The 107,590-nt window shown below is 38.9% G+C and overlaps 1 protein-coding gene across 1 annotated transcript; it reads left to right on the top strand.

Annotated features, from left to right (window-relative positions):
* Positions 1 to 21,787: 21,787 nt before the first annotated feature.
* On the top strand, positions 21,788 to 83,704 carry LOC139735442 (WD repeat-containing protein 90-like). The gene is made up of 39 exons (XM_071646194.1): positions 21,788 to 21,917; positions 30,614 to 30,711; positions 31,440 to 31,583; positions 32,340 to 32,511; positions 33,494 to 33,788; positions 34,249 to 34,378; positions 36,322 to 36,381; positions 37,496 to 37,654; positions 39,040 to 39,102; positions 39,923 to 40,102; positions 40,776 to 40,921; positions 41,603 to 41,660; positions 43,087 to 43,205; positions 43,798 to 43,959; positions 46,268 to 46,389; positions 46,965 to 47,081; positions 49,475 to 49,710; positions 51,035 to 51,174; positions 54,608 to 54,869; positions 55,831 to 55,998; positions 56,908 to 57,036; positions 57,756 to 57,886; positions 58,296 to 58,327; positions 58,954 to 59,082; positions 59,716 to 59,798; positions 60,243 to 60,482; positions 61,409 to 61,586; positions 63,294 to 63,497; positions 64,801 to 65,042; positions 65,564 to 65,708; positions 66,859 to 66,979; positions 67,841 to 68,018; positions 70,043 to 70,162; positions 71,077 to 71,266; positions 72,018 to 72,148; positions 81,163 to 81,339; positions 82,081 to 82,203; positions 82,851 to 82,935; positions 83,464 to 83,704. Exons 1-39 carry the CDS (start codon positions 21,908 to 21,910, stop codon positions 83,616 to 83,618), a joined length of 5,634 nt encoding a protein of 1,877 aa, XP_071502295.1. The 5' UTR covers positions 21,788 to 21,907; the 3' UTR covers positions 83,619 to 83,704.
* The last annotated feature ends 23,886 nt before the right edge of the window (positions 83,705 to 107,590 follow it).

Raw genomic sequence — 107,590 nt, forward strand, 5'->3', positions numbered from 1 at the left:
CCCCCCCCCCTTGCTCAGTTTTTGCCCGTCAGCATGGCTTGATGACATCATTGGAACCTCGTCCTTACATTTTGCATTTATGGCGACCATTTTGAGAGATGGCTGTCATTTTGAATTGAGAGATGGCTGTCATTCTGCTTGAAATGGAAATGAATTCGGTCTAACTAGAACTATTCTGGCATATTCATCTAAGGTGCTTACAACAGTATTATATGTTTTCTATATAGCAGCCATCTTGAATTTCAACATGGTTACCTGTCTAATGATCCACAATTAGGAAACAGCTGTACTGGAACGTTGGACACCACAAGCATGCGCATTCTTGAAAATTTGATGCTTATACAATAATTACAACCTAGGATATGGGTAAAAACGCTACGGCGGCCATTTTGAAATTCAAGATGGCAGCCTACAAACTGGACAAAACAATGCACAATATTGGAAAAATATATATCAGAGTGTCTGACATCACAACGTGGCATTTTGAACCAAATTTGAAGCTTCTACAATGCTCACTTTATGAGATATGGGTCAAATTACAGTTTCCCCATGGCGGCCATTTTGAAATTCAAGATGGCAGCCTAGAAATTGTATCAAAACAATCCACAATATCAGAAAGAGATATATCAGAGTGTCTGACACCACACTCATACATTTTGCACCAAATTTGAAGCTTCAACAATGCCCACTTTATGAAATAGGGGTCAAAATACAGTTTGCTATGGCGGCCATTTTGAAATTCAAAATGGCGGCTGAAGACGTGATTGGAAAAAATGGAACCAAAGTTTTTTGGATTCAGCACCCCCAAATTGACAAAGTTAGCCAAAAAAAATCAATTTTGGCACAAAAATCTCACGGGATTACATAGTAGCCTCTACTAAAACTGAAACCAAGTTCATGCTATATTCACCAACAGTTTATTTTGGCACACAAATTTTCGAGCAATTCGCTCTTTGTCAAGTGTTGATACTGAGAGAACAATAATAATGATAATAAATTATATATATATATATATATATATATATATATATATACTCAGCAAAAAAAGTAAGTTCCCCCCTAGCATTTGTGGATATATCTCAAAAAGTATTCAACCGATTTTCATAATTCAAACGGAATTGGATAAAGAATTTTATTACTCATAACATGAGTGGCAAATCATTGCCACCAGATATCATTATTGGTGTGGAAAATGCATTTTATGTCAAAATGCATGGAAACAAAAGTTGCACTTTAGTGATTTGCAATGACTATTACACGAATAATCAAACAATCACTCATGATTCTGAACATTTAGGCATGGGTTATTGCATATTTCTCTATCTCTTTCTTTTCATGAGCATATAGTGAAGTATTTGATAATTGCTATGTCCACCACCCGCAATGACCAGCCGCCATCTCCTCCTCATACTGTTAACTAAAGTTTGTACTTGGCGCTGCTCAATGTTGGCCCATGCTCTCTGCAAGATGCGCTGAATTCTTGCAGTGAAGTGTCATCTTTCAACTTCTTGCTCGCTTTCCACTTAATGATATCCCAAAGATTCTCTACTGGATTACAGTCAGGGGATCTTGCAGGCCACTCCATACGTTCGATGCCATTTCCCTCAGGAAACTGATCTTTAACTTGAGGGCATGATGCAAAATGCCCACAGGCACATTAATGTGATCAACCTAAATTGGAATTACAAATCACATGGCTTCTACCAATATTTTCATATTGAGAAGGCCTATTGTTCAAAAAGTATGCATAACATCTGTTTAATAGGGAAGCACATTGTACGTGAAGAAATTCCTGAGAATTACACAATTTAAAAAGATCATTTGATAACGTACATAGGAAATGTATACAATATGCTTCCTATGACCTAAAATGCAACTTTTTTTCCTATGCATTTTGACATAAAATGTGATTTTTTACACCAATAATGATATCTGGTGGCAATGATATGCCATTCATGTTATGAGTAATGAAATTCCCTATCCATTCCCGTTCGAATTATGAACATCCGTAAAATACTTTTTGAGATATATCCAAAAATGTTAGGAGGGAACTTACTTTTTTTGCTGAGTGTATATATATATACACACATATATATATATGTATAATATATATAAATTTTCATTTGCATTTTGTGGATTCAGCACCTTTTGGAACAAGTATTTTAGACTAATTTCTGTGACTGTGTCTTTTTCTGGGATGATTTGATATTTCTACACATTCTCCTCCTATTCCCTCCATCTATCCGATGAATATTTGTGTATATAGAAATGAAACATTTCACAACAGTTCATCTGGAAAGCTACAGAGGCAAGAAAGCTTGCCAGCTTTACCTTACTCTTGGGGTCAAAGTGCAGTCAAGCATGCATAATAAGCTTCTGATTGGATAATACTGTATACAGCACGTTTTGGAACAAAGTGGAAATTAATTTAGCAAAATTTTGAACAAAATTCAGTTTTCATAGCCTGATTTCTCCATTTTATCACAAGAGTGTTGATACTCTGAAGAGGTTACTGTATGGGATTACTAAAAATTTGATGAAAAAATAGATACAGCACATTTTGGAAAGAAACTCTTCATACTATACATGTAGCCAAAGACAGGACAATCTACAGGAATTAATTGTGTCACCTGGAACCATTAAGTGTAGCAAATTTGCTCTGGTAGGTATGTGGTGTTATATGGACTTTGTCAAACACATTTCCACTGTGCAAGTAGTCCGGAAATAGTGGCAAAATTAAAAAAAAAAATGAAAAGATGAAAAGGACAAACCGTCTAAGCATAAATGCATAAAAACATGTAACATCAGTCATTAGGGTTTATGTACCTGTATTCCAATTTGTGTAGGTTTCTACATTCTACCTTGTTATTTTGGGGTTTGTTATTCTATACATCATGACTTTCAATGCTTGTGTTTTGACGGTGATCCTCAACTGCGAGGATAAGCTCGTAGATGAGTATGGGGCGCCAAGTGTTGCATGGTCTCTTTCGATGCAAAATTGGTCATTTCGTCTTTCGTAGCAAAATTGTTTTAATGTTGGCAAGTGAAAACATCAATTTTATCACAAAATGAACATTTTGTCAATGAAATGACAATTTCATTGACCATTTCGTCAACGAATTTGGCATTGTTTCTTTTTTCAACAACAAAAAATTCTCGAAATAACTGAATTCGGGATGAAAGAGACCATGGGACACTTGGCGCCCCATACTTAAAGGGACTGTACATTTCTGGTTGAGGTGAGGATTTAGCTTTTAACGTTTTGCTAGATATTCAGAAACCACTCGATGAGATGTCAAAGAGCATGCAACTTTAAGGGGTATCAAAAGTTTATTTGATAAAAATTGGTTTTGAAATGGCTGAGATATCTGAAAACAAGGTGAAACAAACATCCTAATAAAAGGGGTGGCCTGTCGCCTTTTATTATCATCACTTTTTTGGATATCTCAGCCATTTGAAAACCAATTTTCATCAAATAAACGTTGAATCCTTCGTAAAATTACATGCTCTTTCATATTTCATGAGAGGTTTCTCATTATCTCACTTAGGAATGTTATAAACCTGAATCTCCACCTCAACCAGTACTGTGCAGTCCCTTTAACTATGAGCTCATCCTCGAAGTTAGCTTACATATCTATCTCTAATGAGGAGAGAAGGGAAAAAAGTTAATGACTAGCCCATTCAGCTAATGTGCGTAAACAATGATAAATAGGGTGAAATTTGAAGGTGCTGATGGTATTTCGGTACTTCGCAGAGGAAAAAAAAATTACGCCAATGCTGTACAAAGGTTCTGCGTGGTCAAGCAACCAAAAAACATCCTTCCATTTTTTGTTGTCGACACGCTTTCAACGACCATGCAAGAAATTCATCGCATAATTGTTATCATTGTTATCAGTCTCTGTGCCATGCTCCAGCGACAACGAAGCTTGAAAACATCTTAATGACAACCCCCCCCCCCCCCCAAAAAAAAAAAAAAATGATAACAGTAACAATAATAAAGTGAAATGAAAAATAAGAAGTGGTACTTTTTTAAACATACAAGTAGCAAAAAACAACCCCCCCCCCCCCACAAAAAAAAATGATGCAACTGCGAGTCAGGACGATTTTTACGGACCCCTATTTAAAAAGGAAAAACCATTTTGTGTTTATCATTTGAGTGCAAGAAAAAGGTTTAACAGAATGCTGAAAGTCTCAACGGGTCTCAACGGGTTAAAATCGGACGTGACTGAGGAGATGGAATGTGAAAGTTCTACATTTTTTTCAAAGTTCTAGTAATATTTGTCACAAATGCATCTGGAAAGCAGACGAGATAAACCCATATTCTGTAGTATGTAGTATTTTGTAGTATAATAATTGCTTCGTGCAATACATGTGTATTACTGGAACGCCAGATATTTCTCATTGATACAACTAACCACAAAACATGGAGTGGACTGCGCTGTCATAGTAATTCATGATTTGAAAAATGCCATACTTTAACGTTGCCTATTAGGGCTTGAATGGCGATTGAATAGAGTAGTCCTGATGCTGAGTCGTGTAATTAGATAACGATTGTTGGAATTGGAAAATGACTAATGTGTAGAGTCTCCTTTTATACCTTTTTACTGTTTAAATAGCTTCCCCAAAGTGGCGCTTTTTAGCCGAGTATGGCGTCCTTTAGAATAACCGTCGCCGGATTGAACCCTTTACGAACATAGATTTCATTTTCACTGCTACCTTTTGGAAGACACCTATCAACCACCCTCTTTATGTAGATCCTGTCTATATCTACAGGTGAACTTAACTGTATACTGGAAGTTAGGATTCTACCAACCTTGAACGATATTTTGACCAAGTTTTCGACCACTCGTATGGAGTTTCTCAAAACCAAATGATAGTCACGTCGTTTCTCCTTGATGTTTAAATATCGTGTGTTCACTGAACCGAGAATGAGTGACTTAAGAGTGCGATGATTAATCCTCTTTATCAAGAAGGACTCTTTCATCTTTTTAGACCAATCGTTAAATTCCTTTCAATGGCTAGTATCATGGCATAATCCTGGCCAATGTTATGTACTGTGTTAAGGGTGTGTTCGGCTGGAGCCGAATGATGGAGTGTTGCGATGTAACTATCACTTGGCTTATAGAGAAAATCCACAGGGGGACGAAAGCTTGGCCTATGCTATTATGATCACTTCCAACCGATGAAGTTTTCTGTATTACATTGCCTTGCGTATAGGACCCTTTATGTGTAGTCGTTGCAAGTAACTACTACAGTAAATTGAGAATTTCTCTCAAGGGAGATTAAAAAAAAAAGGTATCATCGAGATCGAATTATTTGGAGAGATGTAATCTCATTCGGGTGTCGTTTGGGTATTTTAAGGCCCCTAAGGGGACGCCTATGATTAGACTCGCTTTTTTTTTTTTTTTTATAGCAGCCGTGTCTATAACAACACTCTCAACATATCGGCGGTGTGCGTGAGATTACAACAAAATCAAATCCTTTCGAGAAACATATCATATCCTTTGTGATTATGTTGTGCTATTGAAAAGATCACGAATCCAAGCTGATTCAGTCACAGTCACACACACACACGCACACAAACACACTTAGATCTCTCACGCAAATCATGATACAGCGGTTCATGCGGGGTGTTTGTGTATAACGACATCAACGTTGACATTGTATTTAGGAGCATTACTACAATTACATGTAATGACGCGGTTCATCTGGGTCAAAATGATTTTGGAAACAGCTGATGTAACTCTTTCTTCTTCTTTTTTTCTTATTTTTGGAAGAAGTGATTACTATTGAGAACCAGCTCTTTCTTTTTGATCTTTTAAGTCAAATCACTTACCTCCCATAGAAAAGGCCCTGCAAGTTTTGCTTTGATGGGAATGCGTAACACATCAAGCCCTTCTTTTCACTTCAGCTTCCCTTCCATTTTAAACGTCATGCACATGCTTATGAACCAATTATAGGAACTCCAGACTTGAGGACATTAATTGTATCGTTGTGGTGGTAAAGTGTGTTGTTGTTTGTTTGTTTTTTTTTTGGGGGGGGGGGGTGGGCTAATGACAAAATGTCAAACTTTAATTCTGCTATATGATTTACAAATGGATAAAGAAACAGTTTATCCAGGATAGAATTGTGTTGCCAAATTATAGGCAGTATTGAAATGCTATTCCGTAAACCGTTCTTTATATACCGGTACACATATTTTGCCAATGACATTACCCATGCGGAAATAAAGTAAATCCTGTCCAACACAGTGTTTCCATTCCCCCTTATTTTAGTATTTACGATCAGTGCTGTAATTTGGCACAGTCGGTATAGCAGGTTTGCCTCCCAATACTCGTAGTGACCTGGGTTCGATTCTAAATCCCCAAGTCTGTAGCTGGGCAATGTTGCATTATTTTTGGGAGAGGCGGATCCAGGGGGGCGCCCCCTTTTATTCTTGCTTAAGATAAAAGAAATAAAAATGAAAAATTTGAGGGGCGCGTGCGCCCCCTTTCATTTTGTTAAGGCGCCCCCCCCCCCTTCACGAAATTCCTGGATCCTCCTTTGATTTGAAGATACGTCCCCTCTAGTAAGAGACAAAACACTCTGTCCCTTGGATGAGTCATAAAAAATGGTGGTCCCGTGTATGAGAGAGAGTCACAACTCGCCCACTTCATTCATTCATCGAAAAGAGCAGGAGCATAACCCGGCAAAGTGGTCCTGCCTCACATCCACAGGACCCCATCGAAGACCAGCTAGTACAGCTGAATAAGAATTAAATGGGCTATGCTTACATCTCAGGTGGGAAGTGAAGTAAACAACATTTCCCACTGCCTGCATCTGGTGTTTTCGTTTGATAGGAACATTTTTACACACAATATTAGAGACACAGCCAGTATTCGGAACAATCAAGACCAGATCTTTTTCTTTCTTTCTTTCTTTTTGAACTGGAAACACATTGTACGTGTACAATGCCTTTTACAGTGAAAATGGGAATGCAAACAACATAAAGCTCGGTCTACGGTCAAAGTACCACGATGCCATAAATATTTTCCTTGGTTCAAAAGTTTGAAGAACCCGCATCGCTTCTTCTGCATTTTCCTTTCTTTCTCTTCACCGTGCGTGACTTTGTGCAAGTTCTGCTGCTCCTTTGTTCGTGGAGCACCGACCAGCATTGTGACGGCAGTCACTGCACCATCCCCGCGGGGTACCAGCAAATATTGAATGGTTGATGTATATTCTAGTCATGTTGATATCTTAATAAGCGATAAATATGATATGGCAAATAACAAATAATTATGGTTACCGTACTCTCTAAAAAAATCGAGTCAAAATATTCACTCTTAAAAGAGTGAATACAAAAAAGAGTGAATTTAGAGTGAAATTTGAGTGAATCTTGAGTGAAAATGTTCATTTTCACTCATTTTGGAGTGACCTCAGGGATCACTCGAAGATTTTGGAGTGATCCCTGAGGACACTCCAAAATGAGTGAAAATGAACATTTTCACTCAAAAGTCACTCCAATTTCACTCTAAATTCACTTTTTTTTTTGTATTCACTCTTTTAAGAGTGAATATTTTCACTCGATTTTTTTAGAGAGTACGCGTGTACAGACACTTATGGATTTGTTGAGTTTATTCATGCGAACATTAAGCAGAGTAACGTGTATTCTGCATTCCGCAATATTGCAAAATGATCGTCTTGGCCCGATGAAGAGCAAATCGTATAGCACATTCCGTTTCCCTAACAACCATTGGCATACGTAAACCGAATACCAAAAGACTTTTTTTTTTTCACGAAAATGACACGTATGTGAATTCTAATATGGGAATGCTCGCATGTTGTGAGTATATTTAATTACATGAGCAGTGCATAAAGGGGTGCCTGGCATAGATGTATTCAATATCACGTGTCAGATTGGGTGTTTGAGGCTTGACTGTATAAAGGCTGTATATTGAGCAAAATGAGGTTGGAATCAAAATAATGATATACTAGCCGCAAGGAACAATTAGGCAGCGCACGAGACATTTATGACCGGATATTATGTATTATGAGAAGTTTCTTGCATCACCAGTTAGAAATCTTTATGAATTGCATAGTAATGTTTAGCGTGTGGCATGATTACAATAGAAATAGAATCAACCAAAATCCTCTCACATAACATAATGGCTGCGTGCCGTTTGGATGGTCAGAGAGAATGCTATGGTATAATTAAATTATAGTGCATCGGACTGAAAGAGGGCAGAAGTGCGCAGTGCTGAAACGAGCTGTGATGTGTAGACAGCATACATCGTGATAATGAAAGCGTATCATAATTATGTAAGTCCACATTCAAAATGTTTAAGTCGAGCCAGTCTGCATTTGAAATAAAATAGTGAATGGCTCATGGGTGTTCAGCAGGCATACAAGATCCTGACGTCCATGTCATTTCGCAAGCTTCCAACAGCAACAGCGTTGTTTGTTTTGTGTTTTATTTGTTTGTTTGTTTTGGTCTTCTGTGTGTGTGTGTGTGTGTGTGTGTGTGTGTGTGTGTGTGTGTGTGTGTGTGTGTGTGTGTGTTGTTGTTGTTGTTGTTGTTGTTGTTGCTGTTGTTTCCTCCATGTGTTTTCACGCCTTGGCACGATTCCCGAGGTAGCCAGTGCTACCTCCACAAGGTCGATGTAGCCCATACTATAGTTAGTATAGCCTAGATAGCGACCCGGTGGCAACTCGAGGGTCCCTGCATGGTCGTGGAGACGTCTCTGCGACATCTCCTGAAATATAGCCGAGTCCCCGGAGAGTCATGACTCATGAGAGTATAATTATCTAACATAATATGTTTGATTTTTTGGAGATTCTTTCCTGTCTCCAGCTGGTCGCAGAGACATCTCCTTCTGTTTTATAGTCTCGGCCAAGTCACAGAGACTTACTGTATTCACGAGGTCTCCGAGCCGTATACTTCTCCGTGACTTTGCGGAGACCCTTGCGACCTACCAGAGACGTCGTGGAGACATCTCCACGATTGAAGATACGTGTTGAAGACGCCGCGGCGACGTCTCTGCGACTTCTGGAAGAATGAGTTACTTTTTTTAAGACGTTTCTGAAGTCGCCGTGGAGTCACCTTCTTGGTGAGTTGCGGTAACTGCTCAGTTGAGTCAGGGGCGGAGAAGTCTACTTCATTGAATTGCCTGCATGTATAGGCCTTACCTGAATTATCTATGATGACACCCAGTATTAAAGTCAAAGACTTGTATGAAGGCCATTCAAAGGGCCCAATCCTGAGCCTGAGGAGTTCAATGTGATGTATCAACGGGGTGGTCAACTTATGCAATCCGGATTAAATTTTTTTATGTTTCAGTTTCCAGTGATCACTGAGCTTAGACTTGAAGTCGATGTTGCCTCAAGAGCTTCCACACAAAGGCTGTTCCAAGTATTTCGTACTCTCTGGCTGAAAGAGTTTAACCTTTTACTTATTCGACACCTTGACCGCGTGTTGAGAAACGCCCCATTATACGATGAGGTAGCCCATGTATACCTCGACAACGGACGAAAAAAAACTACAATCATTTAAAAAAAAAAAAATGTGACAGAAGGGAAGGGGGTTGAAATGAAAATACGTGTATTGTGTGAAATGAAAGCTTGTTCCTGACAAAGGACGGCGCATCATTCTGACAGCATTAATGCTATACAGGGAGGTCACTTCCCTGGCGCTATATGTAATGCTTTCAAGGGCAGTAATGTACGTGTGTGTCTCTGTGTGTGGTTATTCACTGAACAGCCTAATCGGTGCTTCTTCTTTTTTCACGTCGATGAAGGGCAATTGTCAATCAGTTGCAATAAAAGTAACTCGAGGCTATACCATACCCGTGACATAAAAAAAAGAAAAATTATAGAACCAGCACTGGGTGTCGGGAGGGGCTTGGTAGCGCGTCCGCAGTGAATACAACGCCTGTCTGGCACAGTAATAAGCCTGTTGGCTTGACTCCAACCCGAGTACTAGTATACGCATGTCCATGATTTCCTTTTTTATCATGCCTACTACTAAAACATTGAATAATTGGTGCTTGATTTATACGTCGATGAAGGACAATTGTCAATCAGTTTATGAATTAACACACACACACACACACACACACACACACACACACATAAATATAAATATATATATATATACACACACATATATATAAATATAAATATATATATATAAATACAAATATATATATATACACATATATATACATATATATATATATATATATATATATATATATATACGTGTATATTATATTCCTTATATGCATTACATGTAAAATGTAGACAGGGCCTATAATAACTATAAAAGAGCCATAACAGGGATGTTGCTCTTTTATAGGCTTTTGGTGAATGCATAAAATGCGTAGAATCCGTTTGGTGACCTCATAATGCATATTTATGAGGTCACTCGCCAGATGGTTCCATCAGATCAGGCAGATCAGAATTATTCTTCCGCCATTGAGTATTTGATCGAAAGCCGCAACCGTGACCCAAATATTAACGCCTGCACTCTGACTCTACTCGTGCGTGCTGATGCACGTAAAAATAGCTGGTATATTAGGCCTCATAACGTACATGGGAGTTTCAAAGCGCTTTAACACAAATCAGTTATCTCATACCATGGAGGTGAGGCGAAGTCACCTCCCTGCTCATACACATAACATCAAAATGCATTTTTGACATTCGAGTCAGTGGATATCCCACGACTGCCTTTGGGTTCAGTGAAAAAGTATCGTACATGCCCCTGGGAAATTTGTAATCTCGTGTGATGTGATTGTGCGTCTGTGCGTGTCTGTTTTTATTCAATACCTGTTTCACCTTCACAGTCTACACAGTCGCAAACCATTAAAGGAGACCTCCGGATGCTATCAGACTTTTACATTTGAACAACTAGAAATTAGTTATACTGGATACGGCGTTTCAGAATTTATATTAATTGGGATGTGGAATAAGAATGTTTTCAAAACTTATGACAAATTGCAATGAACAAGAATGATGACATAACTTATATGGCAGCGTCACTATAAGAATCGAGTTGGGGCTCGGAAGCAGAAAAAAAGAAGAAGGTATGCATAGATATATACGCAAGGTTTTCTGAAAATGTACACGTGAGCCTCCTACAGTGTAGGCCTATGTCATCATCATTGTTCAGTGTAACTTGTTTTAGTGTTTTGAAAGTATGGTTTCTCTGCTCAATGACCACAATGAATTAAACAAATCTATACATGGAGCTGTCGATTAATGTACTACACGTGTATATGATGTAAAATCATTAAAATCGTCTGGAATGCCCCTTAATATGCCCCTTTAAGACGTTTGTGTAAACGTGTCCGTTTTCCGGTCCTCCCCCCCCCCCCCCCCCTCCCCTCCCTTGTCTGCCGTCTCGGTTTGCTTCGCGTCTTTCGTCCTTCACGTCATCAACGGGGGAAAAAGGTCTGTAGAATACAAGTACAATTGTACACGGGACGCATGGATACTCAATTGCATCAACTTACTCACGCATTATGTCCTATACATTGTACTGCTAAAGTAATCCGTGCGTTTATACAGTAGTGTATAGTGTTGCGCGGGTCTTGTTCATAATTTGCAACCATTCAAAATGTACCACTGTATTTCCGTGTGTTCAATAAGGACATGGCTGTATAAATAACACAGCCCCAATCGGACAGTGATTCTGAGTTCAGTACACATAAATCAAACTGGTACCATGTACTTTTCGTTCCACATGTGGCTGGCCTCTGAAGTTTCTTTTGCACTATAATCAGTAGACTGATGCTGCAATATCAGGGGCAGAAAAGAAGAAAAACACAAAAGCAGGGGCGGATCCAGGGGCGTGACTAATATTTCTTGTGCCACTTCCGGGTTTCATTTCATTTGTTTCTTTTTATTTCTTTTTTTTTAACGAAAAATAAAGGGGGCGTGCGCCGGTTGCGCCCCCCTCTGGATCTGCCACTGCAAAAGTAATTGTTTTTAGCGCATACCCGACAAACAGCGTCCTACACTATTGTTGTCGACACCTTAGGTTGTTTGTTCCAGTTGAAATCGCGACACGCGGGCATCCTTCACAGAATAATTGTACAAAAAGAAAAGAAAAGACGAGAGAAAATTGAAGGGCTTTTCTAGTAAACAATGTGTATGCGTTACGTAGGATATCACTTAGAGTTTTGTAAAACGAAAATGGGCGACGATCCGGTTTATATTAAAAGGGCGACGCTATATATTAAGGTCGATATTTCGTCGAAAACTATATACATTTCAAGAAATATCTTTGGTGAACAAACTGGTATAACCACGGTAACAGGTGACTCTATCCGAGTTGATGACACCGTCAAATCAACTTATTTTCACAGGTGGTTTTCAGTACGTATCCGATACCATGCATTATCATCAAGGGTCCAGAAAACACTAATAATTTCATTACTCTCCGACTCAGATTCAAATAGTAGACATGTATGGATGGGCTCGATCTTCACTCTCATACATACATATGATTCTCTTCATCGATTTTGTCAATTGATGTGAGAAAAAAAAATCATATGCAGAATATACAACATAGACTATTATATTGTATACAATTCGTCATATTATAAATATATATAAACATAATATCACCGCCTTATATCATTTCATACGCACCGGGTTTTTGTAGAAATGGATCGTTAAGTCTATGTCTTTCATGCATTTCTGCAGTCCTAAACATAAGGAAATGTGTGTTTGTAACATATGCACGTATATTGACTTACAGGTGTACTTACAAAGAAACAATCATTGATCATTCACGTTTCTATGACTGCAACATAATATAGCAGCCATCGCACATTCGCGCAAATTTATTCATTGTGTTTTGAACACATTTTCACTTGAATAATCTATGACATTGAGTGTAAGGTTCGCCCAACAACAATAAATCACAGATAAATCCAGTGATAAGACAATTTCATCCCTTCGTTATACTGAGTTTTAAGAACAAAAAGCCGGATCGTAATAATCACTGAAGGGCTTGATTCATAATAAAGTCAGTTTGAATCAAAGAATTGTATTGGAGGTCTTAGAGACAAATTGGTCACTATGATGCCATCAGATGACAGTTTATTATGTCGGTGGTCATTCCGCATGGATGCCCTGCATGCATCAAATAGCAACAGTTTTGAGTTGACGATTAAAAAAAAAGAGAACAAAGAAGAAGAATAGGGACTTCGAGCTATCATGCGTGGAATGTGGAAAAAAGAGACCTTTCAAACGCACTTTTTGTTTCCACCCCCCCCCCCCCCCCCCCCACACACACACATTGATGTGTACAAAAGTCACCTGACGACTGTTGAAAGTGTCGTCCAGCTCCCACATCTCTGCAGTGATTTATATACACATGTACGAGGTGTATCATGAGTGTTCGTTGCTCAATGGCGCAAAGCCTTCAAATGGCACTATTAAGTACATCTCATTTGATTACGTAAGGAGTTTCTTTCCTTGTAACAATGCCGAGGAACAATGCATAGCATTGGTTGTAATCTGGCGGGGCGTGAAAACGAGCTGAATATGCTCGAATCACCGTGTGATTTCAACACGTTAGTCCGATACCAAGCCATATCACACCGCACTGTCCAATGGATTGAATTAAAGGAAACATATAATCAATCACTTGATTTTCTATAATTTTCTTAAACATTCTGGCAAGTCTACCCTGGACTTATATTAGGAACTTGGATTTCAGCTAAAGTTCTGTTCTTTTTCACATTTACATTGTTACAGATTTTTCCGGATTTAACATCCATCTTTTTTTAAAACAGCTGGTTATTCTCCCCTTAACACTGTTACCAACAACGATTCATCATAAAGGGAAATATTGAATGAAATAATGTGATAGTTACGCGAGCAATGTTACCAAACTTTTTTCTCTGTATATAGTATACTCAATCGTGGTCATCATATAAAACAGAGTACATGTGTTACTTTACACGTAAGGATTTTATACTAATCAAATCGTTATCTTCAAGATGCGCACAACATTATATTTATACAAGCGGTGAAATAATATTATGTTTTAGGAATGCGCTATAATATTTTCCACCACCATTAAACTGACTGCAATAGTATTCAAGCATTATTTTTCTACTACCACTTCATGAAAACCAATAGGTCGGGGATAATTTGCATTTCTTCAGACTACAAAGAGTCAGCGATTGTAATCATCGGATAAACATTTCGCGCATTTACATAAGCTACATGGTAAGGGCAGGGATGTGGAACCGCTCTTCCACCTCCCTGGCAATGCCTGGTAAGGGTAAATCACAAGCGTTGCTTTCATATTATAACTTCCTTGTTACAAGATGACCCGCAATAATCCACTTATCTCTGTGTGTATTATAATCATCAACATGCGGCGATTCACAAAGCAGTTTACTATATATAACACCTTGATTAAGGCTACAACGTGTATGTACCAGTCATTCAAACATTAAGAGTATTTTTCTTCTCTTTTTAAAAATGTGGTAACAAGTACTAAACGTCGTACCTTACAGACAGCAGGAGTGCCCGACATTCTAGCAATTTACACCACACAGACTAGTTCACCTGACTGTTTTGCCACGTCGTGCGTGGCATTATTAACCACTTTTCTTGACAGAATTCAAACAGAGTTGATGTATCATCACTTTCTGCGGTATTAATCACCCTTCTCTACATATTCATGATCAGCGAACCCACAGCTATTCTTTTCAGGTCGTCGACAGCACTTGAGTATATTCTACGTGTACCATCAAATATAACTTTCCATACGGTGATGCGCTTGATACCACGATATTTTTTTTCTCGAAGGGAATTACCTCCCTGAAGTACAGCTGGACACTCAAACAACACAGATGAGTTACAGTAATGACCTATACGTCCATGGCCACAGCACCATCACTAATGATATAGGTCGTGACTGTTTTCACGTCGTATCAACTCTCTGCACACCACATTAATTCATTGTCCACATTAAAAGGCATGTTTAGGAAATTTGAGCACAGTTTTGATTTGTTATCACAGAAAGAGTTAAGCTAGGTCCTTTTGATGAAAGAGGATCTGCATGAATATGATATCATATACCCATCAATTCGTCATTTGTCTGAGTGTGATTATGAAATCTTCATGTCCAAATCGCTGTGAACTTTAACTTCTCCTCCCTGAGTGATAAAGACCTCGCTTTTCCACAGGGTATATAGTGAATTCTTCTCACCCTGAGATGGCTCCATCTTCGACACGAACGAAATGGATGATGCATGCACCATCTCAGCGCGAGATGATGATCCAAAGAGCACAATAATTATCACAAAGCGTGGCTAGCTAAGTCTCCTCAGATTTATCGAGCACTTCCACCCTCCAAGTCGCTGGCACCTCTCCTAGCCGGCCCATAAGGCGAGGCTGCAATGCACATCCCAGCTTTTGCAAAACTTGTCCAGCGAGACACATGCCAGAGGAGGCCGAGTCACTTTGGCCAAACACGCATGCAACTGACCCCGAGGCCTGATGTAACCCGGGCGTTTTTTGCAGTAGGGCTGTCTTTTCATCATCCTTCATTTCGTCGGTAGAGTCTGATTTGTCTTTGCCACTGGCGTGCGGCCTTAGTGTACGTTGCTGCGAATGGATGTCAGAACCAGAATAGGGTTCGCGAATCACGACGCCGTATTCTACGCCGCTCTCTTCCCCGCTGTTTCTACGGTCAGCTTCGCTGATGCTGCGGCTCATGGTGGCGCCACAAGAGGATGCATGTTCTGCACGATCATCAGCTGGTACGTCCGTCGCCATTACTATCCCCGATTACAGCAGAGCTACGGCGGGTATGATCCTTTATACTGCTCTGCAGTGTGAAAAAAAAACCCAAACAGAAGGCGCGAAAATTATCTCACGGACATCGACAGAATATCTGTATTTGGAAGCTATACAGCCTAGATGAGTGCTGGTACTTAGTAGTGAAGGACGATGAATGACAGATGGTAAGATGTGACACAATGAACGAGCGGTTTGCAATACATCGCGGTAATATCCAAAATCCAGGGGATCCAAAATCCCTGGGCCATGGGATCTCGTTTTATACTAAATAATGCACTGCGCGCGCATCGAATGCCCACTTCTCTGTAGGGGTCAGCAGGTAACTTTTACCCTAAAAGCGTGAAGACTTTTATACAAACGTAAAAGCGTGAGGACAGAATGATATGTTAACCGGCAGCTCTGGTTACCTTCAACGCTGAATCAAAGACCATTATATCAAGGCCTATGCAATTGTGAATACCACACAGTCGCACACACGTGCAAATATTCCAACGCTTGAGAGCACTTTGGACCACGCAATTAGGTTGTATTATTATGTACACACAATGCACACAATCACACACACAAACATACACACCGAGCCCCAAGTAATACACACATTCTATACACAAAAATCCAAGGTGAAAATTTTAAGGTTGATTAGCGGATGACAAGGGTTCGAAGTCTACCCAGCTCTTTTCAGAAGAGGAAGAAACGACGGAAAAGAACAGGTTTTATGATAGGAGAATCAGACTCCTTGACCATTTACAGGCACAGCACCCATCTACAAAACAACTGCAAGGCAAGTTACAATCGTCGCAATTGATCTGCTTACTATCTAACTTTAAAGGGACTGTATCGATGGTTGAGGTGAGGATTCAGCTTGTACTGTTTTGCCAGATATTTAGAAACAACTCTATGAAAATAATGTTGAGGGGAGCATACAATTTTAAGGGGAATTAAAAGTTTTATTTGATGAAAATCGGTTTTGAAATGACTTAGATATCTAAAAATGAGGTAAAACAAAGGGATACTAATAAAAGTCATGGCCTGTCAATTTTTTGAAGATCGCATTTTTTATATCTCAGCCAATTTTCATCAAATAAACGTTGAATCCTTCTTGAAATTACACGCGCTTTCATATTTCTTAAGAGGTTTCTCATTATCTCACACACACACACAAAAAATCTGAATCCTCACCTCAACCAGTATACTGTACAGTCCCTTTAACAGAAGATACCTGGACATGTCAACTAGTAGGCATATTACTAACATGCAATCATATATACAAGGGGCTTCAGCGGCCAAAAAAAGAGATCAAAATATCAAATCATGCTAGTAAAACTGGGACAAAAACTAGTGGTATGCGCTTCCATTGCACAATTTTCATTGATATATAACCCTCTGATTTTCGTATATATTTTATAGGTTTATACGTACATGTACCTGAAAAAACTAACACAATTATATTGCTTCTAATCGGTTAATGTTATTATTTGTCAGGAGCTGCGGGACAGGGACAGAAAATTGGGTGCAGAGCCTTCCTAACCCCCCCCCCCCCCCCCACACACACACACAGATACGCTTTCGGCCAGACACGAAAGAAGAGCCATGCCTAGCGTTTTACTGTAAAGGTTGCCGTATACAATGTACGCAGGGGCAGTGTATCGGCATATTGCACAATCTGCTACAACAGTAATGATTACACTCGTCAATTTCAGGAACCAATTAACTGATTTTATGTGTTATTTTATTTTTGGGGGATTTTTCTATTCTGAGAGTTGTGGTATTTATCTCTCTTTTACTATTTCTCTCTCTCTCAATTGCATGCTAAACAGAGCATAAAATGCCATGAAAATAAGTCATGTTAATAATTATGACTCACACAATTTTGAACCATGGGCTATACATAGTTCATCTTTATTTAAAGTCTATGTTTATTTGTTTGTTTTTTCTTATTCATACGATATTGCGCGAAGGAACTGCACCACGAAAACTGCATCAGCGCCATCCTTTGGCAGCTGCTGGTCAGGCCTCGTTACAGCTCATAACTCCTTGCCATCATAAGCCAACTGCCTGTACGAAGGGATCATAACAGTTTATTTTCCTTCTTTTTAAAGTACGCAGTAGGAAAATAAAGCTTGAATGGTTCTCCAGAGACTACAAATCTGATAATAAAATTCATGTGATTGATACTTATAAGTTATTATCTGTTTATTATCTTCATATTTACCCACTGTACTTGGGCCTAAGTGTTTATACAATGCTTGTTTATCATGTTGTTATTATATTTTGCTTTTATTTCTCTATCCAGGGAATACTCGTACATGGCCAGGCACTGATCGTGTATGTTATTTTCTTAAATGAAAGTATAGCATGATACTGCACAAACAAATTTATTGAATATGTTTATTATAAGCAACAAAAAAATATACACGCTACAATGCAACATGGAATTTATCGGTACAAATTAATGCAACAGCACAAAGGTTAGATATTGAAACACAAAAATGAAATACAAACAAGAAAATGACATTTAAAGTCGCTTTATCGTGTATAGCAGTTCCAGTTGTTCATTATTTTGTTTTACATCAAAATGATAAAAAAAGTATTATTTTCTAACATAGCGAGGAATAATTAATTACAATCGTTCAATCGATTAGTCACAAGCCCCCGAAATCTGGCAAAGCTCTCGTGTGGCGTTTACCATGTTTACGCATTTCATTATGTTTCTTAATATTGTACATTTAATAATGCATCAATGCCTTTTGTGTTATACGTCTATTATCATGATTGCGTGATACTCACATAATATTATTGCGTTATCAGCTTGTTCTATGTGAAAAAAAAACAAATTTTCCGTAAACCTGCCTTCCATGCCAAACCCTCTCTAAAATGAAGGACGTTAACCTATCCTTCCCATTCAGTGGTCGCTATCGACATCCAGACTTCACTGGATTGGCATTCAAACAGATCAAACTTTCCAAACACACAATGTCAGAACACTTTAATCATTATTTTTGAGTATTCTGTCTAATTGTAATTATCGTCATTATTCGTGGCTCTGATGAGTTAGATTGCTACACTCCACTAGAGTCCCCCTCTCTCTCCTTCTCTCTCCATCTCCGAAACTGAGGCCGGTGGTCTTTGCACGTCGTAGCAAAGGACCAAGATGGTAATGTGCACGGAGTTTAAAGAGCTGGCGTTCCAAATGGCTATAATCATTCTATTGATGCGCAAAAAGACTTTCACAAGTATATGCTCGATGTTTAAAGCCGCCATCTTTCTGAGCAATCGGAAGATTCGTTTTGAACTCTACCATGATGTTGGATCATTCTGCAATCTATGATATATGAATCCTGTCTGTGAGGCAGATCCAGTTTGACCATATACTTTAACTATTCTTTTTCTCTTTTTTTAGTGCATGGTAGGCGGCATCGAAACTGGAATTAGCCAGTTGCGACTCCAATCTCCTGAACTTCCTTATGTTACCAATGGTATGCGATGATTCACTGCACGTCTATAGTAATGGAAACTCGAATTTTGGTTTCATTGAATTCAAGCTGCGTTGAACTCAGGATGACACTTACTGCCTCTTGCCTGTGAATTCATGTCCAGTGGAGTGTGACTCCCTAAAGAGCTAGTTCTCCTCGATTTCTTTTTCTCCATTCTTTATGACGTTGTCCTCGCCGTTTGTAAGAAAATGTATATTCCTTTCTTATCTTGATGTTCGGTGAAATTAAAGATGATTGATCGGTTAGTTTATCGGTCTGATGTGCTCATGTCATGTCCACAAAATGTGATAGGTGCGTTCAACATTACAGACACGACAGAAGACCGTCTAACAATCAGACAGTGATAACGTAATTTTGAAGACTTGCATGTTTTCATAACCTTCTCTATGTGGTCCCTGGAATGGAAAACACATATTTGCCGCGTAGTATAAAGTCCAACGTTGCTTTTGTATGCCATCGATTTTATGTCTTTGTGAAAATACGAAAATCTGTTGACTCGCAGTACAATATGATAGACTTCTTGGATGTCGTTTCAGCAAAGAACGTCGTGCCACTTGTGAGATGTTATAACCCGAAATTGATCTTCATCAGAAAAGATATGCTGAAGTACAAAGCAGACAAGACTATAATGCATGGTTATATTTGCTGGCTTAATTTTATGCATTCAGGGCTTCGGACACGGATAAATGAATATGATAAGTGTGAGGTGTGTCATCACCTAAAATCGTATTAGGCTAGATGTCGAAAGTACAGAAAAGTGAGAGGATATGAGAGCTGATACATATATCACTGTTTCCGAAACGGATCTAATGCAATATATATGTATTTATATAAACATATACCTATGTACCTGTGCTTTGGCGTCCTGTCCGCTACCGACGGTTTCACGCTGTGGCGATCTTCAGGCAGACTGACTTTCAAAGTGAATATTTATATATATACATACATATACACTAGTAATAAACAAATTTTGTATAACATACTGCTGGAGAGAAACAGGTGTAACTGGTTGTACCAACTGTAATTAATTGCAATTTATTTCACGGACGCCAGAGATACGCAAGGATTATATTGGAAATCTATAATGGTTTTGTTGCAACCCGATGATGTCTTAGTATGTCTATATTTCGAATAACTGATGATTCCTATCAAGTAGCGGGACATGAAAAAAAAGGTAACATTATTTTTTTTTATCATTTTGACTATAGCGAGGGGCTAGTCTAGGTAACGCTGCAGATATGACGATCGTAATGCATGCAGAACGAAAGATGCCCTGCCTCGTATTTCCATGTCTTTGGAGCTCTATGCTGACGTTCAAACCAAGACCAAGGCCCTGTCTTATAAAACTTGTGATAGAAATCAATCAATCACAAATCTATCGAAAGCTGCAATCAATCGCAACCTGTGATTGATTGATTGATTGCAGTTCTCCGTCTTAATTTCAGTCATAACTTTTTTTATAAGATGGATTTGCATTCAATCGTAAAGTTGCGATTGATTTGAAGCTATTTGAATCAATCACAAGTCTTTATAAGACGGGGCCCTGATATCCTGCAACCCGTGTCAAAATCTCCCGTCCACAAAGCCACGCACACACGCACACTTCACACCCAATTCCCGTCCCCCCCCCCCCCACACACACACACACATACAAAAGAGCCGTGTACGGAATAGTCGTCTTTCATTGCAGAAGAACTGACTTTCATTGCAGAAGAACTGACTCGGAATGGTCATTGTAATTTTGTCGGACGAATGAACACGGTTTGAAACTTGAAGTGAGAGCAAAATACAGCGTGGGGAATTCAAAGAAAAACGAAGTTTGTCACAAAGAAACCCTGCTTAAATTGATGAGCAAACAGAAAGAAAACACTAAAGGCTATCATGCAGGGGCCGCGGAACGGGAAGGGGTGCTGCGGCCTCAACTACCAGTACCTACCTTTTAGCAAAAAGAAAAAAATAAAATAAGGAAAAGAAACAGCAACAGTATCAACAACAACAATACAAATATCAAAGACAAAAAAAAAAAAAAAAGGCACCAGAAAACGTTTCGAGAGTTCCACCCAAGAGCTGGAGAGGAAAATTGTACAATAATTTCAATTATTGCGAATAATTATTCATAAAAGTAATGGTGCCGCCATCGCTGGATTTGGGAAGACTGCAATCCGTTGCGGTTCATGAGGTCACTGGAAAACTAGGAAACATAAACTTAGCATAATGCAGCCTATAATTCTTTTCTGGCATAGTGAAAGAGCACTTGACTTAGCTCTGTCAGGAAATGGTGGAATGATGTCACCGTCAATTCATGTCAGTATAAAGTCGAGGAAACGGGCATTTATTGTAAAGATAGTAAAATGTTTTGTGTCCACATTAACAACAAGAACAACATCAGCCAGAACGAGAACAGCAATGTTGTCGACACATTCTCTATTGTCCGCTTCTCAACGATGAGGGCAGCATTGCAAAACACTGAAATGGCGCTGAAAGACAAACTCCTTCAAACCGAAACTCTCAACAACGTCGAGTAAAATTACCTATTTGACGTCTCGTCATGAGTCCTTTATGAGCCTGTTTTCATGACTATTATCTCAGTCTGAAGCACACAGTCCATAATGTCTAAATGTAAGTATAATATAGATTTCTTTCATAAGGTTGATTTTTCCGAAGAAGAGTAATTGCACTAATTTGGAGAGCAAACACGGATACAAATATGTGGGACTGTAGGGATACGACGGTCGAAGTGAGTGAGATTTGCATGATATAGACTTCTTGAGTCTAGTTACATTGGATGCGCCGGATGTGGGTATAAAGTTAATCACAACTTATTTGCCCCTCGGTGTCGTCTAGATGCGATTAATAACTTTTTGTTGGGCGCTGTGCAGAAATCGTATTACATGGACAAAGAAATGCCCCCCGCTTCGGGGCTGTATTTCGTTTGTTCTTGTCGTGACTCCAGCCCAGAACGAGTGATTCTAGAGTCTAGTCTAGTCTAACTTCAGTTAGACTTGAAATTGTTTACAGATGGGCTCTCAGCTACAAATGGTGGCAACTTATTTTATCCACTCACTATCACTCTCTGAGAGAAAGAGCACTGTCTCACTTTGGACTTTACATGTTTCTTCACTCGACTTCAGTATCTTGAATTTTAGACAGAAAGATCCGTCTGTCCGGAGGACTCTTTTGTATTTTGCCATTAACGCTGTCCTCCGTAGACAGACGGAAGGTTGTAGTAGGGGCAAGCATGGTGTCACCGGACACCATGGTATTACCGGACACGCACATTTTTGCGTACTAATGACATTCTGTACGCGCGAGACTTCGTAGATTAGCCTCACAGAACTTTGTGTGGACCGAAATCGCAAAAAACGCCACATAAAAATGTAAAAACACGAAAAAATTCACATTTTACCTCAAATTTATAGTTGAGTGACCCGCACCTCGTTTATAGTTAATATTTATGCATGTTTGAATCACATTTCGCGACTGAAATTCTATGAAATCCCACTCACAGTCACATACAGGAAAAATGCTGAAGATTCTATTAGAACCAAAAGTTCACTGATCAATATCGGAAAAATTGTAGCTATCGTCCTCAAACGCGAACGATGCGGAATAGTTGTGCGCTAAAGGGGCACGCAACTCATCACCCGCGCGTGCAGCTCCCATAGACAAAGCACGTATACTCTAACCAGTTGTCGATTTCTCACAAGGTTTTATTGCGTGAACTGTTCGAAATGGTCAAGACAGACATTTTACTGTAACATACGAAATTTGAGCTTCATTTGCAGATTTTTTTGTGTGTCATCCGCTCGGTGAGAATGTGTACGGTGATTTGTGGGATGAATTGTGATTCTGGTGCAAGGATTAGGTGAGAAAGACCTCGATTATTCGATTACGAAAATAGCGTCCGGTAATACAATGCAATTTTGCACGGCGCAAAAAACCACTATTTTTAGAGGGGTATGTTTGAAGCATATTTTCTAAAAACTGGAACGAAGAAATGACGTAAGTTGGCTGAATTCGTAATTTCCATGAGTCTGTGAATAAGTGGTGTTGTTTTTAGCCGAAATTTCATTCTATGAGTACGGAATTCAAAGCCACAAAGAAAAGCGTCCGGTAATAGGATGTTCCACCCTACCCATTGCTGTGTGGATGTTCTTAACCACTGTCTCTATGGAAAATTGGTGAGGTACCTCACCCTTCTCGATTGCGTCTAATTCACGGCCCTAGGTCGGCAAATTTAAGCTTGATAATAGTTAAATCAACTATTCAAGAATAGACTACACTCACCAGATTAATGAATAATCCAATATTTCGGTAGAATTTTCAACGCAAAACACACATCAACCAGCCCGTCGCGTCGTCGCGTTCAAACTGCAGAAACGTACAGTATGAATCTATTAGCCAATCACATGCGAGGTAGTTTCTACGTGTTTTTTTTACTAAATAAAGTACCTCGCATGTGATTGGTTTACAGATTCAAAATGGCGACCTACGGCTAGCGAACGGCGATGTTGTGATATGGATAAAATTTCTGCATTATAACCGCGTTACTGTGAGTATTTCGATTGCAAAATGTGAGAAATTAACCCCAAATATTGCTGCATAATGTGTCATGTCATGTCAAACTTGTTTGAATGTAAAAAAGCTGTCTGAAATTTGGTTTATCGTAACGTTTGATCTGTGCGCGTTGCTCCACACAGGAGCTGGGATCATTGACTTCGGTCTGTATACGGAGGGGATCCGTGAAGCCAGACGCAGTCTCCGCGGAACATTCCCCGACGGACAGATACAGACCGATCTTTCGGTCAACTTGAATTTATGACCATGGTCCATGTGTCCTCCCTCCAATGAGAACTCAAACAACTCTGAAGACTTCATATCATCGATCCCATTCACAAGAATCACAATCTTAAAAATCTGTATCATATCGGCTCTCTAGTATGCCATCTGTATATGCCAATGAAGGCAATTTCAAGTGATTAAGTCTTGCTTCATACATTAGAGGTCTGAGTGGACGTATCAGTCTAGCTCCTAGTAGCTTGACGCTGTACATTCTCTACTTCCGAGGGCCTACAAAGTTCTTCTTCCAATGTGGATGCCACACTGAAGAACAATATTCTACAGTCGGTCTTACAATAGACTTGTACAGTTGAATAAACCCTTTTTCATTGAAAGTAGAAAATGTACGGTTAATAATTCCGATCTTAAAATTTGCTGCAGTACAGATTGAGTCCACATAATGAGTAAAATCTAACTTCTTGTCATAATTTACTCCAAGATCTTCTTATAATAATAGTCAGTTCTTAGAAATGCATAATACCATAAGATAGTCTCTATGCGTGTACAAAATAATGAAACAAAATGTATCACATATTTCTCTATTCAAACATGTAATCAACAATTATCAAAAAGGTGAGTTTTTAACACAGATTTGAATTTATCAAAATCTGTAATGCATCTAACACTGAGAGGGAGATTATTCCATAATGAGGGTGCCATTTTTCCAAAAGACCTATCACCATATGTCTTAGATTTGACACTTATTTCAGAGAGGAGATTTTTTGATTTTGAGCGCAGATTACGACCAGGATGATATGGCTTGATGAGTTCACTGAGATATGCAGGGGCATTTCCATGAAAACATTTGAATACAAGGGTCAAAATCTTAAACCTGATACGAGCTCTTATGGGCAACCAATGAAGACTACGAAGAATGGGAGTTATATGATCAAATTTCCTTTTGCGTGTTACAAGCCTTGCGGCTGAATTTTGTATCCGTTGGAGTCCTTTCAGGTGAGAGTCTGGAACTCCAATGAGCAAACCATTATTATTATCCAAATGACTAAAAATAAACGCATGAACCAGTTTTTCTGTAGTTGCTTTATCGAGAACGTGTCTCAATTTTCCAATCCTGTGTAGACCTATGGCTGCAGATTTGCATATGTTATTGATGTGAGTTTTCATACTAAGATCATCTTGGATAATGACACCAAGGTCACGTGCCTTAGAAATTGGCAGCACAGGAGTATCGCAAACATTAACGGACAAAGTTGTTGAGGACTTGTTACGAGATCTTACATGCACAACTTCAGTTTTCTCAAGATTCAATTTCAAACCATTTTGCAAAGACCAATCTTGAATTTTACCTAAGCATGATTCAATCTGACCAACTGCTACATCAGAATTGGTGCTTTTTGGCAATGAAAGATAAATCTGAGTATCATCAGCATATGTAATTTTACTTATGCCACACTTGTCAATTACATCCTCTAAGGGAGCTGTGTACATTATGAAACACAGTGGTCCTAAGACAGAACCCTGAGGAACCCCTTGTTTGAGAACATAAGGGGCAGATGCAGTACCATTGATTGAGACACTCTGCGTTCGGTTGCTAAAATAAGACTGAAACCAATCAAATGCAGTACCAACAATTCCATAAGTCGATGACAGACGGCGGAGCATGATGTTATGGTCAATAGTGTCAAATGCAGACGAGTAGTCTAGCATCACCAACAGTGTCTCCTGGCCCCTGTCTGCTGCAAGAAGTAGGTCATTAAAAACACGTATCATAGCTGTCTCAACACTGTGATTTCTCCTGTATGCTGATTGTGCTCTTCCATACATTTCATTTGATTCCAGATATGCATGTATCTGATTGGCACATGCTCGCTCTACCAACTTTGCAACAAATTTAAGCTTTGCTATTGGTCTGTAATTTCCCAATACTTCTGAATCTAAACCTGGTTTCTTAATAAGAGGATCAACTTGTGCATGCTTGAAGGAATCTGGAAAACAGCCGCTCATCAGAGAAAGGTTGATAATGCGTGTGAGTACTGGAGTCAGCTCATTAACACATTTCTTCAACAGCCATGTGGGTATTGGATCCTGGTTGCAAGATGAAGATGGTGAAGCCAACACCAGTTTCCTTACCGCTGTCTCGGTGACGGGTTGAAATTCTGCAAAGGTTGGTCCGTATGCTGTCGCATGGATGCTATTTGGACGTGGTGATGTACAAGGAAATGAAAGTGATGACTGGTTGTTTGACACTTTTGCCAATTCATTCTTTATGTTTTGAATTTTCTCAGAGAAGAATTGCACAAACTGGTTAGCCAAGTGAAGTAAATCACCACCATACTTGGATGGAAGAACCTTGTCGGACGATGACGAGGAACGTTTGCTGAACTTTTGAAACATTTGCCGAGTGTTGCAATCCTCGAAGGATTTCTTGTGATATTCACGTCTTCTCTTGTTCAACAAAGCCTTGTATCTAGCTCGCTGATCTCGAAAAACTTGTTTGTACACTTCAAGATTCTGAGAATTTCTTAGCCGTTCCCAGCTCCGAAGTTCCTTCTTTGCTGCACGGAGAGAATCATCATACCAAGGAGCATGTGGACGAGCAGTGATTGTTTGTATTATCTCAGGTGAATGCTTGTTCAGCATATCACTAAGGACATCATCATACTGTTTTACTAATTCGGCTAGATCAGAGGATGGAGCAAGAAACAGTGCAGATTTTGTAATGTCGCAGCGAAATGCCTCCAGATCTATGTCACGAAGCTTACGCGTCTTTATGACAATCTTCCCTGCCGGAGGCCTGGATATGTTCAGCTTACATTCAACCAAAGCATGATCTGAAGGCAAGGGATTAGAGACGGTGACACTGTCATCCACAACAAAATCATCCAAAGCACGTATCAGGATCAGATCCAATGTATGGCCTGCATCATGGGTTGGAGATCTAACAAGTTGGTTGAGGTTGAATGACGTAGCAAGATCATCAAGAAGTATAGTGCTGCAACTTGTGACGTCATCAACATGAATGTTAAAATCCCCACACACCATAACGTGACCAGGGTAAGTAGCCAGCTCTTCAAGGAGTGTTGAAAACTCATGAAAAAAGTTAGTAATTGTGGAGCATCTGTTTGCTGTCATTTGCGGCCTATAAATCACTACCAGACGCACAGATGAACACTTTAACGAACAGGTAAATGTCAAATCCATAATTTCAAAAGACTCGAATACTTTGGATTTGTTGAAAACAACTTTGAAGGACTTACGGAGGCAAATACCAAGGCCACCTCCTTTCCTGGTTTGTCTTGGCACATGGTGCAGCCTATAATCGGGTAGTGCATTTAGTATTCCTGCAATGGTGTGGTCATCTCGATGATCCCCTGACATCCATGTTTCTGTGATGACAATAATATCAAGTTTTCTCTCCATCACCACATCACAGAACATGTCCACTTTGTTGTTCAGCGACCGTGCATTCCACAAGCCAAAGTGACAGGGCTTTTGGGCTGACGTGCAAGTTGAGGGCATCATGGATGCTGGGGGTGGTCTTACCTTGTGGCAGCATGGCAAATATGGTAGAGGCATAGATTGTACAGTTGAAATGCTGCTCTCTTCAGACGCTACATGTATGACAGAAGATTGAGTAATGGGTGTTGCTGCTTTCCGCTTTTTCCCCCGTCTCGTTTTCTTTTTGTACGAGATTCCAAGAGAAGTGAGAGTTCTCCATAATGTAGGGGGAAGCCATTGATGACATGTCTCTTTGAGGCCGATATCATACAGCTTCTGCCTGGGATAAGTATGCGTAACATGCTCTCTGATGTCTTTAGTTTGCGTGCCTTGACCTCTGCACAAATCCTCAACAGGCCCAGGGTTAGGATTGATGTCGCCATCACGAAGAATGGAGATTCGAAAACAAGCATCAGACTTGGGGTAGTAGTGAATCTGACCGCCACAGAGTTTACTTGTACAGTGTAAGTTTCACTGCCTGAGAATGTGTCCACTTCACTGGTGTAAGAGTGTACTGGGATTGTCTCAGTTGAGACCAGCATTCTGAAGTACACCCATTCAGCAGGTGCATGCCAAGGAGCAGAACAAGGGTTGAATACTTGATTGACTCCATTGTCTCAGTACTTTGTAACTGCTTCAGTGGATGGTCACAATAGGATTCCAAGCTAGTTCATTCAGGCTTGAGTAATCAGCAATGGGTATGCCCATGAAGAAGCTGTAACATGGCTGTGCTTGACCCAAGTAGACTCATGGTATGGCAAAAAATATGAAGTCCACAGACATGACAGGTACATCCTTAGAAATTGCATCAAGAGTCTAGCGTGATCCAGATGCCTTACCAAGAACATTGGTGTAGTTTTGAAGCTATGGCCAAGATGATACAGCAAGAAATTAGAACAAAATATGGGAGCAGATGTGAGGAGCTGTTCATGGGCTGAACGCTGACTCTTCTGCATAGCAGCTAAAGTTGTGAATTGTGTAATGTGAACATGAACTGTAGCTGTAAACAGATCTATACACAGCCCAGTAGCTGTATTTCGCACTGTGGCTGGTCGGGCTAGCTGTAACATAACCTGTAGGTCAACAGTCAGTTAACTCACTGTAGAAATACAAAGGAAAGTGAGATTAACAGAGCAGAGCAGAGAAAGACGTGAAAACTTTAAATTCAAACCTGTTGTTGGTGTGGACTTTGTAGGCCCCTATAGGGTAAGAGTACCAGTATTTGGTCACTTTTCAATACTCACCAGTCAGTAAGTTCTACTGTCACAACACACGCAAATCACATCAATTCACATACTTGCACACTCATTCACAACTTAGCCCCCTCCAAAAATCCATCCAAAATCCCAAATTTCACCATCAAAAGTGCAGAATCGGCGCGACTTTCCAATAGCGCGCGCGGATTAAGCCCAGTTTTAAGAGTACGGGTCACCCAAAAAGCGCTAAAAATCGAGAAATACGCCGTTCTCTTGCGGGATTTTTTGCTTATCGCAAGGTCGGAGTGTGATGGTTTCATCAAAAACGCAAAAGAAAAACAAAATTTCCGTACATGCAGTGACTCAATGTACAAGGGTTGAATGCAAGTGCTGATTCCCCGGTATTTGGTCACCAACGGGCGTCGCCACATACCCAATGCAATTTTGTGCCAACAAGGTAGTGCGCGGTGCATTTTTCAGCTGCTGTGATCCCAAGCGTGAACACACATTGACTTTGAATGCGCACATCGCGTGACGGAATACTGGTTGCGGTGATCGTATTCTGGGGGATTTCCAAGTTGATATATTTTGGGATTTTGTGCAATTCTGTGAGATATTTAACAAAATTAATGTAAATTGAGATTAAAGAAATTTTATATATTTCACATACATTGCTGTAGATATGATGTACCCGGTATGTATGTATTATTTTAGTTTTAAAAATATTGTTGAAAAGCTTAAATGACCGAATATTGGGGGTTTTACCCTAAATGCACTAGAACTTGAGGCAGACACTATTAACCAGCTTGAATTGTCGATCCATTTTCATGTTTAAATTTGAATTTAAATCCTGGCTTGAGACATGTTGTTAATTAGTGCTAGCCTGTCCAACCAGACGCCTTGCGACACTTGTGTACAGCGACAGGGCTACAATCGCAATCTAGTTAGTTGTTAACATTGTTAAATTACACTCTTGGGTCTTGCAAACTTCTGTTTATAATTTCTAGCTTCATATTATTTAGAGTCTAGTCTGCATGTCTGTGTCGTGATTTTCTCATCCTATAGTCAGATACTAGACCTAGTCTTGGTCTAGAGTCTAGTCTCTAGAGACATTGTAAGGAACAATACTAATGGGATTACTAACATAGATTTTAACATAAACATAAATTCTAATGTGAGTCAACATTTTACACTAGCTTACAGATGCAGAATGATAATATCTCATACTAAAGCTGCACTGCACTTTGTATCATTTACTAGTGTCCAACCGCCAGCAGAAGTACCTGAAAAATAAGTTTTGTTTCCTTTCTGATCAGATGATGGCATATTGAATGTAAAAGCAAATACGGCAAGCTGCCCATAGTTCGACCATTACGCTGTGCTGTCCAAAATTCCACCGCCTTCTACATAGTTCTACATACCACCTATGCTTTTGTGCACAGTCAGTAGATGGTCTACTTGTGTTGAATTTTGGCATGGGAGGTCCAACCAGAACCTTGGTGCGGGTTTTTCCACTAAACCTTCAATTAAACGTCACAATACATTGTGGATTGGCTGCAATGACTCTTGGTAAAGATGCCCTACAACTTACAAGAAACGTCACATAAGTTCAGGCAATGACTTGTTTTTGGACAGAAACACTGACTTTATAATCAGCTTTACTCTAATTCTTATAATAAGTGTACAGTTTAGAGCATCCTTGTTATACAATGTACAGCCATTATTCCATTCATATATTCAGTACAGTACCCAGTACCCTATTTATCTTCCCTTCAAGATCTTAGCATCTGTTAAATAAACCAATCTTATTCTTTCTCCTAGCATCTCTGTGGCAGCATCCATACGTGAATGTCTTTAAGCATGTGAACATTGGAGAATGGAGGAAAGCAACCAAAGAAGGAGAGGTCATGTCCGTCATGGTGGGTTCAGCGTTCTAACTTCTCTTAACCCTTTGAAGACAAGTCCCGAGTATACTCGGGCAGGTGTCTATGGGAAATGCATGTTATAGCAGAATCCGCTGTTCTCAACGGGTTAACTGTCGTCTGGGAGACACGCCCACCAGCACACCATGCATAAATTATGTCAACTGCATAATTTATCCTGATCCATGCAATGTGCAGTGCTTGTTTGCTGTGCAGACATGCCTTGCCTTGCAAAGTTTATATAATTGTGCATACACAAGAGATAATTGGCTTGAAGGGAGTCTCAAGATATACAAAGGAGTACAAGTATAATGAACTGACCTTGTATTTTGTGCCTTGTGGTGCACTTGCTTTCTAACATTTTCAAAAGAAAAGGAATAACGGCAAAGAGAAGTCAGTTCAGGAGATTCCATGTTTTGTTGAAAATACATTAAGTACCCTCTGCCCTATTACTGTATAAGTGGATATGTTGGCATGAGTAATTTTTCGCGCTGGGCCATGTAAGATGAATTTGGTATTTTTTTAATTCCGCGGAATCAGGACGTTGATTACTGCAACATATGGCTTGCAAAAATATATGCATGCTTTTATTCTCACACTAGCTACTGGTTGCGCAAAATGCGTGAAAATTTCCACAGTGTCACAAATTCTCACTTATACTGCGTGTGTTATAATCATGCTTTCTACTCCAATCACATACACCACCTCTTCATGATGGTTATCAGGACAAGGGACTCAAGTGTACAGTGTACCGCATCACCGGCTCCATACCAGCTGGAAACTACATCCAGCTGCCCCGCACCTCATCCCAGTCCCTGGGACTGACAGGCAGGTTCCTGTATATCCTCTTCAGACCCATTCCAGGCAAGGTAGGAGGACTTGTAAACGTGGATACATTCTGCTATGTGTGTAAGAGATGTAATATGAGTGCATGGGATGGTTGAATCGATGTGTACATGTTTTTATTGTGTTTGAACGAGTGTGTATGTGAATGTCAGTAATGTTTGGTTGAGAGAACTTCACTGGATTATATACACATGTATTTTCAACCATTTCAGTCTGACAGCATGTGTCACTCTCCTTGGTATACTATTTGGAAAATGACATCATTTTTATGACAACTTTTTCCAAATAGTACACTATATGTGAAATGATGTCACAAATCAATTATGAATGGCATTGTGTGCTGCTTCATACTGTCACATTGTCAGATGTCACAAAGCAATTTGACATTGCACCTGCTGTGTATGATCACTGTAGGATCCCTCCACAACATCACATCCATCTCACAACTTCTAGCCTCATTTTTCCCATGTTTTGTGTAATATTTAAAATCCAAAATATAAAACAAATGTACTCTGCCTAATTTCGAGTTTCTTGTTCAAACTATAGGCCTCGGTACCTCCATTAGTGCTAGTCACTGTGGGGCTGCGCCCCTCAGAGAATAGTGCTATTATTTTTGGAGTCACCTCTGCCCATGGTTTTAACCAGACCTCACAGAGAAGAGTATATTTGTCTATTAATTAGCGTTTGCCAAGACACTTCAATGTAATGCAGAGCTGCCTACGCAGGAAACTCTGTGGCCACATGCAATACATGCCTTGGTGCTTTTTGTCTCTTCACAGTATTTTGTCACCCATGTCGACGTTGCGAGCCAAGATGGCCTGGTGGTGCGGCTGTCCTTCTCCAACCTCTTCAAGGAGTTCAAGTCCACTTCCACCTGGCTGCAGTTCCCTTTCGTCTGTCCTGCAGGAAAGGGCTCTGTGGAGAGGCTCACTGCAAAGTCAGCTAGGAAAGGTTTGTCTTTAGTTTGTTCATATGTTTGTTTATTTTACCTCTCTAGGCATGGTCAGACTTGCAAAAGATTGAGAAGTTTAAGATCGTGATCTTTAAGATCTCAAATTTTTGTTTGTGTGACTGCAAACTTTTTGCAAAGCTTCCCACTTTCAACTCCCAACAAGGGATATTTTTCCCACCCTTTCCAAACTTCTTGATTTTTTGCGAGTGTTACTTCTAGAAGCTGAAAGTTTGTCACATGGCCAGCCCTCCACCTGTTTGCAGGGCCATTGTAATGCAGAGGTATTCGTTGTCATATCACAGTAACTAGCCATTAGACAGCATACTCTTTCCTTTTACTTGCACACACGCTCTAGTGACCCAAACTTCTGGATCCAAAGATCGAGAAGTTTGACTGCCAGTGTGACCAGACGACATATGATCACAAAGACTTTGCGATCTTAAACTTCTCTATCTTTTGCCAGTCTGATCGAGCCTTCTCTCTCATATCAGCTTTATTTCCAGAGAGGTTATTAACTGTAAAACCAGAATTGAAATTGAAGTGCATGCGAAAGTTCTTGTCTTCCCCATAGCATATTATCCATGGAATGTCAGGGGCAATTCACATAAATTTCATGCCACAAATATTTCTGGTTTGACAGTATAAATACTAGTAGGTACTAGTGTGCCAAAGATGGAGGTCAAGTGTAAATAGGAGATAATCTTGGGCAAAGAATAAAAGCTTATAGGTCAGGTAATTTTTTTTTTTCTAAATAAAAACTCAGCATCAAGAGAGACATCCAGCCATAATACAAACCCAAATGTATATTGTAGAAAGTTCGTTAGAGTTCAAAGGTTACTGCACTTCGTCCAGACATACAGTAGATGAAGCTGTGAGAAAAGGTCCCTTACTGCTTGTGAGGAAAGCCATGTTGCATGTTGGTGAAAGATCTGTCTTTGTTGGTCTCAAGGCAACAACATCTTGGCTCCTCCCTCTTTGCAGATCTCCAAGGCCCCGCCCCGCCGAGCTCCAAGTGGACGTTGCTGCTTCTCGACCTCCAGTACATCCTGTCCATGTACCTTAACTGCAAGTACCGCTACTTGAAGAGTGTCCGCCTCTGTGCCAACATGTACGTCAAGAATGTTTTCACAAGCGACATGCAGTACGAGCCGGACATCTCGCTGCAGGACGCCCGCGACACGGGCCTCCTGGCACAGGGCGTGGCCCCGTTGCCCCGGGAGATGACCTTTAAAGTGCCCAAGGGGGAGAAGTGGATGGACCTGTATGACTACATCAGGTAATGGTGGTGTGTGGATAGTTACAGTACTGTAAAACCATTTGTGCAAACTGTATGAAAATCATGAATGTTTGTTAGGGTAAGCTTGTCTTTTGAACGATGCCCTTTCTGTAGCAGTAGAGGAAAACGGATGAGTTAATTCCGTAAAAAAAACTGTTCATGGGCATTCTATTTCATAGCGATTTCATTATTTATTGGCAAGAGGTTGGGACTTTGGATGCCATTAAATTACAAACTTAGGTATCTGTTAAATCTAGTCTAGGGCAAGGCACTCCCAATGTAACTCAATTGAGCTTTCAGCAATGTAACATTGAAAACTTATTTAGATTTGCGAAACCTCTTCAATGTGCAAACGTCTATTTGCCTCTGTATGCTAAAAGCATGTTGTGGCATTGTGATTGTTTATCGATTGTGTGACATGATTCAACTTGAAGTGACAGATTGTCGTTGCATTACTCAGGTTTCCATCGGCTGGGACCAAGGTCCCTTACGACTCTGTGCAGCTGAACAACTCTGGTCATGTGACAGGCGGTGGAAAGCAGGCCCCTGGACGAATGAGCCCAGAGAGGGTGTCCCCAAAACAGGTCTATGTGAGTAGTGGGGGTTGTTCCCAAAATTTGAAAGTTTATTAACTCAGTCACCCGATTTGGGGTATGTGAGTTCAAAATCAAGAACAATATTCAAAACAACACAAATGTTTGTGTAGAATGGCAAAAGTGGATTCAGCTTGACAAAATCTAAACTCATTTCACAATACAGAATTTGGTGACACTAAACTTACAAGTACGCGTAGCATAGGCAGAAACTATGGTAAAAACACAAACATATGCACAGAAAGGTGAAGTGTATGTAAATAGTGGGGTTGTTCTCCAAAACAAGTGTATGCAAGTAGTAGGTTGCTCTTTTTTTTTTTCTGACAAAAACAGGTCTATGTGAGTGGTAGGGGTTGTTCCAAAAACGGGTCAACATGAGTAGTGAGGTTTCTTCTGAAAAACAGGTCTATACGGAAGGGGGGGGGGGGGAAGAGGAGGAGGAGATGTTGCTCCCAAAGCAGGTCAGCTTGAAAGTGCTAGTCATTGGAGAACTTAATGCCCCAGTCACATAGACATCCCTAATCACCCTGGACTACCCTGTGTTGACGCTTGGACATCCTTGGACTTCCGTGTATGTCTGTGTAGATCCGGGGACATCCGGGAGGCCAACACGGCAACTTTTGGATGTCAAAAACAGCCGGCGTCATCCGGGGATTGCCGTGTTGGCAAAGCAATCTGGGATGGTCCGCTTGGCTGCCTTGTAGCTGCCGTGTTGATCGGTATAGATGCCGTGTTTGTCCGTGTAGACGCCGTGCTCTTCCGGCCTTATCCGTGTAGCTGCCGTGTTGATACCGTGTGTACAGTCATATCAACGCTCGTCGACACTCCATCGAGGTCGAAACTATCTCGGATCTCCCTGGATCACTTTGTAGATCTGGGGTGATCTGGGGTGATCTGGGGTGATCTGGGATGTCTATGTGACTGGGGCTTGAGAGTTTGCTTTCTGTCAGACTGAACATGTCCTTGTTGAGAAAGAGAGAGAGAAAGAAAAACTTATTTAACCCTAAAAAGACTGGGGGGGGGCCTAAAAGGCCCCCCCCTCGACATTTCGCGCGATTACTCAGCAACATGCAATGCTCTCGCCGCGATGCTCTATGACTTTTTTCTTTCGAGTTTCCCGCACATTTTGACACCAAATTTGTGACACCCGGGGGTACGGTTCTGAAGTTACATAACTTTTTGTACATGCACGTGAGACCGAAAATGGCTCAAAAATGTGATTTTGTGTACAAAGTCAATACAAATTGAGTTTTATCACATGGTTCATATAAATATGCTTATTTTTACTCTCAATGGCTAAAATCAATTTGTTTTAGTAGTATTATGCTTCAAAAAGGGTCTGCCACAAATTTTGCTGAAAAAACAACAAAAATAAAAGGTCGAAAAAACAATGAAATACATAAGAAATTCATAAAACAATAAAATAAATAAGAAATTAATTTTGATACCGAATTTTTTTCAAGTACATTTGCTAAGAATGCTACAAAGAATATCTAGACCAAAAATGAGCACTCTTGGAGCTTTATTTACTGATTTAGATAAAAAGTCTGATTTCTCGCATAAATTAGCATAATTAATCAAAATAAAATAAAAGAAGACTATTTTGGAAAATTTAAATATACGACCTTGTAGATTACATCGCACACTACCATTGTGTAAATTTCCGCGGCGATCGCGCGATCCACGGCCGAGATCTTAAGGGGGGGCCCTTTAGGCCCCCCCAGTCTTTCGAGCTACCAAAATAGCCCAGTCTTTTTAGGGTTAAGAATCAGTGAACATGATATTTGTCTTTCAACTGACAGTGTTGTCATATCATATCTGATTAAATAATCATTCTCCACAGAAGTAACATACGTGATGTAATGAATGATGCAGTTGCTGGCATTTCTCTGCAAAGTGCAAAAAATGAGCAAATGGTATTTTCTCTCTTTTTGTTGTAGGTTAACAGAGGAGACTCCCATACATCAAATATGTCGGTGACGACGGCAGCGAGCAAAAAGGTTTGACCAAGTCTTGTGTTCCACTCTCATCAGAGAGGCAGTCCTAGTACAAATGTGTTGTCACTTTGACTCCAAGGCGACTCTCAGCCTTGGTTTGGGCTTGCATCTGATTGACCAGTCCACAGAGATTAGACAAGACAAGGGCTGCTGTCATTATATAGAGCTCCTGAGGCTTGGTCACTCATGGACTGTGTTGTGTTACATTTGATAGATTGCATATTTACAGTGCAAGCACCCACATATTTTAACCAAGTACTATACTTTGCTTGACCAATGTGCTTGATTTTCCCCTTTTGTCATCTTTATTTAGCCAAAGGATCTAAGCATGTTTGTTTCACACAGTCCGTGCCATTTGGCTTCATTCCATAAACATGCTTTAGTGAATTTGGGATTGAATCACAGAAGGCACCCTAGCCCAGGAGTTTTGACCCAGCAATACCCTGTCATATCAATACTGTCTGGAAACGTGAGCATTGCAGTGATGTTTGAGTATGAACAGAGAGCACCTCCACATGCCACAATAGCAATCCCACTCCACTCTATCTATCTGTTTCTCTTTAAATTTCCCCTCTCTCCCTCTCTTTCTGTCTGTTTTGCCCTTTCCCTTTCGTTCTGTCTATCCCCATCTTCCCTGACTCTCCTGCCCCCACTTTGTCCGTCTGTATATCTTTCTTTCTCCCCTTCTCTCCCTCTCTGCCTCCCAGCTTCCCTTGTTTTCTTTATTCCCAGTTTGATGATGATGATGATGATGATGATAATGATGATGATGGTGATGAGGATGATTATGAGGATGATAATGATGATAATGATGATGATGATGATGATGATGATGATGATGGCTTCTTGTATAAGGCCAGTATCTGCCTATGAAGTACTCTCCTGGCCCTTCATTTAGAATGTCTCCAACTTCAAATGTTCAGTCAATATATGATGTTGAAATATTTAATTTCCATCATACTGAGTCTGTTTTTTTCTTTCTATCTCTTCTTCCTCCATTTTTCTTTCTTCATGTTTTCTCTCTGTGCTCCCCTACCTTCCCTCCATCCTCTCGCTCTGTTACTTTCTCTCTCTGTCCATCTCTTCTTCCATCCCCTTTCTCACTCCATCTCCACAGAAGAAACGTCCATCTAGACCGAAGGTGTCCACGGAGCTGCCCGCAGTCGGCGTGAATGGTGACGTATCCCTTCTGCAGGGTAGCCAGGGGGAGGTGCATGTGTTTGCTCAGCCGGAAGATGACATCACCATCCACAGGCACGACGATACCACAGGAATGGTACGTTGAATGCATGTAATCAAATGCACTTGAGTTTCTGACGCACATGTGTAATCTACAATGTATGCTGCCAGCTTGAACTGTTCACCCGATTATTGAATGTTGTGCTAGCTTTATGAATTAGAATGTTTTTTCTTGCCACCGGCTTTTTAGCCTATGGCAGATTTCTGAATTGTCATTTTCATGGCTCAGTTAGAAAGCAAAACATGAGTGGCTCCATAGTATTTGGATGATGCATATCACTGCTGAGAAGCTATGAATACATGAAGATGAGTTATTGTTTCCTGAAAATCAAGTGGATATGATACATAAGTGCCACAGTTGTGTCTGTATTTCAAATTTCTTTTTTTGATGAAATTGGAGGTCTAAGATAAAAGACATTGAAGTCGTTGTTACATGTAAAGGTCATAATATCCACATCATTGTCAATACTGTGAAAAATGTTGTGTTCAAGTACGCTTTCTGTACCAGCACTTTTTGGAAGGCATGTGACAAAACGTTTCTTTGTATTTAAGCAGTGATGAAGAGCATTTTCAGTCATGTTATTCCACATCTGTACTTTTTTCTTCTTTTTTTTTTTTTTTTTTTTTTGGGGGGGGGGGGGGTATACAAGTAGCAACAATATACTTTTTTTTCCAGACATTTTTCACATTTTTGTTTTCTTTTTCCAGAATTGTCATGTTTCATGACTCAGATAGAAAGCAACACAATGTGAATGGTTGAATTGTATTTGGGTGAGAATTTATGAAGAAATAAAGATAATGTGATATTTCATGAAAATCACTGGATATCATATGATAAAATAAGTGCTACAGGTGTGTTTTTATTTCAAATTTCTTCTCTTTTTTTTTCACCTTGCTTTATGAAATCAGAGAAGATTATATGCATTGAAATTCTCACGTTGAGGTGATGGTGCCCGCATTATTCTTTATACTCTCTTGAACGTTATGTTTATTGATGTTTTCTGTACCAGCACTTTGTTCAACACCTGTTACAAAACATGAATTCTTTGTTACATAAGCTGTGATAAATGGCATTATTTTTTTTTTAGGCACATTATGCAACTTTTCCTCCATTTTGTTATTATTTTGTTGTTATTCAAGCAGCAACAATCCATTTTTTTTTCCTTGCATGTTACATACTTCTTTTTTTTTGTTGTTGATGTAGGAGCAAAGATGATCAAAATCTGAATTTTGTTTACAATCATTTATGATTGAAATACCAGAAATGCTCAGAATATTCATCTTCCATTGAATTGCACGTCTTGTAAGCAGTCGTCAACATTTGACAAAGGCACAGTTTTATTGAATAATTTGGATTTTTTATTTAATAGATCAGTATGTGCCACCATATATCTAAACGAGATTTTTGTGTCTCCCCCTTAGACAATCTCCACCAAGGTATCAAAACCAGCAGTGAAGCAGCAGCATCGAGATGAGTTCTACAAGGTATGTCATGATTAAAGAAACAGCCATGGCCTCTTCAACGCTTTTGTCTTAAACATTGTATCAAATATCGCATAGCCTCCACTATCTTACTGGTGTTTGCAGTATTATCTGCTATTGTCTGCATGGATGAATTTTCTGGTCAACTAAGCTGCATACTTTTTACTCGATTTTTTTCTCTCTCTTTTGTATCAGAGATTTGCTGGTAGCTCTTTTCCTAAAACCTGTGGGTTAGATGTTTTTTTACATTTTGCCATGTGTTGGCCAAGATATTCCATAACCAGCCAGATTATTAGATTGCATGAAGAAATGTCTGGCAAATAATATTTTGACCTTGATGTTCAGTGGTAGATAATCGCTACCGTAAGATAATCTATCTGCTGTCTCCCATCTTATCAAAATTATATAGAGTAGTTTTTCAGGAAAGATTTTCAGGAAAGATTATTTAGGAACTTTCCACTCAATTATTTGCATGATAAAATGCTGCTAAATTGATTGGACTGATTGGGCTATATAAGCAGTAGTGTAAATACAGCAGCAGATATTTGTTTTGATTGGACAGTGGACTCTCATTATAACGAAGTCCTTGGGAACGGCAGTTTCCTTTCATTATATCGAAATTTCGTCATAACTGAACAAATAAACGATGGAAATACATTTAGAGCCAATAATGTTGTGGCCTGAATTTTTATTTCGTTGTTACCGGAATTTCGTTATAACTGTGTTCTTTATAACGGAAGTGCACTGTAGTATATCAACTTTCTTTAAAAAGAAATAGATGAATTACAGTATCCTTTATAAAATTCCAATCCGTCACTGACAGAGTCTACAGCCGGACCCCATCATCTCCCTGAAAAAGATTGTCGGATTTGGAGGATGCACCACGGGGGATGTTCTCTGGGATCACCATGGCAACCATGTCATCTACCCATGCCATGCTGTCATCGTTGCCATGGATGTCATCAGGGGTCAGCAGCGGTTCTTCATTGGTCACACCGACAAGGTATGGTGTCTTCAAATATTTAAAAAGCAAGAAAGCAGAGTTTTTATTTATTTATTTTTTTTTTTTAGTAAATCTTTTATTTAATGTGTGTATGGCTAATTAGATATTTCATTTGGTGTGTATGTGTGACCTAGCGAAATCGTCATATGAACACGTTTCGATATTTGCCAGGGACGGTCGGTCGATAGTACCCCTAAATGGAACTATGTTTCACGATATTGTGTTTGCAAGGTTCACAGATTTTGAGTATCTTTGGTAATCACATTGAGTCACTGGAATTACAGGACAGGCAGGATTTCCGAAAAGAAAAAAATTCTCAAACGATGAAGGATCAAAATGGTAGGAATAATGTTTTCAAGGGCAAAGACGATCAATATGACATGTGATTTTTTTTCAGTACTTCCTTGCAGATGATGCAAAGCTCAGGGTTAATCTGTTTTGAACATAAACTAACCTAAATAGGTGAAACTGAAGTGTAATATGGAAGTTTGTTTTTTCCTTGAAGTTGCTGATCAACATGACATGATTTCTGAAACTCTTGGAACTTGATAGATCTTTCTATGTCATAATCAAACCTCCAGCAATGATTAAAGATCTCAATATGAATTGCTCCCTGGTCTACCATTTATGTCACTGCACTGAGATGTGACTCCTTTCACATTTGATAACACAGGTGTCCTGCCTGGCCTTCAGCAGCAACGGGTCAGTGTTGGCGTCTGGACAGACTGGAGAGCAGGCAGTGGTCAGGGTGTGGCATTATCAGTCGGGGGACTGCCTGGCCATGATCAAGGCCCACACACACTCGGTGTTTTGTCTGAGGTCAGTCAAACATACTTTTTTATCAGGGTGAGGCACAAATTTAGCAGTCACACACTAGTGTATTGCTTCTTCAGAGAAAATGCAAAATAATTTGTGGGGGAAAATTCACCTGTGTTTGACTCACATTATTTAGCTTAGTAGGACAAAATCAAACAAATAAAGTTGCATCAATTTCAGTAAAGTTACCCCCCCCCCCCAAAAAAAAAAAAGAAGAAGAAAAGGAATGCAAGGAAGTAAAGTTCAGAATTGCACCTGTTTAAACAAACTAGTGATATTGGACACAGTCACACATGCAAAGTTAATAATATACATGTACATTCCAATGTCTAGAGGGATAGTTCCTTTTTTGTTTCATTGCTTCTAAGATATAATAAAAGAGGTGGTATTCAATGTCCCAGGCCTTTTTTTCATAAGGAGATTTACAGTCGTGACTTGCTGTTACCATGGCAATGACAAAAATACTCAGATCTGTGTGTTTATGTTGCCCTGTTGCTGCCATGTAAGTTGCAATTGTTCGAGAGTGATTTTCTGAAAGAGGATGCCTTGGTTCACACCTTTGAAAACACAAAGTTTCTGAAGCAAAGTAGATTATTCTAAACTTTACATGACAGACATAGTGGCATGGACTTAATAGTTATTTCATAGTGATTGTATTTCAAATTCTTTCATCCTATGTTCTAGTTTTTCTCGCAACGCCACAATGCTGTGTGGAGTGGGGAAAGACGGACATGGTAAAAATGTAAGTGATTTCTTGATGTAAGTAGAAATTCCAGCCTTCCTTTGTTGGTAATTGCCATAGATTTTGTGTCTGTGCTATGCCATCTCTTTTGATGTGCAAAAGTATTTTCCATTTTTTTTGTCTTATTTATTCAGTAAAAGTTTTCTTACGCAATCATATTTGTATAAGGAATCTCTCGTCATTAAACATACAAATTTGGTCTTCATATATCTAAGCACACATTTAATGTGTACGGATACAAGAAATTACAAACACAGTAGGATACCACTAGGTTTGAGATTACCGGTAGCAGCTGTTGTGTCCTTAAAGTAGCTACAAAAATAAATCTGACAAGATAAGGAGTTGTTTTGTGCAAGATTACTTTGCGCCCTTGTTCAGGAGGTAAATTTCAAACCAACCAAGTACTAGCTCTTGGATGCCTTAACCCTAACTTACCTGGGCTATTTAGCAAGCTTGAATTCCTTGGGGAGGGGGGGGGGGGCATTATGGCCCCCCCTTCAGATCTCGGCCGTTGATCGCGCGATCGCAGCAAAATTTTGCATGAACATAAAGCCGGATGTAATCTACAAGACTGTTCAGTTAAATTTTCAAAAATTGTGCATTTTCTATTTTAAAATAATTAATTATGCAAATATATGCAAAAAACCTCATTTTCGTCTGTAATTGGCTTATAAAAGCTTATGGAATGCTGATTTTTGTGTAAATATTCCTAGTGACATTCCGAACATTTGTGCATAAAAAAAAATTCAGTATCAAAATTAATTTCTGATGTTTTTTATTGTTTTATCATTTTTTTATGTATTTCTCTGTTTTTTCGAACTTTTGTTTTTGTTGCTTTTTTCAGCAGAATTTGTCATTCACATCTTTAGAAGCATAATTATACTAAAATAAATTTTATTTCAGCAGTTAAAATTAATAATATTAATCCTTATATGAATTAATTGAAAGAACACAATTTGTATTGACTTTGTCCACAAAATCACGTTTTTGAGCAATTTTGGGGTTGACGAAAGGGCGTGGCTTCGGAACGGTATGCCTGGGCGCGACAAATTTGGTCTCAAAAGTTGCGCGAGACTTGAAAATAAAAAGTCAGCGAGCGGCGCGGTCAAAAAAATTTGCGCGGCGGAATGGTCGCGGAATTCGTCGATGGGGGGGGGGGGCATTATGGCCATTATGCCCCCGCCCCCGGTAAGTTACGGTTAAGCACCAAATCATTAGACTTGTTAAGATTTTCAGTGCTTACAAAGAATCACAGCAGAGGCTCAAACAAGATTTGAAGAATAAATATCAGTTCTTCCAAATTTGCTTCTACACATAGCGTATATAGTCAAGCACATCACCATAGTGATCTCGTGCCTACTGTCCCCATGGTTCAATCTTTGGAGGCAGTATTTGTATGATGTATCCAAAAAATTCTTCTTGTGAGATGGTGGTTGTTTGGAATACATCCCGCGTTGGTAGGCGTGGCGATGTACCCCTCGTTTCCAAGGCGCACACAGACGTGGACATCACACGGATGAGAGTGGCTCCGTTCGATGAGACAAAGTGAGTTGAAAGAAACGTTGCCAACCGCCCTTATCTTAATTATGTGCACAACAGTGAGTGAATATCTATGCTTATACACTTATAGTTTAGTTTTCTTTGTTCATTTTCATTGTTTCATACTTGTATTCTACATTTTACAAGTAAAGTATAAACATATCAAAAATCGAATCTGCAAATTGTCACATACAACATAATATTCATGTCAAAATATAGGAATTTCCATTGAAGCAGTGCTCGTAAAGTAAGGTGCTGATTCTCAGAAGCTAATATAAACTGAATTCTTTCATGAAATTTCCAATTGCAAAGAATGACAAATTAAGAAGTGGGAAAATGCATATTCATAAATCAAAGAATGCAACAAAATGAACGTCCATATGATTGGACTGCAAAAGAGCAGCGTGATGACATGAGCAAGACACTAGAGTGTAGTTCTGTGCCTTCTGTATGTAATAAAATATTCTTTCTTTAGTAAGCATCTGTATGTCTCAATAGTAGATAATACTTCTTCTGCTAGAGCGGCTAGAGAATGGATTTAATGCTAGAACAGACTCTTTATATTGCTTTGTTTCACACACTTTCTCTTGGTGTTAAGAATGCTGTCCTGCGGGAGGGACAATGTACGGGTGTGGCGGGTGCGCAACGGCACCCTGCGGTCAGCACCAGTCAACCTCGGACAGACTTCTGTGGCGGAGTTCACCGACGTCAGCTTCGAGGTTCCGACTTCTCCCGGCATGGAGCCGGCAGACAAGATTGCGTAAGCAAAGATCCATAGCAACATTCTTTTAGATGATTGAGTTAGATGAATCTGGTACGGAGACTAGCGTACCTGTGTGAAATACAATTTATATATCATCTGTTAATATAAGTTCAAGGTGATATTGGGTCTGAGTTTTGTTATTGTTCTGCTGATGACTCTTCAAAAATAAGACATACAGTTCGACCTCGATTATCCGGCCTCCTTTTATCCGGAAATCTCTATTATCCGGACGCGTTCACGCAGTGAAGGACTTTTGTTTTTTGTCATAAATTGAGAGAAAACAGTGACTTTAAACTCAATTAAAATTTCTACAAAACTCACACGATTTACCTACAATAATTCCCGACAGAACTAACATAAATTCACAGCACATTATCATCGTAAAAGTAAGTCATGGTCTATAAATTAACCATAAGAACATGGATGGAAAACTTGTCAGTAAATCACGGCGCCGTCGAGGCCATATCGCGATCGGTCAGCTTGGACGGCAGCTACATTAACATTGTGTCTCCCATATCCGGCCAATTCGCTTATCCGGATGAGCGCCAGTCCCGACATGGCCGGATAATTGAGGTCGAACTGTACATGTATAGCATGGGTTTTGGCACCATGTTAGATGTTTAAAAGTGAAGGTGATTTGTCAAATAACAGATATAGATAAAGTTTTTGCATGCTGTGTGCATTAAAAGCTTTTTCACTGGCATCAAATATTGTGATGCAGATATAGAATTGGTTTTATTTTTATTTATTTATTTTATTTATTCAGTCTTTTTTCAACAGGGTAGCCCCATCAGTAGGCAAGTACTGTTCTTACTGGGGGCCCTGCACAAACAAACATTACAGTTGACAAGACAGAGACATATACATCAAATACAACACACTGTATGTTGACAGGTACAATTCTTCCACTGAGTCCCCTACATACAGTCACACAATAACTATACACTGACAATTACACGCTTACTAGTCAAACAAGCAATAATAACATGGTGATGGGCCTACGTAACTATCATAACCAAACAATTAACCATAAATTTCATTAAGAATTAAGACTTTCACTGAGAGTGATAAATACCCCCACCCAAAGCGGGAAGAAATGAACCCAACCAGCAACCATCTTATTATATTCTTACTAATAACAAACTTATGAACATAATAATATGTTACTCAACATAGAATAAGAATACGAATACAATGCCCACTGGCATTCACATATACAGCTGTATATCATATCTCTTGTCTAATGCCCAAAATCTGAGAAAAATAAATATATCAGTAATTTCTGTGTTTGTCAGTGAAAACGCTGTTGCCATGGTAACACAATGTATAACATGAAACAAAAATCTACACAACTATGATATCATAGATCATATCATATCACAAATTTCAAATCAAATACTAAAAAACTAAAAAAAAACAGTATTCTATAATTTTCATTCAAATGATGTTGTTAACATGGCAACGCACTTTTCAACTACTTAACATAACAAAAATTTAAACATCTAAATCATATAAGGATTACATATGCCAAATTTCAAACCAAATACTCCAAATCCATATTTTTTAACATGATTTTTCATTCAAAATGTACTGTTACCATGGCAACACATTGTGCAACAGTTAAACAGAAAACCTATCTCATCCACTGGCAATTTGAATGACCTTCAAAACAGAGAAAGGAAAAAAAAGAGAGAAAAGAAGAGAAAAGAAAAGAAAAGAAAAGAAAAGAAAAACAAACAAACAAACAAAACAAAACAAAACCTGTCACCACAGCACATACTCTCCGACAACTACCAAAGGTGGGTCTGCATTCCTACAAACTTGTACATATATACCATAGAAAACACATGTGTGTATATAACTTCAAGTCATTACCAAAACAATATTGCTTGTGAAAAAAAAGAAGACAAAAAAAAACCATATAGGTTTTAGAATTATAATGGCAGCATTTTAGAATATTCAATGTTCTGACTCATATTCATAACAAACAATGTCTGCAGGAGAGACCGAGATGATCATAGATGATCATAGCTTAATGACTGCCATCATTGTTACATAATTATACTAATCCGTTCACAAATAGATACATGTTTTCAGCAATGACTTTTTTTGTGTCAACTGCCTCACAGAATCAGGTGAGCCCTTAAATATTGATATGCAAGCTGTAGCCATTCCCAAATGACTTGTGTTCTGAATAACTAATTCAAGATTACTGATTAGACGCAGCAGAAAGCATAACGTATTGTGATGATAGCTGTATGTTCTTCGTTATGGATCATGTTCTGCGCCTTCTTTCCTCTGAAAGCTATGCGTGCACGAGGTCGGGTCACATCTTTGAGATCGACTACGCCCGAGTGACTGTGGCCCACATTAGGAGGCTTCTGCCTGTCGGCAAGCATGTCAAGGAGAGGGCGACATTCCGCACAGGTTCGTTTGTTTGTCCGTTTTCATTTCCAATCTAACAAGATGGCTGGATAGCCCATATTCAGCTGCACTAGTTGCAGGGCTCGACATTAGCTGTAGTGGAGTTGCCTGGGGCCACTAAAAACCGATGTCGAGTCACCATTATACTTCCAAAAATGTTATCATTCAGTGGCGCGATCAGCCATCTAAAATTCATTTTGTATTTCCTATTATTTGGGGTCTCCACATTTCTCTTTTAGGCCACGAAAATTTAAAATTCACAAATTTTAGTTGCCCAAATAAGCTACGGGAGAAAAAAGTTGTAGTCAAAGTTTAGGATCGAATTAAACCGAGTGATATTTTAATTCAGGAACTCTTGTGGGATTCAGCTTTATTAAATCAAGCAGAGTACTTCTGATAAGTACTTCTTCACTTGCAAAACGCAGTGAATGTCAGTTCCGTTTACAGCTCGAACGTGTGTATTCCACAGTGTAGTATTGTGTATGGGGGATTATCAGCTGAATGAAATAAAAAATGTATGTCAGTCAGGTCTAGTTCAGTCATTATATCTGAAATGTTTTCCGTCTCCCTGTCAATAGGCACTGGTATAGCCATCAATGCCATGTGTGTCAACAGTGCACTGTGCGTGACCGGTTCGGATGACGGATTCCTGAGGCTCTGGCCGCTGGATTTCTCCAGTGTCTTCATGGAAGCAGGTAGGCGATCAGTGAAAATAATTATGTATGAGAGAGTAGGTGTAATACACCTCTCCCATACACTGACTCTTCACAGAGGTACAGTGTAAGGTTGTGATAGTGTGTATTGGAAAGGTGTTGAGATACACGGATGTGATGCATATTGAAGTAGTTGAAACATACACCAAAGCATACACCGAGACTATACTCACTGTTACCTTTATGAATACATTCAGTAGTTTGCTCCAGACTCTATGATACATTACACCACAAACTACATTAACCACTCTTCATATGTACATAGATAGACACAGCGGCCCATATTCAGGAAGGTGGTGGTGTAAATTTAGTCCATGAATTTATGCATATTTCTTTTGCGTGATTGTGTGTGACAGATCACATAAGCCAACAGACATCCAGTGTTATAAAATGGGTTCAAGAATGTAGCCAATTGGAAGCGCTGAAATGAGTCACGTGTGCGTGCATTATTTTCTTCAGGTATGCACTAAGAAGAGTCTCTCTTCCACCTCCCTGGCCTGACGTACGTCACAATGTTTTACACTAGCAGTGCGCACTTAATCAGTTGTTACAAGTGCGTCACGCGCTACTATACGCGCTGTCAATCCTGTAAACAACTTCTAGTTCGGGCCGCGGGCTGCCACAACAGCCGGCGGCCTTTCTTGTGCATAACAGTATGTGGCGTACGTATACTCTTATACGTACGTACAGTACTTATGTGCGGGATTTCCGAGTGCGACGTGCGTAAATGCTTGGGACGAACATCTTCGGACATCTTGACTTTTGAGCGAGTGCTACATGTAGCTGACTGGTATTGACCCACAAAGGTACGTGAATAATGCTGTTAGTTTTCGACCCATTTTATAAAACAAATGATGCACAGGATTATTTCGTGGCGTTAGTGAAGGTGCGGCGCGCTCGAGAGTATTGACAATGGTGCGACATGCACGAGGCGCATTCACTAACACACTCTATCCTGTGCATCATTAGTATAATAACGGCATGTTGATACACGTGTGTGTAAGGTACGTCTTTTTCACATGTATTTTAGTCCATGCTTATGACTTAAACCACCTTTGTGAATACTGTTAAACGAGGAATGTTCGCGTGCATTTTAATTTCGCAAATTTCGCGAGCGCCAAGATTCGCGATATTAAAATGCACGCAAAACTTCTTGTCTACACTATATGCTTTGAATGCCAGTGGCAGTTCGCGAAAGTTTCATGCCGCAAAAAAGGCCATCAGCCCCAATTCGCGAAAAATTCATGCCACAAATATTTATTATGTTTTAAATTATGTCATCAGACATCCATTAACCCTAATCAGGCTGGGCTTTTTTGGCTATGCTATATCTGGGGGGGGCGGATTCCGCCCCCCCTTCAGATCTCGCCTATGGAACGCGTGATCGCGCCGAAAATCGGCACACACGACGCCCGCAACGTATACTGTCAAAATGTATGGTTGCTTTCTCTGAAATTTTTTTCTTATATTTTATATTAATTAATTATTGTAATTTATGCATAAAATCAATTTTGGGCTCTAAATCACTTATTAATGCTCTAATTAAGCTAATTTCCTTTTTAAAATGTTTCTTGTATCATTCTCCTGAGACATAGGATAAAAAAAAAATCTGTATCGAAATTAATTTCTTATGTATTTGATTGTTTTTTGAATTTCTTATGTATTTCTTTGTTTTTCGACCTTTTGTTTTTGTTTGTTTTTTGGCCAAAATTTGTCACAGACATTTTTCAAAGCTTTATTATGCTGAAATAAATTGATTTCGTCCATTCTAAGTCAAGATATGAATTTTTATGTGAATTAATTGAAAAAACACAATTTGCATTGGATTTGTACACAAAATCACGTTTTGGAGCAATTTTGGGGTTGACAAATTTTTTTCGAACGGGCGTCGCGTCAAAACGGTACGTGCGGGCGCAACAATTTTGGTCTCAAAAGTTGTGCGATACTTGAAAGAAAATAGTCATGAAACATCGCGGCAGGAGCTTATCGTGCTGCGAAGATATTGCGCGAAACGTTGAGGGGGGGCGGAATCCTGATTAGGGTTAATGAATGCCCACTGACACATGCATGTGCAGGGTAAGCCTTATTTCACACAAGTTTAGTCCATGGACTAAATCTAAACCATGGACATGATTTAAACAACCTTTATGAATACTGGCCCGAGAGTGTAGTGCTATCTATGGCAGTGCATATACAGTACAGCTGTAGTTGGAGTGGTAAAGAAATAAGCTGCTTGTGTCTATTTGTTCTTGTTGAGAATTAAAAAAGGATATTCATAAGACAGAAGTAGGCTCTATGGTAAGGCAAAATCAGCATTTTGAGCAAAGTGAGGAAGACACTGTGAATATTTCAACAATCATTTGTATCTCTTGCAGAGCACGAAGGTCCCGTCACAGCTGTGTCCGTCTCGCCGGACGGCCTGCGCGTGCTCGCCGGGACAGCCTCCGGTAACGTTGGAGTGCTGGATGTCTCCACGCGCAAGTACACCACATTGATGCGGTCCCACGTGGCCAACGTGGTTGCCATGGCGCTGGATCCTCTGCGGCGACAGATGGCGACGGCATCCAATGACCACACCATCAGGATATGGGACCTGGACACACTGCAGCAGGTAACCTAAAGGATGATGTGTCTTTTGTCTGGGAGGAAAAGAGAAAACAATTGGAGCAAGCACCTAGTGTATGCTAAATAGATATGTTTAGATTGGTTTTACAACTGGAGTATGAAAGCTTGTGTTAGGTAGATATATTTTTTAAAAGTGTGTGTTGAATAGATATATGTTTAAAAGTGTGCCTTGAATATATGAATGTATGTTTATTTTCCATTATTGCTGGAGTTTGAAAGCTTGTCTTAGACATAGATATGTTTGAAAGTGTGTGTTAAATAGATAATTATTTAGTTCTCTTTACTGCTGGAGTGCTGAAGCTTGTGTTAAATAGATATGTATGTGTTTGGAAGGGAGTTTTTTATAGATATATTTAGATATCTTTACTATTGGAGTTGTGTTAGAAAGAGTGTTTTAAGTAGATGTACAGTTGAACCTCTTGTATCCGGACAAGTCGGGACCGGGGCTCATCCAGATAAGGGATTTGGCCGGATACGGGAGACTCAATGCTTTATACATGTACATAATACATACACATACTGTACTGATGTAGCCCATTGTAGTACCACATGTAGTAATGTGTATACTGCAACCTTTTCATTGTTACACTCAGAAACAGACCCCAAAATAGAGGTTCGTGTTTGCAAGAATGAAATCATTTTCTTTAATAAATTCTTGGGATGATTTACCTAAATAATTATTAAGAAATGTATCAAGTATTATGTGATTCATGTGTGTTTGTGTAGTAGTTCTCAAGGAGTTGGGAATCCCCCTTTCCTCCCGTAATTATTTAAAAAAAATCACGGCGAGATTGCGTCCGCATAATAGAGAGATCCGGATAAAGGGAGGCCGGATAAGAGAGGTTCAACTGTATTCTGATTCCCTTACTGTCAGAGTTTGAAAGTTTGTTTGGGTTGTTTGTATCTATGATTGCCCCTTTCTCTCCCCATCCCTGCTCCTTTCCCTCACTCTTCCCCCATTCCCCCCCCCCCCCCCACACACACACGCACAAAAGATAACTATAAAAGGATATGCCACTTCAAACTTGAAAGATTTGCCTTTGATGACTGTTACTGAGATTGATGGTTTACAGCTCGGTGTAACCTGTGGCCCAAATATTATTAGTTTCTCCTTCTGGAATGTGAGTCATGATGCTCTGTCCAAAAATGAAAATGTTATTTCTGCATGTAGAAGCATATCATACTTATTCCATGACCCTGTAGAGATATGTGTTATGATTATCATTGCTATCGAAGCTCTGTTTCCCATTCCCACAGTTAGTGAAAGAAAATGTGAGATTTTCTCACTGTTATGTGTTTCTGCTTTCCAGTTGTATGACTTCCATGCCCCCAATGAGTTGCCATGTGTGTTGGCCTACCACCCCTCTCTGTACTGCTTTGCGTGCGGCTTCGATAATGGCTTTGTCCGGATCTTCAGTGTTTCTTCAACAAGCCTGGTAGCCGAGATGAAGTAAGGGTTTGTTTGTTTGTTTGTTTGTTTGTTTGTTTGTTTTTTGCTTTTGTTTCTTTTTATGCCTCCGCCACGAAGTGGTGCCGGAGGCATTATGTTTTCGGGTTGTCCGTCCGTCCGTCCGTCCGTACGTCTGTACGTCCGTCCGTCCGTACGTCTGTACGTCCGTACGTCCGTACGTCCGTCCGCTTTCGTTTACGCGATAACTTGAGTAATATTTACTGGAATTTTACCAAACTTGGTCCAAGTATGAATTATGATGGGGCAATGATTTGATTAGATTTTGGGTGAAATCGGCTAAAGGTCAAAAGGTCAAAGGTCACGGTCAAATCATGAAATTGCATCCGTTTACGCGATAACCCAAGACTGGATGGAGCAAATTTCACCAAACTTTGTTGGAGGATGATGTATGATAGGACAATTACTTGATAAGTTTTTGAGTGAAATCGGACAGAGGTCAAAGGTCAAAGATCAAGGTCAAATCCTAAAATTTATCTGTTTACATGATAACTCAAAACTGGATGAAGCAGCTTTCACCAAACTTGGTCCAAGGATGATGTATGATGGGACAATTAGTTGAGTAGATTTTAGTGACATTGGCAAGAGGTCAAAGGTCAAAAGGTCAAGGTCAAATGCTAAAAATGTTGCTATTTCCCCCATATCTATGCAATGCCCGCAGTTATTTTCTTGAAACTTAGTGTAGACATGTACTACTGCGTAAAGATTCCCCAGAGAGAGTTTCATGTCATAAGGTCAAAGGTCAAAGGTTAGGTGAAAATGTTGCAATATCACTTTTCTCGCAAATGGTTCAATGTATCTTCATGGAACTTGGTACATATGCATGTACTGACTGGCAGAGATTATCTAGGAAATTTAGGGGTCATGGGTCAATCGTCAGGGGGTCAAAGGTCAAGGTCAACTCCTCGAAATGTTACTATTTCCCTCATACACTAGTTTATGCAATGATTGCATTATTAGTTTTAAAATTCAATATATGTACATGTATTACTTAATTGAGATTCTCTTGGAAATTTCCAGCCAGAAGGTCAAAGGTCAAAGGTTAAGGGTCAAAGGTCAGGTTTAAATGAAAAAAAAAGATATATTTTGTACTGTAATTACACTCTTTCTTCATACCTTTGAAATCATACTCAATGCATAAACTGATAAGGTCGGTCAGAAGTTGAGTAAAAATTTTCAATTCCCCAAATATGTGTACCTGCACTCTTTAATAGACAATTAGAGCAAACCCAGATCATGGAAAGTGAACATTCAAGATATTTCTGACAAACCTGTCATTTCAATATTTTGCCAGTTATGTGAAACTGTCATCACACATTGTGAAGACATTGTACTATACACCTATTGGGAGAATCATGCATTATGGCGGAGGCATCAGTCGCCATAGCGACATTTCTAGTTTTTTTTTGGTTTGTTTGTTTGATTGTTTTTTGGTAGAGAAGGGTCTTTATGGTAGAGCATTTCCTTTCGATGTACTCCTGTGTAGATCTTATTCTACTTGAGCGTTTTCTCTATCAATACCAAAGATGTTTATTGTCCCCGCCGAACGAGTTCGAGCAGGGGACTATGAAACGGGCTCCGTACGTGTGTGTGTCCGTGTGTCCGTCCGTGTGTCTGTCCGTCCTAACGAGAGTATGCTTGTGTGGCTAGGAGAACAATAGTGCACAATAGATGGCCTTTATTCCGTCAGGCTTGTGTGGCTAAAATTTTCGCTTGTGTGTCTATTTTAACAAAAGGGAGAACAAAGGGGTAGACACACAAGTATATCACCGTAAGGTCATCCGTCCGTCCGTCCGTCCATCCGTCCGTGTGTCCGTCCGTGTGTGCGTCCGTGTGTGATCAAATCTTCAATTTGCTACTTCTCTGTCATTTATGAGCCAATTTTGATTCTGTTTGCTTTATATGATAGCACTACATGGGAACTTTGAAACTTCTACACAGAATTTCAGTTGTGACCTTTGACCTTGACCTTTGACCTGTATTGTACATTTTGCTACAAAATGCTACTCCTTCGCCATTTCTAACCCGATTTCGATTCCGTTTGCTTTATGTGATGGCACTAGGTGAGGGCTTCAACACTTCTACACAGAATTTTGACCTTTGACTTCTTTGACCTTTGACCTTGATTTTTTGACCTGTATTGTACATTTTGCTACAAAATGCTACTCCTTCGCCATTTCTAACCCGATTTCGATTCCGTTTGCTTTATGTGATGGCACTAGGCGAGGGCTTCAAAACTTCTACACAGAATTTTGACCTTTGACTTCTTTGACCTTTGACCTTGATTTTTTACCTATATTGTACATTGGCTACAAAATGCTACTCCTTCGCCATTTCTAACCGGATTTCGATTCCGTTTGCTTTATGTGATGGCACTAGGTGAGGGCTTCAAAACTTCTACACAGAATGTTGACCTTTGACTTCTTTGACCTTTGACCTTGATCTTTTGACCTATATAGTACATTTTGATACTAAATGCTACTTCCGGCGGGGACATATTTTACGCACCGCGTAATTTCTACTTTTCCTTGTTTTATCTTTTAATTCTAATGTATTCTGTTGGTTTGAAGTCTGTATTTCCTGTGGTGTATGTCCTTGTTGATAAATTTCATCCTTTCTGCTTCATCCTTTACACTGTGGAATTTAGTATGTTTACTCTGTATAGCTGTAACTTTGTACATTTACAGTCTTTATCTTGGTATTTCTCCATGTTTCCAAAGAGAGTATAATTTCTAACCAATATGAAAGAATTCATTTGTATTAAGAAATGAATACCATTGTTTATATCTGATAAATATTTTAGTTTCTTTGCTTGGGATGGTCACTAACTTCCTGAGGTTATAATTGATAAACCATAATTAAAATGCAGAGGTTTGCCCATAGCAGTAACTTGCAAAGTTAAACTTAGTTCTGAATTCGCGAAAGAACAAATATTGGTTTCATTGCAGATTTACATACTGTAAACGTGAAATATTTTCTGCGGTGGGACTTTTATGCTTTTCACACTTTGTAATACAGTGCCTTCCCATTACAAGGAACGTGGTTATAATAAAATTCTTGATACAATGAAGTAAAAATTCAGGTCCTAAGATTATCATATATAGATCTTTATATACTTCACCGTTTGGCCATAATGAAATTTTGATATAAGGAAAGAAAACTGCTAGTGCTGAGGGCTTTGTAATAATGAGAGTTGCCTGTTCCAGTGCAAAGGTAAAAATGAGCTAATCAATTGTTACTTGCTTCACAATTATGAGTCTGCAGGATTTGCAGACAGTTAGCAATATTAAAGAACATGAAAAATACATTTTAGGCGCTTAAGCGCAAAGTATTAATCATGCAAAGATCTCCTCTGGTGTAGAGTGACATTTGTGATATTTTTTATGTAATGAGAATCTCTTGTTTACCTCCACAGCGACACCAAAGGCAAAATCACGGGACTCCTGTACTCTCCAGACGACAGACATCTGTACAGCGCCTCCTCCTCGGGCACTTTGGCGCTCTACGACGTGTCGGACGACAGCTACGCCACGAAGCGGATCCTGGGTAGCACGGTCGCCAAGGGCGACGGCTATGGACCCAGAGCTCTCTCGCTGAGTCCGGACGGGCGGTGGCTGGCCTTCGTGGGGCCGTCGGAGTTCACGGTGACGGTGGCGGATGGGAGGACACTGGATGAGGTGAGATTTCGTTCATTGCAGAGTTTAGTGTGCGAGCCACCACTTTCAGGATTTATGCATAATTTCAGTCATGGTTCCGCTGCAAATGCAGCTCTCATGGTTATTCAATCTAGCAACAACCATGGAATAGGTGTTATATGCAAATCTCTTGTACAGTTTTTGATATTGGGCAGTGAATTGCACAAGCAGCTTGGAAAATGGTTTTGCATGGAAGTAAAGCATTCATAGCCTACAGAAAAGTTTTCCATTTTTTAGTATAAATATATATCAGTAGGTCTGGCTTTCATTTCAAGTGAAAATGATCGAATTCCCAGGTACTTGCTTTCTTAACAATTTAGCAATCCATCCAAATAAAACCTAGTGCAAGGAAGGTAAGCTCTCAACACACTTGCGACGAACTTGTTATTTCAATTTTTTGCCATTTACATGAATGTGTCTTCTCACATAGTCAAGACATACTCAATACCTATTTGGGGAACCATGTGATATGGCGGAGGTAAACCATTTGCCATAGCGACATTTCCAGTTTAGAAATGATATTTTCACACGTTGTTGTTTCCGCATGTTTTGTATATTTGTGATTCAAAGATGATTAGCTAAATGTGTGAAAACTAAACCACTGCTAACATTTCAGCTTGTGCAGTCTTTAGGTTGTATTGTACATCACTGACATGATGATGATGATGATGATGATGATCCACAGCATTTGTAAAGTGCATTATATATCTATTATTAGAAACATTCAAAGGCGCAGACTCCTGCAAGAAAGTTAGCAATTAAATGCCTGGTGAAAAATGTGAGTCTGGAGTGAAGCTTTAAAGTGCTCCAGTTTGTCATGAATGGTAAGTTTAACCCGTTACCTATGGGAACCTGGTGGCATGTGTATTAAGTCTATGGGGATTTCAGAATTCAGTATGGAATGGGTTAACTCATTTTTTTTTTTCCTCAAACTGCTTCCCAGGTGTTGAAGATTGACATCTCCTCGATCACAGCGGACAGAGAGACCGCCGCCCTGGACATGGCCAGACGAGTCCACTTTGCTCCGGCCAAGACCAGGCAGCTCCTGGTGGCCACGTCGCAGAACAACCTCCTCCGACTGGACGCCGGCAGCGGGAGGCTCATCAATAAGGTGGGTTGGGGATGGCAGGAAGGACGCAGGGCTTGAGGGTGTGTTTGTGGAGTATTGACCAGCGTGTGTTGATTTTCATTTCCTGTACATTTATAATCAGAAGGTTGTACTGTTGCCATTCATATCAGCCGAACTGCCAGCTAGCTCCCTTTGTCTGTGTCAAAATAAGAAAATTATTATGCTTTTTGATGTGAAAAAATATGTTTTTTTGTCTTAAATTTTTATAAAGCATGCATGACACATGCAATTTTTCTGTATGTTAGCGAAAATGTGTTTTTTATCTTCAAATTGTCTATATGTCTTTGCCAAAAGTAATGAAATGATTTAGCTCTTTGGAGTGATTTTTTTTTTCTCAAGTTGTATCAAGCATACATGACCTAAGCAATTTTCCTGTATTTTAGCTGAGACGTGATTTTTGTATTTGAAACGGGTACAATATGATTTTTACTATGCATCAGTTTGTTATTGATACGCTGATATTTTTCGAGCCCTGTATCATTGTCCAGGAAGTTGTGTCGTGAGAAAGCAGTCACTATCACTTTAACACCTCAAATATAAAGGTATAATGGGCCGTATGCATAAAATTTGTGATACAGCAATGGACGGAGAAATCAAGAAGTGTGAGCATCAATTCACACAGTATAAGGGCATCAAGACTTAGGCCTGTTATACTGTATTATCACGCACCTTGTTCATGGACCCTGTACTGCATATCAGTACATGTGCGCGTGCACATGGTGTTCATGATGAGATCAGAGTTGATATTTTTGCATGCTGTTAACTTCATGAAAAGCATGGGACTCGCAACATATGCAAAAATATAAACCTCGCGAAATATATGGCATATACAGTAGAGAGAGGGTCTGTGTGATAGAACACAGGTTTATATGGCGTGTTTTCCTCCAACAGGTGTCCAGTATTCACAGATCTGGGCTGACAGGTATGGACGTGTGTCAAGACTGCCGTCACATGGCCACGGCAGGCGACAGGGTTATCAAGGTGTGGGACTACCACATGAGACTCGACCTCAACTTCCAGGTAACGGAATTGTCGTGTAGAGAGTATGTGCTGGCAGTGTTGTGCAGGTTCAGGGGTACAGGTCATGTCCACCTTCTCTTAATTGCCTTTGTGCATTTCTTTAGACATTTCTTTTTGACTGTTGATTGCTTTCTCATTTAATATAAACTCCTATTCATCGTTTCAATTCATGTTATAGCACCAAAGTAGATATGTCCACAATTGTCACAGTGTGGATCTTCAAGGAAAATACCTTGAAAAGGTATGTAATTTCAGTTGGTATATTCAGCAGAGTAAAAAAGCTGCTTGAGAAAGGATAAAAGTTGCAGAAGCTACAAGCATGTTCAGAATTGAACCCAGCCAGCCCAGACCATCCCCAAGCTCCTGTGAGCTCCCCTCAGCTATCCACATCTCTTTCAATCAAGTTGTTGCTTGTTATTTTGGTTTGTTCTGTCATATTTCAGACTCTTATTCATGATGGACCTAAGTCTTGGTTCTGTCATTTATATGAAAATAGACTTGTGTTTTCTATTTGCTCTTATACAGTATTATTGCATTTACTTTTGTAGCTAGTTTCTGTGTTTCAAAGTGTATTTTTATAATGTTGATATTGTTTTGTCCGATGACATCTGTTATACATGGCTGTTGTGAAAAGGGAAATACTGTAAATTTGATACAAAATTTAAAGCAGAGTTTTGACTGATCATGCAGAACTGATTTGACGTTATTCCATGATGCAGGTTTTTATCGGTCACTCCGACGTGATAAGACAAGTCCTCTTCACCCCCGATGGAATGAACCTCATCTCCGTCGGCGACGCCATCTTCATCTGGGATTTCTTTGGAGCCAATCAGGTTCCCTCATCCCTCAGGTGGGCGTGACTTAATCCAGTTCTTTGTTGAAGTCTGACAGTAATAACACTTCTTTGTTGATGCTATCATATATAGATGGAGCATTAGAGATGTTTGAATTATTTCATGTGATTGTTCAGAGACTTGTATCTATTATTTGTGGCTTGCTGTCATTTTGCATTCTACAAAACTTTTTTTTTTCCATATCAAGTAGATATTCTCAGATAAAAGAACTTACAAACAAATAAAACACTGGAATAGTTTGCAGTCTGGAGAAAATGAAACTTGATACTATAGCAGACAATGATGACATAAATTTTCACTTCATTGCTGTTCAGTGTTGCAGAAAGAAATTACCAAGTCAAATGCTTGTAATGATTGTTGTAATTTGTTATAGTAATTTTTCTTTTCTTCTTCTTCTTTTTTCAGTGAGTCTGTAGTATCAGCTCTGAAATCAACAAGTAAGTCTTCTTTTTTATTGTCAGTACATCCCATGGTTTATTTCAAATGGAGAAGAATGTATCTGTTTAGCAGTTAAGATGATGATTGGATTATTTGCGATGTACTATTGTTTGTGATGTTATAAGATGATATTAACTTCCGTGTACACATGAATCACACAATGGAGAGTGAAGTAAAAGACACAAATTATAAATGGACCCCATTACCTTAAGCAGAGAATACTGTAGACTAGTTCCAAACAGGCTGAATCATATTTTTATGATCACATTCTACGTAAATGAGCTGAGAGTTGTATTTCTGTGTATAGAATTTGTACAGAGCTATCTACTGATAAAGCAGAGGTTCTTTTGTTTGTCGATTGAATTACATCGTTAGGAACTGTTGTGGTTCAGTGGATAATACCAAGGACCATCAATCACAAGGTCCCTGGTTCAGGTCCACTAGCAGCAGCAGTTGTGCCCCTAGGCAAGGCATCTGATCCTCATTGCCCAGTCCTTCAGATAGGCATCTGTCTGGTGGTGGCTTGTTTACAAGCACTCATTTCTTTTGAAGCAACCGTATGAAACAAATCACGATTAAACTGAATTCAATTCTCTGTAAACCTCTTGATATCACTGCTTTGCAGGAGCTTCCCCAAAGCGTCCTGTCAGTTTGGATGTGAGCACCAGCCTGTCACCACGGCAACGGGTCCCTAAGCCAACCACGCCCACTCAGCTGGCAGACATCAGCAGTTTACGACATAGGGACGGTGAGAGCACCCAGCTTCACAGACTACCGCAATTGTCATGTGCACTCCAGATTTTAGACAAAGACGTTTTATCATGCCATACTTTGATGTATTAGTTTCACAGCCTGCTGGTATAGAAATTGTATCACCTGTTACTTGGGTCAGTAGTAAGGTGCAAGACACCACTCCGGTGCAAGCATACATTGTCTTTATTTTACCACGCGAAAACAGAAACAACTTGGTTCCTACCACAGAGTCCTATTTGCATGGTTTGACTGTAAACTCATTAATTAAGTGATTGAAATACATGGTTGATGGCTATGACTTATAGTTCTGAGCTTTGCTGGCTAAATACAGCAAATCAAAGGTCAAGAACTTGGTTTGAATGTGTTTCTTTCACCATTCTGTTGGGCAGTGTCAAGTAAAATTGATGCAAAGTGAATGGCAGTCGTGTAAGTGTAGATGAATATTTGAGCAGAAAAAATTTTCTCGTTATGTTTTGATATCCAGTAAATTATATTTTTTTTCTGTTGGCAAAAGTGGTCATAAAAGTGATTTTAAAAGTGATTGTTATTTCTCTGTATAATTTCTGATGTATTGCTTTGTGCAACTCTGTTCCAAGTTGAATATTTTCTATTCTATGCTCTTGTCTGTTACCAGAAGGAGTATCTGAGTCAGGAGAAGAGATTCTGATTGGTCCAGAGTTGGAGAGTAGGAGTGAAGTGTCCAGCTTGTCTGATGAGGTAGGGGAAAGAAAAAAAAATCTAAAAGATAGTTTATTTTGGCCATTAGATTAGATCAAGAAATGCAAAGTCATATTAAAGTACACTTTTGAATATCTTGTTTTTGGTTTTTTCAAAAAAAATACATTTTTGTGTTATCATTATTATTATTATTATTATTATTATTATTAGTAGTAGTAGTAGTAGTAGTAGTAGTAGTAGTAGTAGTAGTAGTAGTAGTAGTATTAGTAGTAGTATTACTATCATTGTTATTATTATTATTATCATTATTATTATTGTTATTACTATTATTATTATTACCACTATTATAAAATAGTAGTAGTAGTAGTAGTAGTAGTAGTAATCATCATCATCATCATTATCATCATCATCATCATTATGATTATTGTTGCTGTTGTTTTTATTAATATCATTATCATCAACATCATTTCCTCCCACATGAAGGGAGCAGACGCGATTCCAGAGACTCTAGGCCGAAGCCAGCGGACGCAGACCCACCGGAGACCAAGCCCGGAAGCATCTCGCCCAGGTGGGACCGGAAGAGAGGAAGACCAAACCGGGGCCCCCTCGTTGGGGGCTGCTAGGGGTTCTGGACCCCGCCCTCAGCAGCAGAGGCCTTCCCACGACAGACCCCGCTGCCGCAGCCATTTTGTCGCTCGGCCAAACTCGTCTAAACTTGCACAGGTACTTCTGTACTGAACACTTGGCTGTTACCCCTTTCAGTGCCAGGAACTTTGAATAGTGTGTACAATGCTATAGGGTTTTCAGTGCCAATTGGTGTTCAGGACACATAAAGGATTGATTATTTCTTTGTTTGATAAGTGTGTGTGTGTGTGTGTGTGTGTGTGTGTGTGTGTGTTATAATTTTAGTAAGAATGCAATTATACCGTATTTTGGGAGGAGAAATGCTGTCATTTGCAGGTAGTGTACAGGAGAAGCTATAGAAATTGTACTGATGTTTTGTGACTGCAGAAAGTCTTTCAAGATATTCAGAAAGCAAAGATCACTTCAGAGGTCACAGGACAAAACAAGAAATTGTTAATTCCTAGGATCATGACATTGATGTGCACAACCCTCTCGGTGTACGAAAGTGAAACATACAGAAAGTTCTTAATGGGGATGTTATTAATACCCAGGTGTACACAGTTTTGAAAGGACTTTGATGCTGGGAAAAAAAAAGGCCAATAAAATGTAGTAACTAACCCCTCTGCTGGGACATGATCTAAGCCACTATTAAGAGGAAACAAAAACCTGGCACTGAATACAGAGGCATAACATGCTTGCATTTAAGATCTACCATAGGCAGGGCTCATCATTAGTCGTGACCTAGTTGCCCGGGGCCACTAAAAATATGTGTCAGGCCATCAAATTTATATTTTGGTGGTCCAATAGGGCAACTAAGATTCAAAATAAATTTGTACTTTTGCTATTATTTCAGACCACTATATATGTTTTTTTGACCACCAAAAATTCAAATCTATGGATTTCTGTGGCTCGAACTGGCCGCGAGATAGAAAAAGTTAGTGTCGAATCCTGCTGTAGGTATCCATGCGTATGAATGTTGCTCACAAAGTCGTATCTGCTTTTCCAATTCTCTCTGATGCATCCAGCGGCGGTACATAGCTCCAGCTGACCAGGCGGGCCTGAGGCTGAAGCGGGTTCTGGGCTACAACGGCAACGGGCGGGGCAACGTGATCTGGCACCCAGACTCCGGTCTCTTTGCCTACACCTGTGGCTCCATCCTCGTCTTAGAGGACCTGGATACCAGTAGCCAGACTCATCTCCTGGGTAAGAGGAAGATACTGCTAATCTCTCCCCCGTCTAAGGCTCTCGTTTTCATTCATGTGTTCAGTTCTCCACGTACTACTATATACGTCATATATTTAGCGAGTCTAATTTTTGTGTGTGTGAATAGGGACTTCCTGACGATGCTTAGATTTCACGAGTGGTTGAATTTGCGATTGTGGAGTACAGGGCTCTTCAGAAATAAAAGTTGTGTACTATGACCAAAATCATTTTACACCCGTGATCTTAAAATACTCGAAAACAACTCTATGTCCTGGCAAATTGCATCAGCCAGACAATTTTCTTGGTAAAACCTTTAGATACATTATTTGTACATTACAAGCAAATTTCAAGGTGTTGAAGATGAATTTTGATACCTTCTGAGAACTGCGTTTTACCTTTAAGATTTTGATATTCCATGACGGCACTGAAATACATGTGCAATTGTTGTTTAAGTCTGACCTCACAGAAGCAGCTCTGTGCAAAACTGCTCCACAGTCTGTGGTTTAAATGCAGATGGGATCTGTAAAGTAAGTCTCAAGTTTGGATTATTAAGTGGTCATTAAACTTCCTGTGAACTTTATGTTTTTGGTTTCATATCTATTCACAACAGTTGTGAGGTATATTAATTTTGACCTAGAGTAATCAGTTTCCATATAGAGACAGACAACAGTGATCAGTTACTGATACTGTAATCAAGGTCATTAGCATCTATATCATTGCTACGCACACTTATGCTACTACAAATGCTACTGATGATAATTATGGTAGTTAATGTTATGAATGAATAATAGCTGTAGATATTGATTAGATAAATTTTTGATCATCACTTAATACTGTGAGCATTTTGATGATTGTCATCATTGTGATCATTACCATTACCACTAGTACTACAATCATTACAACTACTACTACCACCAGTGGTAAAACATGCATCCTTATGTCAGAGCTTGACACTAACTTTTTTCTCTGATGGCCCGTGCAGGCCACTATAACCTTTAAAGGGACTGTACAGTACTGGTTGAGGTGGCGATTCAGGTTTATAACATTCCTAAGTGAGATAATGAGACACCTCTTATGAAATATGAAAGAGCATGTAATTTTAAGAAGGATTCAATGTTTATTTGATGAAAATTGGTTTTCAAATGCTGAGATATCCAAAAAAAGTGATAATAATAAAAGGCGACAGGCCACACCTTTTATTAGGATCTCTTTGTTTCACCTTGTTTTTGAATATCTCAGTCATTTCAAAACTGATTTTCGTCAAAAAAACTTTTGATTCCCCTTAGAATTGTATGCTCTTTGACATCTCATAGAGTGGTTTCTGAATATCTCACAAAATGTTAAAAGCTAAATCCGTATTTCAACCAGAACTGTACACACCCTTTAAATCTGAAATTTTGATGGCCCAAAATAAAGCAAACGCAACATGTCATTATGAATCTTAGTTGCCTGATTGGCCCCCAATATGTAGCCATTTTAAAAATCTGATAGCTCAACATCAATTTTAAGGGGCCCCGGGCTGCTGGGCTACTGCTAATGTTGTACCTTGCCAATATAAATAGCAAATCCTGCATCATTTTTTTTTTTCTCAAATAATGACCATTGGTTACATTGAGACCATGGCAACAGTGCCTAAAATGCAGATGATGGGAATCTAAATTCTATCATTGTTGTCCCCCACCCTCCTTTTCCCGGCTTGGGTCATAGGTCATGTGGAGGAGATCTCCACCCTGGCCCTGCAGCACGATGCCCAGGTCCTGGCCTCGGCCTCTGGGTCCAGCGGCCTCGCCTCCAGCCAGATCTGCCTGTGGGACCTGCAGGGGGGTATCTGCCTCAAGACACTGTCCTACCACGAGCACGGCATCGTGGCGATGGAGTTCTCGCGGGACGACAGGTTCCTTGTGTCAGTTGGTATGTTCTCAGGCTTCTTCTTTCCTCCAAGACAATGTTTAATTTAAAAAAAAATCTGTACCTTGGCTTTTGGTGTACTGAAAGATTAGACTTACCTGTCCTTGCGGAGAAACTGATGATTGTCTGTCATTGGAGTTTAGAAATAAAGCAGAGATCTTGCCCATAATTGTCTGAAATTTTGTTTTTTACCATGAGCTGTGTCTCTTGACAGGAACAGGATGATGTGAATAAAATGTTGATGCCATGAGGAATATTCCTTCCAATTACCAGGTACATAGGGTAAGGTGTACGTTGCCAGTGAAAATGACTGTGTGGATGCATTCACGATAAATATGCATCAATTTCACTTTCAGTTTTATTATGCTCCAACATCTTACTCTAATATCTCATCGATGAATAGATGTGTTTTACACTCCTCTCAGGTGAGTGGGAATGAAGTCCTGCCGGATTTGTCTTTGTAATTTATTTCCTCAAAACCAGATGATAACGTATGAACTGTTGGCTATATAGCAGGATATGAAATACATCTCATTTTTCCACTCCACATCGCTCTGCTGTGTATGATGACCTTGACAAGCCTGGAAGTAGGGGGAAAGTTTGATAGAAGAATGATTTTCATGTTTCATTTGCCAGACTCGGAGGTTGTGCCATGTAAAGATGAAGTATTCCACACAATTCCTACACTCTAAAGCAAAAGTATGTACCGTACAACAGTCTAGAGCATTCAGAAGTGTAGGCTTCGATGGTAAAATGAAATGGTGTTTTAAATATCAGACATAAACAAACAAACAAACGTAAACTAACCTACAAAACAAACAAAACAAAACCATAAAGTTCAGTGAACTTGACTTACTTGACTGGTGTCAGGTAGTATTCCTGAGATCCTCGTCCCTCCAGGACTCTCTGTTCTCCATTATACTCGCTGTGTCCTGCATGTCCAGGGTCCATTTCATGAAGTTTCTCACAAGTGTATTTTATGAGCAAAAAATCTCTCATAAGACTTTCATGAAATGGACCCCTAAAGTCCAGGTTCTGCCCCAAATGTATCTGCATAATGTTTGTTATGGCCCTCCCCACCTAGCTATCCCATGTAGTGGTTCTCATAATAAAACTGAATGCAATGCTAGCTCAGGATGTCGTTGGGCTTGCCCAGCAAGCCTTAGCTTCCTCTGGGCTATTTTGGAACTGGTTTATAGTAAATTCCCAGAAACTTTTGAATTGGTGATCCTCATCGTGTGCTGATTGATGTTAAGAACCATATTGAACTATTGTTTTTTTCATTAAACATATTTTTCAAAATCAGGTGACTTCCGGGACTGCAGTGTGGTGGTATGGAGCACCCAGGACTATGTCCTGTTGGCGGCGTCGAGGACGGCGCTGCCGGTGCACCAGCTGCTGTGGGACCCCTACACCGCCAACGAGTTTGCGACGGTGGGAGAAGCGGGCACCATGCTGTTCTGGCTGCTGGACGAGAGCCAGGGGAAGGTCGCCCTCAATGTCCACGAGGCGGCCGTTCCCCAGGACCTGATGGATCAGAGGAGCATGGTATGTCTCTCTCACTCTATCTATCTCTCTTTCTATCTATCTATCCATCTATCCATCTATTCATCTGTCCATCTATATATCTGTCTATCTATCTATCTATCTATCTATCTATCTATCTATCTATTTATCTATCTATCTATCTATCTATCTATCTCTCTAATAGTTTGAAGGCTGGTCATTACCACTGACTACATTAATACTCGTAATGACTATAATGATTGTAAGAACAGTCAAAGCAGTCGCAATAATGATGCTGTAATCACTGCCATATCATGATAACAGGAGCAATAGTGATAAGGATGGTAATAATGATATTGTTGATGATGATAATGATAAAACAATGTAGTAGCTCTAAAATTGCTACTGCTGCTACTACACTGTACTACAAATAAAATTGATTATGAAGACAATGATAGTAATGGTAATGATGAAATGATATTGATCAGTTTAGTGTAAACTTGATTATGATGATAATTCATTGATTGATTGGTTTGTGCTTTTGTGTTTCTTCCCAACTGTAGATTCTTGGAGACGTTGCCTTTACCACCCTAGCTTATGGGGGTGATAGCGTGCTGTATGTGGGCAGCACCACGGGGGTTCTGTCGGCCTGGGACACACGGCACAACTCCTGCTTCCTACACTGGGACGCTGACACGGGAGAGATAGGTGAGTGAGGAGTGATGTGAGGGCAATCCAACGAAATATGATCTTTCTTTGTCTTATCTTTTTCATCTTATCCTTATCTTTTCATCTTCAAGTGCACCTCAAGCATTTCATTTGATGGATTTGACGCATTATTAAGTGGAACTATTGTTATTATTATGATATGAAGTGTCATCCCTGTGTTATTGCCTCACAGGGCACCCATGTATTTGTCTGTTATTTGCCGTACTTGGTTTTTTTTAATCCTTGTACAGTTTTCATTTTATGCAAGCACAAAAACAAGAACAAAGAAGAATTTTGAACTGTCTTGAGGCAAGTTAGATAAGGCCGTTTACATATGTAAAATGGCAACAGTCCCACACAAAGGTTTTGGTGTGGTCGTACAATGAGTTTAATGCATTGCCTATTTTATAATATCCTGGCAGTTTATTTCTGGATGTGTGTTGTGATTAGCAAAAGAAAGGGCATCAGCAGACGTGCTGATCTGTAGTGTAGACAAACCATCAAAAAGGTTGAATTGTGGAATAAGTGAAGTATTTTCCCTGTAATATACCACAAAGGCCTCATCCAAAATTTCATGATGAGCTTTTTAGCTAGCTTATCAGTGCTAGAACATCTTACCATCAGCTCTAGGCTGTAGAAGTAGTACTCTAGTGTGGATTTTGCAAGCAAGATGTGACCATACTTGGTATCTCATTAAACAGTGAGATGGGATAGACCAGGATTGAATCGCTAGGCAGATCTTCTTGTTGAAGATTAGGCTCACATCTCTTGTTTCAAAAGACTCAAGTGTTTTTATGCTATTGCTCTTCTTGAAAGACATATGACTGTAATTGTGAAAGATTCACTTTGGACAGTATTTCCTTAAAGAAGAAATAAAAGTGGTTGACTAGATATGCAACTACTTAACTGATGTGAATGAAATATTGCTGTGTGCTGCATGAATAAGCTTGTATTAGGACCATCTTTCGTCAACAATGTTTTTTGTATTTGGACCATTTTTCATCAACAAGGTTTTGTATAAGCATAAAAATTGATTTTGATAGTTATTTTTATTCTTATGATGCCTGTTATGGCAATCACAGCTCTTTTGTATATCCAGCATTTACATACCGGTAAATGAAACTTCGTCTTTGATTTTTATCGACACAAGTGGTCATCGTCAGCAAGTTTGGCAGCAGCCGGCTGATCACTGGAGGGGCCTCAAGTCAGCTGCGCCTCTGGTCAGTCCATGGGATGGGGGAGCTGAGACTGACCGCTGGATACAGCAGCAGGTAAAGAGATAGAGAAAAAAAGTCCAATACTTTCATAATATCGTTGATGTCCATTACAGCATAGTGGACAGAAGTAGTGGGGCATTAATCTCAAAGGGGGTTGGTTTGTCTGTGGGGAGAATGTGTGTTAAGATGGGATTACAATTTGTTGTTGTAGTTTTTTCTGTGTCTGTGACATTGATAATGATAAATGCGACCTTTCAATATCTTAAAAAAAAAAATATTGATGATTCTTTTGTCGGGTTTGATTTACAACTGACTGACAATCGGTGTTTATTTGTGTCAATGAAGGCCAATTTGTAAATCATTTGATAACTTTATTGTACATCAGTTAGGAAATAAAAGTTGTAAGGGCCAGTGTCTTCGTTAAAAAAAAATAATGAGATTTACATATATATATATATATATATATATAGATTAAGCAAATGTAAAAACAAAAAAGTGTATCAAAGATTAGTGCCTAGATGCAACGTCTCATAGATATCCTGTATTCAATGTCTCACTATCATAATTGAGTCTCTCTGACTTGGTATTAGTGATTTGAAAGTGTATCGCAGGCTGTGTTTGAACCTTTTGCTGGTCTGATCTGAAAGTCAACAGTTTGATACTCATCTCAGATTTTGACTAGAGTGCAGGCAGAAAGGGCTTCCGATTGTATCGTAGTAGCCTTGCCAGGAAAACAACAACAAAATATGAAGAAAAATGAAATGAAAATCAACAGAGAAAATATGAGAAAAACAAAGTGGGCTTAAACTAGCAAAGACATCCTCGATTAAACTCTGTTGCTTGTTAATACTTGGTATTCACTCTTGATGGAACCTAAGAATCTTGCTAATTCTGCTACACTGGTTTTACCACTAGTGGCGCGGGCAATGGTCTGACCATGGAGGATGAAATGACCCTGGATGGTGCAATAACCTCAGCCCAGTTTGACCACACCATGGACGTAGGGGTGGTGGCCACTGTGGAGGGGACGTTGTGGTACGTCAACTGGGTGGACAGGACATCAGTGAGACTGGTGTCATCCCACACTTCAGTGGTAAGTGCATGCAGAGTGGTGATCAGTTTTACGTCAACTCACATTTTATGCTGATATTTCTGTGGGGGGGGGGGGGGGGGGGGGGGGGGTGGGGGGTTACTCTGTAAAGAAAATGTGTCATTTGACAGATAATTGTAAGAAAAACAAAAATCAAACAAATAACGAGTGTGCAGAACATGTGTGACTAAACTAGAATGATGATTCATATTAGAATCACAAATTCAAATTCCACTCCAGAGATGTATTGTAGTGAAGTGAACTCACTCAAATCATGATTAGGATTCATGTGTGTATGGCATGACCATTTAAAACATGATTTGGGAGGTGGAGCTTACGTGACTTTCCAACAACTTCCACTGATTATACCATTCGCCACACACGTATCAATAGCTCATACTGGGAGTTAATGCGTAGCTACAGTGTGGTGAGACAAATTTCATAGCTTGTGCTAAACAGGCAGGTTTTGATTGACATGGTACAAAGGATTAGGCTGCTTCTCCTCTCGATAATTCACATTCATATCATGGGTTCTTAGGTACCATGTGCGTGGTCTGATCACTCTTCTAACAAATTATGATCATCACTCTCATCATCATTGCAATAATGATTCTCCTCTCGTATGTAACCACTCTTTTTTATCTAAATCCTAACAATGGTCATTTACTTTTCTCACAGCACATTCTTGTCACATGAGCTCAGAAAACGAAAAGGAATAGAGTACCGGAATGTGATGTCATAGCCATCCATCGCCATGGAAACTGGTTCTAAACAACCTCGCGTAGCCCAAATATCTGTGAACAATATGGTTGCTAACCATGCTCGTATGTGGTTCCAACCCACTGCCCTAAGCCTTGTGCTAGGGTACTGGTATTTTGTGTGGAACCAGAACTAAGCTTTAACAAAAGACTGTGACATCATTACTTGGGTTCTCTATAACAGCATCAGGAGAGTTTCCTTCACGCAATCAAAATGTCTCCCAGTGGCAGTGTGTTGTCAGTGGAATCGAAATGAATCATATATACAAACAGAACACTATTTATCATTTGATTTCTATAAATAGTATATATCACCATAATCGTATTCTGTGATATCTTGGATACCATTCACTATTTATACCCCCGCCAAACGAAGTTTGAAGGGGGTATATAGGAATCAGCGGACGGTCGGTCGGGCGGTCGGTCCATTGCAAATCTTGCGTCGCAAACTACTTCCTCAGTTTTCAACCGATTCCCATAAAACTTGGCACAGATGTGTGCCTTGGGTTGTAGATGTGCAAGACGTATTTTTTGACAGTACCCAAAAGTACGTTGCCATGGTAACGGCATATTATGGGCAAAAATGGGTACAAATCTTGCGTTGCGAACTCCTCCCACAGTTTTTGATCAATTTTTATGAAATTAGGTACAGATGTTCATCTGAATATGTTAATGTGCAAGACATATTTCCGCAGTGGCAAAAAGTGCATTGCCATGGTAACGGCATGTTATTGGTAAAATATAGGGCAAAATGCTTCATGGCAAAACTGCTTCATCAGTGTTCTTCCAATTCTCATGGAATTCATATTGAATGTTTGTCTTAGGATATAGGTCAGCATGACACATTTCTTGACAGTGACAAAAAGTATGTTGCCATGGTAACAGCTCACATATTATGAGCCAAAATGATGGAAAATTTTGTGTTGCAAACTACTTCCTCAGTTTTTGCCCAATTTCCATGAAACTTGGTACAGATGTGTGCCTTTGGTTGTAGATGTGCAAGACGCATTTTTCGACAGTACCCGAAAGTACGTTGCCATGGTAACGGCATATTAATGGCAGAAGATCAAGGAAAGATCTTGCTGATTTAACTACTTCCTCAGTTTTTTGACCAAAGCTTATGAAATGTTGTTTTGACCAAAGCTTATGAAATGTTGTTTGGCGGGGGTATAACCAGTCGCTGTAGCGACATTTCTAGTTATCATTTGATTTCTATAAATAGTATATATCACCGTAATCATTTTCTGTGATATCTTGGATACCATTCAGGTAAATGACATCGCGTTTGACGCCGGCGACCTATTTGCTACCTGTTGCCGTGACGGCAGTCTAAACATCTACTCCTTGGCTGACATGGAGCGCACCATACAGTTTCAGGTTCTTGACCAGGTGAGTTGGGAAATGTGTTGAAGTGTGCCACAAGAAGCAGATGGACACCTGCTATTACATTTAGATAATAGTGATAATAGTGACAAAAACAAGTAATAGCAATAATGATAGTAATAAAGGTGTAATGATGATAGTAGTGAATATGAATATGACAATGCCAAATTGGGCCTAATTTTTCTCATTTTCGTCTATTTCTTGAAAGTACGTGGTCAGATTTTTCACCAAACTTTTGCAGGCACTATCACTAGGGTGACAGACTCATTGTACAAGTGGACTCATTACCCCCCCCCCCCCCCCCCCCCCCCCCCCCCCGAACCACCAAATTAGAGAATCTCAGCAAAAAAATAAAGAGTTTAAAAAAATCTTGTAAACCAGAGATACTCTGAGTAAATACATTAATGAAAAACAATATGTTTTCAAACTTATTTATTGTAGATATGGGGTGGCCCCATTGGGGTCAGAAACAAATTGAAGGCCAGTTTTTACATTTGATCCTCTTCTTGAAAATGCATGGTCAAACTTTCCACATACTTGGCAGATATTTTTGCCAGTGTGATAGAATATACAAATGAACACCATGCCCCCTGGAGGCCCTCAAAGCTGCTTCCCAAGTTCTGTATGTTCTAAGATAATAGTCTTAATAGTCTGCAAGAATGCATGGAAGATGAACTTGTGATACTCAGGTGAGTGCTAGACCCCTGGGTTTCTTGTTTGTTTGTTTGTTTGATTGTTTGTTTATTTTTCCACATGAGAAATGATCATCTAATTTCTTTCTTTACTCACTTTTTAGCTGCCAGGACCCAGTTGAAGCTCTGATGAAAGTGATGTTGGCAATTGTACCTTACCATGCTTCTTCTTGTTGTTTTGGCCATGGTGTCCTCTATATATATAAGTTGTCTGTATTTTTCCCACAGAGTTGCAACTGCATAGCATTTGGACCTGAGCAGCCAAGCCTTGCGCAGCTGGGCACCGCAGCGTCATCTCCGATCGCGGCAGGGTACAGCGACGGAACGGTCCGTCTCTTCGACATGTCGCAGTGCGAGATGACGATGAAGATGCAGCCCCATGCACATCCAGTGACGGCCATCGCTTTCTCCGTGAATGGTGAGACTGTTTTGTTTTTTTTTTGGTCAAATTGATGGAAAATGGTTACCTATAGCCTGCAATAACAAATCAATTTTGAAGGGGTTTAAGAAGAAGTAAATCCTTGTGAGCTATAATAACAATTATGTAGTTTGCATAATCACCTTGTTCAATTCTTTGTCATGGTTTAATGTAATATGCTTGACAGGGTCGAATGTAGTGACTACTTATAAATCCATAGGAACAATTCTGTATTAATTAATCAATAGAATGAAGAGATTTCATATCCTGTGAATGTTGCAAAAGTCTTCAAAGAAAATGATTTGCATTTTTATTTCAAATTCATTAATGATGGAATTTAAAACTGACATCACCTGTTTCACTACCTAATGTCCTCTTCGAATGAAATATTGTATGAAATGTGAAATATTACATGAAGGTATTTTGTTCAAAAGTATGAATTAGTGGTGTTCACATTAGAGAAGGGGAAATTCCATAGATTTGTAGTCATTCTGTGATAGTCTGTTGTTAACAAGTGCAAGAAGAGTAATGCAATCACTATGCTCTCTATGAACATTAACCAGCTTGTATCTCCTTGTACGTTTTGTTTATCTTGAATAAAAAGCAAACATTTTAGAGAATGCTTCTGATTTCATTTTGGCACAGAAGTGAAATATAAGATCCAGTTGTTATTAGAAATCACTCCATGAATTTATTTCATAAAAAAGAATAAACAATGATAGAGTGACATCTCGTGTGGTTGTTATTACAGGACATGTGATACTCTCTGGATCACGGAAGGGGCTGATTGCCGTTAGCAACCCCACAACGGGGATGACCATGCGTGTCATACAGGACCACAAGGGGGCGCCGATCACAGACATTCGGGTCAGCCCAGACGTGGTGAGCATGCATCTACTTTCATAGCTGTCTTTAACCCGTTGAGGACGGTTTGATTTTGCTACAACACGCATTTCCCATAGATGCTTGCCTGAGTATACTCGTGGACTCATCCTCAGTGGGTTTATACAAACATATTCAAGTTCAAGTTTATTTCCATCCAGCATAGAAACAACAACATGCTTGCTGAAATCATAGATATTCAGTTTGATTTGTCTTTCTCTCTCTTTTTCTTTTTTTTTTTTTTGTACAGTAGTTTAACCCTTAAAGGTACTGTTTACCTTTGGGAGCAGTGATTTAAAAAATTTTCAAGATATCACTTTTGATGCATATGTGTAGGTCAGTTGTATCGCTAAACATCCTACCTCATAATTTTTTTGAAATAAAGCCTAGAATATAAGGAGATATCACTATTTTTCTCATTAAACCATAACTGTAGACAGGTTTAGTCTGGAAACATTTTCATTATATCTATTGTTCACATTTAGTATATTTAACAATACATACACTTAACATCGATTATACTGGTTCAAATTTTTACATTGGATGTTTCTATCCCTAACTCACATTTTAGAACTATTTTGAAGCACTAATGCTAGGTTTTTGTTTCATCTGCAAATGGTAAATTATGCCTTTAATGTGCCCCGGCGTTCAAGTTAACTGGCTAAACTTCTTCATCAGCATCCAGTAATCCATGCAAACTGGACCTAGTTGAAGATTAGCTAAGCTCACTCAGGTGTAACAATGTGCCTCAGTCCAGCAGGAAGGCCATGGTAACACAATAGGAATTAGGAGTATATGGTAATCTCTTTTCATTGACAATCAGTTCCAAGACATCTACATGTATGGCAATTGGCTGAGAAAACACTCCAGAGTCCATGCCAATTAGCAAAGAAAGCACTCCAGCGTGTGTGCCAATCAGTGAACAAAGCGCAATAAAGATTTAATACCTACAATATTGCCCTTCTATCAGAAGTTTTCTTTCAACAGGTAAATAGCTACAGTGGCTCCTTGTTTACTGCATACATCAAATATTTCGCGAGGTTTTTATTTTCGCGAATTTTTCGAGTCAGGTGCTATTCGCGATATTAAAGTCACACGAAAATAATGACTCTGATCCCGATATGAATGTGACGCACACGTACACATTTCTCCGTTCAGTACAGTACTCCACGATCACGAATTTAACCACTCGCAAAATCGTCGAGAAGTCCCAATTCGTGAAAATTTAGACTCGCTAAATATATGGCGTATACAGTATATAGGTAGCATAGTGTTGGTATTCAAATAATGCACAGGTGAGAAGGGCATTAGTGGAGATGGCAGCGCACTCAAGGGTATTTACAATGGTGTAACAAGCACGATGCGCTGCCGAATGCATGTTGCACGACATTGTGAATATACGAGAGTGCGCTACATCTCCACTAACATCATAAACTTAAACCTGTGCATTATTTGTTTTATAAGATGTTTCTATGACATATTTTTCATTTATCTTTATGGGTAAATACCAGTCAGCTACATGTAGAACTTGCTCAAAAGCCAAGAAGTCTGAGGAAAAGGTACAAACACACTGAACATAAACTTGGGAATTGTTTACAGTAAAAAAGTGACTGAGCGCATGCTTGTAACTGATTGAATATGCGCTGCTAATGTATGCAATTGTGACGTCAGTGAGCGTGATTAGAGAAATATATGCTACAACTATGTGAACAAAGTCACATATTTCAGCAATGATATTCTGAGCGGTCATAAGCACCAGTCATTGGGAAACCTTATTCCTGCTGGGCATGTTAGGCAAAATGAAAGACTGGTCACATGATTGCTCTCGGCCAATCATTTGATTAGGATCCATATCACCATTTTAGAATAGTTTGTATTGTCTGCTTTTTTTTAGTATTCGCTTGAAGTGAATGGAAAGGGACTGCTCTAATTTGCCCATATCCTGAAATGTGAATTATAATCCTGTTTAAACAAATGTGAAATGCCATTATTATTGATCGAAAGAATATTAATGATGATTTCTGTTCTCTTCCTTATTATTTTATCTAATATTAAATGTAATATTATGAGTTATTGCTGTCATTATTATCAGTCATCATATCAAAGATAACAATTAGTGTCAGTGATACCATTCTACTACAAATAATGATATTAATAATATGAATAATAGTGATATAGTAACAAGAGAAAAGTTATGATTATGATGGCAATGTTGATGATAATGATGACTGTTATGATGATAGTAATTATTTTCATCATTATTATTATTATCATCATAAATTTCAGAATCATCAGCATTATTTTTTTTGTGTGTGTTATATAATGATGGTCATTGCCATGGTTACGTGAGATTTATGGTTATAGAATGAAAGCCCAAGGTGTAGGGAATGGGAAAGATTAGTTCTTTCTATTTACAAAACAAACAAACAAACAAACAAACAAATGATATGTAAGATCACAACTGCTGATCCACATTTTGACAAAATTGTGTTAAAATGCAAAATTATGTTAAAATGTAGATCTGCAGTTGCAATCTTATGAATGCGTTTGTACAGAGGGTGGCATTTAATGAAAAAATCTATCTCAGCACATCGCCACCTCTCTGCATTAACATACTCTTGTTTAAAAAAATGATAATAACAACACAACTTTCAGCATGTTTCTAATGTTCGAGCCCTAAATCTTGATGGGCGTTGCTGTGATCTATCCTCATCTTGCATCTTTTTCTTTGAAAGCACATGGCATGCAAAAATAAGAACATTAAGGAAAATGCTCTTCAATAACCGTAACATGGTAGATCGATGAAGGCACAATGTTATTGGTTAAAATGAATACTGGAAAATGGACATATTGATTTACTACCTATTTGCACTTTACTGTAAGGTGCCATTGATGGCTAATATGTTGACTCATTTGTTCAAGCTGGTCTATTTGGTATTTTGGTAATTTTTTATCACATACCAGGATGTACAGAATGTATGACACATTTCTTGGAACACCATGATTGTAGAGTTTGTTTCGATGTTCCTTAGTGTTTCATCCGAAAGCTATTTGTTTACTAGCAGGTTGTCTAAAATGAAACCAGACCACTTCAGATGTATAAATAGCGCTTGTATCCACTTGAGCTTATTTCCCCCATTGCTACACCCGACCTGAGTAGGCTTGCTAATTTACACTTAGGTCAAGTTTTGATATACAGATTACCCAATAGTGATGAAAAAGCTTGGTATGTTAAAGGTAAAAAGCGGTCAAGCTGTACATGTATCCCCTTTCCACGGGCAGCTGCATGTGCCATCGAACAATACGAAGTGTCTATTGGACGATAGATATGAATAGAGTGTGCACTGGGCTCGCAAACTCCCCTGTTTTATACTATAAATGCACCAAAAAGAGTCAGCAAAAGTCAAAATCTAGTGAGCTCAGTCTTGATGGTTGTGCACATGTTTATGTGGGTTTCATAACCACACAAGGGCACCACTACTTTGGAAAGGTAAATTAGACAAAAATACATTCAGTTTGGATACAGAAATAGAACAGATCAAAAGAAGACACTCTAATCTTTCAATCAAAGTTATTTTTCTGGTCAGCATAATACAAATGTACATGAATTTAGGCCACAAATGCAGACACTCTTGTCTTCATTTTGGGAACCTGGTATACCAGGTTCCCCTAAGGAATGGGTTAATAGAGCAACTACAGATCTATGGTACATGTGACTCTTCTCATTCTACAGTTGAAACAAAAATTACTCGGTGAGTTTTTAGAAAAGGAAAGTGTTTTGCTCGCTTTTAGTGATTTATCTGGGCAAGGTCATTGATCATAATGTGTGGTATGCCACTTGAGGAAAAAGGATGTATTAGGTAATGAAATTCATCAAGTGGCAGTCATAGAGTTGAATAATGATTTCCAGTCGTTTCCTGCTCTTTCATTTGCGAGTTTCACTTTCTGTGTTTTGTTGCCATGGTTACCCTGAAATAGTTGCTGTTTTATAACTAGCATTATGGCTCTTGACTCTTTTACTTTTCTGTAACGCAATCTCTGGTGTAGTACGTGTATGTCTGAGGTTCACATAACAGATATATCGCTTGTTTCAGATCAAGAGTGTTATAAAGGGTTGGATTTGCAGGCATTTAGGGAAACAGCTTGCACATTTGCTTGAAGACCTCAAGCAAACATGTATACATTTGTTTATTCCAGGCATTGGTCATATTTACCACATATGCAGTGACGGAGCAACTTATGTGCACATTGATGTGTATGCGTGTGTATTCATATGATTTATGTGTTGGGTGAGTGTGGACAGGATCTTACTAATGAGCGTATGAAACGAAATGGTCTCTAAAGCACAATTACAGAATACACACGCTGACCAGCCATTACATTGTTCTAAATATTGAATCCAAATACATGTACTGATAAGTTTATCCAGTTACTGTAAAGAAAGATACTTTCATGGTACGAAATTTTCACGTACTGGAGCTGACGGCCTTTTTAATGGCATGAAACTTTCGTGAATTGCCGCTGGCATTCAGGGCATCAAGTGTAGACAAGAACTTTTGCTTGCATTTTAATGTTACAAATTATGGCTTTCCCAAAATTTGTGAAATTTGAATGCATGCATGCGAACATTTCTTGTTTTACAGTAAGTTGTTGACAGATATTCAATTCACTGATGGCAGCCTGCGGCCTTTTGCATACATTACATACCCCGCTTCAAAATACAATGTTCCACTTTGGCTGGTAGCCACACAATGCGAGAGGTCTTTATGTGGTTCTTTGCCCTCCAGCATTACACAGAATTGTTCAACATTTGATGGCTATGTAACCTTGTGACAGAGCATACTTGGTGCAAATCCCTTCACAAAGACTTGTGAACACACTAAAGCCTCAGATTTTGTCATCTTAACAAGTGATTCAATTTGAAATAATGATGCTGCATTGAAATACGGACAACATTCTCAAACGTAATAGGGAAAGCCACATCCGGAGTCTCAAGTGAGTCGTGTGGGACCTACTCACGTACGCCACGTTCTGGCCTATCATATCAATACACACATTTGATAACATTGTTGTGGGTCAACAAACCCAATACCTCTTTCACACAAAGAGGATGTAGCAGTGGAAAACAACACAGATCCAATACAATCTGTCTTGAATCAGTGTTTTTCAAGTGATGAATGTATTTTGGACCTTGAGATAATTTAAGTAATATCCTTCATTAATGAAATCTTTTTACTGATTCGTCTACATAGTATGATGTGACCAAAGACAACATTGTTATGTTGAAGACAAAATGCTGATTGGGAATATTATGTGCCATACTGTTATTCATGCTATAGTGCACTATGCCATGAATATGGTGTCATAATCATGGCGTATTCATCAATGGCATGTCAGTGTGTAAAATGCTATTACTGTTGGTATCACGATAGGCCATTGTGTCACATCCACTGCACACAATATGTGTGCTGCAATGCGTATGTAAACAAACAACCGAATTAGAGTGATGTTTTATTGTCCCCGCCGAACGAGTTCGAGCAGGGGACTATGAAACGGGCTCCGTACGTGTGTGTGTCCATGTGTCCGTCCGTCCGTGTGTGTCCGTCCGTCCGTCCGTGTGTCCGTGTGTGCGTCCGTGTGTGATCAAAATCTTCAATTTGCTACTTCTCTGTCATTTATGAGCCAATTTTGATTCTGTTTGCTTTATATGATAGCACTACATGGGAGCTTTGAAACTTCTTCACAGAATTTCAGTCGTGACCTTTGACCTTGACCTTTGACCTATATTGTACATTTTGCTACAAAATGCTACTCCTTCGCCATTTCTAACCCGATTTCGATTCCGTTTGCTTTATATGATGGCACTAGGTGAGGGCTTCAAAACTTCTACACAGAATTTTGACCTTTGACTTCTTTGACCTTTGACCTTGATTTTTGACCTATATTGTACATTTTGCTACAAAATGCTACTCCTTCGCCATTTCTAACCCGATTTCGATTCCGTTTGCTTTATGTGATGGCACTAGGTGAGGGCTTCAAAACTTCTACACAGAATTTTGACCTTTGCCTTCTTTGACCTTTGACCTTGATTTTTTGTCCTATATTGTACATTTTGCTACAAAATGCTACTCCTTCGCCATTTCTAACCCGATTTCGATTCCGTTTGCTTTATGTGATGGCACTAGGTGAGGGCTTCAAAACTTCTACACAGAATTTTGACCTTTGCCTTCTTTGACCTTTGACCTTGATTTTTGACCTATATTGTACATTTTGCTACAAAATGCTACTCCTTCGTCATTTCTAACCCGATTTCGATTCCGTTTGCTTTATGTGATGGCACTAGGTGAGGGCTTCAAAACTTCTACACAGAATTTTGACCTTTGCCTTCTTTGACCTTTGACCTTGATTTTTGACCTGTATTGTACATTGGCTACAAAATGCTACTCCTTCGCCATTTCTAACCCGATTTCGATTCCGTTTGCTTTATGTGATGGCACTAGGTGAGAGCTTCAAAACTTTACACAGAATTTTGACCTTTGACTTCTTTGACCTTTGACCTTGATTTTTGACCTGTATTGTACATTGGCTATAAAATGCTACTCCTTCGCCATTTCTAACCCGATTTCGATTCCGTTTGCTTTATGTGATGGCACTAGGTGAGGGCTTCAAAACTTTTACACAGAATTTTGACCTTTGACTTCTTTGACCTTTGACCTTGATTTTTTACCTATATTGCACATTTTGCTACAAAATGCTACTTCCGGCGGGGACATATATTACGCACCGCGTAATTTCTACTTTTCCTTGTTGAAAGTGTAATCATTTTGTAATTTTTCAAAAGATCTGTATGAGGATATAGAATAGAAATATCATTCAATCTTTCAATTCTCCAGTGAAATTATAGATTTCTCAATGACAGAAATTGCACTATTTTTTCAGGGCTGTGCCCCTCATAAAATAGTACATTCCTGCCACCTTGGAATCCACAATTTCAACTAGAGGCTTTCAGTGCATGGTGCATAATTTGTTTATTATACTCTTATCATTCTCAAACCTACTTTTAAGGGACAATGCTGCTCTTCAACATAGCAAAGTCCACCATGAAGTTTCCATAGAAAGTTATCAGGAGATTTTGCTCCAGTGTGAAAACTCCTAGTAAGGCAATATGAATCGAGGGAGTTGTGAAACCACAAATACCAAATTTAATGACAAACCACACCTCTTTCTTTGTCCACGGGAAGACCCTTGATATAGGGGATGTGGTTTATACACAGTAACAGCAAAATCTGTGTCCGCAAAAACAATCTATTCCCACCGGAGATCACCACTTCACTGCCACAATAGCGACAGGGCATTAACATTTATCGTTTGGTATCGTAATCAGAGAGAGGGAAAAATTGACAAAATTCGAGGATTTATTTGATGTATAGCATTCATTCATTATTGTGTTTAAGTTTACTAACTCTACTTTCTTTTTTTGCATAAAGCACTCATGATAACTTTCACCCATTTTTTGGTGACCTAGGGTACAGTGCTTAAAAATAGTTATAATACAACAAAACAGTGAATTTTTAGTTGGTACACTGCATCAAATATCACATTGATATTTCTAAATGTTTGAGGCTGAGAATGGCAAGTTACCTTCCAGTTCTCACTGAGCTCCTGAGCCCTCTGTGGCATAATCACTTGTGGCAGTAAGAAATAATGCTTAGGTAACACTGAACTGACTTTGACTGTAATGAAATGAAACCGTTAGATGCATGTACTACGTGTATATATAATTGTAGGTTTTGCAGGTGTTGAAAAGTCTTATATTGTCTTGTTGGTCTAATAAACAGGCCAGAACTTGAGGGGAGCAATTGATACAGAACTGTAGATATGGTAACCTTTTGACATTTCACACCAGACACTGAGGCATATACTTTTTTGTGTGTGATATCTTGCACTCTGTTGGCCCGAAGCCTCTGCATCTAATCTCTTATTCTGGTGGCCCCACCCATGATATCACATCCCATCTTCAACACCTCGTGAATCACATTTCAGTCAGCCCTGCATCCAATCTTACAGTATCTTGGCAGTGCAGCCCAGATGAAGAGTTTCATGTTGGGTTATTTACTCTTACCACAAGACAGTTTTAAGCCTTAGTTGGCATGGATTCAAAGCCTCAACTGCCTGAGTGATCATATCTGACTTTGGTTTATTCCTGTTTTATTATTTTTTTTGTGTGTCTTTGTTGAGTGTATTTGCATGTTTGGTTTTGTCTGGTGTGGTTTATGTAATTGGATGTGAAGTAGATCCAAGCCAGAAACTTTCACTGAATCTCTGCCAGGTGAGAGCTGGGCACGTTTATCTGCCAGTGAGCTCGATGAACTCAGAAAAAGTAAAATGAGCGAAAACAATAACACGGATACAAGTGAAAAGAAAGTAAGCATATGCACCAAATCTGAGCAAAAAAAAAAAAAAAAGCCAACAAAACTTTCATAGGTGGGATACTTTGTTTGAAAGCAGTTTGTTCCAAAGTCTTTCTGATGTGTAAATGTGGTATCACAATGGTGCATGAAAAATCTGAAGTCGTGACGCCTCTTGATATGGTAGTGAGGGAACAAAAGAGTCCCTTGAAATGTTGAAGAGTCTGCTTTGATTTTTGATGTTGTTGAAATTTTACCACACACTTGAGTTTTCTAAATTCAGCAACATTGCCCCTTTAATGGGGCATGAAACCCCAAAAGTACATTTGTGCATTGAGTGAATGCAGCAATAGTAGCAAATTGGGACAATCTGTTCAAAAAGTTGTGCATTTCTTGTACTCTATTAATGTTGCTGCATTCACTTGATCCAGATAAATATATTTGGGTTTCATTTTCCTTTATTATCATATTTTTAATGTCAATAATTATTTTTGCAAACAAGAGCAAAGAAATATGGAAGAAAAAAGAATATATGTACAACATACACTGAGAGCATGACAGACATACGGAGAGTAACCATCTACACTGTTCCATCCAACCCAACAGGAACTCTCTGAGACGAGCATCCGTGCCCCCCACAAGTGGCTAGCTGTAAGCGCTGACCGCCGAGTCAGTGTGTGGGCAGCTGATTGGTCAAAGGATCTCTGCGAGCTGACCGATTGGTTGACCTTTCCCGCTCCGGCCTATGCCCCAGATGGCACGCCAGTGGAGAAAGGAAGTGCTGTAAGTGTCGCGCCATGTTTCCTGCATATACAACTCTTTTTTTCCCCTTTTTCTCTCTCTCTCGCCTGGACTTTATTCTGGTCTTCTGTAACATGTTTGTATTTAGTTTAGAATTGAAAGTGACCAGAATTATGGCAGGGAAGCTAATATCCCATTTCCACATCCTGGTAATTCCTGGAGACGTGTTTTGGATCCTGTAAGGCACCCATTTTTTTATTTTTTTCCTTCTTCGTCTTTTCACAGGGAGTTTCATTTCTCTCTTGTGTTTGTGATGGCGCGCAGCTTTTGCTCAAAGCAAGACTGGAATCCATATAAGAAAGAGAGAAAGAGAGAGATGTAGAGTGAGAGAGGGAGAGAGAAAGAAGAGATCAGAGTTTTTATCTTCCTTTTGCTTTTTGTAGCTTGGTTGCAGAAGCTGATAACCAAAATGAAAAAAAAAAAAAAAAATCTTGTTTGATCATCTGAAATAGCACAACCAGTATTTGTAAGCAACTGGTCAGGAATCATAGGTAATAATAATGATAGTAATGAGGAAATGACAATAATAGTAATAATGATGATGATGATAATGATGATGATGATGATGATGATAATAATAATAATAATAATAATAATAGTAATAATAATAATAATAATGATAATGATAATGATAATATGATAATAATGATAATAATAATAATAATAATAATAATGCATATGTATTCATTTTGTGATTCAAACTTTCTGTTCTGTACCCCTCAGGACCACTACCAGTTGCTACCCCCCAGCCAGGCCAGGTTCTCCCCATCGGACCCTAGCGTCATAGTGTACGCTGGATACGGGATGCAGAAGCAGCTGACGTTCTACAGCACGGCAAAGAGGAAGGTGAGGGAAGATGGAGTGGGAGTGGTGAAGGGGAGCAGGAGGGGTGAAAGACAGGGGGAGAGGAGGGGTGATGGGGGGGGGGGGGGGAGGGATGTGGTAGATGAATTGCAGTCCTATCCTGAAGAGAAAACAAACATAGTGGTATTGTCATTGATGTTAATCCGTTCTGTGTTCTATTCAGTTCCATGGCATTTTCTCCTGTGGCAGTAGCTCCCGTGAAATATCTGCACGTCAAGCCAAACATAAAATGTGTGCCTGACAGAAATGAGCATTAGCGAGTGTGTTTGATTACATACTCACACTTTCGCCCGATGCTGGTTTAGTTTATGGCTGGCTACTCTTCTCGTCAGCTGTCATGAAAGGGGCAAACTTTCTTAAACAATGTCTTGTGTCTCTTTCATATTCGCAAATTATATCATATTTTACAAATATTTGTTTTCTTCAAATATTGGGTGACACTTAAAGGAAGACTGCAGGGCAGGTTTTGAATATACACTCTCACTTCTACCCACCCCATGCAAGTACTATACCATAGAAAGTACTGGAATTTGATCATGGTGCCTTGACAACAGAAAGCTGAAGTCCCTGAATTAATTATGACTGTGGTTGTTTCATTTTTTTTTCTGTGGCATTATCTATTGTTTCAGGTGACAAGGACAGCAGCTTTGACCCACTGGGCATCCTCCCTTGACCTCAACCCCAGGGGTCATCTCATTGCTTTGTCCACTCAAGGTCAGTCTGCCTTCTCCCAACAAACCTCCATTTGCTACCTGTCTGCTTTCATCACTTTTTAGAATCAGTTCCAGAAGTTCAGCACTATTATGTTTAAGATGAGGCATAATTATGATTAATATGATTGTGTCATATCAGTAGTAATATCTACTAATATTCCTACTACTGTAAAAGTGGAAATTTTTGCGGTGTTGAAATATTTGCACATTTCGTGCAACCAGAAGCTAGCTCATAAATAAAAGCTCACAAATGTTTTTGCTTGTTATATGTACCACTATTACCGGTAAATGTCTTGATTCCCCAGAATTAAAAACATGCGAAATTCAAGACTTAAAAATGAAATGAATTTCAAAATGGACGATAAAAATTGAAATTGGAATTGAAATTGAAATCAGTGCAGAAGTTTGATGTGGCTTTTGTAGTTTGCCGCACAGCCTTCAAATGCAAAGACTTTGTTGGTTTGCTTTTCTCTTTAATAGTAGAATATGAAGTATTTGTCCCCTTTTCAACTTTATCCCCACCTTGCAGAACGTCTGCTGAAGATAATGGACTACCATGAATGCAGCTTTCAAGACTTTGCTGCCCACAGTGGCGCCGTCAACCTCGTGAGGTTCTCGAGAAGTGGAGACCAGTTGTTCTCTGTTTCGGGGACTGAGATTCTTCTCTGGGATGTGGCGGTCTGACCCGGGAAAGAAGAAAGGAACCCATATTGATGTTTTGGAAACAGCATGATACCTGTATGAAACCTCATCACCTTCTCTTTGTCTGTTTCGTGAGGTAATCTTTTTTGCTGCTGTCCCAAAGAATGGCCTACTATTGGAAGAAACCTTTTGACGTATGAATCAAAAATTTTCAGTTAAAAACAAAACCCACAGCATCATGGTACTCACAAAATTCTTTGAAAACTGGAAAAGCATTCTAAGAGCCAGACCTCCGCCAAGCAGCTGATTTCCACCCACACACGCATGTTGAAATTCACCCAGTTTCCCAGTATAAAAGCCTTTTGTTAACATCATCAGCTTCAAGTTGTGCTGCATCTAACCTAATCAGAGCATGCACTTTAGTGTGCGTATGCAAACCTTAAGTTATGTGCAGCTTGAAATCCCAAGTTCATTGACCCTATCCGCCAAAAGATGAAAATCCTTCAAAATTCATGAAAATTCCTTGATCACTACAATAAATGAATCATTTGTTAATTATGTCATTATCAGCTTTCCCTGTAACTTTCATCCAAATCCATTCACAACATTTTGAGTTATTTTGCACAAAGACAAACAAACAAACAAACAAACAAACAAACAAACAAACAAACAAACAAACACTGGCATAAACATAACCTCCTTGGCGGAGGTAAATATCAGTGGATGATAATCCCTGTGCTAGGATTTGACCCGAATGCACACAAGTTTGTATTGATGCTCTGCTTCTAAGGACTTAAGCTGTTTTCCTGCTTAACCCTATCTGTACTACAGACTTTTGACAGTGTGTACAATGCTATGGGGTTTTCTGTACCAATTGGAGCACAAAGGGTTAAGATATGCTTCAAAAGTGAGCTTTGTCTTCATAATGGCCCACTCTTCCTCTGACTACATATTGACGTTTCCTTGTGCTTCAAAACAGAGGTAATTAAAACCACGAATGGCAGTTTATTTGCCCGTCCTCACTTGGGACTAGAGAGAGGTCGCTAACAATGAAATACTACTTTTAATGAGGTAAATCTGGCAGTCCTAAATTTCCCTTACTGTATCTAGCTGGTCTCATTTTTAGTTTGTTTGCAATGAGGTATCAGGTATAATGAGGTAAAATGGGCGTTCCTGGAAACCTTGTTGTAGCAAGGTTTCCCCTACAGTTTTCTTTCCTGCATAGCATACAGTCGTACCTCGTTTTGACGAGGCCTTAAAGACCTTGACTGGTACCTTATGGCCCCATTTGATCAAAAGATATAATTGATTATAAATTTCCTTACAACACTGGCTGCCATAGACTTATGATAGAAATCAACTATATAATCAATTATAACTCTTCATAAAACAGGGCCCAGGTTTCTCAGTACATCAGGGTATAAACCAACATGGAAATATAAAGAGTTACGACCAGCAAAATCACCTTTGTTATATAGAAGGTTTTGTTATCACCCACCGCATGTCTACTGAAGAATTGTGTCTGCAAAGATATGAATTGTGTACTTGACTCATTGTTTCTGCTTAAGAGAAATGACATTGCGTAGCAAAAAATAGACAAAATTTAATGAGGATTGTCAGTCTTCAGTAAAAAACAAGCATCAAACAGTTTCCCTGTATAGATCTGCCTAGAGGAGTACACAACTGCCATGCCTTGCTTGGAACATTTTCTATGGGTTCCCAGTGCCTTTAATTACCACTGCAAGGCCCATTATCAAACTTTTCCCGTTCCTTTCCTTGTATATTCCTTTATTTGGATGAAACCCTAATTTCAAACATCACTTGATTTCTCTTATGGTCAGAAATCCTCTTACAGGACGTGGGTGCCGAGATAGACAGCAAAGCCATTATATTCAGAGATGATGGGAAGCCGGGGCAAGAGCTTGTTTTTGGTGTTGTCTATTTTAAAGGAATCATACAGTTTTGGTTGAGACCTAATTTCAGATTTCTAACATTTTGTGGTGAGATAATGAGAAACCTCTTATGAAATATGAAAGAGCATGTATTTCTATGAGGAATTCAACATTCATTTGATGAAAATTGGTTTTGAAATGGCTGAGATATCCAAAAAAGAGCGATTCTAATAAAGTGTGGGACCACACTTTATTACGATCGCTTTGTTTTACTTTTTTTTTTTTTGATGTTTCAGTCATTCCAAACCCGATTTTCATCAAATAAACTTTCAATTCCTCTTAAAATGGTATGCTCTGTACTATATCATAAGTGTTTTTTTATCTCGCAAAAAGTTAAAAGCCCAATTCTCATCTCCACCAATACTGTACCATCCCTTTAAAGGAGACCTCCGGATCATTTTCAGATTTTTACATTTGAACAACTATAAATTAGTTTATACTGAGAACAGAGTTTCAGAATTTGTGATAATTGGGATGAAGAATAAGAATATTTTCAAAATTTAGAACAAATTGCAATGAACAAGGATGATGACATGGCAGAGTCACCATAAGAATGCATGAGTTGGGGCTCAAGGAAGCAGAACAAAAGAAGAAGGCATGCATAGATTATACACAGGTGAACTCACAAGCAAGCGGTATTGTAATGGAATGACACTGCTACATTTCTGAAATATGTGAACCTCCTATGTCATCATCTTTTGTTCAGTGTAATTTGCTTAAGGTTTTTTAAACTATTGTTTCTCTGCTCAAGAACCGTGATAAATTCCACAAATATATACATGGAGTTGTCGATTTATGTACTACATGGTTTGAAATTATGAAAATCGTCTGGAATGTCCCTTTAACCTTTGGACGCTTTACCTAACCACCAAAAAAACATGCAAGTAGCCAATTACTAGAGTACTCCACCCCCGCCTTTCAAGTGAAGTACCACTTTAAGTGTTCTCTGGTGGTGTAAACAGATTAAACTTTAGCAGGAGAGTGAAAGTTTTAAAAAGATTGTGCTAAAATAGGAGAGTTACAGAATTTTAGTGTTTCATAATGTTTTCTGGGCAGTGTGATATACCAGTAGATCACATGCAACCACATGTACAAAGTAAGGAGGGTTCGTTTGAACAAAGAAAACAATCTTTAGACTTGGAGATTAATATTTAAAATAATTTCATGAGTAGATGAGAAAATTACACAGCTGTTTAAGAAGTTTAGCTAGTTTCTTTTTCTAATTTGAATAAATAACTGTATCGCTGTTAGTGATTTAACATTTTCCAAATATGTCACCCAAAGTGAGCAGCAGGATTATTAGATTTCAGTTCTAAAAATGCTAAAGTTTCCTAATAAAAGGTGGGTCCCACCTTTCATTAGGACCTCTTTGTTTTTGGATATCTCGGCTAATTCAAAACCCATTTTTAACAAATGAGCTTTGAATCTTCTCAGAATTGTATTCTATTTAATATTTTAAAAGAGGTTTCTCATATCTCACAAAAAAAAGTTGGAAACCTGCCACCCCATCTCAACCAAAACTATACTATCCCTTTAAGTTCAAAATGTTTTATTACTGAAACATACTCATCTAAATACATACTTTTCTTCCATTGCAAGATGAAATGACTGTGACCCACAGGGCAGTTACCCTGTCATGTCAGTCAGTGGCAACTGGATGTCAATGCCTTTATGTACAGTACAATGTGTATTATATTGTAGATAGACAATTGTATGCTTGTGACTTATTTATCTGTATATATGTTTGAATAGATTTATACATTTGTAATGTTGTTTTGGAATATATTTCTCCACTCAAAAGAAAATGAATTTGTTTTTTATCGTCTTATTTTTCCATCAAAGCTGTGTGTTCAACCAATTATTTTAAGAGTTCATATTTTTTAGGTACTTCTGTGTATGTATACTGTGTATGTATTTTGTTTGAGTTGTCAAGGTGTGTGTTTGGTTGTACATTTCTAGCTTACAATGTATGCACATGATTGTGATTGTTAGCATACGTGCGTATTTTGGGGTATACACGTGTATAGGTGTTGTGTTTGTGTCGGTGTATAGGTGTTGTGTTTGTGTCGGTGTATGTGTGTTAAAGTGTGTGTGTTAGCATGTGTGCGTATGTATCGTGTAGGTGATAAGTCCTTGCGATCAGCGAGTCCGCAATGTCTCACTGCTGCTTCTTCGCATGCGCCCTCTTCGGTAAGTACCCGCGCAGTCGCTGTTTTGTGGGGTTGATTCCACAGAACTGTGGGTTGATTCGAGTTGAGTGCGGAGATGGCTCGAGGAGTGTTCGGTGATTGTGACTAGTAGAAGCAGCTGCCGTGAAACGAAAGCCGACGATGCTCTGCCAAGCGGAAAATCTCGCCCGCAGATCTCGCGACAAACGCGCCATTACCTTGATTGCGACGAGGAGCGGCTGCCCCGAAAATTATCTTCACACCAGCATATCTCTTTTTTTTTAAATTTCTCCAACACATCTTCTCCCTTACTGCCCACAAACCGCCATCCTGGGTTTCAGGTCACCTTTTCTCATTAGTCAGGAGGGACTTCGAAACTAAAATGCCGAAATCTTCACTTTCGGGTATATTGCTTGTTCGTCTCTAGCTCTATAGGGGGACACATAGGTGCCGTGCGCGCACCGTTTCAGACAGCTATGTGCTATGGTAGTCTGGGCCGACAGCCACGGCAGGCCCATGCGGAAATGAATGGCGCGAAGTAAACCGGGCCCCGCACGTCAGTTGCGCGAAGTCGCGGTGTAGGGTACCGCGCGAAAAGAATTACCCATCGCGTCGGAGCAAGTACCGCTTAATATGTGTAGTTAGTAACAAGATAGCCTCTACCATCAACCCATGGCGTATTATAATGGTCGCCCTTTATATTCGGCAAAGGTAAGCCTCGCCAGCGCGGTATCTTTTTACGAAACGCTATACGCGCTCGACCCGTGAGCGCAAGAAAAGCTCTGATAATAATTATGTTCTGTTATTATTGTCAAGGTAGACGGCGCCATGCCGGGCCGGCTGAGGGATAGCGAGTGGCTGCCAACAATCTGTCGTGCGGAGAACGAAGGGAGAGGAGAATAGTGCTGGTACGCTTGGCAGCACGATCGGAGGGGACATGAAATAATAACATCGCCAAAACGCATAAATGACTATAATAAAGAGCGACTATCCCAATTGTTCTGACAGAGACGGGTAATATTCAGTTCTTGAGAGTGGTAACGACGAACATCTTCTTATCACTAATACAGTATAACTACTGCAATGGGGGTGGGGGGGGGGGTCATTCTGGCGCACTGCGGCGGGAATGTGAACTGATCTTATTGAATAAGATGAAAACATGTTTTCGTTGCTGTTAATCTAGTGTTGAGATATTAAGTATGTGTAGGCCTATATATATATATATATATATATACACACACACTTGTATATATATATATATATATATATATATATATATATATATGTGTGTGTGTGTGTGTGTGTATGTGTAGGCCTACATACACTTTTTAAAACTTTTATTCAGTACTACTTGTGCGTTTGTTATCTATAGGACATCATATTTTTTTTACGAGGGTTCTATGCGCTTGAAAAGTAAGAGAAATAGAAAGCATTGGGAATGGCAAATGTAAAGAGGCTATATACCGAGTTAGCGTTGGTGGAACTTATACGTTCCTGGAACCAGGAATTCAAGTTAATGGACTGCCTCCGCTCCCTGGATCGCAGTGATAGTAATGAGAATAATGGATATGCAGTGATTATTAGTTGAAATTGCATCCTGAATGCACGAGGTATCAAATGGCTGCTTGGGTACGGGAGAAAAAAAATGGCCTAATACCATACATGTATCGTGATCCGCGGACCGTGTACTCTATCCCAAACCCTATATGCCAGCACACGCGTCTTTGATTTTTGCACTTTTTGGCACAATTATCTTAACAACATTATTCAGCAGTGTGAAATACATTGTACATCAGACGGCAACAAGGGGTTGCGGAATACTCCGTCACATTAAGACCAGTGTGACTGAATATACCGTTTACCAAATCGCGTATAATATATCTTTCATTATCTTAACATCGGCTGTTGCCAGGGCGACGCATACTTTCAGCCGCTACCAAGCCCTATTACTAGACTTAACATCGGCTGTTGCCAGGGCGACGCATACTTTCAGCCGCTACCAAGCCCTATTACTAGACTTAACCCTCTCCCTGCTGACGCTCATTTCTGTCAGCCTGCGTCGAGATCTCCCATCGGACACCACCCTAGTGATACCTATAAAAATCAACCACAACACGCATACCCTGCATATCTCCAAACACACCCAAAAGAACCACAAATCTCCCCTGATGACTTCACACACACACACACACACGCACACACACACACACACCCACACACACACACACACACACACACACACACACACACACACACACACAAACGGATATCAGAGGAACAAGATGATAAGTTCAATGGACGCAAAAACGACAGTTCAATAGAATTTCAAAGGTTCACATGTTTTCACCGAAAAGTGACATTGGTCGTATAGATCAACAGAATGCAAGTTAGATGCATGAGGTGGCGATGTATCCACGCACATTATTTCCCTTCGTTCCGTGCGGAAAAGTATATCAAAGAAAGGCGTGTTTTGATCGAGAGATGGGCTCTTATACGAGTTATAAGTTCCCCTTCTAAAGCCTAATCCTCCTCCATAATTCTATCAACCCCTTTCTTTGTTTTCGAAATTATAACATTAAAAAGGAAACCAAGAAGGTATTTCAAATATTTAACCATTTGTTAATATCGGGCTGTTTTATAATGCCAATGACGTTGCTTCCTTTTGTCAGAGTCGTGATAGTATTCTGAGCGTTGTACTGATCTTTGACAGAAGGAAGCAAGCGCCATATTTCGTATATAAATAACACTTTATGTACGTACCGCATAACTAACTACTGTAGCTGTTAGCCCTACTATGTATATACCCTGAAGCTAATCATGGTACACCTTTCCTGAATGGCTGCGCAGCAATAAAATTTGATGCGCAGCTCCGTCTTTGTTTTTGTTTTTTAATAAAAAACGAAAATTTTTATTCGTAGAATAGCTCGTCTAATTAGCATGTATGGTTGCTACTAGTATCACTGCCTTGAAAACATGTGAAATTGTTACAATTCCATAACTTTTATATATTATGCAGTGCTGATTTTTACAAAATTGCCACCGTTCTGTTTGTGTGATTTTTATCATAATATTCACTACGGAATCGTTTGACAAAGTTTCATGGTCTGAAATGCGTGTTTTGAAATGCTATACCCGAGTCTTTGATATTGTATATAGATATGAATCCTTGAATCCTTGAATAATTTTTGTTGAGAGCAAATGCTAAATCCTTCAAACGACAACAAAAAAGTATGATTTACCATGCTCTTTATTGCCCATAGACATTGTAAAAATAAACCATTCAGTAAACGGTTGATTCGTAACATGATATTAAACTTTGTTCGTAGAATTCTTGGTATTGGTAGCAAAGCATACTGTATATATTATGTTTTTTGTTCATATTGATTTTTTTCTCGATCCATAATCGTAATCAGCATCATATAGCTCAGTCAACAAAGTTCTTCTGTGTGTTAAAAGAGAATTAGATCCAAATACTTGTGTATAATTTTGTGGATTGAGTAAATGCAGCAATATTAGTACAACACGCTAGTAAAGTTTGAGGCAAATCGGACAAGCCGTTCATAAGTTACCAGTTTGTAAGGTTTCGGTGCCGCCATTGCTGGATGAGAAGACATTTCATGACGTCACACATGGACAACGTTGAATGAGGAATATATAAAGAGAATTCAACATTTTTTTTTTCTTTTGGTGGGGGGCATTATGAAAAAGCACTTTACTTTAATACGTCTTTCAGATTAAGAGGAAGGAATGTTCACTTTTCATAAAAAAGGGAAATTCAGTGGAATTGTCTCTATATTTTATCATCTCGTCCTGCAGAAAATGTCATGAACGGTAGTAATCCTCTCATCCAGCGATGACGGCACCAAGCTCTTGAACGGTTTGTCCGATTTTCCTCACCCTTATTTACTTACCGATGAGTTTTTTTACGCATCTACTCAATCAATATATTTATTTGGGTTCCATTCCTCTTTAAAACCAGCTTGAACTTGGTTTGGTGTTGACTTAACCTGTTTTGGCTATACTGCCTACCTACCACCCTACATACACACACACACACACACACACACACACACACACACACACACACACTTCTTTTTCAATGGTATTTATTCAATGCAATATAATACAAGGACAGTAATCTTAACTGTGATCTTAACTTGCATTGTGCACAAAGTAACAGGAATAAATTGAACTTGATTAACAAAAATATTTGCTCTCTTTTATGTGTACTATTTTCTTTTTCAAGCAAAAATAAGAATCAAAATTAGATAATGAAAACACGTATCATCTCAGTTGTGTTTAATTGATAAAAGTTGAAATGAAAATACAATTGTAAAGCAAAATAGACTGGAATCATGTTACATGTAGACCAAACAAGTCCCTTGCCCCAGCTACTCTTCGTAGCTCCCCCTTCTAACCCTGTCCTATCCCTTCTGCCCGATCCCTTCTCTTTTGCCCCCTTGCACCTGTCGATACCTCAACTTCCTATACACACCAAACCACACACACACGTACACACCCATGCACATACACATACACTCGCACACACACACACGGTTACATTTTATGGTATATTAGTTTACTGCTTCCGCCCACACATCAGCCTGTCACAAGGAGCATTACACGTACACATGCGCGCGCGCGCACACACACACACACACACACACACACGTACATATACATTATAGACACATTATCTGATTGTGCTTGTGCTTGTGGTGTCTGCCTGTCCGTGTTAGTGCTATATACATGCAGAGTATGTTAATAATTCCAGCAACACGACAATTCCACTGCTGTTATCGCAGGAAGGTACCTGAAAAGAACAAAGTTAGAAGAAGAAACAAACGACGAACGCACACCTGGAAAAAAAAATAGAATAGTTATCTCAGTTTATGCCAGAGCAATGTAACAATAAAGTAGAATCAAGAACAAAATTATGAAATTTTCTCAGTGCAAAATAACATGGTGCATGTGACTGCATACTAAAAAACTGGTTTGCAAAACTCAGGGTTACAGTAACTGGTTTTAATATACATTAATTTCGCGAACATTCTGGGTTTTTTTTCCTCCACTTGGTACAGTCTAAATCGACAGTTTTTCGTCGGACCAGCGTAGGGTAACGTATACAAAAATATTGCGTAGGGTAGCGTAGACTTGCGTATAAACTGCGTATTTTTGCGTCCTGTGCTCTACGCCGAAAGTACTTTTTTTTCGGGTACCCCGCGTCCCCCTTTGCGTCTCGTAACGTATTGTTACGTAGGCAGCGTAGTCACACCGTAGGGTATAGCGTAAGCTCGGCGTAGTCGATACTCAACACTACGCAACTTTACGCAAGCCCGGTTTGAAAGCCCCTAACCCTGATCAAGTAGATATTTTTCAGTGAGCGGCGCTGCGTGCTAGGTTATCAATGACAACTTGAATAACAATTTGAAATCGTTGGCACTTGATTACCTATACGAGAAAGAAGGAGATAAGTGGTATGTCGCTTCCCGAATGTGTACGTTTCCAATAACATCGATTCGAAAAGGGATGATTAAATGGAAGAAAAATACTTTATCAAAAGGAATAATAAGGAAGGAGAGAGAAAAAGACTATCAGTGGTATACTTCAGCATAATACACCAAAAAATGTACTACAGAAGTCAAAACAAGGGAAATATGTGGATGCTTTGAAAGTAAACATGAGAACGAAAGAGAAAATCTCAATGCGAGATTGGAGGTCCAATTTCATGAAGCTATCAGGCGCGTTGCAAAGCAATCGAGGGAGAGAGATGGATAGATAGAGAGAGAGAGGGAGAGATGGGAAGAGATAGAGAGAGAGAGACGGGGGGTAGAGGGGATGAGAGGAAGAGGAAGAGAGGAGATGGGGCTTGGTTGTGAGAGGGAGAAGAGAGGGAGACCAATTCTAATTGAAAGAACCAATTAAGCGACGGACCCTGTCGGCGCACGTTAGCCTTCCCTGAGTGTCCCCGAAGATTTCCTCGTCAGCGTCGTCGGTTCCGTGGAAGGCATACCGAAATGGAGAATAGATTCGTTTTTGCGACCTATTATATTTACATAAACAAATTGGGACAGTAATTGATTGGCGAGCGACTCGAAGTTACAAAAACCTGAACAGGGGCGTTCAGACTGGTTCTAGTTATACAATTTGATTAACGCTGCAAGATATGGTAATGGTAACTTTTGCTTCCGCTGTATGGGCAACAAGGTTTATACACCACCTTTCTGCATCGTTGATGCATGATTAGAGAACGACCCATTTGCTCGCTGTAAACTTCTTCGTTGACTATAAACGCTCCCATCAACCCTCTCCCCCTCCTCCTCCCCTCCTCCTCCTTCTCCTCCTCCCCCTCGTCCGATCCATGAAAGTACGTGCTTGTCATTAGTGAATACCGAGTTATGATAAAGGTACAAACAATATCTCCTTGTTCTGATTCACAGAAGAGCTTATTTTTTCTTGAAGTGATAATGAAGTATGTGTAACTGTGGCGCTTTTGAATGCCCCTCCCCCCTTTTCCCCCTTCATAATATTCAAAGTCTTTACAGATGTATTAGCCGACAACTGTTCCGACTCCCTGGAAATGACTGATGATGTTCCCAGCCAACTCCGGCATCAGAATGTAAAACAGCACCTTGCTCAAGAGAATTAGCATGGAAATATTTGGACTGGCTTTTTTCATTTTTTTATTTTTTTTATTTTTTTTATTTTTTTTTTACAGAGCTGTTGCTTCGGTTGATTTTGACACCACATAACTCTGGACTCTATACATACAGTGTGATCCTATGATGTGTTAGCGCTGGACAAAAGTCACACAAACACAAAAAAAAAATGTTGAAGAAAAAAGGAAGAATTAATAGATAGAAAAATGGATAACTAAATAGATAAATAAATGTATTATTTAGTGAATTAATAAAGAGATAAATAATTCTATTCATTCATTCATTCATGCATTCATTCGTTCATTCGTTCGTTCATTCATTCATTCATTCATTCATTCATTCATTCATTCATTCATTCATTCATTCATTCATTCATGCATTCATTCATTCATTCATAAAAACCGAAGAATGAAGCATGGCAAGTAAGTCATCGACAATGCAACGAGATCAAAACATTCTTATTCTTATACTTCATGCGTGCCTGCTTTTTTAAGGGCATGTAGCTGTTCTGATTGTTTGTATAATAATGTCTCTGTGTGTTCATCAGGTATACCTTTGTAAATCTTCGTGATTTGTCATCATCAGCCATTAATGGACATAAGCCAATGATGTTTGAATAAGCGTTACATGTATTAAAAATGATTTTGATGTTTGTAAGACATTTTTCACAGGAAAATAATCGCACATCTCTTTAAGTAGGAATTAAATTCAATAAAGGCTGATTTGCATAGAAGATCATGTACTAAATAATTATCAAATAAGACATGCTGATGCTCTACTAGTAATAGAATATTTTCGAGATAAAAAATATAACTCTTGTGCAATCCTTTGTCGAACGTGCCTCCTTCTAAATGTGACGTATACACTAATAGCTTTGAAGTTTCGATCATAATAATATATCCAATTTCAATGCGCTCTTCTTCATAATTGTGTATCTACACATTACAAAATGCAGTGTTTATGATGATTTTGTGTACACAGGCACCAATGGTTCTGTACATGGATTGTCTCGTGTATATATCACATGATTATTCTTAGGCATTATTATACATCCATTTTCAATGCGCTCATCTGAATGATTTTGTATATATTTACAGAAAAAGAAAAAGAATATGATTTTGTGCACGTAGGGGCAATTGGTTGTCTACTATATCTAGCACATCTATAGATTTACCATTTCATCATTATCACTGCTATAGAATGTAATGATTTACTGTGCCCTAATAGGCAAAATGATGATGACAACAATAGTGGTCTTTTTTTTTTTCGTTATTATCACTGCTAGAATTGTTTTCGACAATATTTTGTTTTTCTCATTGTTATTATCTGAGTAAATCAGTTAAAATGTGTGTATATTATGTATATCAATAAGATAATAATGTAGGTTGTTTTGAACATTATTATACGAAGGCTGATAATTTACCCTGTAAATTATTCACAATGATCATCAGCAATGACAATTCCCATACTGTTTATCGATGATATGAATTCAGTGTGCTCCCATTACTTTAACATTTATCTTATTATGTTCTTCTTCTTTTTTTTTTTTTGCACAGACGACAGCAACAACACACGTTTAGAATACCAATCTGAGAACAAGAACTCCCCATTCTTGTAGTTAGGATTTCAGTCAACGTTATTTAAATTTTGAACAAAATTTCAAGCTGATGCAGCCATGACTATATACGGTATCAACATAATGTTGGTATAATTCTTCTTGTCAATTCCAATCATGTGAGAAATCATACTTTATCACCCGAAATATGGCAGATCAATCAAATTCAGAACGGGAACGCTGTCAACGGCGAGTGGTTCCGAAATCTTGCGCGAAGCGAGTTTAATCAATTATTAACGATTCGCGTCTAACCTATGTTTAGAGATTAACGACAATATCATAATTTTTGGAGTATCGACGGGAAGGATCAATCTTCGTGGCGAATTTAATTAATGCGCCGTAATTAGCTCGTAAACGACACTGCTGTCAGACATGATGCAAAACTGCGATAATATATATATGGGATACTGTATATAATTTTCACATACTCTCACAAAACGGCCTATAGTAGAACGGACGGAGTTAATCAGTGCATGCGTGTATAGTGTATTGTGGGTCGCCCTTCGGTGTCGGTAATACTATCTATACATGTATGGCATTTGATACAATATCTGTTCGTTACTTCGGTTTCTTCTTCTTCTCTTTCTATATTCTTTATTTGCTTGGCGAATGTAAGATGTTATTGTAAAACCGAAACATCTGATGCAAATACTATAATAGGTCTCGGAGATGAAGCATGTTTTAAAAGAAAGTAATTTGTACATTATACTTTGGAATAGCAAGGACGAAATTAGGACAAAATTTAATCTAAACTTACAGATTTTGGCAGACTGGCATAGATGAGTGGTATTTCACTGTGAATTTTCACAAGGAATTGCATTGTAAAGAGACAGTACAATGTATATGATGCATAAAAAGAAACATTGATAGATGATTACAAAATAGATATTGATATTGAAAGAGAAGTGGTGTGCATGCACGTACACAACTAATGAATAAAACAAAATAGTAACTGATGTAGGGACAAGCAGCAAAATCAAATGCAAGTCTGCGTTACTTGCATATTTCGATATGTTGATACTAATACTTTTTTGACAAGAAAAAAATAAAAAGATATTAATGCCAGTCATTAAATCTAATGACCATTAAGATCAATGGTAATTCTTATAGTTAGAGAGATATTGACTAAAATAACATGACAAGTATGAGAAGATCGAGTGTGTCCTCTGAATCATAGTGTAATGTGTGTGTGTGTCCTTGATTGGCCATCTGTAAGTTCTGAAAAGAATAAGATTTTGATATCAATTTTTTTTTAACAGCAATCGCAAAATAGCAAATGATTTCATCCGTTTGAAGAAAAAAAAAAATGCATAGTTAAATTTGAGGAGTGATGTTCGTTACTCCGAAGGTTCGTTAATCCGAAACTGAAAAGATGCGTAGTAACGAACCTTCCGAGTAACGAACCCCTTTTTTTCATTTTCGATTAACATACCGTTGGAATGACGAACCGTATTTCAGTTTGGATTAACGAACCTTCGGAATAACGAACCTTACTTCATTTTTGGACTTAAAGGGGAAGGCTAGTAACTGATCAGTGGGAATCAGTGGAGAATGCTGGGAGATGATTGTTCCAATCCTTATGGGATTCATTCAAGAGTTCATTGTATATCTATTGTTGTGTGAAAATGATTTGCTTCAGAATGGTCTCATATTCAAGTAATGTGCAGTTTAATGCTTCCAGGTTAGCGTCCCTGGTCAGTGACCGGAGCATTAATCTGCACATTACTTGAATATGAGACCGTTCTGAAGCAAATCATTTTCACACAACAATAGTTATACATTGAACTCTTGAATGAATCCCATAAGGATTGGAACAATCATCTCCCAGCATTTCCACTGATTCCCACTGATCAGTTACTAGCCTTCCCCTTTAAGAACCTTCGGAATAACTTTCGGAATAACGAACTGTAATCAAATTTGAGCAGGCAGTGCGTTTTCTATTTAAGTCAGTGGTAGTGCTATTTATGTTATGGTGTCCTGTCATTATAATTCATCAAGCGTAGCCTCTGCAGTGTTGCCACTGCTGTATCAGAGGGCCTTGTCATGATTTTTAGTCAATAGTGTCACGAGATACCAAATTCATATAATATCTTGGTCAAGAGGGACATGGTGGGTAAAAACATTTTGTCCAATGGCATACTGGCTCTCGACGGTGTTCGAACTCAGGATCTCAGATTGAATGTCAAGAGTCTTATCCACTGTGCCACAGACAGGGTTGGGATATATATACGAAGGGAAACATCAAGAATATGTGAAATTGATTAAATGAAAGAATTAGGCTGCGTTTGCTGTGTTTAACAGCAATATCATTCTCATGTGATTTACTGTTAAAAAGTTTCCGATGGAGGGGGTATATTGACTGCTTTGTCAGAGTATAATGGCAAATCTCTTCCTTGTCATATAAAGTTCCGAACTTGAATTCATACTAACTGCATCGCTGTTGCGATATACTTTATTTAAAAATTTATATACACTCAACAACAACAACAAAGAAAGTAAACACTTTTTTCCAGTTAATATTTTTCATAGAAGATTTTAATAAAAATAATTGTGTCATTATACCATATTAGAGATTATTCAATTGGCTATTAACCTAGTAGGTTTATACAAAGGGAAACTTTATGCATGAGTGAACACATTCATTTTTGTCCTTCAAGGCAGAAAAGTAAAAATTGCGGAAATTGACACATTGAAATTCATTTACAAATGCCCTCCAAGATAGCAATGATAACAAAAACCCAATTTATCGCAATGAGAGACATGAATGGAATAGCAGAAATAAGTTTCCGTTCCCTCGTTTCTCTTTGTATTCTAAAACAAAAACATAATATTCTATCAATTCAAACTTTAAATGACATATATAGGGAGTAAGCCGCAAAGGTGATAAAATTGACAGAATTTCTACATTTCACCTTTTAATTAAGGAATTTAAGAATGCATGAGACAAATTCAAGAACCAAATATTATTTCAAATTTTCTTGATTTGGAATAACGTTTCAAATTAACCTTCTTTGTTACCATTACTTTTTCTCTTATATCTTTTGACTATGGATTGGACAGAAGATTCTTCACTTACTCCGTTATTTTTTAGCTTTCTTTATCTTTGGATTGTTATAGAGACAATATAGAGCTCATAGGGGGATTTTGCAAATTAATCTGCATCTTTATTGTCTTGAATTTGTCTTTTGTCCTCATTGTTATATTGAAAAGCATACACGCTTGAATAACAACTTGTCCATTTTTGCAATTTTTACTTTTGTGCCTTGGAAGAGAAAAAACGAATGTGTTCACTCATGCGTAAAGTTTCCATTCTTATTGACCTACTGGGTTGATAGCCAATTAAATTACCTTTAATATGGTATATAAAACACCCTTATTTGCCAAATAGTCTAGAAAGATGAACTCGAAAAAGTGTTTACTTTCTTTTTTTTGCGGAGTGTATATATATATATATATATATATATATATATATAGGTAGGTAGATAGATAGATATGAATAAAAAATGTAATACAATACGATACAATATTAGTGAATAAATCACTAACTACACAAATTGAACCATACGCAAATTACTCTATTAGTAGACCATGGATATATTTCAAATTGGCGAAAAGAGCTTGAGAGTAAGTGGATAAACAGAGAACAGATATTTAGATAAATGAAAAAAAAAATGAATTAGCACATTCATGAAATCAATTGATGAAATTACAGACATAAAAACGCATAGTACAAAGAGGTATACATGTATAGATGAATAGAGTAGTATACGGTTCAACTGTCAGGGTCAAAATCCCATGGACTGGGTATCAGGCATCCAATCTTTGTACAGTGCAGCGAAAACACAGCTTTTCCCGTTTTCCTCCATTCCTCTCATGTGACTCGACACGACTCATGTTTTCTGAGATAATGAACCCTGATTTTGGTTTCTGCTCATCATTTCCACTTTGCGTGACAACAAAAGCCCCAGTCGTCATTTTATACTGGTATTTGACTGGCTTCTACAGTGGTTGCGCGTCTGGCTTTAGTCACTCCACGGAGCACTGAATTTGAGATATCCGATATTGCGGAGGGCATTGTGGAGGAGTTTGTCTTTGTTGCCGAAAACAATACCGATTCAATTACCCGGTATATCAAAATGATCGATCTTGTTACAGCAAGCGGTGCGTTCTGTGTCTTTTCTAACACTCGTAAAGACCGGTCCATTGTTGTCTATTGTACCTCGGTTTCAGGGACGAACATGGGACACAAAAAAACCCGAGGGCATTATTCCACGTAAGAGAGATTATCGATTTTGATCGATCGTGTAGAACTAATCAAGTTAAACTTTATTTGAGGCTACCGAAGCGTTCGCCGAGTAGCGGTCGGTACTTGTAATCAGTTGGGTCTTATTGGACAAAAGATCTTCGTATGATCCCGCAGGATTGAGAGCGATTTCCCGACGTGATATGCCAAACATGCCGAGTGGAGTACACACTCATTTCACATTACCGAGAGCGCCTGTTAAAGGCGACCTCCGGATGATTTTCAGACTTTTACATATGAACAACCATAAATTGGTTATGCTGGGTACAGAGTTTCAGAATTTATAGTGATTGGGATGAGGAATAAGAATGTTTTCAAAATTTATAAGATATTACAATGAATAAGGATGATGACATAGCAGCCATACTATAAGAATGCCGGAGTTGGGGCTCAGAGAAGCAGAACAAAAGAAGGAATTGTTAAGCAGGCATTAATTGTACACAGATGAACTTGTTGTAAGCGCGTGATATTGTAATGGTGTAACATTGCTACATTTCTGAAATATTATGTGAGTATGAGGCTCCATGTCATCATCCTTGTTCAGTGTAATTTTGTTTTGGGTTTTTCAGAATATTGATTTCTCTGCTCTATATAGGACCACAATCAATTCCATAAATCTATACATAGAGCTGTTGATTTATGTACTCCATGATGTGAAATTATGAAAATCGTCTGGAATGCCCCTTTAAAACCACTATTATGTTCACTGAAAAGAGTCAATGTCCGTTCGGTATGTGATTGAAAGTGCTTGTTGGTGGCTTTTCGGGAGTGTTTTGTTTGCCTCGCTCTACGTATACCTCGCTCCCGGGAGCTCGCAATCGCGCCGTGAAAATGAGGAACTTGCACGTGCGGAAGAGGCCCACCACCGGATCAGATTATTCAGGAGCGTATGAGTATTAATCAAACTCCTTAACTAATCCCTCGACTTGCCAAGGATAAAGATACAGTTAGATGAATATGCATGTTTTATATATACATTTGATGATCTTTATTGTTTCGTCATTCAAACTCATCGTTGTTTTTTTTTTTCTACGACCGTCACCCCGTATTACCGCTTAATCAAAGTGTGACTGTTGCTGTTGTTGTTGTACAGGTGAAATCAAGGCAGTTACAATCAATGCGCACGGGGCGATGAGTTGACATGCATACTTTCTTTCACTCTCATGGCTTGCTCTTCGGGTATCATATCTATATGAACACAAAAGACAAGAAAGGCAGATGTATGCATGCGATATTTTCCAGTGTCGCCAAGGGGGGGGGGGGGGAACAACAACCAGCAGCCTCCCATTAAACTATGTGGCCTGGTATGGCGCCGTTTGAATCTGCCGCGACGGCACGCCACGTGTTAAAATATTTGCCATCCACAATGACGTAATTATCGGCACACACACACACACACACACACACACACACATTGCTTTATCCTTGCCTGCTTTCTCTTTTCCTAATTCGCACATTGTTCAATTTCAAGAGGAAATCCATCCAAAAAGTAAATGAACTCCAAAAGAGAAATAAATTCCCTACCGAACTTTCAAAAATGACCAAAATCGGATTGAATATACGGAAGATATGACATTTTGAAATTCAACAGTTTTTCGGAAATTTTTTTTTGACCGGACCTTATCAATATTTAAATGAGCGAGTTGATGATGTCATACCCTCACAATTTTTCATGTATGTTTCATGTGAAATTTGGAAAATACGTTACTTTTAGCTAATACAGGTAAAAGCATATTCCCATACCAAAATATATCAGAGGTAACATTTGTTCTTTTTTATTTTGGGTGATGTTATGGTAATTCTTATATCTATACAGCTGAAATATGAGATTTTTGTAAGTTCTGTATATTGAAATTAATAAGAAATTGTGAGAGCATCACATCGCAAAATTTGCTGATTGTAATATTAATTACGACAACCGGTCAAGAAGTGTTTTCAAAAAAAAATGGTATTTCAAAATGTCATAACTTCCTTATTAGTATTTCTTATCCGATTGATCATTCTTGCCTTGTTCTGCGGGGATTTTTTTTTTCTCTCTCTCTCTTTCTTATATAATTGATGACATTTTGGAGTGGATTTCTTCTTCACGACCCACAAGTCGTAATGGTGCTTCTGTAGAGATAGAGACACACAGTCAAGATCTGTGTTGAGAATCTTCCAAGGCACAAGATATTTGGTGCGCATGCGCAGTGACAGTGTGACATCAGCAGTCCATCGCTCAAGTTCATCGCTCAAGTGAAGGCCATGCGCAGAATGTTTTCTGAGACGGGCATATGGACTCGACCTATATCTCCATGGTTAATTGACGTCCGTTATTCCAAAGGTTCGTTAAAAGTCTATGAATAGAATAAGGTTCCTTATTCCAAAGGTTCATTAATCTTGAAATGAAATAAGGTTCGTTATTCCAAAGGTTCGTTTTTCCATAACACACTGATTCCGTTACCTAGAGTTTCATTAATCCTGAAATGAAAAGGGGTTCGTTCATCCGAACATTAATTGTGGTGATATTCCGAAGATTCGTTAATGCGAAAATTAAATAAGGTTCGTTATTCCGAAGCTTAGATCGTTAATCTGAAAATGAAACAAGGTTCTTTAATCCAAAAATGTAAAGATGGTGCGTACTAACAAACATTCGGAATTGCGAACATTATTTTCTTTCTACCGAACCTGCGGAATAACGAGCCTCCTTCCATTTTCAGATTTATGAACCCTCGCAATAACGAATAAAACTTTCGAAGTAACAAAAACTTATATCATTTTCGAAAATTTAAGAACCTTCGGCGTAGCGAACCTTTGGCATAACGAACTGTAACCTCCTTCTCCATGGTCCCCTATGCCCTAAACTCATCTTTGCATTTCTTGACCCAAAACTTTTCATTTAAAAGAATATTCTTAAAGATAATCCCCCATCACATTTCCTTCCTATTTCTAAACTAGCAAAAACTGGTGTGCCGTTTCCTCAATCTATCTGATTCTATGTAGAAGCTCATTTATTAACCGACACAATAAGAGCGGTTCGGATTTCATGAAAACAACAACAAAACCGGAAAGCGGGTTATCACCGTAGAAATCATACTGATTTGAGTCACGCTGAAATATAGCTGAGCTAAACTAGGATCTGAAAGAATCTACAGAGTGGGGGAAATACTAGGTCTTTGTATTGTATCAGGGAGGTGAGACACCTCCCTGATTGTATAGACAGTTCTCCTGACTCGATGACTGCATCACCACGAGTGCGTGTCCATGGCTTTCAGGTCGCATGAGCGGGACCAAGTTACCTCCCCACGTACGCCGGGGGGTGACGGACGCTGGCTATCGCCTCGGGCGCTCTCAGTGCGTCATAGCGAATCCAGTGGTGGCGCCCGCACAGGAAAGAGCTCTGCTGCGCTGCTGCGTGGGTGAAAGACGTGCTCGGCGTAATACGATGCGCGCTCGTTCGCTGCTGTCTGTACGAAAGTGCGAAACTCACGCACTCCCAGCCGCAGCTGGTAGAGTGAGCGAAGAACCGCGTTGATGGCAAGCACTAACACAGGGCAGTACTTCATTTGTGTTTCGATTGTTTATGTCGATGATGATCTATATTTTTATCATTGATAATGAAAAAAAAAAACTTCAGAAAAAGCGTCGCTATTATATATGGGAAACTCTCAATGGGATGTGTTACAGACATGTATCAATGACACACTTTCGGTACAAGTGGACGATCCGCAGGACTCATTATATACCACGACCTTGATCTTGAAATCGGAAATTGATCCCCTCAATTCTAACAATAAATATCTCATGGCTCATGCCATTGGTAATTTGATCTTGAACACTGCTATCAAACTGTTTGAAATAGTCTACTTTTTTCATATTCTAGTGCGCACGGTGAAATTAGAATTTGATAATGCAACGATTCACGCATACTGTTCTCAGTGTAGATTTTTCCACTAACATGATTAATAATTCTCCGTAATCTATAAAGATAGTGTATACAGATCATCGATAAATGTACCATGCACAAAATCCATTTCCATCTGGTCATAATTGAGATCATGCATTACCCGCAGCACGACCTTGATGAAAAGTATTGTTTAGTGTGAGAAATAGTAACTCCAGGAAAAATAAAAACTAGTATTAAAATGTGATAATGTACTTCCAATCATACCTCCATTGAGAATTTAAAATTTGGCATCTCTTCTTTTTCTTCTTCTCTATCAGAATTCTCTCTCTCCTCTTACATTTTATCAGATCACTGTCGATAATCATAATATATATATATATATATATATATATATATATATATATATATATATTCATATGTTTGTATATACATGTATACAATTCTTATATTGCATTCATGAGATATATTACTTTCTCTCTTTATACTCTTTCTCATTATCTTGCACTTTCGCTATCCTTTTCTCTTTCTTAGCATCACCTGTGTACACCTCTATCAATGTTTTGTTTTGTGAAATATAATTATTTTTTTGTTTTGTTGTAGCTAAGTTTATAGTTTATTACAACTCTGTGTTAGGCTCCAAACAGATAAGTTTTGCTCACTGATGGGGTTTTGATGATGATTTGATTTTCATTGTATTTCATTGTATTTTGTCAGGACGCTTTTACATGTTCTATCATACGCGAAGTTAAATTAATTTGTATGTTCTCTCAAGTGGTTTGTTAGTTGGTACCATCAGAAACAATGAATTGAATATGTATATATATGTATATATATATATATATATATATATATATATATATATATAATTATCATCACCGTTATCGTCGTCATAAAATCATTATCATTAATGGGTGTATAGTGATGAGTACGTGTCTAAAAGCGTCTGTGTGTGTTGTTGTTGTTTTTTTCTCTCTCTTGTTTTTCAATAGGTGTTCACTATAGCCCATTTTTAGTGCTTCGGTGTCACTGCAAACTTGCTATAGTTTACCCTCTGGTGCCAAGTTGTTCCTACAAATCAATCATTTCTTAATACAGGAAACATTTACTGCTGTGGTTTTTCACGCAATAAACGGTACCAACGCGCATTATTTTGCAAATCACTGTGATAGGTGCCTGCCTCCGATTGAAACAACACTGAAACGTATACAAGGTGTTACTCATCTATCTGAGGTAACGTTTGGAATTCAACTGTTCAATGTGAACTGTGAAGTTTAAAGGACAAGTTCACCTTCATATACTCCTAGTTCATGTGGATTGAGATAATGTAGCAACATACGTAGAACACATCAGTGAAAGTTTGAGGAAAATCGGACAACCCGTTCAAAAGTTATGCATTTTTAAAGTTTCTGTGCAGTCACTGCTGGATTGGAAGACTCTTACAGTTGACGATGTCACATGTGCAGAACAATATAAGGAAAATATAAAGAGAATTCTACAAAATTTTACTTTTTGAAAAAAAGTACACATTCCCTCAACTTGTAACTGACATAATCATGCTAAGGGTAATATTACTCCCCTGCCTTCTAAAAGAGGCAAGTCATGTACTCTTTTATCACAAGAGAAAAGAGAAAATATGTTGAATTTTCTGTATATTTTCTTTATATCGTTCTACACAATACCCACCACAAGCTTTCGTAGTCTTCACATCCAGCGATCGCGAACTGAAGCTTCAAAAACTCATAACTTTTGAACGGATTGTTCGATTTTCCTCAAATTTTCACCAACATGTTCTACCAATGTCGCTGTATTCTCTCAATCCACATGTTTATGAAGGCGAACTTGTCCTTTAACATTGTAGTAGGTCCTACTAAACTACTATAACTGTCTTCTGTGGAGCGTCTGTCTCTGAACTCCTTCACGTTTCCTTTACGCATATCATAGAAACTTTACTTAAAAAATGTAGCTTTGCCCATTGCATATTTGGTTGCCAGTGTAAGTGAACATCAGATTATAACTAGGCTTGCAATGTGCTGATTTAGTAGATATTAAACGATTTCACTTGCTACTATTTCATTTAATTCAATTTCATTTATTTTCCATATCCAAATAATACAAATTATTGCGTAATAACATTGACGATTTGTACAAGAAGTCATGAAGCAAATACAACTACAAACAATAGCATAACAATTTAAAAGTCTAATACACACAACTCCTGCATCCAAAATATGAACATAATGAATACACGTAGCAAATAATTTTACATTTATGAATTCACTGTGAGATGAAATAGCACTAGATAGTAAGGAATATTAAGGGAACTTGCAAAAAAAAAAAAGAAGACAGATCTTGTACAATTAGCAGTTAAAAGGTTGTTTTCTCTCTCTTTTAAAAGCTTAAGATGCTCTCAGAACATGAGCTAAGTAAGAAGCTGAGCCCGACAAAACTGTATTCGTTTCTTCTTCAACAGACATAATAATGAGAGGCGTCTTGACAGACACCGCAGTATGTCATATCAAGCTGAATAATATCAAGAAGAGCAGGAATAACGAAAACAAAAAGGCTAAAACAAGAGAGAACAGCTTGATCTAATTTGATCTGATTTATTTATTCACCGTAAATTCATGCAAAGAGAGTACAGTAAAAGTATGACAGGTAATATACAAACATATAATCAACAGAAGAATATATACTTAAAAATGGAAATACATCATAAGGAAAAGGGAAGAAAGAAAAAAAGAAAAAATAAACAACAGGCAATGAATACTAGTATGTACGGTAGGATCGCCCATTCAGCTCTGTCTACAAAGACATGGCTGTTCTTCCATGGGGTCCTAACATGAAATTGATATTGGATAAAAAGATTCAAACTGCAAATCATTGACAACAGAAAAATAGTATTTTGGCTTAGCTACAAAGGAAATAAATAAACCTATACTATGGAGGGATTATAAAAATCTGGAACAAATGATATCAACTTACAAGAAAATGAGGCAGGACTACAAACAACTTTTAAATTAGGAGGGAGATTGTTATATTGCACGGCATCCCTTTAATAAAATGTCCTTTTACAATATTCTGTTCATGTAACGAACTATGACCTAGCGAAGAGAGAGAAAGAGCGAGAGGCTGTACTATTAATGTATTATGATGTCACTTTAGAAACACGTTACCGCATAAAATAGTATGTATAAAGTATAATGTCATGTGGCTATGAAAGAAAAACAAGAGAACAATTTTATCTACAAAGACTGATGTTCGAGAACCTTGCGTCACTTCGATGAGCAATTTAGTTTTTGCTATCCCTCTCTGGTTAGTCTGTAATGACTGACGGGTACTCATAAATCTCGGGTTACAAAGGGCTATTTTGACCCGCGTCCATCTGACGGAAAACCTCATAGTATTTAGTTATTGCCCCCAAAAATTAATGG

The sequence above is a fragment of the Diadema antillarum genome, unplaced genomic scaffold (genome assembly GCF_040938485.1).
Source record: "Diadema antillarum isolate AM-2024a unplaced genomic scaffold, OU_Dant_1.0 seq00000578_RagTag, whole genome shotgun sequence".
NCBI classification, from domain to species: Eukaryota; Metazoa; Echinodermata; class Echinoidea; order Diadematoida; family Diadematidae; genus Diadema; species Diadema antillarum.

Excerpts from the sequence above, each read along its gene's own strand:
- LOC139735442 (XM_071646194.1), top strand. Across the intron at positions 47,082-49,474 it reads CAGTGTCTTCATGGAAGCAG|AGCACGAAGGTCCCGTCACA; the intron begins GTAGGCGATCAG and ends TATCTCTTGCAG. Across the intron at positions 57,037-57,755 it reads GACTCGACCTCAACTTCCAG|GTTTTTATCGGTCACTCCGA; the intron begins GTAACGGAATTG and ends TCCATGATGCAG.